General features: G+C 38.9%; 2 protein-coding genes across 2 annotated transcripts; both read right to left on the bottom strand.

The window, feature by feature from the left end:
* Positions 1-12700: 12700 nt before the first annotated feature.
* LOC117821541 (probable phospholipid-transporting ATPase IIA) lies at positions 12701-67174 on the bottom strand. The gene is made up of 28 exons (XM_034695909.1): positions 66837-67174; positions 62910-63054; positions 56797-56910; positions 56572-56680; positions 55331-55389; positions 53483-53534; positions 52320-52414; positions 50701-50781; positions 47554-47629; positions 47008-47084; positions 46687-46847; positions 45787-45929; positions 43832-43944; positions 42976-43185; positions 39803-39964; positions 36268-36360; positions 34960-35043; positions 33914-34084; positions 31404-31502; positions 28416-28505; positions 27993-28137; positions 25634-25698; positions 22189-22344; positions 19498-19562; positions 19181-19289; positions 19010-19067; positions 16835-17038; positions 12701-14478 (listed from the first exon to the last, which is right to left on the bottom strand). Exons 1-28 carry the CDS (start codon positions 66902-66904, stop codon positions 14342-14344), a joined length of 3141 nt encoding a protein of 1046 aa, XP_034551800.1. The 5' UTR covers positions 66905-67174; the 3' UTR covers positions 12701-14341.
* A 2233-nt stretch (positions 67175-69407) lies between these two features.
* Positions 69408-76911, bottom strand: sall4 (spalt-like transcription factor 4). The gene is made up of 4 exons (XM_034695618.1): positions 76718-76911; positions 71853-74294; positions 71467-71768; positions 69408-71373 (listed from the first exon to the last, which is right to left on the bottom strand). Exons 1-4 carry the CDS (start codon positions 76782-76784, stop codon positions 70939-70941), a joined length of 3246 nt encoding a protein of 1081 aa, XP_034551509.1. The 5' UTR covers positions 76785-76911; the 3' UTR covers positions 69408-70938.
* Between the last annotated feature and the right edge of the window lie 42024 nt (positions 76912-118935).

Here is a 118935-nt window from a genome sequence, read left to right as displayed (position 1 = left end):
TCTTTATATAACCAAGCTGGAACCACGTAGGCTAAATAATGGTGCCAATGCAGTTCCTCAGGTGGCCACTAGAGGCCTGCTCTTAAAGCGAGTCATTCCTCATTCAGTCTAATACAAAAGAAGCCAAATCAAGGGGTGTGGCCACTTTTGATTGACAGATTAGCGCAACTTCAGCCACTTCAGCTACTTCAGCTACTTCAGCTACTTCAGCTCTTGATTCTCACCTCAGTTTTTTGTGTTCTCGGTGCTTTAGAGAATTTTGTATTGTAGCTTCTGCACAAATACCATATTTTACTATACCAGCAGACCTTCAAATAAGTCTGTGCTTCAGCCTTCCGAATGAAGTAATTTTTCAAGTAAACATGAGTTAGCAGGGAGTCTTAGTTTAGCCTTACGGTTAGCCTTATAGTTAAAGCTGCTGTTGGTAGTCGTGATATAAACATCAGTTCAGAGAGAGATTTCCAATGTCAACACTACCCCCCTCGCCACATTCTGCCTACTTCTCGTGCGCGTTCTATGAGGAAGTAGTTCCAGCTTCCCAGCCAATCAGGACGACATAGTGGGGCTGCCACTCGACCAATCAGGACAGAGGGTAGGAGAGTAGCTCTGATTGGTCCGTGATCATTTTGAGTAATAATTGATTTTTCAAAACCCAGCAGAAAAAAGTGTCGTTTTTTTACCACATTCCTACAAACAGCACCTTTGAGGCGTGAGCCCAATATTCAGAGGCTATAGTGCTCATTGCAACAGTTTCCCCCACTAGCTAGTAGGTACAAGCATCTAAGAACAATGCACTTGCTGGTTAGCCCTTTCTTAAATTCATTCAGTTTCTAGTAGACCGTGCATAGGAGTGATAATGATGATGGCTCTTTTCAAAGTGATGAGAAGACTAGCTTTACCTACATAGTTTGTTTCGTCACTTATTGCGCCTTCTTCTATCGGAGGTGACGACAAGCTAGCGATAAGTCCCCTATGCTCCACAAGCACTCTTAATTTGTCTGTCTCATAAATAAACAACTCCAGACTCATTATTTTGGAAACATTCAATAACTTTCTGATATACTTGCTAACTAGCTAATTTGCCTTGGGAACAGACTGTAGTTTGGATGAATCGATGTGTCCCAAAGCTGTCGCCCGGCAGTGCCAACTCTCATCCAACTAGTGTCAATTCCTTCTTCAACATAACAAAATCATAACCCCCATAATGCTGGACTCAAAACTTTGTCTGGGCCTACTACCTATACAGTCCATTAAAATAATAATAAAGCTAGCTAAACTGAAAAAGTACAATCCCAAAGATGTGACTAAAGCGTCCTGAAGTGATAAACTGTTATGTTTGTACTGCTCTCCTAAGAACGTGTGTTAAAGCTTCTGTGAGGACCTTTTTGTCTCTGTGGGATTTGGTGCCCCCGGTGGACAAAACCGGTACGTCTTACCTCAATGCTACTATCTCCTCCTGTTCTCATCTTGCTGTCAAATGTGTCACCTATTGAAGATTTCTGCAGTGGTGAATATAAAAAGGCTGCTTTGTCAAGCTGCTGGTTGTTATTTCATCACAAACTAAACCAGCAGCAGAGTTTAAGACATTAATAACAGCTACTTAGGAACTGTCAGACTTTCTGCTGGTGGTCTTGTTTGTTTTCAGAGGTCATAAAGAGGCCTCAGTGTGAATTTGATATAGTTTTATAAGAAGCTAAAACTGCTCACAGGAGCTTTAAATCACATTTTACAGTGTTTTTTTTAAATGTATTTGTTTACAGAGTGAATCTAAAGTCTGTGTTGGTAAATAGAGGTACATAAAACTCTTCAGTTTGATCTTTTAAAATCTAATCCATGTCTGATTATGTCTAACTCTAAGATATGTTCACATAGTTGGAACGTTTGTTGGTGGAGGAGGATTTCTTACTAGCAGAGGAGTGGTTTGAAACATATTTCAGAAGGGTGTAGCTCACGATTCAGGGTTTATTACCAAAAAATCCGCCTAATAAAGTACGATTTTTCAATAATCATCTTTATAATCATCCCTAGCTGTGAGACATGCAGCACTGAGACTGTTCAGACCACTACTGACAGGATTTCAGTCTGGGTGCAGTGCTGGCATGTCATTGTGCAATAAGGAATCTTATTTCCTTCCTGCCACAACTTGAGATCCCTGGAAAACATTTCCCCTCTTTTTCCGAGTTGTATGAATGAACTAATATGTTCCATCAACATGGAAACTATATACATCCACAGCGGGTGAAAAACCGCCTCATTATGTAACAGGATTCTGATCGATACTTGAATGTTTGTAGAGCGAATTCGAGCATCTTAAGTCCAGTGGAAAAGTGGCGAAGTAGTAGCTCATGGATTTTTCCCTTTTGTGCGCAGCATTATGAAATCCCATGAAACAATATCAACCCCCCTGCTCGACTACACTATTTCTGTCCTGTCCAGGTTTCCAATTCCATGCTATGGTATTTCATAACCCTGTATTTAAATCAGCACCCTACAGGTAAAATAAGTCAACATGTGGTCGTCAAAACAAAGTGGAACAAAGTTATTTCAGCTGAGAGAGAAACTCACTCCTCCCTCTGCAAATCAACAATCCCAATTAATCACTTGTTTTCTCAGCTAAACAATGCATGTAATCCAGTGTGCATTAAAGAGGAGTGGGCGGTTTGGTTGGGTTGTTTTGGGAGGCATTAAATAGTGTGATTAGGGAGAGGCAGGGAAACACATCTGCAGCTCTTCTTTAACAGCCATGGGTGCTGCAAAGACAAATCAAAGCATTCCAGACCCACAGAGCTATAAATAGTGCCAGAGGAGGGTGTGTGTGTGTGTGTGTGTGTGTGTGTGTGTGTGTACATGCCCTGCAATGTCTCTTGGAGGGGCCTGTCATTGCCTAAATCCAGTGTGTACACAGAGCAGAGACAGTGTGTAGTAAACAGTTCATTGCCTCTTCATTAACTGGTGTCGTTCCAAAGCGTCCAACAATGGTTTCTGTGATTTCCAAACTGCTCAGTGCAGAGAAGGAGGCAAGTTTAATGTGGAAGTCTTAATCCTACAGGAGAAAATAAACATCACTTGAGTTTGTTTAAGTTTGTTTGTCTTTTATCCCACCAAAGTTTAACATTTGTTGTGTTTCTTCTTACATTTTCAAAAAGCTTCTTTCTGAGCTGCATTTCTCTGGAAGCATCACTTACTTTTGTTTTGATGTGTTGCATGCTGTGTTCCTTACATGGACTGTATGTAACAATGGACGGAACAACAGTTATCGTTAGTGAAGCCATAACGTCTAGAGCTCCCCCTGCTGGCTGACTGCAGAAGAAGTTTTAAAGCCTGCCTCTTCCTTAATTTCAGACATGAGCTCAAATTAAAATACATGTCAATTAAACTTCCCTCAAACATGCTTTCTGTGTGTCCAACATGAGTCTGGTCCTGCTGGAGGTTTCTGCCTGTTAAAGGAAGTTTGTCCTTGCCACTGTAACTTACTAAATGCTGCAAAGTGCTCTGCTCATGGTGGATTAAGATGACTCCTGTTTGTCAGATGGGACTGGATCTGATCCTGTCTTGATGTTGGGTCTTTGAATAGAACATAGAGTACGGTCTAGACCTGCTCTGTTTGGAAAGAGTCTTCAGATAACATTTGTTGTGATTTGGCGCTATACAAATAAAGATTGATTGATTGATACAGCTGTTATCAGTGGCGACACATTTTCTTGTCTTAACTCTTAATTCTTCAAAAGCTCAAAGACAAGATGTTTAACCAAAGTTACAATTGAAGGCACTTATAGAAGAAAACGTGCTACATTTTAATTATAAAAGAGCTAATGTTAACATAAATCATAGCTCTGACAAGGCTGACAGTCAATAATAGCTTAGGATTTTGGGGTGGCCAACCTGGTTCATGGGGGGGCAGTGCTTAGCCACCCCTCTGGACACACTCCTGCTCCTACAATGTTCTTTACCAGATTAGCAGAGTCGAGGAGGAACGACTAGAGCAAACTTAACAAACACTAAAACAAGAGTCATGAGTGTCTGCTTCAGCTCAAGACAAGAATCTGTTCTGCTGACTGGGCCCACCTGGAGGATCTTGTCAGTGCCTATTGGGGTCGGTATTTTGGTTTGACAATGGCAGTAGATGGAGGCGTCTACCGTCTAATCAATGGTTCCTTACATCAAGACTGAATTCTGCCTAAACAGATCAGGGTTCCCACTCTTTTCCAGAGATCATTTTCCAGGACATTTTCAGTGATGACCAAGCTGGTATGACCGTCTAAATTTAGTTCCTAATTTAGTTCCTAAATAGTCTAATATGTTCCTCTCAGTGGAAGTCTACATTGAAAGACGTGCAGTCTATGGCTATCCATGAAATCATCTCTTACATGCTTAAAAATGATGGCAAATTAATCATAGAACAATGCAACCACAGATGTACAGCAACCAAGTAACAATAAGATAAGAGATTCCTTTTATGGCCAACTCTCATCTCAGCTTTCTCTTTTCTCAAAAAATATAAAATTAGCTAAGTAAAAAACATAAGAGCTAGCAAAGGAATCTGGAAGCTGCCTCACTGAAATAAATAAATAATAATAATAATCAGAGGATCAGTGCTTTAATGACCTAAATAGAACTGAATGACAAAAATGGCCACAAATGTTGAATGCGGATGTGTTTTTTTTGTATCCTTGTCAGGTCCTTGTCAATTTTCCAGGACAATCTGTGATTTTCCAGGACATTTTACTTTTTCTCCCATTTTCCAGGTGTTTCCCAGTACTGGAAAACTGGTCAACTGTTTTCCAGGTTTTCAAGGTTTTCCAGGACGCGTGGGAACCCTGCAGATGGAGCAGGAACACAAAGAGGTTAATTTGTGGTGTTAAAGGTGACATATCACGCTTTTTTCATCAATATATATTGGTCTAAGAGGTCCCCAAAACATGTATTTAAAGTTTATGCTCAAAAAAACACTTTGAAATCAGATTTTGGCATGCCTGAAAAACCCTCTTCTTCAGTCCTCCTCAGAACACTCTGTTTTCCCTCTGACCACGCCCCCTCAGGAAGTGGATGTGCCTCGGCTGTCCAGCACGTTGATCTAATGTTTACATGTTGGCTGAATATACACGGCTGCCCAGAGATCACGTTACTTCAACCCTCTGAATCTGATCCAGAATCTGATCCTGACGGAGAGGCGCCTGTAGCAGGACCTTTCTGAAGGATTGGTCACAGATTCTGTGTTTCTTGTTGTTTTATTTGTCAGTATGTCGACGTGTGTCTTGGTACACAGCTACAGCTATGAACATGTAGCTATGTGGCTATGCTAATTAGCGCTAGCACTTATCCATGATAAATAAAAATCATCCACTAGATCTTCAAATCTGCAGACGTGGGGAGTAAAACCGACCTTTGTGTTTATTAAGACAGCCTACAACTAGCATGCCTCCCTCCTAAGCTCCTTGTTAGCACACATTTGTGCAGGTAATGAAAAACGGAGGGGGGATTCAGTATTATTTTATACAGTCTATGGGCTGAACAAGCTCCGAGCTCTGACTCCGTGACAGACCGGATATTGTTGTGACGTAACAAAAACACGGATGTCTGAAACGGCTCGTTTCACACACATTTACAGAAAGGTGGAGAAATCAGAACAGGGGCAGAATGGATTTTTTTCATTCTTGGGTTTTTTTTAGACATGCCAGGGAAACATATTTCAGGTAGAGAACCATTAAAAAGTCCATTTTGCATGATATGTCACCTTTAAAGCTACAGTAAGGAACTTCTGGTTGGTGCCAGTCTTGGTGACCCTATTTGCCCAAGTGGTACCTTCTCTTTTAGCTTTAAAAAAACTGTTGCTGCTGTCTTTTAACAGTTAAACAGATCATTCACTGTCTTTGCCATAAGAAGACATACATAAGTATCTGGCTGGTAATTTCCTTGTCTGACACCAACAGACCAAACATGACAATAATTTAGTAAAACAGACATAGAACTAAGAGAAACAAGAGAGAAGTCCAAGTATTGATAAAGGGGTGGAGTAAAACTTTTCAAGTTCAGTGAAAGAGAACAACCAAACATTTCCAACGACTTTAAGGCCAATTCTGAAGAGCAAGAAGTTCCCCATGTGACTAATCTGCTCGATGGATGTATACAGAGACAGATCCGGTCTATACAGTCTGCTCTGAAATAGTTAAGTGTCATGTGACGACTTGAGATAAAGGTTAATACTCCTCAGATACACTGATTTGAAAGTCCGATGATTTAACTCGATGGAGGATCCGGCGTTTGAACGGAAACAGCCTCCTTCAGTGTTCTACTTTTACTCTAAGCTTTGACGTTCTTGTTCCTGTATTTTCCCCATGTTTACGTCAAGAACTTTGTATTTATTTTAACAAAAGTACCTGCATCTCCTCTTGAGTAAACGTATACTTTCACCACCTCCGTTCATTAGGCATCAAACCAATCCTACGTGACCCAGAAGCTGCGGTTCGGTTCAGCGCTCTCGGCAGGAAGCTGGCGAAGGCTCAGCGACCTTGCTGATGTGGTCGCTCTTGGCCTGAAGGTTGAATCTGGATCCCACATGGTTCCATGCTATCATTTGTATTAACCACTCCAGTCGAGACCTTGTGACAGCTTGTGGTGCACACTTCTAGTAGTCTCTCTCTCTGTCTCCTCTCTCTCTCGTTTTTTACCCTGTTCCACTGGGAGCAGCGTGTAAGATGTTTCCAAGCTGGAAACAAATTCCAGTCTTGAAGTGCCAAAGATAAAAATGCACCGACCTTGTGGTAATTAGCCTGGATTTGTTGCGCAAGAGCCGTAAGTGACCTCCTTTTTTTAAAAGCCCCGAAAATCAACTTGTAAAAATGCAAAAGTAAATTTCAAAATAAACTTTGACTTTGATTGGATTGTGGAATTGGCAGGGGACCAGCGGGGGCCTCCGTAGCTGGCTTCAATGAAGGGATTAAAAGAGGAAAGACCACAAATGTTCAGGCTCGCAGGAAGCTCTGTTGATTCTGGGGTGGAATTTCACTTTTCATGGGACTGATTAACCTAAATGGTTTCTTTTAATGGTTTAACTTGCGCATTCAGGCAATGGAACAAGAAAAAAAAGAGTTGGACATCCACCGTTTTTTTAATTTGAACATGCAGGGCTGAGATGCTCGACTGCGTGGTAAAAGAAAAAGGGAGCGTAAAGGTTTTATGACTGAGAATGTAGTCCAACTAAAACCATCTCTGGGCAGAAATGTAGGCTGAGCACTTTAATAACTCATGACCTACAGGGATAATTAACTAATTCCTTATAAAAACCTCGCCTCAAACCGAGCGTGGACTTTGACTTTAACATAAATAATGACATGTTTTCTCAGGAGTTATGACTGTTGTGTTTGGTTCTGTAAGATGTTTAAGTTTGGGTTTGTGGATTACCTGAAAGTTGTAGGAGTGAACACAGCAGAGCGTCCCCAGGCATCAGGGACTCCCTCCTCTGGTGAAACAGTGCCAAACACCCGGCCCCTCCTCCTCCACCTCCTCCTCCTCCTCTGCTTCTTCCTGCGCAGTATGTCCTGTGTAACTCACACCTCATCACAAATGGGACTGACGTGAAACACAACCAGAATAACCATAATTGTTTTTGCATGCAAATTGTTGAGGAAAGATGCAGTCCAGATAGAGTTTCCATGTTCGAGGGGATGCCCTGGGAAAAGGAAAAAGTTACACTTTTGTTTAATTCACAAAAAGCTGTTCCTCTTTTTTTTTTTCTTTCTTACTATTCTGATCTTAGGCAACAGATCGGGATACCCTCGGTTTTAATTCCTTTCTGCCCACATTAAGCTCGACTGGTTTCACTTTTATAGTTCACCAACGGGTCATTAAACCACATTAAGCTCCATTATTACTTTTTGTGGCTTTGTGTCACAATTTCATCCATAAAAACCTCAAGTGTCGTCAAAGCCTTTCAGATCATTGCAAAATCCTTGTAATCACATATTATATAGTAGAGCTGCTTCCCCTTTGTTGTTGTATTGTCTGCTCAACCCTGATCCTATAAAAATATTCTATATATGAAGACCAATGTGGTTCTTTAAGCCCCCAAGAATAAACTGCATTACAAAACAGCTACAGCAGAATGTTATCTTACTACTCTATAAATCATTTTAAATACATCGGGCTCTACTTTTAATTTGTAAACATTACAAACTCATCAAAGAATTTAATCTTTTGAAACTTTAGAGGCTTAATTTGTTGCTTTTAACCAAGCAGCAACATCCCAAAAGTCCCCAAAAACTGCAGTTCCTCCAGTGTCCACTTGAGGCCGACTCCAAAAGCAAAGGAATCCCCATTAACACTCATGTTAAAACGGCAATACATACAGCAAAATCAAACATTTGAACAGCCTGGTACAAAAATCTGTTTTGGTCTTAATCTCACGCACTGTTTAAAATAAGTATGACATCTGTTTTTAAAGACACAAGACTAAAAGTGATGTATAAATTTGCATATTTGGCGTAGCTGAGTTGAATGACAGGTAAGCAAGATGTAGTTGTTTTTGCCTCAGCTCCATCTTTTCGTCGCTTTGTAGACTGACGGCCGAATTCCACCAGATCTGTGTCCAGTCAGTCTCTGATCTGTCAAAGCACCAGATCTGATAGGTTTCTATTCTAGCCAGTGTGTTAACTTCCACTGGATCCTCTCCATTGTGTTCCTTGATTCAGTAATTACTGAGGGAAAACCTCGGTCACATGACTGCAGCTGTCCGGTGGTCCTGTTCAGTGCTGGGTTCTGAAAACGCATCTGGACACAGATCTGGTGGAAGTCTTGTGTGACCAAAGGTCTGGCTGAGTCAGATTTTCAAATATGGCGACAACCCTCGTTTGGCTTTAGGGACCCTCTTAAAAGACAAACTGTTGACGACTGAGACCACATCTACGTTTTAACTGGGATCTCTCAAAGCTCAATACGTTTTTATACTACTGACAAAAACTAAGCTTTTCAATATGAGGTCATAAAAAATGACAGAAAGAAGAAAGCAGAAGAAAGCAGCACCACATGACAAACAGTATAACTCTCTGAGCTGTCATTAGGTTAAGGATCAAAGAACAATCAGGACATTCATTATTGTTCCCATAAAAACACAAAGAACTGGAATTTATTTGATCTTTTGACAAATACTGTCTGAGTAAATGAAGCCTTGTTTTTATTTCAAACAGACTATTTAAACTCATCAATCTGCAGTTTCTATTAAGGGTGGGTATTTCAAGCCAAAATACTATTCGATAATCATTGGCATCCATTCGATGGTTATTCGAACAAACCCCCCCTGCAGTTCCTCCAGTGTCCACCTGAGGCGAATATTCAAAACTCATTGCCCATGCCTGGTTTCTATGTCTGTATTATGATCTATGTACGATAAGGTGGACGAGCTAACCCAGCACCAGAGGGAATGCTGGCAGAGTAGCATCATGCTAACAGAGCTAACACCGGACACGAACACCACATTGGAAGGATTTCACCTGCTGTGGGCGGACAGGATACAGGAGAGCAAGACTGAACACACTGGTGAAGAAGGCCAGCTCAGACCTGGACCCTGTGGAGGTGGTGGCTGACAGGAGAATTATGGCCAAGCTGTCGCCTTCGATGAACTTTATTTTATTTTTTTTACATACACTATATTACCAAAAGTATTCGCTCACCTGCCTTGACTCACATATGAATTTAAGTGCCATCCCATTCCTAACCCATAGGGTTCAATATGATGTCGGTCCACCTTTTGCAGCTATTACAGCTTCAACTCTTCTGGGAAGGCTGTCCACAAGGTTGAGGAGCGTGTTTATAGGAATTTTTGACCATTCTTCCAAAAGCGCATTGGTGAGGTCACACACTGATGTTGGTCGAGAAGACCTGGCTCTCAGTCTCCGCTCTAATTCATCCCAAAGGTGTTCTATCGGGTTCAGGTCAGGACTCTGTGCAGGCCAGTCAAGTTCATCCACACCAGACTCTGTCATCCATGTCTTTATGGACCTTGCTGTGTGCACTGGTGCACAGTCATGTTGGAAGAGGAAGGGGCCCGCTCCAAACTGTTCCCACAAGGTTGGGAGCATGGAATTGTCCAAAATGGTTCGGTATCCTGAGGCATTCAAAGTTCCTTTCACTGGAACTAAGGGGCCAAGCCCAGCTCCTGAAAAACAACCCCACACCATAATTCCTCCTCCACCAAATTTCACAATGCAGTCCGAAATGTACCGTTCCCCTGGCCCAGACTCGTCCATCAGATTGCCAGATGGAAAAGCGTGATTCATCACTCCACTGCTCTATGGTCCAGTGGCGGCGTGCTTTACACCACTGCATCCGATGCTTTGCATTGCACTTGGTGATGTATGGCTTGGATGCAGCTGCTCGGCCATGGAAACCCATTCCATGAAGCTCTCTGCGTACTGTACTTGGGCTAATCTGAAGGCCACATGAAGTTTGGAGCTCTGTAGCAATTGACTGTGCAGAAAGTCGGCGACCTCTTTGCACTATGCGCCTCAGCATCCGCTGACCCCTCTCCGTCAGTTTACATGGCCTACCACTCCGTGGCTGAGTTGCTGTTGTTCCCAAACTCTTCCATTTTCTTAGAATAAAGCTGACAGTTGACTGTGGAATATTTAGGAGCGAGGAAATTTCACGACTGGATTTGTTGCACAGGTGGCATCCTATGACAGTTCCACGCTGGAATTCACTGAGCTCCTGAGAGCGACCCATTCTTTCACAAATGTTTGTAAAAACAGTCTGCATGCCTAGGTGCTTGATTTTATACACCTGTGGCCCGGCCAAGTGATTAGGACACCTGATTCTGATCATTTGGATGGGTGAGCGAATACTTTTGGTAATATAGTGTATATATATATATATATATATTCTTGTTGAAATTCTTGTACTGTGCACCTTCTTGTTTGCTGCTGTAACTCCATGAATTTCCCCGTTGTGGGACGAATAAAGGAGGATCTTATCTTATCTTATTACTATAGTTTACTTAGAGTGAATCCCAGATACTCCAATCTGCTGCCATGAATATAAATTGAAGTATAAATTTAGTAGCATTAGTAAAAACTACAGTTGAAGAAAACTACATGGCCTTTTTAAAAAAATTAGATTTCACATATTTCTAATTTTCTCTTTAAGATTTTCTTATTGAACACATTGGGGAACAATGCTACATATAATACTCAGAAAGCATTCAGGGCGGTACGACACATTTTCCTTAACCCTTATATTATGTTAAGGGTCAATTTGACCCTTTTCAGTTTTTGTGTTGACCAAAGTACTGGTTATCCTTTCTTTTTCTTCATGAAACTTTGTGACTTTTCCTCATCTAGGGTCATGAACTGGTGTGTAAAATCTGGACACTTTGATGTGTAGTGGAATGTCTGTGCAGAGTTTGTATACAAAGATGATGTTAAGGGTCATTTTGACCCAGACGCTTTACTGTGGGTAATTAGCTGTTCAGATCAAATAAACATGTCTCTTTGATGTACTTTTTTTTTTGAGTGCCTTTGAGTAGCCATTCAGACCCAGAGACCCAGGTGTGTGTAGAGGAGGAACTTTCTCTCCCTTGTCCTTTTCACTGTTCTCATGTCATCTCTAGATTTTGTCTAGATTTGTCTAGATCTTTACTTGTGTTGTTCTTGTTCTCGTATGTACGTCGCTTTGGATAAAAGCGTCTGCTAAATGACATTGTAACATTGTAACATCTCTTTGACAAACAAACTGGGATAGTGATACAGAGGAAGAGATTTCAGAGACAGAGGATCTTTCAGAGACTGAGGACAATGTTATTGATGATCCAGATTGTCAATTTTCCTACGATGAGGAGGATTCAGAGGACGAGTCTGCCGTTGTCTCTCCATCAGATGAAAACCAAGGAATGCAGCGATCATCATCATCAAAATTTTGTTTTCACTGAGAAAGCAACAGTTGTTTCATACTGCCCCAAAGAGAAACAAGAATGTTCTTGTAATGAGCACAATGCACAAAGATGCATCTCTGAGCACAAGAGAAGACATGAAGCCACTAAAAAAACATTAACTAAATAGTTCTTTAATATAGTGTTGGATTTAAAAATGTATTGTATGTCTCTTTTCTAAATGTTTATATAATATGAATTAGAGTTGTTTTGTACTTTTTTGAGTGGATTTTCACAGTACGGGTCAAAATGAACCGCAACATAATGAATGTAATCTTTTTTCAACATAATACAAGGGTTAATTATCTCTGAAAATGTTAGAGAAAATGAAGTATAGTTCTAGAGGTTGTTCAGATCGTTTTAAAAAGACCTGGGGTCCTGTGCTGTCATTTGTAAATTCTATTCCCTCTCTTGAGGACTAATGTAATATATGTTTCATAGGGAAAGTTGGAAAAGTTCATTTCAAGATTTTGTTTGTTAGAAATATATATATTTATTTGTTTCATTTTTTAATTTTTTTTTCATGTATCATATCTTCTTTCTAATTCATGAGTCCTTCCTGTTTTCTTATTTAAATACACATTAGATTGGACTCGTGTTGTCATTGTACGATGTGTTCTTGTTTGTAACATTCACTTTTTGATTGATGTATACAGCAGAAAAACTATAAAAATATATATAAAAAAAGAAAATGGAAAAATGTAATAAAACATTTTATTTTGAAGCACTAAAGCACAGTGTTTTTTTTTAAAATGTAACATGAAAGAAATGAATTGGCACAGGTAAAGAAAACATGAGATTTATTAATCATCATCATCACAACATTGACATCAACGCACTTCTCCCTTTTTGTTTCCGCTCATTTGACTGTGATCAACACCATAAATAAAACATGTTAATAAATTAAAAATACTGGTTATTTACAAGCAAACCGAACCGTTGTGGCATCACTTTCCTTCTCTTACAACATAAAAATATAAATAATCAGTCGTACAAAACAAAACTCTGTGCAAACACTTCGCTGAATTCAGTTTGGATTTTTTTATTTCAGTTTTAAAAAATGACGACGTATGTATGGCACCCTGGTCGCTCTGTTTGACACATCGAGAGTCGAGTCACGTGACAAGATGACTTTCTTTACATTAAGATTGAAATCTTTGAATTTGCCTGATAAGTGACTGATCGTGTTAGATGCTGATTATTTACAGTATCTTCACCTTCACACTCAAAGTGAAATGAAGTATGAGAAGTGCCTTCTTTTTCTGTCAGTGTGCAGTGTTAGTAATACTTATTGACAATATTCACATTGTTTTAGATTAAGCAGAAGTGATTGATCCCTTTTTCTTTTTGCAGCTGACCTGTGGAGGTTAGTAGAAGGGAGGGGGTGAGGGAGCCCTGGGTTTAACGACGTGAAAGAGGGGCAGCAGGACTCTGGTCAGTGGGATATTTTCAGTTATGGCTTTAGGTCACTGTTACAGTGAGTCATCATGCAATGCTTAGAGTAGCCGGCGTTGGCCTTGCTGAGCAGGCCACATGAGAGGCTTCAAATTCTCCTGCAGACCACACAGCCAGGACGGAGCCCCCGGCTGAAGGTTTCTCAGCTACAAATAACCAGCGCTCCTTTGTGGCTGTTTTGACCGCGCTCCACAAACACTAACAACTCAGGGTCCGTACAAAGAGACTAAGACAGATTTAACATCAGACATCACGGGTCATGCTAAAATAAACAACCGCACCACCTCCGCCGTGCAGGACCGTCACGTCGCGGTGACGCATCAACAAATACACAAACTTTCAGACGTGTGTTTTATGCAAAGTCTAGCCAGTAAACTTTTGTTTTTTGAACCGTGTGTTTCTCAAACTGCTTTTAGAAAGTCACTGTTTAAGGAGAGACTGAATCAACTCCTGGGTGAGAACGCTACGTCAAATTCAGCGTCTGACGGTAAAAACAGCTTTAAGACGCGACTAAATGAGAGTTTCCAGCCCAGATGACACATTCACTGAACTGACCAGCGTTTCCCACTCACTTTCAAAACTGTCAAAACAAACTGGACCTGCATTATTTAGGATTTGGCGCCTACAGGTTGCATTTTATCACACTGCACATCGGGAGTTTTTAACGTCTTTAATTCTGAGAGGATAATAATGTAATCTTCAATTCACTGCAGCTGTTCTTCATGAGTTAGTCTTTGCATCAAACATCAACATCAAGTTAAAGTGCGCTTTCATCACCAACTCTCAGTAACCAACCCGTCCCAGACACAACAGTTCGTCCTTCAAAGTCAGGTAAATTAAAGGGGAGTAATCCGTGTTTGATTCTCTGGTAGAAGCGAAGGCGCGGCTGGATGAAGTCAGACGTCTCTCTCTCTGTTTCCTCCACAAGAAAAGAGAGCAGCGGCGGCGGCGGCGGCCCCTCCACAGTCTTTAGGAGGTCAGCTTGGAGTAGCTAGGCGGGGAGAAGCGTCTGCGGAGGTACTTGAGGATGTAAAGTGGCAGACAGCTCACCAGCGTGATGACGGTCACCTTCCACAGGAACGATACCGTGGTGATGAAGTACACGTCTGGAGTAGACCGAGAGGCACAGGTCAGATAGAGGTTTGGGGGGAGGTAGAGATGTATACATTTTTAAGCATCATGCACAGTTCTATGTTTAAAAGGAGACTTTTAGACACTCAGCTTCAACCTAACGTATTTCTTGTTGAATCATCAGGATCAAATTTGGTCATGGGTTTTCTGCAACATTTCAGGGATGAGTATGCTGAGCTTGGGAACTACAGTACACTTATTTTGGGACTTAAAGGGCTGCAAACAGGAGGAGTACTTCACATTTTGAGATTTTTTACTGTATTGATTGGACAGCTGAAGAGAGACAGGAGGCATGGGGAGCAGAGAGCAAGGGAAGACATGTAGCACATGGTTGCAGCCGAGAGTCGAGCTGTATACAGGGTGTGCTTGGACCACTAGGCCACCAGTGCCCCAGGTTTTAAAGCATTTAAAGTATGCTGATTACTGTCAAGCACATCCTGTGTGTTGTGTACCAATGGATGCACAAACAGACTTCACTATATTACATATGTGAAGCTCCTCAGTTCTCTCGGGGTATAAGAAGGGCCTTTTCTGTGTGCTTCCAGAGCAGATTAATGGACTTTTATAGAACATTGCCCTTGCAGCAGGTGATTCTCATGTCAATCTATATGCTGATGATACCATTATTTACACATCTAGTTCCTCCCTGACTCCAGCACTCCCCGGGGCTCCCTGTTGAGGAAGATGATATGTCCCTGTATGAATAATAAAGGACTGAAGGTGATAAACAGAGGGGATCCCATGGATATATTAGGGGTCAGAATTCTGGAGGTATGCTTTGCATACAAGGGTTGAAGATAATAATCAAGGTAATCAATGATGTTGTTTCTGTGTTATGATTTTGCTGGGTTGAAGTGATTTATTTGAATTATTAAATAAATAATCAAGGGTTTTACAATTATTTGGTAATGGTTTAAATTTGAGCTAAAAAGTAGCTTCATTATGCTCATCACACCCAAAGCCCGGACCTCCTTTGTTCGCACCTCCTTTCAGTTTTCTGCTACAAATGACTGGAATCCCCTGAACAATCCCTAAAGCTGACCTCCTTCATTCCACTCGCCACTTTCAGAAACTTATTACATCCCATAACTCAACATCACTGCACTTGCTTTTAAGTTGTTCACTCCTGTCCGATTTATGTATTCTATTTTGTCTCTAGGTTTCCCTTTATGTCCTCTCTGTTTTTTTTTGTTTTTATTTATTATCATGCCACCTGTGTCGCCTCTCCGCCCAGGTCGTTATTGTAAATCAGAATTTGTTCTCAATTGACTTACCTGATTAAATAAAGGTAAAATATATAAATATGAGTATCCCTTCACTCAGCTCAGGTTTAGCATCCTTATGACTCTCAAAAGAGGGCTGAGCTGTGTTTGAGAGCAGCTGCTGCAGCTCTCACTTCTCATTGTAAAGAGATGCAGGAACCAACTTTCTGTTCCTGCATCTCTTCACATTTTAAAAATACCTCAGCATATAAAAACATCTGTCTTAGAGGCCAATCAATCAGCTCTCTCATCCTTGAGAGTTCATGAAAAGTCTTTCTGTGTTGGAGTCATCTCAGTCCCTGAAGGCAGGATACAGAATATGAGGCAGTAAGAGTTTGAAACACTCTTGAAGAATGACCCATTAACTGTGCAAAGTGCACATGCATCAGAGGAGAAGCCTTTGAGTCTGTTGCAGCCTGCCTTCAAGAGGGAGGAAAAGTGTACAAAAAGGGTACACTTGACCACATGCCAGTCATGATCCTCAGTGGTTCGAGATTTAAGGCTGAAAATGGAACTCCACGCCCCAAATAAAGCCCAAAATAAAGGCTGGGAATTCTCTCGGTTAGAGTATCACCTCAGTCACGAGTCTTAATATGGCACGACTAAAACTGGATACTTTTCATAAACTTTGAGTGAAAAGAAGTCAGAAAGTTTGGAAACATGCAGGCTGTAGTAGAGTTACGTAAACACCAACGACATGACCTCCTTTTAATGTCCGTGATTCTGTTTCTATGTTACTCACCATCACTGTGATAAAAACATGAACCTTGGCGGTCCACAGGAAACTAACAGGAAGGTTGGCATTTCCCCTTCGTTACTACACGAGGACAATTTGTCACCGCGCTCACCTTTAGCCTTCCTAGTATCCAGCTTATTGCACACCAGAGGCGTAATATGAATAAGAATATCCCACGTACTGCTGAATGCTGACGTACTATTTCAAGGTCGGTGAAAGCACAATAACATCACTGAGGCAGCAGTAAAAGTGCATCTGTTGTTGTTTTGTCTAAATTGGTACAAGTCCTCCTCCAAGTGTCTGAAAGTGTACTACCTGCGTTTGTGTACTCACCTATGAACTCATGCAGGAACACAAGCGAGGCCACGTAACACGCCAAGCTGAGCAGCTCGCCGACGATCATGAGCCAGTGCCACGTCTGGATGGTCAGGGCCACCATCAGCAGCTCCGTCAGGATCAGAGAGGTGAAGGAGATGGCGACGATGTGGACGAACTCGGACTCGAAGAGCAGCAGCGCCCCGTACATGATGATGCTCCCTGTGGAGTCAGAGGAGAGAGTTCTGTTATCCCCTATCACGTATAAAGAGTAGATACAGTGGAGGAAAGTGTGAGTAAAGTGAAACCAACATGCAGAGTTGGTTTAAGAAGGCCTCAATACTTTGCCAAAACATGATTGCTCTGTTTTTTGTTTTCTACAGAGTGATAAATGGTTTCAGGGCGTAGCTTCAGAAGCTGCAGTCGATACCTTTTCACTGCAAATGGTCCGTGTCAGAAAAGTTACCTCAAGCTTTTGACAAATAAAGACTTAAAACCAACAAATAAAGGAATAAAGGAGAAAGTGTGTGGGCTGTTCAAGACAAAAGAAGGTCTAAATATCACTCATTACTCTTTTCTGTCTGTGTTTTCATTCGTCTGTGTTTGCCTAAAGTAGTGAATACTAGCTCTGGGGGTGCGGTCTGCTGCTGACCCTGTGCTCCTGACATCACGGATGTCATATGTAGAGGGAAATGAACAAGAGTGGTCACTACAACCAGATAAATCATTGCGAAAGCACAGATACCACTTAACACTTAACAGAAAGCCCTTGACATCACAGGTGACCCGTCCCCTCCACTGTACTCCCCTCAGGTCGGTGCTTCAGACGGCCAAGAGCTACTAGAATTGTTTATAATTATTATTCGTCCCAAGAGCAATTACATTCTTAAATTGTTTCTCTATACTTCAACCTCTCTATGGAGTAATTCTGTTTTTTAATTTGAACTTTCTTTAAGTACAATCACAACTTGTAAATACTGTTCTCTTTAATTATTAATCATGTTTCCTGTGATGATGTGAGCCGCTCGCTGAATCTCTAATGTTTAATGTTGTGTTGTTTTGTGATACAGGTCATTGAGGGATTTGTCAATACTATTCCATTCCAAAATATCACATTCTATCATGTTCCATTCCATTCTAACATATTCCATTTGATTTAATTCCATTCCATTCCATCCTATTCTATTCCATTCCATCCTATTCTATTCCATTCCTTTTTATTCCATTCCATTTCATGCCATTCCATTTCATTCCATTCCATTCCATACCATTCCATTCCATCCTATTCTATTGCATTCCATTTCATTCCATTCCATCCTATTCTATTCTATTCTATTCCATCCTATTCTATTCCATTCAATTTCATTCCATTCCATTCCATCCTATTCCATTCCATTTCATTCCATTCCATTTCATTCCATTTCATTCCATTCCATTCCATCCTATTCTATTCCATTCCATTTCATTCCATTCCATCCTATTCTATTCTATTCTATTCTATTCCATTCCATTTCATTCCATTCCATCCTAATCTATTCTATTCCATTCCACCCCCTTCCTCTAGACCCTTGATGTTTGTTATGTTCTGATCTTGTGCCTTGCCCATTTGTGAAACTCAAATAACAAAAATTAGGGCTACAATGTTTTCATGATCCAAATTGTCAAAATTGATATCCCTACCTCATTTGATAATATTTTGTTACAGAGACCCCCTGTATAAAGACATTTCACCCTGTTTCCCCCTGTTATTAAAGGATGGGACTTCATTAAAAGTAGACTGCTGGGAACACCCTCACATAATAAGAATAGATAAAATGATACAAGACTAAAACAAGATAGAGGAATGTTATATAAAATACTTAATATTAATAAAATCAATCAATTAAATAAAATCAGATAAATACCAAAAAATAAAATAAAATAATAATAAAAAAATAAAGAATAAGATCAAATAACATTTATTAAAATGATGCTAAAACAATGGCCATAATGATAAAAATCTAGTCGAGGGCTTAAAGGAAATTACTCCAAGTTAAAAGCCAGATTAAAAAGGTAAGTCTTTAGTTAACGTTTAAAAACACCCTTAATGACTCTTTGGGGTCTGTTGAGGCCACTACAAGACAAATGTTTACTTTCAAGGAACCTGTTTGTGTGTGTTTTCTTTATATTTGGGTTATTATGAACTGTCCTTACCTTGATAGATACTTATTAAGACCCATATTAGAAACGTCTTGAAGGAAAGTGGTCGACCCTGCAGAGAGGAAACAGAGGAACAAAACATCAAGTTCATTATACCCCATGTGTCTGAATCACTGTATGAAGCTGCACTGTGACAGTAAGTGTGCATGAGCTTCCATTAAATACCTTCAAGAGATCTTTGTATAACTCAGGGTACAACATGGCAACCTCAGATTTGACATCTTTGTCCAACACCAGGGAGAAGACGGGGAACATGGTGTACACGGTGGAGTAGCTGAAACAGGAGTGTGGGAAAACATGCTCAAGATTAACATGCAGATTTTATTGTTCAGTTCAGCAGTAAAAAGCATCAATACAGCAGATAATAGTTTCATATTTTCCCCAGCTCACATTTCAACTTTAACACAGAGGAAATGCCAAGGGAACAAGGCAGCCAAAATGCTCTCTTGATAAGTCATCGCCACACAGAGTTTGAATCTCACCCGATAATCAGGAATCCTTGGTAGAGAGGGACTGAAGCAAAGTAGAAAACAGAGCAGAAGACCGCCTACAGAGAGAGAAAGGGAGAACAAACTGACTCAATTATTCATTAATTACATGGCAGATGAGAAACGAGGGAGTGAGGATCATCCTTACCTAAATGCCACTGAGTTGTAAATCACAGACACACAAAATAAAGACGCAACAGTCTGCCCTTGAACACACACATTAAAGGGTAACCACACTCTGACTATCAATTAGCTGCATCCCACACATAAACTTCAACCCTGCAGTCATCCTCACTCCACCACAGCATCCTGCTGGAGAAAGTCAAACTCCTGACTAACTAACATGTGTCTATAACGTACGGGTGATGCCAGTATTGAGCTGTCGGCCTGTCATCCCGGCGGCCCCACGGCAGACGGGTCACAGCTGTGGTCGGTGTTAATGTGAGACATGCAGAGGAGGGCCTCCCTGAAACCCCAAAGTCCACGATGCAGTGAGTCATGGGCTGTCCCTCCAGGCGGGGGCTGAGGTTGGCCTGGGACATGGGAATTAGATTTGGGACGGTGTTGGGTATTTGTGTGTGTGTGTTTGTTGAGAGGGGAGGCTCAGAAGGGCACCAACGGGCTAACTCCTCTGAGTCATTGTGCACCCCACCCTTCCATGACCACCCCTGAAACTTCTCCCTGCCTCACCCCAATCAAAGAGGGTCACATTTGATGTTGTCAGAATACCTCAGGGCCAGAGGCTCCTACTGAGACTTAGGAATCATAAAAGTTATATATGAAATATGTATTTAATAACAACTATTTAAAAAAAAATCTCAATAAAACAGTAACTAGGTAGTCCTCAGTTCTCCACAAGCCACATAAACATCAGCAAACAGTATCTTCTTCTGGAGGAAAAGGTTTTTCATTGAGGAAAAATATTGTATCATTATTTTCTTATGGCAGGTTCACGATCTGGATTTCATCACACTTCTTTTTCATGTTGTTTTTAACATTTTCTGACCAGCAGACAACATTTTATAACAAATTAATTATTTTCCTGCATTCTGAACTATTTTGTTGCATCAAATTTTGCCTTTTCTTTACGATTTCATAATTTTGATCTTGTCTTGTGTCCTCTTTTGTGTCTTCTGAAATTTTAGTGTTCATCAAGAACATTTTCACATCATGATAAAAACATTAGTTTGAAAACCTTTTCTGGATTGACTTTAGTTTTGACTTTGCGCTTGAAAGAAACTCCAAATGTACAGATGATTCAGAATGTGATTCATTTCTGTGCTATAAATAACAATTTAAGATGGAAGCTTGGGGCCATAAATAAATGGACCTTGGGCCGCGATTGGCCCCCGGGGACGTACTTTGGACATGTCGGCCTTAAAGTAAACTGTGTGCACAAATCACTCTGTCAGTTTAACATTTCAGCATCAGAGCTGATGTGATTTAATCTGTGTGCATTGACAGAGTTTACAGTATCTTAGATCGGGGGTTACCAAAATATGGGTCGGGACCAAGGGAGAGGTTCCGGTGTCTGGTGGTGAGGCTTTCAGCAGTGTGTCTGCCCCCTGGTGGCTGGCTGCAGTATAGGTCAAAAAATCTGTCTCCTCCATTCATTTGAATGGGGGAGCAGTCAAACTTTAAAAAATAAATACACGTCGTACGAATGTTTCTCACATCCGTACGCTGTGGTGATATGTAGTTAGTATTTGAGTGTTTTGTGTCCAAGGCCTCTTTTTCCTGAAAAGTTTATTTTTCGTTAGTTATTAGAGTTTAAAAAACGGGGTTTTACTTCCTGTTTCCTTTGATTCACAGCCGCCGTGGAGTGAAACTTCAGAGGACACACAGCGTCTTGTGACGTCACGCTGTAGGGTAGAGCTTATTACAGTGGCTTCACAGGCTCTGGCTGCACAATGGCGGCGCCCAGGAGCGGCATTTTTTGGCTTCAGAACCGTACAACGGGAAGAGGCGGAGCAACGCTGTCCATTTTTATTTACAGTCTATGGTCGGGACCCCCTGGGGGGTCATGAGATGTCTTCCAGAATGTTTTTATTTTAAAGTTATCTAAAAATAGTACATTTCACCAATTATATAAAAAAATATCGACAATAATAGTAGCTAAACTTGAAATTAAACCTTGAAAATAGAAAATGTAATGAGTTTTGAGCATGAGCACCCTGCACACAACCCAGCTCATCCAACAGGGATGATTTCATGCTGTAAGGGACGTGTGTGAACAAGCATCTCTGGAAGATTTTAGGGCAAAGCTCCTGAAATGTTTCTTTTTAGGGTGTTGTTCCTTTATTGAGATGATAGGACAGTAGACGGGTAGGACACAGAGAGAGAGAGTTGGGAATGACATGCTGCAAAGGGCTATGTGATGGAAATGAACCCAGACCTGCTTTAAGGGCTACAGCCTCTGTAAATGGGGTGCGTGACTGAACCACTCGGCCAAAACGGCCCCCCAGAAGACCATTATATTTCTAAGTGCAACAGTGAGCACACTGATACTTAACAAGGGGAGTACTGGGATGTTGGGGGGAGCTAAGAACATCATGCATCACACAGCTTGATAAATATGTTCATATGTTAGGACTTGTAAAATGAGTGTGGTGTTTTTTGGACACTCTTTTGCGAACTGAGTCTAGGTCTAGAGTCTATAGTCCTCCCTTTATAGTCGTACTCTACCTGCATGGTGCTGATACACAGGCTCCTGTGGATGACGAACTGGCACAGGGCTGCAGACCTTTTGTAGCTGTTCCGACCGTGGACCATGAGGAGACGGCCTAGATGTTTGAACTGAGTCACCGAGAAGTCGGCGGCCAACGAGGCCTGCTTTCCTTCCTGCCAAACACACAGCACAGAGGGATGTGAGGACAAGCTGTGAGGAGTGTGTGCTGACCTGAAAAGAAGTTTTTTTGGTGCTTGTTCAGAGTAGATCATACAGGGACAAATGTAAGACTCTGTGGACTGGACTGAACTGAACAGACTGAAGGTGGAAAAACTCACTGGAAGCATGACATTAATTACAATCAAGAATCAACTATATGTACGAACCTTTAATTACAAGCATTCTTACTTTCAAATCTGTCTTTTGGTTTAACAGCCATCTGCCAGACAGACCTGGGACTAAACTGACCCTTTACAGGCCTGGATAAAAAACAGTCAGACATAAACACTGGCACTTTTTAAGTAAAGATAAGTTTTAAGTTTTTGTAATTTGTGCTCAAATGTCTGAATGGACTTGCCCCTTAACTTTTCTGTAAGTCCATTAGAGGATTCAGAGCTGCAGCAGATCACAGCAGCTTTAAGTGGTGATTGTAAAGTCTAATTCTGCACAACATCCTTTTCTGTGTAGGAGCAAAATCCTGGAACTCTCTACCTGATAGTTTAAAATTTAATGCAAACTCCACCATGTTTAAGAGAGACAGCAAATCCTTGTTAACTGAGCAACAAACCGGCACTCATGTCTGATTTTCTGCTATTTTTATCATTGCTAAATGTGTGTTTTACTATATCTTACTATACCTAACATACCTTATTTCTTTAGACTTACCTTTTCAATCTTTTACTCTCAGAAAACCCTCTCTAGGGACATGTGTTGCAAAATAGCACACAATAAATACTATGCTACTTGCATTGCAAGGCTGTTTTCACTTCCTCTGTGTATACTGTATCTGTCCCTAATAAATAAAACCATGAATAAATAAAGTCAAGAAATATTTTCCTTTCATTATTTATGCTACTTCTGATTTTCTTTCTCAAGAGGTCACAAAATAAAGATGAATTCCAAGGTGATAGTTGTTGCACTGAATTTCTAAAATTAAGACACTTTACAATCTGACAGTTTTGATAAATACGCTCTTAAATATAGATATTATAAATATGACACCTGATGGTGTCACGAGGCTATGAGCCAACGTTACTTCACTTTGGAAATGTTGAGTGGGAAAATCAGACATTTTTTTATTACTCTGAACTATGTGTAAGAGCAGAGTCCAACTGTAAATCATTTAAAGTTCATTTTTAACTGAACGTAAATCAAAGACAACATTTAAAGCTGGGGTTGGCAGTCTCGGAAAACTAGCATGAATTTGAATGTAGCATTTCCTCAGGACTCCGTCTAACCCCTCCCCTTCTCCCTCAGAGCTCCTCCAAAACGACGCCCCCCCGCTCACATGCACGAGCGCCACTGATTCTCGACCATATGATCGTGACTGATTCAAAACCGGTCCTCACCAAAACATTATCATAGTGAAAGTTAAAAACACAAACAAACATGGCTGCTGTTAGTACTCACAACTGTCATTCTAGCATTATCCAGTTGTACCGGTGACACGATATCAGGAGAAAAGTTATAACACATATATAACACTGTAACAACTCTACTGTTTGTTAAACGTGTTCAATGTAAATGTTCTTAATTCCTACAGTGTTGACGGTCAGTGAAGGCATCAGGAGAGGTGTAGAGTGTGTGAGCGGGAGAGAGGAGAGACTAGAGGAGAAGTTCTTCATTCATTCAAACATTGATTGTTGTTTTGTTGGTTGTCGTGATCACGGCCGACAGTGACCGGTTATTAAAGATCAACGTGTTCACGAATCGGCTCGTCATCCCTACAGCGTCCGGACGGACGCTACAATAAATACATATTTTCTGTAGGACTTACTGAACGTCATTAATTATTCTGCTTGTTGGTGAGAGCTTTTTAGACTCTGATCCGGACTACAGTCCTGAGCAAAGCACCTCATCGGGTCAGAGGGGACAGGCCCGAGGTCGAGTGAGAAGGGCAGTCAGTAGAGTCAGAGGAAGCAGAAGCAGGAGACGGGGAGTCGGAGTACACGCCGGGGAAATGTACGCGCAGGAGGCGGGCAGAACGGCAAGACGGTATTTGAATGGTTTAAAATTTTGGCACCCAAAAAAGGCTGATTGGTTGGTGTTTTCCCAGGTTTACTCCGGCTGTAGATAGCAGCTTTTCTTCCTTCTTTTTAAAGAACACATTATGTATTGATTGCCACCAGGACATAAAGATCCTTTTAACCAGTATAACAAAAAGTGTATCTAAATCTGATCACCAACCCCAGCTTTAATAAATTAAGTTAAGCAAACTTAGAAAATCAGAAAATATTTGAGAACACATTTAAGGGAATTTTGCTTACAGAAATTACCTCATTATTGACATTAAGCCATCCAATTTGTTTATGAATTGAATGTTGATCAACTTAGACAAGGCTCTAGAAACATCTCTCCAGGTGGATGCAGACAAACCAACCAACAAAGGACGACTGCACTGCAATTGTCAACGAAATATATTCCATGGAAAACTCACCTCCTTCTTAAGACTACAAGCCGATGACTGTATAAAATCCTGGAAAAAGTTTAACTCATACACCAGAGTTTGTAACCCTTCATCTGTGTCTATTGAATGGCCCAGAACAACCTCCCTCTAATTTATTTATTCTTTCTTTTGTAAACCTGAAGTTTTTGAAGTTTTAAAAAAAGGAACATTTCTCAACTTTTAATAATTTTGGCAATTGTTAATCTTTTCATATTACAGGAGCTGCCATGTATCTTGGTTGAGAGCACAGAGTTTCTGGTGACTCATTGGAATAACATATCCATGCACAATTGCCAATAAATCTACAAAATTGATGTTTCATGCTTCAGTATTTTGTTTTGGATTTATCATGTTTTATGAGCTTTATCAAGCTAGTTGTCAGAAATTGATTGAAGCCATGCTGACCAAATGAGTCCCATCTCTCTGCTAAGCTAACTGGCTGCTGTGACAAACTGATATAAGAGTCGTATCAATCTTTCTCAGCGAGAAAAAGGAGCACTCCAATTCTCCATTAAAGTAAAAAAAATCCTCAAAGTGCTATCACTTCTGACATGTATGCAGCTCATGTCTGACAGAACTGTGAAAAGCACAAAGAGACTGGGTTTTTCTTGAGCTCAAAGCATCCTGTCATTTTGGTTTCCTCTGCTCACACAATAGATCCTCAAAAAGAGGAATCATCTGTGTGCACGTCTCTCGACATGCCTCTGAACATGAGAGAGATCTTGACAGGAAACACAAAGCAAAAATCTGTGAGAGCGGCACATCAGTGTGAAGGGATGAGATGGAGAGAGTCTTACTTTTCCCTCCACTCCCACGCCACAGTCGGCTTCCTGGATCATGCTGACATCGTTTCCTCCATCCCCTAAGAGAAAACAAAAGCCACCGAGGTGTCAGGATTCACATCAGTGACTCACCAATTCAAACTCAAACTCTGCGTATGTTTCACAAGACACTCCCTGAGTTTGGCTTGATGGTGAGATCAGGAGTAGAGCCAAAGTGAGTTTAATGACAGATGTGTTTGGAATTCACCAGATAAAGGCTGAGATAAAGGGGCTGGGTCCTCTCTACAGACGAGACTAAAACAAGGAGCTTTATTATTACTTACATAAGTCACAAGATAAGAGGGGATGTAAAAGCATACAGTAGTTATTTGGTCTGCAAATTATATGGAAATTGAAGGTCAAATTTTCAGTTTTAACTTTCCTTTTGCGTGATAGAGGTAGCAACAAACGTCTGCTAAAAACAGCTGAGAATATATCAAACAAGGAGTTTCTATGTTAAAGATATCTGCAAATAGATGCAGAGTTTGTAGACCAAGGATAAGAATGTGGTCTTGTAAATGTTTTGGTTTCCAATTGCAGCCTGAGAAATATTTACCAGTCCTGTATCAGTAATCTTTGGTTGCTTGCACAACAAAGTTCATGTAGTGCTGATAAGAGGTGGACTGCATCTGCTGCATCCCTGCTAGCAAACCCAGAACCCGTGAGTCTTGACTAACTCTCATTTAGTATTTTATTTATCTCTTAAATAAACAACTGCATGGGTTTTAGTGAAGTTGCCCCTTACTCTACTCTACATTTCATTTTCTAGTTTAAAGACAGAAAAAAACTTGGCCCTGATATTATTTTGTAAAACCACCAGCCACACCAGAGGCGCTGAGAAATTGGCTATCGACTCCTGCGGCTGCATGGTTATAATAAAATACCACAGCGTTTAGTAACAGAATAACTTTCTATGATCATTTAATAATAATAATTCAAAGGAAATTAAAGGGAATAATAAGATGATTTATAATCACTCAGCCCTCGAGGTCATCAACTAGAGTTTGGACTCTTTGTAAAATGTTAATAAAAACAGAATTTGATTGTTTACAAATCATTTAAATCTCATATTTCATTGAATATTGTCTAAAGACAACATTTCAGATGTTGAAACTGAAAGATGTTATTGCTTTATTATAATGTTTATCCATCCATCCATTATCTTGACCGCTTATCCCATTAGGGGTCACGAGGGGCTGGAGCCTATCCCAGCTGGCTTCGGACGGAAGGCAGGGTACACCCTGGACAGGTCGCCAACCTATCACAGGGCTAACACAGAGAGACAGACAACCACACACTCACACCTACGGGCAATTTAGAGTGATCAATCAACCTGAGCATGTTTTTGGATTGTGGGAGGAAGCCGGAGAACCCGGAGAGAACCCACGCATGCACGGGGAGAACATGCAAACTCCACACAGAAAGGCACCTGCCCGGCCGGGGATTCAAACCAGGAACCTTCTAGCTGTGAGGCAACTGCGCTACTACCATGGAGCCTATAATGTTTATGTTAATTTATTATTATTATTATTATTATTATTATTGCTGTTATATTAAATTATAAAGAATCATATTGTATTTATTTATTCATGTATTCATCTATTTATTTATGTTACTGTTAAATGTTTTTTTAATGCTTGTTTTTTATTATCATTCTTATTATTCTCATTATTATAATTAATGATGATGATTATTATTATTATTGATGTTATATTCTATTATATTTTATCAATGTGTATATGTTAATGTTAGTTTTTAATGTTTGTTTATTTTTTTTATTATTATTAATTATTTCATTATTTATTTATTTATGTTAATGTTTCATGTTTTTTTATGTGTTTACTTATTCTTATTACTGTTAATTATTATTATTATTGCTGTACTATTCTATTCTATTTTTTTCAATTTATTTATATGTTAAAGTTAAAGTTTTTAATGTTTATTTATTATTTTCTCTATTTCTATTTTTATATTTCTATTATTATATTGGTTTATTTATCGATTTATTCATTTAGTTTTGTTAATGTTTAATGTTATTGATGCCAGGAACATGTTTCAAAAAAGTTGAAACAGACACTTAAAAAACCATACCAACTCTTTTAGAATTGGGGTTGTAAATATTACTGCATACAAGCACTTATGCATGTTTAGATCTGCTCTAATTAACTGTGGTATTTCATTAATGCTCAAACAGAAAGATGAGCAGTAAATGAAGTCAGAGCTTCGTGATGGAAATGTTTTTAGGGGGTTAAAAAGGAAAGAAGTGTTTCCATGTCCACAGTAAATATTACCCTCACATGAAAAAGCTGTTGGACTGAAGCTACTGTCTACTCACCTACAGCACAGGTGAGCTTGCCTGTGCGCTCCTGCAGCAGTTTGACTATCTGGGCCTTCTGTGTGGGGGTACACCGGCAGCAAACCACAGCGGGACACTGACACGCGAGCTCCATGAACTCATACTCGTAGTATTTCAGACAGACCTGCAGGAAAGCCGCCAGAACGGACAGGTGAGCGTCTCAGACCAAAACATGTAACCGATCTCAACTGTACACCTCGACCAGAGTTACAGTTTAACTCCTGCAGCGGTTCACAGAGAGAGTCTAACCACAGATACCACTTCCAGAGATGCTTCAGTGGCAGCGATACTATCACGCATCAAACAGAAAACATGTCAGAGTTTCATAAGGAGAGACGGGTAGGTGGGAGGTGGGTTACACACACACACACACACACACACACACACAAACGGATGCTTTACCTCAAGCGAGTCTCCTGATATCACCAGCGCACAGTCGTGTTTTCTCCTGAAAGCGTTGAGCTCCAGGTGGGCTTCCCCTCGGGTTGTCACCTAGGGCAATGGCAACCACAGTCATAAATGCACATTAAAAAAACCACTCAAACCCACTCAGATCACTCAGTGGAAAATATTATCAAAGAAGACAATCTGTCAGACTCTGCATCCTGATTCTGGCTTTGCAGAGTGGCACCTTTTTCCCTCCAGGTGCAGCGACAGAAAACGTTAGAGCGAATAAATACCTGCAGAAATATTACCACGTTATAAATGTGGTTTAAAATGAGTTAATAAGCATCTAACCATCACAGCTTCTTCCTTCCTTAAATTATCTGCCGGCTATATTAGCTGTATTGTGCAAATAAATTAGGCTGTGACTTTAACTACTTAACAACATTTATCTCCTGCCCTCCATAAAGGGTTACAGCTTTGTTTTAATAGATAGGCACTGTGACATTTTAGTCTTAATGACAGGGAAAAGAAACAGCTCTTCAAAATCACTCTGGTGACTTCCTCTTATCAGAATATGAAAAATGAAGTCTAATCACAAGCATAAAAAAATGACGTTCAAGCAGTGTTCATTTTGGCAGCTATTTTAGATTTAGTCTTAGTCTTGGGACGAAAATACCTGATAGTTTAAGTCACATTTAAGTCTTTGATTTTTGCCAAAACATCTTCACTCTTTAAATAATTCATGTAGTCGATCAGATATCGGTATCAGGGTTGTACCAAGTGTTAAAATCGTCAACATTTCACTCCTTTAACACTTTTGCTTCTGTAATACTCTACTGTTTGTTAAATGTGTTCAGTGTAGATGCTCTTAATTCCTACAGTGTTGACAGTTAGTGAAGGCATCAGGAAGGAGAGTGTGGGAGCGGGAGAGAGGAGAGACAAGAGGAGAAGTTCTTCATTCATTCAAATAATGATTGTTGCTTTGTTGGTTGGCGTGATCACGGCCGACAGTGACCGGTTATTAAAGCTTGACGTGTTCACGAATCGGCTCGTCATCTCTACAATACATCTACATTTTCTGTAGGACTTACTAGATGTCATTCACTCTTTTGCTTCTCAGAGCCCCCGTGGTGAGAGCTTTTTAGACTCTGATCCGGACTACAGTCCTGAGCAAAGCACCTCATCGGGTCAGATGGGACAAGCCCGAGGTCAAGTGAGAGGGGCAGTCAGCAGAGGCAGGAGACGGGGAGAGCAGGTCGAGGAAATGTACGCGCAGGAGGCGGGCAGAACGCCAGGACGGGATTTGATTGGTTTCATAAATTGGACCCTAATGACGGTGATTGGTTGGTGTTTTCCCAGGTTTACTCCGGCTGTAGATAGCAGTTTTTTTCGCTCTTTTTTAAGAACACATCATGTATTGATCGCCATCGGGACATAAAGATCATTTTAACCAGTATAACAAAAAGTATATCTAAATCTGATTACCAACCCCAGCTTTAAGTTAAACAATTTATCCTGTCCCTACAAAAAAATCTAAAGAAAACATTCTTGATGTGACCACTGTGACTGTATTTAAATTCTCTTGATTCACAGAAAAATACAGGCACAGCTAATCAGACTGATGTTGACAGGGCATTAGACCTGTGGATGAAACTAAATCCATGAAGTTAGCTGCAGGGCTTGCTAAATGATCATTGTGGAAGACTCAGGTCTTGAAGGGGAAGTCCTCAGGTTGGGATTGTTTGCTTCACATTGTTAATATGGACTGAGAAAATGTTTTAGAATCCAAAATAGGGGAGCTTTAATCATGCTGTTAAAGATGTAATTAATCTGGTTGCAGATACAGGGCATGAAGGTGTAGAAGGGCTCGATCCCTGCTGCTATAGCGGCCCTAAACAGAAGGCCTCGCTGAACAGTGTAGAGATGTTGATGTTGGTGTTTGAATGTTGATGTTGGTGTTCGCTTGCAGGGGATTTGGTGTTGTTTTTGTGATGTATAGGTCTGTTGAAGGGGCCGTGGAGAAGAACTTCGCCGAGGGGACAATAAAGTCTAAAGTCTAAAGTCTGTTTTAACTATTTAAATTCAGCAATTAATCATGATTTCAAAAAATGAATCATTTGACATCACAAGTAATCTCTTTTTATGACGCTTTATAGCGAGGGAACATTTAAGCTGGCACCAGAACCTGAGTTAGGATGGGAAACTGGGCGGTGTGCACATTAACAGTATTATAAAATCACCTGAGGTATGTAGCAGTTGTGCCAGGTTCAAATATAGACTTTCAAAATTCTCCAAAAATGCAGCTCTGACAAGGCATGGTGTTAATCTGTCAACAACAGCTCTGCTCTGGAATGAATATCCTTCGACCGCTGACTATTCATACGTCAATCCACATCAGGCCCTGGTGGTCACCAGGAAACTAATCCAGATGTATGTGTTGCAGGCCCAGTCAGCACTCCGCTGTCCACTGGGACGGAGGTTTTCAAGCCGTGCCAGCCATTGTTTTTCTCTTCCAGTAAGCGCAGTTGTACGCAAGTTGTAACCTTCCTATATGGCAGGCGCTCCTTTTGCTCTGGCACGGCTCCAGAGGGGAAGGCAGGAGGGGGACTATCAAAGCAGGCGGTGAGAGTCCAAAAGCTGCAAAACAAATTAGGAAGTGAGCCCTGTGAGTGTTCCCTCTGGGAGTGGTTCAGCTGGTTTCTCCTCTCTGTGTGTGAGCGAGCGCCTGTTTGTTCTCTTTGACAGTGGCTTGGATGCTTTCACTGGTGGGAGGTGATTTATTCAGCTGTGGATGCTGGCCTGGGATGCATGCGTAGTTGTGTGGGGCTGTGTGACCACCAGCTAACGGGCCTCGGTCGCTCAGAGGATGGATGCCCGCAGGTCGGTGGGGTCAGGAAACTGTCAGAGCTAAATTGAACTGCGATGAACCTCTTGAGAATAAAATCAACTGTTTCTCACTTCATAAGCCTGCTGGAGGAAGACGGGTCTGTGTCCTGCACTTACGGATCTGAAGATGTGGATGTCCTGGTTGCGGGTGATGAGATGGGCGTTCTTTGCGGTGCATGTGGCCGTTTCCAGCTTGTCTCCTGTCAGCATCCAAACCTACATAGGAAGCAGAGAGTGACGTCTCTTTTAGTCAAGTCAACAAGTGCTTTACAAGATAAAAAGTACAAGAGGACAACAATAAACAACCCAATATATTAATGTAAATTGTAAAATCCAGGAAAGTCAAGTAAAATCTGTCCGGATAATGATTTAAAATATTCAACAGTGGGTGCTGATCGTATTTGAAGTGGTAAGCTATTCCAGAGATGGGGGCAGCTATTGCAAAGTCTCAATCGCCCCTGGCATTCAGGCGATTCTTAGGCACATCCAGGAGCAGCTGATTGGTTGACCTCAGTGCTCGAGCTTGACAACAACATTTTAAAACCAATCCTGTGACGGACTGGAAGCCAATGGAGAGAGCGCAGCACAGGTGTGATGTGTTCCCTCTTTTGAATGAGTGACTGCTCTAAGCCCACATACAAAGAATTAGAAAAGTCAAGCCGAGAAGATATAAAGGCATGTATCACTTTCTCTAAGCAATGATGTTTGAAGAAAAATACATTTTACTGCATCAAGCAAAATGTTTCTCCAATATCTTTGTGGAAAAAAGCAGACTAAATCAAACACTGTTCTGTTTGAACCAATCAGCCTAAAACAGCTACTGAAGAATATAAATAATGCAAAAAATAAATTGTGGACAGTGCAATAATTTGAATGTCTGAATGTTGAATACTGTGTGTTTCTGTGTTTCTATTTATTATTTGTGTTCAGTTTTTATGCTTTTTATTCTTTTACAATTGCATTTTGTATGCATCTTTTGCACTGACAAATGACAGGGTTCCCACTCTTTTCCAGAGATCATTTTCCAGGACATTTTCAGTGATGACCAAGCTGGTATGACCGTCTAAATTTAGTTCCTAATTTAGTTCCTAAATAGTCTAATATGTTCCTCTCAGTGGAAGTCTACATTGAAAGACGTGCAGTCTATGGCTATCCATGAAATCATCTCTTACATGCTTAAGAATGATGGCAAATTAATCATAGAACAATGCAACCACAGATGTACAGCACTTTATTAGTGCAACCAAGTAACAATGATGGGCAACTCTCATCTCAGCTTTCTCTTTTCTCAAAAAATATTAAATTAGCTAAGTAAAAAACAAAAGAGCCAGCAAAGGACTCTGGAAGCTGCCTTACTGAAATAAATAATGATAATAATAATCAGAGGATCAGTGCATTAATGACCAAAATAGAACTGAATGACAAAAATGGCCACAAATGTTGAATGGGGATGTGTTTTTTTTGTATCCTTGTCAGGTCCTTGTCAATTTTCCAGGACAATCTGTGATTTTCCAGGACATTTGACTTTTTCTCCCATTTTCCAGGTGTTTTCCAGTACTGGAAAACTGGTCAACTGTTTTCCAGGTTTTCAAGGTTTTCCAGGACGCGTGGGAACCCTGCAGATGAGTTTCACTTCAATTTCATGTACAATAAAAATAAATATATATTCTGTTCTTTTCTATTCTATTCTATTCTGTTCTATCCTAATCTATATTATTAAATTATATTATATTATGCTCTATTCTATTATGTTATATATTATTATATTATATTATGATCTTTTCCTATCTATTTATTTCTGTTCTATTTTTTTCCATTCTATTCTATATTATACTATATATTGTATTGTATTGTATTGTATTGTATTGTATTGTATTCTATATGACTTATCTTATAATCAAGGTTTGCTTTATTGTAGTAATAATGGCTGCTGAATGTTTCTTATAAAAGGTTAGAGGACATGCTGTAAAGTGCATGTTCATATGAATTATGAAGAAAATACTCAACTGCTTTGGGTTTATTTTGTTGGGAGGGGAATGGAAGCTGTCAAAAAGTATATTTGACTCATTAATTGTTGAAAACTGTTGTTAAACTACTTTCTACAGAAAAAAAAAAGTCCCTAAGGAAATTGGTGGCAGCATGAACCCAAGGAATTAAAAACAAGTTTTGCCACAAAATTACAGATATATGTTTTCTTTTCTTTTTTTATTCTACAGTCCAACAGCTGAAAAGATCTCCTTTGCCCTCTACTGTAATTGGAAGGTGGAAGAAATCTCAGAAGCAGAATCCAAACCTGAATCAAAACTAAGTTATCTGCACAACTGGATAGAAGTCGAAAGAGTAGAGAGGATTATCAGTTTAAACCTCATCTCTGTGGTTGATTTGCACACTCTCATTTAAATAAAAATGTGGTAAGAGGTTTAATATTAACCATCTGAAGTGTGACAACTACAAACCACTTCATATTACACAAATAATTCATCCTTATTCCCTTAAGTCTTCTGTTACTCTGTGATGAGGCATGTTCATGAGAATACACATGAAAACACATGTTTTTGTCTTGTTGTGTGTTTTGTTTGTCTTCATTTGTTGCTACTGCCACCATGACGCCATCTCCCCCCTCTGACCTTGATGCCTGCGTTGCGAAGGATCTCCAACGTGGGCCTGACATCAGTCTGGAGCTGGTCCTCCACCCCAGTCAGACACAGGAGCTCCATCTCCATCTCCAGGCTCTCGATCACGGTGGCCACCTTCAGAGAGCGGTCGTGGACGCTGAGCTTGGCCTGCACGTAGCGCGCCTGGAGGAGAGCAGGAGAGGGAATTCATTTGTAAGATGAAGAAATTAGAAGTGAAAACGCAAATAAAATCATGGCAAGATCAAACATGAGAGGAGGCAGGGATTGACAGAGGTGAGCTGAGATCAATAGAGAAGCTTAAACTTAAAGTCAAACACCTGAATGTACAGAGAACTCATACAGGGATACCTCACACAGTGAACAAACATGAGCACATTTCAAGATTAAACTGTGCAACTTAAAACATGACATTCAGAATCCACTGAGGCTTTACTGCCACATGTCAAACATCAGAGTTTAAACACCAAACCACCAGGTGTTTGTTTGCAGCTCTGCAAACTTCTGTGTTTTCAGACTCTAGAAATCCAGACGTGATCAATCGGTTAACGCCCCTCTCCAGCGCTCCAACTCCAGGGCAATTTAGGAATGAGATAAAGCAAAAACAATTTGAGCGTGACTCATACAGGAACACAAACTCTGTGTGTGACTCAGACAGTGACTCACTGCTGCCCACCAGCTCTGCTCACACAATCATACACTTCAGTGAGGGGCCTGAGGCTGAGGACTGCAGGGGGAGGCAGCCCTGCCCTGCTCAAACAATGAGTGGGGCCTGGGTGTTTGTGTGTGTGTGTGTGTGTGGGAGGGTGGGGTGCATGGAGCAGACCCTCTAATTACCCAACGACGCACTTTGACATTTAGGAATACTGAACATGTCTGCAGGAAATATCATTCTGCCTTTTTCAGCAAATATGTGAGCATGAAGTTCTTTAAACTGTGGATACATCTGCAGTTTAGAGATGATCAGCTCTAAAGAACACAAACCAGGAGAACTAAATGTGAAGCTTCTTTAAGCTTCAATCTCATGAGCCGGCACTTACTTCAAAGTCCTGATACTGCTCCTCTGTCAGGGACTTCTTAGAGACCACCAGGACCCTCAGGCCTTCCCTCGCCATGTTCCCGCACTAGAAAACATGAAGCAACATCTGGATTCAGAAATCAGAATCAGAAGTACTGTATTTATCCCAGGGAGGGAAACTGGGGGATTACAGAGCTCTTATAAACAGTATGAAGAAAGTCAAAATATTATGAGAAAAGGAATAAAAGGAGATAGAAATAAAAATAAAATAAAATGAAGGTCAAATTAAAATATAATAAAGATAAAATAAAATATAATAAAGATCAAATAAAATAAAGTTAAAATTAACATAGAATAAAGATAAAATAAAGATCAAACAAAATAAATTTCAAATTAAAATAAATTTCAAATTAAAATAAATTTCAAATTTAAAAAAAATAAAGATCAAATTAAATAGAAAGAAGATAAAATAAAATAAAGTTCAAATGAAAATAGAATAAAGTTCAAATAAAATAAAGATAAAATAAAGATAAAATAAAATAAAGATAAAATATAATAAAGATAAAATAAAATAGTATAAAAATAAAATAAAGATCAAATAAAACAGAAAAAAGATCATATAAAATAGAATAGAGATCAAATAAAATAAAGTTAAAATTACAATAAAGATCAAATTAAATAAAGATCAAACAAAATGAATTTTAAATTCAAATAAATTTCAATTTAAAATACATTTCAAATTTAAAAAAATTTCAAATTAAAATAAAATAAAGATCAAATTAAATAGAATAAAGATAAAATAAAATAAAGATAAAATAAAGATAAAATAAAATAAAGATAAATTAAAAATAAAATAAAATAGGATAAAAATAAAATGAAATTAAGATCAAATAAAATAAAGATCAAATAAAATAAAGTTCAAATAAAATAAAGTTCAAATAAAACAAAGATAAAATAAAATAAAGTTCAAATTAAAATAGAATAAAGAGCAAATAAAATAAAGAGCAAATAAAATAGAGTAAAATAAAATAATAATAAAGTATGTACAGAAGCGCTGGGAATGAATGGGATATATACAAGGATGTTAAAGTGGCAGGGATATTGCACAGTGTATTGTACAGTGTATTGTACGGTCATTGCACAGAGTACAGGTTATCATTCAGTGATCAGAGGGAGGAACTGTACAGACTTGACTTCCTGTGGCGTTCTGTGGTGCATCTGGATTCTTCAAGTCACAAAGTCTACTGCTGTTTGACTTTATTTATAACAGGAATAAAATCCCTGTTTTTGCATCTCCATCATGTCTGAGAGATAAAACAGGGATGTTTACCTCCTCTTCCAGCCAGTCGTTATACTGCACGATGCCTGCCATCACCACATCAGCACCCTTCATGTAGAAAGTGATCTCTCCTGAAGATTCATCCTAGGAGACAAACATACAAGTGTATTCACAGTGAGAGGGCATTAATACCCGAGTTCCTCTCTGAAGGGATTTCCAGTCTGTGCCCACGTGAGCAAAGGTGCACGTGTATAATCCTGTGACTTTGTGTTGCCTAGAAATGTGCAACTTATTTTGGTACTCACAAGGGGCTTCCAAAAACTTTTGCAAATATTATCACAGGGAAGTCGAGTTTTAAAATCCCAGGCTTCCTGAGCGTCAGCCGGGCCAAAAGAAATAATATTAGTCATCAGACTTAGTCAGAGGTCATTAAAGGTGAGGTTTTTCTCAGATAATATGCGTTAATACCAATCCTATTATCTGTTGTTTGTCTTGTTGAAGTTGGTGTAAAGTCATGATTGCCCTCCTAGCAACAAGCACTGTCCCACTCTGTTTTTGGAGCCGGTATTTCAGATAAATTAAAGGGGAATTCCTGTGTTTGGAACCATGGCTCTGTTGTACACATGTTGTGGTTTCAGTGACTAATAGATAAAGAAAGGATCTCTTTAGAAATAGGCCTTTCTGTTTAATTAGGATGCTTTTTTTGCCAGTAAAAGCAGGTATTTTACTCTCCTCGAAGCAGCCAGACTCCACTGACAAAACAGACGTTTCAGCTCTCAGAGAACCGGGGTTGCTAGTCTCCTGCTGCCTCCACGGATGAGTTTGTTTTGTTGTGTAACTTTGGTGTTTTAGGGGTAACTGGAACCCTCAGCAACACAATCTCATAAACAAACTAACAGATCGAGGCAGCGATAGAGAAACAACTCTGCATGTTCTGCGGGGTGAAATTACTGTTTTTATGAATGGAGTCTGGCTTTGAAGAGAGGGAGTAATTGCTGTTTGGGGTTCAAAGAGAGGGTCTTAACTTTCTGTAGCAGCATTTACTGGAACGATGTGAGACAGTTGTGATTAAATGTGGGAACATAAAAACCAGCACTTTTAATGTATATGTATTTTGCTCATGCATATTTACCCCTAAAGATTTGTCAAAGCCTTTCTCATGGGCAGAGGTGGACAGTAACAAAGTACAGTTTTTGAGTATCTGTTCTTTACTTGAGTATTATTTTTGGGGGAATTTATTACTTTTACTACATTTCAAAGACAAATATTATACTTTTGACTCCACTACATTTCTATCAGTGCTCTAGTTACTCACTACTTTTGATTGATCCAAGATGGGGCCGCAGATGGCGACCTCGGTGTGGAGCTCCTTGGTACTTGTGTTGTTTTTGTGTGTTTTCTCTGCCCTAAGCCACACGACTCGACTCACCTTCACCAGAGGTTAACTTTTAAACATCAGGCAACACACACCTGATATTCTCCAGCCGGTTTTTGAACACACAGACTGTTTACTGGACATTTTGGTTTGATGAGACTCAGACAACGGGGGTTTAAGACTGCTCTGCCGAGCAATACTTTGATTTGCGGTGCAATACCTCAACAACCATGTGCAATATTGTAATTTAATCCAGAACCTCATTTGTTATTTTATTCATCTACTAAAATGTGCACTCTGGCTTAACTTAACTTATTTATGTCTTTAAAAGTATTTCTATACCTTTCTTTTGTACAGATATTATTTTTATTTTATTTTATCTTATTTTATTTTTTATTTTGAATTTTTTAATCAGATTTTAGGTTTATATATTTATTGTTCTGACAGTCTTGTTGTGTCTTGTTGTCAAGTACCAGTGTTCCAATCACCACGTCAAATTCCTTGTTTGTGTGAGCTCACTTGGTAATAAAGTTTTTTTTTGATTCTTGAATCTTTGAAGTCAGATCATGAACTTTGTTTTCTGAAATCAGATCCCAAAGACCGTAAACTGATCGGTGTTCTTGTGTTTGGTTTGTCTCAGTGGTGTAGCCGTACCTCAGTTGAGCGTAGATCAGATCAAAGTAGGGATGTACATTTTAAGTATTTTCCGTGATCGATTTTTGGAAATGTTAACGATCAATTATCAATTAATTGATAAAAAAAACATTATTATTCTTACGTCAAAAAAAGGGCCAAATAGGTTGTTTTCCCCCTAAATAATATTTTCTACAGCAACAAAATGCAAATAACTGACAGGATTGAATACGGGTACATGTTTGACATGCAGAATATCAACGATCAGGCTCATTAAAATATTCTACGCAGACATAATCTTATAAAGTGAAGGCTGAGACTACTAACAGAAAGTTACTTCAGACTCACAGTGTCCAGTTTTCTGTCTACTTGTTCTTATTGAGAGAAATAAACATGTGTATTCAATCAGGTGTCAGCCGGGAGCGCAACCGGGTCATAATCAGTCCAGCTGCAGAAAAGCTCAGACGGCTCTGATGTTCCTGCTTTGCAAACACAGTGTACCTGAATGTCCCACCTGTCTGTTGCCTTCGTATCCAAAGGTGGGAAATGTCATGTGTATAGTTGTGAACCTTCGTGTCCGTGTCGTTGTTGGCGGCAGTTTTGTATTGATCCTCTTTTAAAAAGCGCACGTGGAGACCTGACGCGCAGCCGCAGCCGCCAGCTGAGCATCTCCGCTGTGCGCAACACCTTTAAACAGCTGATTCACATCGAAACATGCTTTAAACTTAAAACACCTCCCTGATAGATGAGCCTAATATGAGACCACATGATGTTTGTTCCACGTGACGGAAAATTGATAACAAAAATGCGTGTTTCGAGTAATTTCTTATCAATCAATTAATCGATAATCGATTAATTGTGGTCATCCCTAGATCAAATGTTATTCAGATCAGTGCGTTGATTTAGTCGTGGTGATGATGGCTATGACCGAGAAGGATGATGATTCTCTACCTGAGCACCACGGCCATATTTTAAACCCACGTTTGAGGTTTTTGAAATAAAGAATGATTGGTACTGTTGTAAATCTCTGATCTGTTTACCACACAAACAAAACATCACCGTCTAACCTGAGAGAGCATGTGGAGGTCTGGAGCTCACACTGCTTTGATTCCACATGAACATTGTAAACTTGTCTGTGCTTGTAGTAACTCAGTTTATATTTCATGGTAGACTTTTTAGATGTGAAATCATGTTTTCTAGATAAACAGAACAGAGCAGAATGTACACCCATGCATTTTTGACTGACCTCATGCTTTGTGAAAATACGTTTAGAGGTATTTTAAAAAGTACTTTGAATACTTCAGTATTTTTAAATAGGATTTTAAATCAAGTCATAATCTGACTGAGCAACTTTCACTTGTATTGGAGTAATGTTTGACTAGGAGGATCTATACTTTGACTTAAGTAATGAAGACGTGTACTTTGTGCTCCACTGGTGATTTGAAAACTTGCTCCTTGCTCTCTACATTTCATGAAGAAAACAGGACCAGGTTTAAAAATACTTCTTCTTTCTAAGCACACAATTGAAGAGACAAAAATAAACATTAATGACAAAAGAAGCACTCTCTCAGCACTCACTCGCACGATGATGCCCATCCTCTTGCTCTCATATGTGAAGGGGAATATCTGCAGGATGGTGAAGTTCAGTATTTGTCCAGTAGGGGTCCGCAGCTGTATGGAGGACTGGTCTCTTCCTACCAGAGTCAGACCGACACTCTCAGTCCACTGCACCAGCGACACCTACCAACAGCACACGGAAAAAGCTTCAGTGGGTGATTCACATATGAAGATGATGAAGATGGATTCATCTTTAAGTTGTATTTAATGTTTTTAGTGCATCTTTATTATTAAGAGGAAAACTGCTGCTGATAGTTTTTATTATTCTCATGGTGAAAGCTTTATATCAATATGATGTTCCATTACTTGAAGAAGAAAACAGTGAAGGCCACTTTGGACTGAGCAGGATGTCAGAGAGCACAGTAACCATTCAGGTCTTAATCAATAGCTCAAGCATTTCCAGCACTCAGGACTATTGATTGATAAATGAGGGAAATGTCCGTTTCTTCGCTGAAAATACTGAAAAAATGTGCTCGTTCCTCTCCGAAGGACACAACAGATGACATCCATTAATAACACAATGCGAACTTGTGTGTGTGTGTTTGTGGGGAGATGAAATTGCTCAATAACTTCCAGACCAAAAAGCGATATCACACACCTAATCCATCACCCGTCTCCTGACAGCTTTAAAAAGCGAAGCGGCCAAATGGGCACCGACGACAGAAAACAACAACTTACCGTTTTCATTTTTGATTTGAAAAAACCACAAATTTGGGGGTTTTGAAAATTACTTATTTTGGAAACACACATGACCACGTAGTCTGGCAATGCCTGACCAGGAGCTGCTTCAACGTCAGAAAAGCTCTGACTACCATAAAGTTTGTCATCCAGGTTGGGAAATATGAAGTTTTTGCTTAGTCACCGTCTACAAATAGTCACCGTGGAAGCATTTTTGGATCTGGCGTTTAACCACAGCGGCAGCACCACCTTGTAACAGCGACATCTGTGCTGGCTGGAAGTTTTTAACTGGACTGAAAACTGCTGGATTTAGTCGGTTTGACTCAAAACTACCACACGGCTGAAGTGTTCTTTTATGAGCTGTAAAGTCAAGTGATTCAGTAATGAACTCCTCCACATGAATCACACTTAATGTAGGTCAACTTTGTGACTGAAGGTGATTCTGACTTCCAAATATAGGCAAAGAAATGCGTCTTCATTTTAAGCATTTAGATCGAATATGAAAGTGTGCCCTCACAACGCGAGTGAACCATGCATTTAACAGTTAGTGACATTGCGTCCATAGAGCTCAAAGCCAAAACCAGATCTATATTAAGACTTCCTGAAAGCTGTAGGAAAACAAACTGAATCTCGCCCTAGATTGAACTGATACAATGCACCTTTCAGAGCTCAGCAACTCAAAGAAAAACTGTTAAAACTTTCATTCAGAGTGACCTAAAAGAAAGCTTCCTCTTGACACATATGTAATCGTAACAGATCTGCCGGGCTCAAGGAAGAAATGCTATCAAGAGGGAAATTCAAAAAAGGTCAAAAGTGCAATGGACCGGGGAGCACATTAAGGAAATCCGTATTTATGCCGCAGGATATGGATCGAGTCGAATCCTGCAGCCTTCTTCCTGACGTTCAAAGAATACATAAACTGATCAAGGACATAAATGTGGAACGGCATTTGGCCCGCGGATGTTTCCCCTCAACACTGGAGATAATGGACTCAGTCTGAAGATCAAGTCTGCTCTCCTGTCAGGCCTTCTATGTCTCTTATTGAGGAAATCATGCTGAAGAAGAGGGACTGAATGTTTCTCAACAGGTCAGAATGAGGCATACACACATAAAGGGGGGATTAATTACTTGATATATATATAGTATACTCTATAAAGCATGGGGTCTCAGTGACGTCACCCATTAGTTCCTGAAGCAGAGTTTTGAAGCCTATTGATAGCAGTTGCTATATTGGAAATGCTAAATCAAGAGAACATTGCTTGAAAAATATGATCAGGTAGTTTAAGAATCCATATTAAGAAAATACAAGGATTCGGGACAGATGTGTTGGAGACAATGTGGCTCAATGGTTTTTATTTATTCTGGGATTGGCCTAAACTGAGTTGATATTGGAATCCACAAAACATCAGGCAAGGTGGTTGAGAGTCAAGTACCCATGACCTTTGAGGCTCTAAACTTGGGTCATGTTCTGTGTCTGAAAAAGAGGAGTGATACAAAGCTACTGCATGTGCATTAAGCAGCCAGTAAAAAAAAATCAATCACCAGAAGGTGGCATAAACCAGCAGCACCCACTGTGGATGACTGGTTTGGAATACTTTTGGAAATATTTAAAATGGAGAAGTTGACTTACTCCAAAAGGACAAATTCTATCAAATTTTGAATAAGTTGATTAAATGTATAACCCCAGTGCGAGCAGAGTTTGTATGACTCCACCAACAAGGTATTAACCCTCCCCTTCTTTAGAGAATAAAACATAAATGTAAGCTTACTCAGTTCTTATGTAAATAGTTATATATCTGATGGTTTGTGTAAGGAAGGTGTGTAGGAAAATGAGTGTTCATTACTGACTGAAGAGGTGAAGATTACTACACACTACCAGTCACAAGTTTGGACACACCTTCTCAATCAATGTTTTTTATTTATTTTAATTATCAACATTGTAGATTAATACTGAAGACATCAAAACTATGAAATACTCTGGTTTTACCATAATCTGGATTACAACAGTAGTCAAATAGGGCTATCCATTGTGTGCTAACCCTACCTCTGATCAACACAACTGATGGTCTCAAACACATTAAGAAGGCAAGTCATTCTACAAATGAACTCTTGACAAGGCTCGTGTTATTTAGAAACCATTCCAGGAGACCACTTCATGAAGCAGACTGAGAGAATACCAAGAGTGTGCAAAGCTGTCATGAAGGAAAAAGGGGGCTACTTTACAGAATCTAAAATATAAAACATGTTCTGCTTTGTTTAACACTTTTTTGTGAATTAAATAATTCCTTGAATGAGAAGGTGTGTCCAAACTTTTGACTGGTAGTGTATGTTAAAAACAGAATATTTAAAGGCTCCACAGAAGCATTTTACTTTATTGTTGATAAAACTAATTTGAATGTCAAATAACGGACCAGTAAGTATTGTGCTCTGAGTGGCTGAGTGTCTGAGTGTCGTACCTCATCTGGGCTGGAGGCCTGGTAGACTCTGCATGTGTCTTCGTAGTGCTGCTCCGCCTCGGCCTGGTCCGTCACACCGTTGGCCTCGTACACCGGCGTCACGTTGTGCACCAGGGCGATGGCCTTCACTGCCTCGTGAACTCTGCTGCTGATGGTCTTGCGGACCTTTGTGGCTGCTGGACCTCTGGAGGCTGGTAGGTCATGGGTGGGCTGAAGAGAACAGAAGAAGAAGAAGTGCTGTTATTAAAGACGTGGCATTGGAAGCTGAAGGGAGCTGTAACAGCCTTTCATTCCTTGAGTCTTTCATTGTGGTCAAGGTTGTTCGAAAGGTGTGCAGCAGAGCTCGTAATGTGCAGCATCTAATAAAAAAGGAGCTGCTGAAGTGACTTAAAATCAGTGTAAACTGAAAAGTAAACATATGTATGAACACAAAGACTAGAGAAGTGAAGGTCTGAGAGAGTAGCTGCTTTTCTAACCCCCATCTCAATCATGGCAGCGATAGTGGTGTGTAAACATAACCAGATGTGTAAAGTAAATATGGTCACTCTGCCTCGGCATTGTGGCCTTGCTATTTTTAGAAGTCTGTGCGTTCCTGGGGTTAATGGTAGCGTCATTAAAGAAGTCCGGTCAGTGCTTCGCTTGTGGGCTAATCCTGTTTCCTGCCTCACTAACCTCTGGTGTCAGGGGGGGACAAAAGGTGTCATCTGAGGTCAGGAAGCATTCAACCAAACAATAATCACACACTGATATGTTTCTGACAACAAGGCGTGTGTCTTTTTGTTTTACCCTCTGCAAACATTTAGTATTTTCAACCATTTTTTAAACTAATTTTTCTTCTCATGTATGTTTTGTTTACCTGCGTGTATGCGCTGAACACGTGGCTCTGCACTTCATCCATTGAGTCCATCCCATACGCCACAGTTCCAAGATGGAGCCGCCTGAACACCATTTCATTTTGAGTGAGAGTCCCTGGAGAAGATTACATTAAAATGAAGACAATCAAAACCTCATTGTGAGATTAATTAAAGTGATTTGTGACACTTCAAGCTTTTGATACTTCCTTAAATTTAGCTTCAGGCATCAGTTCAAATGCCATTCAATGCAGCAATCCTACACCATAAATAACTTCTTTTTTTTTCTTTTCTCCAAATTGTAGCCTTCACAGAAATGATATAGGTATACATTTTGAATCCCATGTGCAATGTCTGTTTTAAAGTGGAAAAAAGAGCTAGCTTTAGCTTCATGTGACTATAGCATACCACAACAATGCACTCCAGGCAGACCCCAGGAAGACTAGCGACCACGTTGTGTAAGCTAATGGGGATCCGAATAAAGAATAAAGAATAAAGGCAGAGTGTGTAAAATTTATCTAGCATGTACTTGCAAAATGTCAGCAATTTGTGTTTTTACATCACACTAGGGCTGCAAAAGTACGACCAAAATGATAATCCTGATGATTATCAAGAAGAATATTGAGATAAGGATTACTTATCAGGATTATTTATTAATTTTTGGAGCAATAATTTCCTATTTTTCTTTTATATTTGCATAAACACAGCAATGCTTTTGGGAGAGCTTGATCTGATGTGCAGCAGAGTGTCTGCACAGGCAGAGCAAAGACACTTTAAATATAGAAATGTATGCATTTCATTTTTACAACTTTATATAAGTTTTATGCAAAATAAGAATTGCTGTAAAGTAGTTTTCTTAATCATGAGAAGGAAAACAATCATGATTGTAATACAATTTTGATTGATTGGGCAGCCCTGCGTCATACCTTTAAAAAATGTAATAATTGTCCATTCAAAGTGAATCTAATTAAAACTTTGACATGTACAAAAGAAGGTGGTAAGTAATAAAACAAGATCTAAAACAAAGCAGGGTGTTTCTAACATACTTTGGCTTCAATATGTTGCCAACACTAGCTTAGCTTTTTTTCTAAATGCTCACCTAAATTTTTGGGAGGGATTCTGTCAGTGTACAGAGACGAGCCGCAGCAATTTAAGCATTGAAATCATATCCATACAGATAAGTAGTTCACAGCTGTTTGAAGATAATGCTTCTTTTTATTGCACCGGTGCTGAAGTTGTAAGTATCAGGCCAACCCTGACATCAAGGAATCACATCAGTGTCAGGAAGGGAAAAATTGGAATTAGGATTTTTGCTTTGATATCTGTAGAAGTTTTTCTCCTTCTCTCACACGCTGAGGTTTCCAAACATTCATCCATATCTTGAAACAGACTCTGAGTGTCACATATGGTGATTAATGGAAAATGTTCAGAGATCCAGAAGCCTTCCCTCCAACACCAAACCTCTGTATCCTCACACTCACTTTAAAAGCGTTTTCCTCCAGTATATCAAAAAGACTTCAGGGGCCTTGCGCGTACATTAGCCTGACCTGCAGACCCCACCGGCCCTATCCCGCTCCGGACGGGGGAAATGGGCGATCATTTTATTGGGCATGAGGGCTGTAAATCTGACGTGTAACACCTCGCGCCTGAGGAAGTGCACTGGTGGAGGTGTTGTGCTCTGGAGGTGCGTACAGATGAGAGACTTTGGGCTTTTTTATGATTTAAGGGCCCAATAAGTAGCAGGTCTCTGGGAGCAAGAAAACCCAACCACAGAGAAACCCCCACTAAGGAAGGAAATGACTTTACTCTGTCCTTCTGGATACTTCTTTAGCAAATCCCCTGCACTACAACCTCTCATTTAAACCCTCTTTATTCTTCTGTGAGTTTTTAGGCCACACAAACAGACGCATGTTTGCATAAAGGATGCTGCGTCCGTTCATTGCGTTTCCTGCGGTCTAACCTGTTTTGTCGGTGAGCAGGTAGGAGATGCGTCCGAGTTGCTCAGGTATGGTGCTCGCCCTCACCATCGTCCCCGGGATCTTGGAGTCCTTTTTGATCATCCAGCTGAAAACCATCTTTCCCATATCTAGATTGACACGCAAACTGCACCAAAGAATAAACACTCCATTAGCTTCCCACATCCACAAATGTAAAGGAAACTAAAACATAATAATTTATAGTTAGAGCTGGCTCAGGCTTGGAGCAGCTCTTAGTTATGCTGCTATCGGCTTAGACTGCCTGGTGAACTGGCATACTGACACACTGGGATCCTATCTCACCCAAATCACATACTTTAACTCTGCCTGTCCCATTAAAAGTTACTAACCATGACCTTTCTAGAGTCCCTGAGCTCCCTTGTCTCATAGGTTTCTCTGAGCTGTCGGAGAGATCCTCCTGCTGTGGACTTTCCAGACTCAAGCTGATACGGACATTCTGGACTTCAGAGTTCAACAGCTACTACTTCTACTTGTCTCACCACTATCATCTCTCTCTCTCACTCTTATTTCTCTCTATCCCTCTTTCCAACCCCATCTCGGTCTCAGCAGATGTGTGTCTAACATGAGTCTGGTCCTGCTGGAGGTTTCTGCCTGTTAAAGGAAGTTTGTCCTTGCCACTGTAACTTGCTAAATGCTGCAAAGTGCTCTGCTCATGGTGGATTAAGGTGAGATCAGACTGAGTCCTGTCTGGAAGATGGGCCTGGATCTTATCCTGTCTTGATGTTGGGTCTCTGTTAATAATATAACACAGAGTACAGTCTAGACCTGCTCTGTTTGGAAAGAGTCTTCAGATAACATTTGTTGTGATTTGGCGCTATACAAATAAAGATTGATAATTTGAAATAGTACATCTTGAGACATACCTAATGGGAACAATGTGCGAGAAGAGGAGTATGAAGCGAAAGATCTGGAGGTACCAACGGCCAGAGAAGTGCTGCAGGGCCACCATGACCAGTGACACCACCACCAGGGCCCCAAACAGGATCTTAGTCAAACAGTTCACCTCCAAGTCAAACAAACCCACCTAGCAGGAGCAAGAGATGCAAACATTATGAGCCATATCAACCGAAACTGTCCAAAGTCAAAGTAAATACATAAATCAAGAAGTTAGGACATGAATCTATAAGGGGTACATTCAAATATATCCTCCTATTGTTTTCAAGCTCCGGTTCGCACTACTGTACCTTGTGCCGTGGGTTGGAGGTGTTCATGACACTGCGCAGCTCCCTGCCTGTGTAAATCACGACCCCCACCACTGTGCCTAAAGTGGGGGAGAGAGAAAGACGTAAAAAAAAATAAAAAGCAGCCTCAGGTCAATTTAATAAAAGGCACCACATAAAACACGGAACGTCAGGATGATGTTTCCCAGACTTATAATAATGACATGAGGAGACTTTTTCAAATGAATGAATGTCATTAGGAATATAGGATGCAGGTTCTTAAGTGCTTAATGGATTACATATGACAGCACGGTTCAAGTCTCCTGTGGAAGAAGCACACTTTTTAACCATTATAATTACCTGCCCCACAGCTATTTATAATGTCTGACTGCCTCATTATTTCCTCTGTGTGTGTGTGTGTGTGTGTGTGTGTGTGTGTGTGTGTGTGTGTGTGTGTGTGTGTGTGTGTGTGTGTGTGTGTGTGAGAAGTCTTCAGATCAACAGTTGAGAATGAAGCAACACTTCTGAGAAAAACACTAAAGAGCAAAGACTGGTCCTGGTGTTATTTACCAGAGGCGACAACGGTGCTGGCCCACAGGGTGTTCTCGATGCTCAGGCTCTCGTTGACTGGGGGGTCTCCATCCTCCTGTAACGGATGAGACAACAACGATGAAGACTGATGAGTGGGCGGGGGGAGACGTACATTATTATGATTGTTATCTTTGTTAAATAGAAGTTTTGTGAGCACAGCGCATGCTTCAGCTTCGGGATTGTCACAGAGACACAGATGTCTTTTTGTTACTGTTTCAAAAGCTTCATTCAGACGGGGCAGAGATCCACCATGCTCTCACCACACCAAGTGATATTTACAATGTTGTTGTAGGTGTTACGTAATTATTAATGGCTCTGTGTAGGGCTGGGCGATAATTCGACAACGGTAATTATCCTGATATAATTTTTCTCGATATAAATATATTAAATGTTCGATAAAATTCAATATAAATAAACCTGTAATTACACCCCCTAACCACTAGAAAGGGAGGAGGTGCTAGTGAGCCTTAAACACTAGTTGCAACCCAGCCAATCATGTTGCGGGATGAGAGGTAGGCGGGGCTTAAATACGTTTGGAGCGGAATGTAAACACAGCTGAAACAAGTGACATTGAAGACAAACTCAAAACCTACCAGCTCAAAGCAGAGTCGTTAGTCTGATACTGAGTCGACTCTGCGCTAACTATTAACTTAATACACTTCAATGAATATACTTTCAGGATGTGGGTACACTACAAAAACCCAAAACTAAGAAAGTGTTTCTGTCTTATTTTTAGTAAACAAATCTCATCAGACTTAATCTAAGCCAAATTTATTTGCTGATACAGACTCAAAATTCTAATTTTAAGTCTGGAGTCCAGATCTTCTTACGCTGACACAAACTGGAGTTATTTTTTGGAGACACTTTTAAAGTAGTCTGCTTTCACCCCATGTGTTCTTTCATGTTACATCTGTTTTGTAATTCTGTAAGTCATGATCTGTATCTCACTGGCTTCAAAACAAATTTACCTATGGGTACAAATAAAGTAACCTGAAACTGTTACCTGGAAATTACTTATTTTAAGGTCTTACATGCCAAAAATGAAGTCTGAATTCCTTGAAATTAGTAAAAAAATATGTTCCAATGGGGTAAGAAATCTTTACTATTTTTAAGCAATTCCGGTCTGATTTTTGATGTCTAATATCTTAAAATAAGAAATGTTTCTGGATTTGTTAGATTAATGTGGCTTATATGAAGTCCGATAAGGTGTTTTTGTAACAGAACACTTGCTTAGTTTTGAGTTTTTGCAGTGTAAAGGAAGAGCACGAGGCATTTCTAACACGTTTAATGTCCACCGCAACTGTAGGACAACTGAACACTGAATAACCGTGATGCATTCACTTCACTGTGGGAAACAATACTACTCTGCCTGTAACCCTTAGTAATCTTAAAGGGGAGATTACAACTCAAAACAATACTCTACAAAACTGATACACAGAATACAATATGATGATATGATGATATATCTTTGTTGTAAATTTAAATATAAATTACGCAAATTACCTCAACCTGAAAAAATAAGAATCTACAAGCTAAAACTTCACTTAAATCTCATTTTACATTAAAGGTGACATATCACGCTTTTTTCATCAATATATATTGGTCTAAGAGGTCCCCAAAACATGTCTTTAAAGTTTATGCTAAAAAAAACACTTTGAAATCAGATTTTGGTCTGCCTGAAAAGTCCTCTTCTTCAGTCCTCCTCAGAACACTCTGTTTTCCCTCTGACCACGCCCCCTCCGGAAGTGGATGTGCCTCGGCTCTCCAGCACGTTGATCTAATGTTTACATGTTGGCTGAATATACACGGCTGCTCAGAGATCACGTTACTTCAACCCTCTGAATCTGATCCAGAATCTGATCCTGACGGAGAGGCGCCTGTAGCAGGACCTTTCTGAAGGATTGGTCACAGATTTAGTGTTTCTTGTTGTTTTATTTATCAGTATGTCGACGTGTGTCTTGGTACACAGCTACGAACATGTAGCTATGTGGCTATGCTAACTAGCGCTAGCACTTATCCATGATAAATAAAAATCATCCACTAGATCTTCAAATCTGCAGACGTGGGGAGTAAAACCGACCTCTACCAGAAAGGCAGCAGGACCTTTCTGAAGGATTGGTCACAGATTTAGTGTTTCTTGTTGTATTATTTCTACAGCTACAGCTATGAACATGTAGCTATGTGGCTATGCTAATTAGCGCTAGCACTTATCCATGACAAATAAAAATCATCCACTAGATCTTCAAATCTGCAGACGTTGGGAGTAAAACCGACCTCTGCCAGAAAGGCAGCAGGAACTTTTCTGAAGGATTGGTCACAGATTCTGTGTTTCTTGTTGTTTTATTTGTCAGTATGTAGACGTGTGTCTTGCTACGCAGCTACAGCTATGAACATGTAGCTATGTGGCTATGCTAACTAGCGCTAGCACTTATCCATGATAAATTAAAATCATCCACTAGATCTTCAAATCTGCAGACGTGGGGAGTAAAACCGACCTTTGTGTTTATTAAGACAGCCTACAACTAGCATGCCTCCCTCCTAAGCTCCTTGTTAGCACACATTTGTGCAGGTAATGAAAAATGGAGGAGGGATTCAGTATTATTTTATACAGTCTATGGGCTGAACAAGCTCCGAGCTCTGACTCCGTAACAGACCGGATATTGTTGTTACGTAACAAAAACACGGAAGTCTGAAACGGCTCGTTTCACACACATTTACAGAAAGGTGGAGAAATCAGAACAGGGGCAGAATGGATTTTTTTCATTCTCGGGGGGTTTGTAGACATGCCAGGGACACATATTTCAGGTAAAGAACCATTAAAAAGTCAATTTTGCATGATATGTCACCTTTAAAGACCCGCTTCCTGTTTGCACCGTCAGAAATGATGGATTCAAGAAGCTCATCAGAAAACTAAACCCAGACACAAGCTAACAAAACATCTTCAACTTCCACTCAGGACCAAGAATCTGCGTTGAAATTTACATGAAACCGTGATTTGACATATTTTATCGTGATAACATAATTTTCAATATCGCCCAGCTCTAGCTCTGTGATCACATTTATAACATTTAGTGAAAAGTATCGTATCAAACTGGAGTCAGACAGTCTGAAAGCAGCTTCACTCACCCTGGTGAATGTTCCTATAAAGTTATGGATATCGATGTTCGGCTCTTCAACGTACACGTACGATCTGATTTGTAGAAGGTCCTGAAAGACATAAAAAAACACATTAAACTTACTCATACACATTATTCAACCACCCCTGATAATATGTCCCTCATCAGATAAATATGTCATCATTTACTCTCCATACAGACGCAGTGTTTGCTCTGTTGTTTGCATTTCATAGCTGAAGCTTCACTCCAGGCTATAATTAGTAGACTAACTGCTATGACACATTCAGAAAAATAAATATCTTCAGTGTTGTTTGACATATTTGGCGGTTCTTGTATTTTTTACTAACTCGTGGATCCTGAGGCACGCATTGTTTTCTCTAAAATAACATCCTGTCTCCAGGGGCTCCAGAGAGCGGGAGATGACAGAGGCAGCACGGTTGGAGAAAGCAGCAGTTCAGGGTTGAGCTGAACTCTAACTGACAATTATAATACAGATAAGGAATCTGCTGATGATTAACCTAGATTAATCAATCAATCTTTAGAGTCAAAAATCCTACTTTTTCAGAAGCTCAAATTAACTCCTTCACATTCGCTATGTTCAGACCTTACAATAACCCCAACACCAAAATTCAGCAAAGAGGCAACATTGTTTCTTAATAATCATCAAATTTCCTGTTTAATAATTGGTTGATTGATGAATTGACCTCTTCTGCTTCAAACCAATAAGCCAGTTTGCACAGCTGAAGCTTTACACCATAGTTCCCAGACTTTTCCATTGTCCTGAGGTGGTTAAATATTACTCACAGCCACATGTATGCATGCAAGAACTTGTAGGCTAACCTAAAAAACCTGCATATCTTTTCTGTATTTAAAAAAGGCTAGAAGCAGCACGATTTCCTCAGGGGTCATGCAGCAACAAAGCACAGACAAAAAATCAATTCTGTTTTTAATTTGCATGATTTTATCTCAAATTTAGCAACAATTTTTGTACATTTTTTTTAAGTAATGGATAAAATATGCAACCTTAAATTATGCTTTATATATATATTTTTTTGAAAGGCATCACATGGCCTCCCTACCAGTGTCTCAAGACCCTTCAGGAGGTTCCAACCCCCACTTTAGGAAACACTGCTTTACACCACATAGAAATCTTCTTATTAAAGGTGAGCAGGTATGCAGTATAATATATAGCAGAAGTCTGTAAAAGTATGTCAGAATCAATAAAATATTACCTTTAAAATGATATCTTTTTTACATTTAATTGTATCTGACCTTTTTTTAATCTTTTGTCTGTGTGATCATTTCAAATCCGAAACTATCTGCATAAATATCTTCCTCCTAAACACACAAATGTTAGTGAACACTGAGTAATTCCTCTTGAAGAAAGAGCTGAGGTGAACCTTTGACCTGTCACTCATTCCCTGAAGATCAGGCCACCCTGTACTTAGTTTAATGACTACTCTGTTCTGATCAAAGGCTTGTTTATCTGACACCAGGGGCAGATATTCACACATTTACCTGTTTTTATCTCATAAATCAGGATGTTAGGTAATGCCATAAAAATAGGTTAAAGCGCAGTCATTTCTTTCTACATCTTGACTTCCTCTCTGTTGTGTTTTTTGGACTCACAGCAGCAGTTGGCAGCCTCTGCGTGCAGGCCACTGGGAGGCGTAGTTTCCAGTCTGTCTCTCCATCCAGCTGGTCAGTCCGCAGGAAACAGGAGCCTGTGGAGGAGAGGACAAGAGCTGCTACTAACGCCTGACACAAACACATCCACCCCTAGGGGGCAACAATAGATAGGCTTTGACTTTGCAGGAGGCGCATTCAAATCCCTGTTCATGATTGTACAGGTTATTATTTTAATGTTTCAATAGAAGGAACAGTCTAATGCTGCTGGTGTTGTTTACTCTGCTACACATCTGTTCTCAGTTTGAGTGAATAAACAAGACAAGGAGAAGTGAAGATATTTAAGAGTCATAAATGAGCAGCTACTTCTGTGAATGGGACAAAGCTGCATGTTACTGTTGAGGTGGAAGTGAAGGCATCCACCCAAAACCCATCCCCCCACCAGGCCTGCATGCGTCATCCTGCCCAAAACGCCCAACCCTGGCCTAGGCTCTTCATAATTGACCTAATGGCCTCCACATGGGAGAGAGATAACCCGGCTCTATTTCCAGTAAAACAAAGCTGTTGTTTTTTCTTCCCCTGACAGGAAGACGCAACAACAACACGATGCATCCAGCTTCTTGGTTGAAGTTGAAGTTACGACTACAAGTCCTTCGTGTGATGCGTTGTTTATGAGCAGAGCCTCAGGGGGCTGTTATTTTAAAAAGGACTTAAGTGTATTTTGTTTATGTGCAAATTAAGGCTGCAATGCACATCAACAAGTTTGTTTTATCGCTCAGAGATCTTCTCTAAATCCATATTTGATTATTCAGATGAGGCGTCCTCCTCTCATGTCTCCTGTGTTCTCTCTGTATTTGATTTTTATGTCCCTGGATTTTACTTTTGTTATCTTCTCATTTGAAAAACAAAATTAGTCTTCTGACGAAGATGAAAAGAGAACAATGTCTCGTCCGCAGTAGCCGCCTCACCTCCCTGTAACATGGGGAACTTTGAGTGATAGTTTAGTACTGGACCCAATTACAATTTAGACATTGTAGGACTTCCTGCCCCGGGTAAGGGCTAATCCCTGCATCTCAGCGCCCTTTTAAACAAGTCATTTCCCCAGACAGGCAGCCCGGCAGCCGGCCTGTTGTGGAGATCTGGATGAATGACCAGCAGATGTTTACCATTTCTTTCAGAGGTCCTTAAAAAGATCATGTCAGCAGGAACACGCTGGTTCTAAAAGGAGAGGGGCAGAAAGAAAAACAGGACTTCAACATCACTTCCTGATGCTTCACCCTCCCTCCACCACTGTAGAGAAGTTTGAGACTTTTATGTGTTACCAAACAGCCAGTCAGTCAAAATAACAAAGCCCTCCTGCAAATCATGTTGTCGTGGCCCGAGCGGGACCCTGACCCACTGAACACTGCTCTGTGCATGGATTATTCCTAAGCAGTCGATAACGTCTAATAAAAACGTGTTATTCTTTCTCCAAACTCCAAAGCTCTCTTTGTCTCGGCTGCTCTTTTCACCTCCGCTGGTTGTAAATAGTAACTCACATAACTCTAAATCACTCAGTCATATTAGTGAAACGTGTAGGACAACATGTGTGACCTTTCCTTCAGCTGCTCTTAAATGAGTGATTCAGAGAGAAGCCCTCAGTTTGAAACTGAAGACAGGACTCACTTCTCACATTTCATGTCCTCAGACCTCAGAGAGACAGAAGAGAGTCCTCTAAAAACTCAAACTAACTTAGGGATTTTAAAACTCCAAAGAACATAAATAAATAGAGTTCCAAGCTGAGGGAAGGAAAATCAAACGATAACTACGATGTAATTGAATTTGGGTTTGAGATCTAATTAAAGGCATTTTATGTTTGGGTTTGTTGTGCATGCATTGAGTCTGACAGGCCGAGGCTCAGCATTGATCACAAGATTACAAAATCTTTACTAACTCCTTTCACCTCAGTCACCAGAGGAGCACACGAGATTAACAGCCCACTCCTTATTGACTGTCATAGAAACATTTGACAGTCCTGTGAGCCGAAAGTATATATTTAAATTTGTACTTTTATATGGACAGGCTCCAAACTATTTAAACCTCCTGTTATGTTGCGGGTCAAATTTACCCTTTTTAAAGTCTATTTTAGGGAGTATATGCCTTCCAAACTAGCTACATGCAGCATAAAAAATCTGGGCATTATGTGACAGAAGAGGTGTCGTGTTAATTTATCAACATCACTTCATGAAAAAATAAAAATAAAAATAAAATAAACAAAAATCTATGTCATGTGAAACTATTGTATTGATATTTAGGACTTTCCAATGTACATTAAAAAAAGTTTTAACTTGAATTTTCATGAAAAACGAGTGAGTGATCCTCATTGGACCATGATCTGTGAGAATTAAAGAACACCATTGCACTAAATCTTGATTTTAATGTTTAGTAATGGAGTTCAAAATTAGATTTAAAAAATGTGCATTGGGATTTTTGGGGTTCTGACACTTTTGGATAATTGAAATTACTCAAATTGACCCAGGAACATTATTGCAGTTCCAGAGAAACAAACATAACAGGAGGGTTAAGAGACTTTTTAACCTCATATGTGCCTGGACGGCCCCTCAGATCTGTGGATGCAGCTCTGCTAGTTGTGCCCAGATTTGTAATTTATTTATTATAGGATAGCCCCTTGAGATGCAGCATCTCGTTTTCAAGGGGGTCCCAGATCTCCCCTTAGAACAAGAGGTGACCAGGCCTTTTCAGTCAGAGCTCCAAGACTGTGGAACTCCCTGCCACTACCAATTAGACAGTCCACAACCTTCACTGCTTTTAAATCCTCACTAAAAACCTTTTTATATAAGAAGGCATTTCTCCTCCCCTAAATTGTGAATATTGCTCTGCATTCTGATGTCCTGTTTTGCTTTTTTTTTTCATATGCTTTGTAATTTTCTGCATTTTTTGTTGTGAAGCACTTTGAAACTTTGTTAAGAAAAGTTCTATATAAATAAAGTTTATTATTGTTACTATTAACAAACCTTTTCCACGATTATAAGATCTCCAACTTGAATCCCACTGCTTTTAACCTTCACCGTGCCTGCAAACCGGAACAAATTCAAACGTTAATGAAGTGTAGAGAAGCATTGTGAATTGTTTGATGGCTTTCATATGCAAAATGCACACACAATTCAAATATGCAACCTATCTTTACAAATCAGGAGAAATGTTTTAGTAGTAAATATCAGGTCTGCAAGAACACAAAGTTCCTGCGTGTGGTTCAAATCAAATCTGGCTTCTAAACACTCGTGTCCTCTTTGAGTGAACTGCTGTCCCACATGCCTCATCAGTCACCCCCGTGAATTTAAAAGCGAAGCAATTTTCCTCACAGATTTGAAAGAATGCCGGGGGAGTCGAGCCCTTTTCTCTCATTTCACTTGGAATGAACAGGCAAAATTGTTTGGAAGAGATCACCGACCCCTGACCTCCTCCCTGACCTCCGGGCTTTGCATGTGTAAGACATTAAAGCACATTAATATTGCTATGCATTAGGGTTCAAGAGGCTTCACAATGGTGCTCTCGTCCACAAAGCTGCACAAAGATGAAGCTCTGATCAGATTGAGTGTGTGTTTTCATGCGGCATCTGCTGCTAAACGTTTGCTTTGAGCTGCAAAAGATGGATAAAATAAATCTACATCAATTGCATTTACTCACTTCTTCTTCTTAAATATGAAGATTTGTTCATTTTCTTTGTAATATGTTGCAGCAATCTGAGTTTAAAGTTAAATGAAGCTGTTTGAATAAATCTCCTTGAGTGGCTTTGTTCCCCTTTGTTCACAAAACGGCTCATGAACTGATAAATAAATCTGCATGTTGTCTATAACTCAAAGAGGAACACTAGTTTAGTTCCTTCCAATGCTAAAAAAAAAAACAACACACCAAGATCTGAGGCTATAAAGTTTCAATAAACCGCAGTGTATGCACGGGGGGCGGCTATCATGGAGGCAACCAGTCATTGTGTTTATGGGTAAAACAAGCTGCCACATCAAAGCAGCAAAGTGATGGAAACCACAAGAGGTCTCCTGCTTTTTATTGCTGGTAGCACTTTATACCAAGGCCTCTTATGTACACTTTTACATCTCTGCTTTGAATTACCCACCATTTCCCCCAGCCCCAATAAGTTTTAACAGGACCAGCCTCCTACAGTTAATACACAGCGCTGATGTATACCAAGAAAGAAACAACACAGACAAAACTCAACCAGAGTTATTCTGATCTTTACCTCTTGTTGAAAGCTTGCTGTAAATCTGAGAGTTCACTTCTTTGTCTCGAATGTAGCATCTGATTTCTTCTACCGCCTCTCTTGTGATGGTTATGGTTAAAACTAGACCCTGGAGAGAGAAATGTCATTATTATGCTACAATACTTAAGCACATTTCTATCAAGACATACCAAAATGTTACTAAAGAATTAAAATAATGATGATGTTTTGTGAGATGTGACATACCAAGGGGACCCAGTAGGTGTAGAGTGCGTATAGGCGGAGCTCCTTAATAAACTGAGAGCAGGCCAAGAGCAGGAAGTACAAGTTGAAGAAGTACTTGAACTGATGGAACAGTACCTGTGGATGAAAAACACAAAGTTATTTCACATGTGACTGAACATGACACATACTGCTGTACAGTTAAAGGTCATGACTTATTTTAATTGACATTATTATACTGTAAGTTTCATGTGCTGTGTTTAATTACTCATCACAAGAACAGTTATCTGAACATCTTTTAACACCATTAGGGAAAATTTCAGATTAAATCAGGTAAAAAAAAATTAACAGTTCTAACACCATTATAATATTTTATTTATGTTTTACTTGTAATAAAACATAATTTTAAGGTTCATAAATATGTGGTCAGAGGTGTTACTGTTATACAGATGAATTTCTAGAAGGGAATAGTGGACCAGATGGATAAATTCAACACTCATTGTTTCTGTACCACATTATAAATATACCGATTTCTGAAAAAATATATATATATTATTATTAGTAGCAGTAGTAGTAATATTTTTTTATTATTATTATTATTATTTTAACTATTGCTGTATTTAGATATGCATATAAATATAAATACCATCTATTTACATTATTTTATTATTATTATATTTAGATATTCATATTTATATATTAATAATTGTATTTATTTTGCTTCCTGTCTGTCAGAGAATAGAATTTAAAATCCTGCTGATGGTTTATAAAGCACTGAATGGTTTAGGCCCAAAATACATTGCTGATCTGCTACTACTTTATGAACCACCTCGACCTCTGAGGTCATCAGGTACTGGTCTGCTTTCAGTTCCTAGAGTCAGAACGAAACATGGTGAAGCAGCGTTTAGTCATTATGCACCACATATCTGGAACACACTCCCTGAAAGCTGCAGGTCTGCTCCAACTCTCACCTCTTTTAAATCAAAGACTAAGACTTTTTTATTTGCCACTGCCTTCCTGTCTTAGATTATTTTAACCCACTTTAAATTAAAATTTTAATGTCATTTTTAATATATTTCTAATTTTCCTTTTCTTTTCTGTTTTATGTGTTATTGTATGCCTGTCTGAACGTCTCCAATGCTTTTAATGTTTTAATGTAAAGCACATTGAGTTGCCCTTGTGTATGAAATGCGCTATACAAATAAAGCTGCCTTGCCTTGCCTTTGTATATTATCATTAGTAGTGTTATTATATACATATTAAGACATATATATAAATATAAATAAATATATATATAAGTATGATGATCTAAATGTAAGTCCGCTAAGTGAAGCTAGGAGTATTACCTTGCTTATTGTTCAAAACAAGATTTTAGAGATCTGTAGCTCTGAGGAATGAAAAGTTACTTTTATTCTAAGTATTCTGACACAAAACAGATCACACTGTTCATTTATTACTTGAGAAGTGAACCATCAAATGCATTGTTTATATTGAATTAAAGGGCCTCATGTAACACAGTTATATTTCTGGAAAACCTACACAGCAAAAATGTAAACTAAGCCAATGTCTTTGTCTCATTTCCAATGAAAAATACCCTGTTAGACTAAATTTAAGCTACAGTCCCGATAAACATCTTTTTTTTATGATATAACTAGCAAAAAATAAGACCTGATTTACTTGTAATGAGTGAAAAAATGTGCCTACTTGTTGTGTTTCTTGAAATAAGAGAGAATAATGTCTTGATTCAAGAAACTTAACAGATATATTTTTCTTACACCATGGCAGATTTGTTTTTACTCATTATCAGTCTTATATTTTGCACATACTATCTTGAAATGAGACATTTATCTGGACTTGTTGCATGAATGTGGCTTGTATTAAGTCCAATATGACATTTTGTACCAGGAATCAGACAATAACAATTGCTTAATTTTGAGTTTTTGCAGTGTAATGAGAAACTACTGGACAAAACCCAGTAAATTAATAACTTTAAACTTTAAAAACTTTGTCAAATTGAGGAAAAAAGCATTTAATTTAGTCCTTAAAATATCCTCGAAATTGGTCATTTCTGCCCAGGGAAGGTATAACTGGATATAAAAGAATAGCTGAATTTATTTGACTGTAGAGAAAGTCTCTTGATAAATTCTGATGTTTTATCAAAGCCTGTTGAAAAGTCAAACTTATTCAGCCACATGTTGCTCAGTCACTAAACCACTACATCTAAAAGACATGGACTAATAAACTAGTACTCCTGTGTTGTTCTTCAAATTAGCACTGACAAAGCAGCTTTCCTCAGTTTCATTACCACCAGTGTGCAAGATGACTACCAGAGGAAACCATGTGTCATCCTCACATTGATACCACGACTACAAGAGGACATGAAACTATGAACAGAAACATAAGCACTGCAATATGTCCAGCTGAGAAGAGATCCTTGGCATGAGCAAAGTCAATAAAAGTCATCCCAATTTGCAATGCAAAACGTATCTCTCTTCTCTTTAGCTTTACAAACAAATTTCTTCATACTCAAAAAAACTCATAAGATCTTAAGACAACTGAATGTCAGGAAAGCAAATGCATATGGAAATCAGGCTGGGGAAATGTGAGGGTCAGACACACACAGCTTAGGACAGTAAATCCTGTCTGACAGACATCACTTCTGTGCGTACGATCTTCTTCCAAGAATGTGATCAGGTCCTGGGAGGCCGAGCTGATTGTCCAAATGTGGCTGGAACTTTTCTTTCCCCTCTCGTCACCATTAAACATCATCACTAGAACAAGACGTTCATTTTCCATGAATGACTAATGATCGTGTTACTCTGCCAACATGTAGCTGAGGACAGAGATCAATAGTTCTCTGACAAATGAAGCCTAACAGGCACATCCAACGTTCCTATTATAGTAAATATTAGAAATATAAGTAACTCCAATGTGTCCAAACTTGTGTGTCCAGGGGCAACTCAATGTGTGGTCATGTTAATAGGACTGATAATAAGAAAACAAGACTATTATGCTCAAATACAGCTGATGTTGGAGCTTGGACGATCATCTTTATTTTGGCTGTACATCATCGTATCCCTGGCACCAAATATTGATGCTGTAATTCTGAAATTAAATGGCTCCTCTAACAGGTTTCCACTCAGATTTTATGACTTGTTTTTCACAGAATCAATGGATTGTAAACTTGTTGGTATAACAGGTCATGTGTAGTTCACAGTTTCGTATCGTATCGTCTCGTATCCTAACGTATCGTATCCTTACGTATCGTATCCTAACGTATCGTATCCTAACGTATCGTATCCTAACGTATCGTATCCTAACGTATCGTATCCGAACGTATCGTATCCTAACGTATCGTATCCTAACATATCCAAACGTATCCTATCCCATCTTATCGTATCCAATCCTACCGTACCCTAACGTATCGTATCCTAACGTATCGTATCCTATCATATCCGAACGTATCCTAATGTATCCTAACATATCGTATCCTATCCCATCGTATCCCATCTTATCTTATCCAAACGTATCGTATCCTAGCGTATCCTATCGTATCCTATCGTATCGTATCTTATCTTAACAGATCTTATCGTATCCTATAGTATCCTAACATATTGTATCCTATCTCATCGTATCCTATCTTATCGTCTCCTATCGTATTGTCTCCTATCGTATCGTATCCTATCCTATATCCTATCTTATCGTATCCTATCTTATCGTATCATATCCTATCGTATCGTATCTTATCTTAACAGATCTTATCGTATCCTATAGTATCCTAACATATTGTATCCTATCCCATCGTATCCTATCTTATCGTATCCTATCTTATCGTATCCTATCCTATCGTGTCCTATCTTATCGTATCCTATCTTATTGTATCCTATCTTATCGTATCCTATCTTATCGTATCCTATCTTATCGTCTCCTATCCTATCGTATCCTATCGTATTGTCTCCTATCGTATCGTATCCTATCCTATATCCTATCTTATCGTATCCTATCTTATCGTATCATATCCTATCGTATCGTATCTTATCTTAACAGATCTTATCGTATCCTATAGTATCCTAACATATTGTATCCTATCCCATCGTATCCTATCTTATCGTATCCTATCTTATCGTATCCTATCTTATTGTATCCTATCTTATTGTATCCTATCTTATCGTATCCTATCTTATCGTATCCTATCTTATCGTATCCTATCTTATCGTATCCTATCTTATCGTCTCCTATCCTATCGTATCCTATCGTATTGTCTCCTATCGTATCGTATCCTATCCTATATCCTATCTTATCGTATCCTATCTTATCGTATCATATCCTATCGTATCGTATCTTATCTTAACAGATCTTATCGTATCCTATAGTATCCTAACATATTGTATCCTATCCCATCGTATCCTATCTTATCGTATCCTATCCTATCGTGTCCTATCTTATCGTATCCTATCTTATTGTATCCTATCTTATCGTATCCTATCTTATCGTATCCTATCTTATCGTCTCCTATCCTATCGTATCCTATCTTATCGTATCCTATCTTATCGTATCCTATCCTATCGTATCCTATCTTATCGTATCCTATCTTATCGTCTCCTATCCTATCGTATCCTATCGTATTGTCTCCTATCGTATCGTATCCTATCCTATATCCTATCTTATCGTATCCTATCTTATCGTATCATATCCTATCGTATCGTATCTTATCTTAACAGATCTTATCGTATCCTATAGTATCCTAACATATTGTATCCTATCCCATCGTATCCTATCTTATCGTATCCTATCTTATCGTATCCTATCTTATTGTATCCTATCTTATTGTATCCTATCTTATCGTATCCTATCTTATCGTATCCTATCTTATCGTATCCTATCTTATCGTATCCTATCTTATCGTCTCCTATCCTATCGTATCCTATCGTATTGTCTCCTATCGTATCGTATCCTATCCTATATCCTATCTTATCGTATCCTATCTTATCGTATCATATCCTATCGTATCGTATCTTATCTTAACAGATCTTATCGTATCCTATAGTATCCTAACATATTGTATCCTATCCCATCGTATCCTATCTTATCGTATCCTATCCTATCGTGTCCTATCTTATCGTATCCTATCTTATTGTATCCTATCTTATCGTATCCTATCTTATCGTATCCTATCTTATCGTCTCCTATCCTATCGTATCCTATCTTATCGTATCCTATCTTATCGTATCCTATCCTATCGTATCCTATCTTATCGTATCCTATCTTATCGTATCCTATCATATCGTATCCTATCCCATCGTATCCTATCTTATCGTATCCTATCTTATCGTATCCTATCCTATCGTATCCTATCTTATCGTATCCTATCTTATCGTATCCTATCATATCGTATCCTATCCCATCGTATCCTATCTTATCGTTACCTATCTTATCTTATCGGATCTTATCGGATCCTATCGTATCCTAACATATCGTACCCTAACATATCGTATCCTATCTTATCGTATCCTATTGTATCTTATTGTATCCTAATGAATTGTATCGTATTCTATCGTGTCCTAACGTATCCTATCCTATCCTATTGTATCCTATCTTATCGTTTCCTATGTTTCCTAACGTATCCTGTCGGTTCCTAATGTATCCTATCTTATCGCATCTTCCTATCGTATCCTATCCTATCCTATGTTACCCTGCAGATCCCACCACTACCCAGTATAGTATTTCTATCATTGACTCATATAATTTCAAGCTGAATATATCTGTGTTTTGAACTTTTGGAAGATAAACCAGGTGTTTTTTATACACCATCTTGGCTTCAAAGTGTATGCAAATCTTTCTCTGATACTTCATTGATTAAATCATGAGTTTAAATTCTTGAGAATAAGAGCAAGATCTGCTGCTTTTAAAAACTGTAGCCTAAATGTGATCCATGAATGACAGACCTCTATGCGTCGACAACCCACATCACACACAGCCAACAGTGAGATGTAAAACATGACGACACTGTGGCAGGAGTCCTCGGATCAAACTTGTCTTGATAGGAAACATGTCAGATGAGTGACGGTGAGTCAGGCTGAGAGGTGGGTGGTGATATTAGGGGGTTAAAGAGGGGGTGACCTTTGACTGACACTAACCGCAGGCAGGAAGGTGAAGAAGTTGTACTTCTGGTTGTTAATGACATTCCTGGGGTACCTCTGCTCCCTCTTTTCTGGGTGGCCGAGCCACACGGTGCGGGGACGGAAGTCTCCCATGCCGCAGCATCTCGACCACGGACAACACCTGAGAGGAAGAGGGAGGGGAAGGATGAAGAAGTCAAATTACTTGTATCATTTACGAGTATGTTCAAACACAGACATGGTTAAAAACACACAGACGGTTACACAGGAAATAAGTGGTCAGATTTATGAGGCTGATCGTGTGCAGCAGTCATGGTTATGATGACTCCATTTTTAATGTATTTCTTGTCACATCTCTTTGTTAATATTTTGCTAATTGAAGCTGTAAAACCCAGCAGAACAGACAGGATCCTGAGCCGAGGATCCAGGAGAATCTGGTTTATAAAATAAATATTAACTCACACAGGAAGCAGGTTGCCACTCCCTCGGCTCCATTCCATATAAATCGTCTAACAGCACAGTCACCTCTTCATCAACAATAGAAGTACTGTACTTTGTGAGTTATAAAACACTCAATCTGCACAAAAATATTTGTTAAACACGTTCAAAACCACTGAGTTGTAGACAAAGTGTCTCCATGCACTGACCAGGCATTAAAGAAACAATACTTTTATTACACATGACTCACTTCTACTCTTCAGGATGTCTTACAAATTCCCCAAGCAGTTACTTTCTTAAATGTAGTGTGTGGATGGAACACTGGAAACACAACCCCTCGCTCCATATGCTACTCTTAGAGCTTATGATGTGATGCAATTGAATGGAAACATAATCAGCACTTAGAATAATGAACAAATATGTTTGTCAGAAAAGCTTAGGATCACATGAATCCAGTCCTGAGTGACTCTTTATTGATATATGTTTTTTTTAGACTACTGAAACACAAAAACATGTTCAATAATGTTACTTTGTTCACATTATTTTGGAGTTAATCAGTCAGATTATATCTTAGTTGCAGCCCTAAGTTACAGCTTGGATTCCCATATAGTTCATCCTTAAGAAGATACCAAACATGTGTTTAAATAAGGCCCAAATATGGAGAGACCATTCTGTAATTTTGAACAAATTAACCCTCATGCTGCTCTTAAAATCCCCAGGAGCCTCCCACAGAGACGTGTAGTGCTTCTTATTGTAGATAAGTACTGAAAAGTAGAAGAAGAAAAAGCACAGGTAGAATTAATCTATGATGTTTCAAGGCCGAGGCACACTGGCTCTGAAGATTTAAAGGATTATTCTGCTAATTTCTTTTAAAATAATGGTTTATTCTACAAAAACTGTAGCATGTAGCGAATTAATTCGACCCTGTTAGACCAATTAATAGCGTCACATATGTGCTGAAGAATTGATTCATTCAATGGCCTAACAATGAGCTAATCACTTAATCAGCTTATTCAGTCTTAGGCTACTTTATATCCAAATGCTTTCAAATTGAACGCCAATATTTTGACATCTAATCAACTCGACTAATCTTTTTAAATTATTTGTTTTCATTAAAGATTATTCCTAAGCTTTGGGAAACAGCGATCATGCCATTTTCTGACATTTGATTGGCCAAACTGATCACTTAAAGGTACAGTGTGTAGAATTTAGGGGGACAGACTTGGTAGAAATTGAATATAATATTAATTTAAATTAGTTTATAATCACCTACTAGAAATAAAGTTGTTTTTGTTAACCTAGAATGAGCTTTATGTCTACATAGGAGCGGGTCCCCTTCCATGGAGGCCGCCATCTTGCACTGCAGTAGCACAGAATGGACAAACCAAGAACATTGGCATTTTTATATTTAGTGAGAGGGCCTGCGATATGCAAAACAAAGAAGAAGAAGAAGAAGAAGAAGAAGAAGAAGAAGAAGAAGAAGAAGAAGAAGAAGAAGAAGAAGAAGAAAGTGGTTGTTGTTGTGAACTAAATAATAAGGATGGGCATTTCAAGCCACAATACTATTCGATAATCATTGGCATCTATTTGGCAATTATTCAAAGCGAAATTCGACTGTTGCTAATGTTTTCTTCTTCTTTTGCTATTTAATGCAGTTAGCATTCTTCTTCTCCTGTTCCTTAATGCGGTTAGCAAACAGCTTTAAGACGCTCTATAGCCACCGTTTGGCAGGAATATTGTACTACAACCAGGCACCAGTAAAAACAATGAAAATTTTTACTTTTAAAATCAGAAAATATTTGCAGTAACTCTTGATTTTTAGTAAGTAAACGAATATTCAAAAATCCTGTGCCACCCTTCTTAAATAGTTTGCATTGATCTGAGTTTTTGATGGTAAAACTTGACGAATGGAAGATCCTCCTTATCATGCATCACAGCAGCTTCTCATCCTCAAAGGTCACCGTCCCTTCATCAACCAGAGGGATGAGCATGGGAACGTTTCAATCATAGACTGTATAAATAATGGACGGAGTATCCGTGACATCAACCATCTGTTTCTGAAGCCCTGTTTGGAAGCAAATCATCGGCGGGTGCCATATTGGAAATGCGGAACTCAACCTAACTTCTATAGAGCTAGTGTGACGTAAAGAGGCGGGCTTTGAGCCTCCTCGCCAACAGCTACAGTGTTCTTAATCTTAATCTCAATATCCTACAAAACTGCCACGTTATGAAAAAATCTAACCCCCATACAGTGTGTGCCGATAGAGAAGTTAGCTCTCCAGACTACACTTGATTTTTAGTACCAGGCTGTAAACATGTTTACTTCTGCTGTAAAGATCGGCTTTTTTGAATGGGTGTGTATGTGGTTTCCTGTACTTCTGGAGCCAGCCTCAAGTGGACACTAGAGGAACTGCAGTTTTTACCACTTCCACATTGGCTTCAATTCTCCCAGTAGGAGGTTGCCGCTTGGTTTCAATCTAGAATCTGATCACTAGTTATTGCTTAATCTTCTAAATTCTACACATATCAATCAAAAACGTGATTTATTTGTATCTGTAGCCTTAACCCAAACCCTTGTATGTTTAATAAATGACATATGGGACACTTAATTGCAATCTTTCCTTTGTTTTGTAGCACATAGCAATCAAATTGTATTAAAAAAATAAACTTAATGCTTATTTCAGAGGTTGAATTGTGTGCTGCTGTTGAAATGTAACAATAAACAAAGAGATAAAGCCCTGAATTAAGATACAACTGAATTTAATGTGGGGTTTATTGCAGGACTGTAGTGTTAGGAGTGCATTAGCTTGAGCTAGATAGTGTCCTTAATGACCTGACAGCTGGATGAACAACAAGCAGAGGTGGTCAAGTTATGAATGCATTATCAGCTTTGACTATAAATCTAATTGCATATTGAGCAACTAGCAGCAACATTAGCAGCTGCTCTTCATGTCTCTTTGCACAGGGAGGTGACATCAGCACTATAACATGGTCAGGCTGATTGGCTGCATTTCAACAACCGAGTCTCTGCCCTTCATCATCATTTTAAAAGGCCTGCCCCTTCATGAGCTGGTCAAAATAAACCTGCAAAGGCATCCCTGAGCCTCAATGTGAGTCGAGGACACGGCTCCTCCAGGGTCGGGGCCTACATTTGAACATTTCAGCGTGCTTTCTGACAGCTTCAGCTCCATTCAAGCGAGCAAATATTGACATGGGCGTCAGTTGCACTTGTTCCAACAGCTCCCCGGAACAAGGAGCTGTGATGAAGCTTCAGCGTTTAAACCTGAAATGACTTCTCAGATAATTTAATGAAGCATATATGTAGTTGTTAGCCGTGTTTGTCGCCTTTTCAAGGCTGTATTTACCGTTAAAATCAGCTCTGTTTACCTCCATATTGGAGACAATGTCGCCGCGCGCCTGTAAACAATCTAACGGCTAAACTGACATCAGAAGAAGCTCCTAAACAAAATGGCGTTTTAGTGATTCCGAGCTCTCTAAAGACCTTACCCATTCTTGTGTTTATTGTCTTGTCTTTTCGGCCGTCTCACGGGTTGTAGGGGGATATTGTCGGTCATTCCTGCAGCTCCTGGTAGCGGGGTGGAGGCTGGAGGCTCGCAGCCTGGCTGTAGCGGTTCTGGGCGGAGGCTTCGAGCTGTCACTCAACTGAGCAGTCAGCAGGAGAGCAGGGCTGCTGGGACCAGCAGTCTACACCTCTACACCAGTCTACAGCACTACGTCAAGTGGACACAGCTTAGCATTAACTACTGATATGAAATAATGTCACTTTATTTCTTCTTCCCCCTTTTTACTGATTTATTCCTGTCTTCCAATGGCCTCAGTTCATATTGTTGATATGTATCTTGTATTTCCTGGGTTCTTATTTTATTTATTTTATTTATTTTATTTATTTTATTTATTTTATTTTATCTATTTGATTTCATTTTATTTTTAATTTATGTATTTTTAAATAATAACAATAATTGTTGTTTTTATTATTATTATCATTAGTAGTAGTAGTAGTATCATTATTTGTGTTATCATTATACATATATATATATATATATATATATATATATATATATGTATAATGATTATAATTACTATTGTAGATTAAAAAAATAATAACGCTTAATTTTGTGTTGCTTGGTGGAAAAGAAAGGAATTCTGTGTCACTGTCCAAAACTGAAATAAAGTACTTTTTCAACCTTTAAATCCATCCATCCATTATCTTTCAGCTTTAATATTGTTGGGTTCTTGCATTTCCTGGGTTCTTATAAGCATTTATTATTTTATTTTATTTTATTTTATTTTATATATTTGTAAATAATAATAATTATTGTTATTATTATTATTATTATTATTATTATTATTAGTAGTAGTAGTAGTAGTAGTAGTAGTAGTAGTAGTAGAAGTAGAATTATCATTATTTGTATTATCATTATATCATTATACATATAGATGTAATGATAATCATGATTATTGTAAATACAAAAAAGATAAACACTTAATTTTGTGTTACTTGGTGGAAAAGAAAGGAATTCACTTTATTGCTTTCCCCCGTTTTTTACTGATTTATTCCTGTCTTCCAATGGTCTCAGTTCATATTGTTGAGTTCTTGTATTTCCTGGGTTCTAATGAGCTTTTATTATTTTATTTTATACATTTTTAAATAATAACAATAATTATTGTTTGTATTATTATTATTAGTAGTAGTAGTAGTAGAAGTATCATTATTTGTATTATCATTATACATATATGTAATGATAATCATTATTATTGTAAATAAAATAAAAAAACACTTAGGTGTTGGTGGAAAGGAAAGGAATTATTTTCGCTGTCCAAAACTGAAATAAAGTATTTTTTCAACCTTTAAATCCATTCATCCATTATCTTTCAGCTTTAATGTTGTTGGGTTCTTGCATTTCCTGGGTTCTTATGAGCTCTTATAATTTCTTGTGATCATGGCTTTATTATTATCTTATTATTGTTTTGTTATTATTTTCATTTTTTTAGTATATAGATATATTTTTTAATAATAACAATACTTATTATTTTCCTTATCTTTATTATTATTTTTATACATATATTTACTTATAAGAATAATAAGAACTATTGTTGTTGTTATTGTTATTATAATAATAAGTTGGGACTCTGTGTAAAATGTTAATCAAAAACTGAATTTGAGGATTGGAATCAGGGTTGTATTTGTTGGGCAAGAAACTGCCTGAGCTATGCTATGCTACCATAATGAAATGGTAAAATTAGGAAGCCTAAAAGGGCTGATACTAAGTATGTTTGCAGAAATGATGCATAGCATTTTAAGCCTACTTTTCAAACTTTAATGACTAACATGAAAGTATCCAAGATTTTTGTATTTCAATTTTAAAACGTAACACAACATAGTGGCAACATTTAAATCTGCTTAGCTTGAATCTTTGAGAACTAAACAAAATATGCTTATTCAAATTCACAATTTGAAGAACTAATGGAAATATGTGAAATAATTAATTGAACTTAATACTACCTCTGACGAGGCAAATCCCCAATCATTGAGTATTTGGGTGGCTGATCAGATTTTAAAGGGGAGCCATGTCCACCACAGTGAAGATAATTATTTAACTATCCTTCACATATATATATATATCGCTGTTCAATCACTATTCAAGTGTTCCTGTATACCTCAAGTTTGCTATAATTACATGAGAATAATATCAAGTCCAGATTCTTAGAGGAAAAGCTACTTTGTTGTTGACCTGACATAGATTGAGGACACGATATGAGAGCAACCTTCAGTTGTGGATGCAAATATAGTTTCATTGAGGATGCAAAATGCAGGGATTAATGGCTTCTGGTGGGTAATGAGAAGAGAACAATACTTCCATCAAGTCATCCGAAGGTGAATCGATGTAAATAAGGGATTTATGTCCATTCAAAGTTGGCCCATGTTTGCACAGGAATTAGCGTAGAAGGAAGGTACATATTAGTGGCGTGTTCAATACTATCCTGCAGACGGTTTGCAACACTACAAGTCTAATAAATGTGATGACAATGTCTCTGAATGAGTAAGGACAGGATAAATATTGAAAAACTCACCCTGATTTTATTCTTCAAAATCAGAAAACATTTAGGTGAAGGAAACATTTGAAAAACAAAAAAAACATTTACACTGTAAACAGGCCAAATCGGCTCAACATTACTTGAATTGTAGAGACAACTTGAAAGCAGTTTGACATGGTTTGCTAAAGAAAGGCACAACTTGGCAAATGCATATCGATAAGGAATGTACAGCAGGGGGCCTTCAAAGTACTCCGACCATTCTGAGTTGTGTAAAGTGTCCAGTGATACATTCATTACTGTTCCACTCAGCAGGTTGAGAAGGAAAAATCCTATCACGTACGCAAGAATGTATCAGAAAAATATACAGAGCGTTGCATTGAGCATAGGGGGACGTGGAGGACGACTAAAATCTAAACGAGGTAGAACTTACCCCCTAAACTCAAGCGATTTATGAATTATAAATAAATTAATGATGCTACAAGTTGATACAATATCCTAGACAAAAGACTGACAAGCAATGTGGGTGTTTCAAAAAATCTGAACAGGGAGGAAAAGTAAACAAAGTTGTTGATTTGCTCTTTCCTTGTTTAGCCATTATGATAAAAAGCAGTGAAATGTAATCATAAAATGCATATGCATTTTCAACCTGAAATAAAGTGCAGGCATGAGAGCATAAAGTATATACTAAATATACTAAACTTCACACCTCAGCCAGTTTGACTCTACAGATTTACAAATGGAATCTGGTGACTTTGTAAACAGATGAAAATATGCTTCATGGTAAAACTCGCTATTCAATCGGTTGAACAGAGCCTTCTTAACCTCTCGGTGCAGGGACAGACACCTGCAGCAGGTATGTTTGGAGTTAGGCACTTGGCAAAATATTCAAACGATTAGCTTTTGTGACTTAGCACCAGTGAAACACAGATGTTTGACCATCTATTTTATGTGAAACTGATTACTGAACTGTTCAACAGACAAGACACGGAATAATCTACTAGCCTAATCAAAAGCCCCTTTAAATGAGACATGCAAATGTCATCAACTTCTACAAAAATGTACAATGTCACATAAAATCTATGGCACACAATGGGAGGGGGAAGTAGTCATAGATACATACAGTTAACTCCACCATTATTTCTGAACGCTGAGACAAGGTGTCTGTAAAAATTCACGCCCTGAATCTTTCCTATCAGAGTCCAAATCCTTCAAAAGTATCAAGGAGAGAGAGTCAGGAATAAAGCAGTTTCAAGTAAGTTATACATTCAAACTTCTGAGTAGACAGCAAACATGAAAAAGGTCACAGAAAAAAAAAAAAAAAGATACCCGCATATATATTTATATAAAATAAAATACAACTACAGTAGTTATATCATGTTCAACTAAAAAAAAAATAACACTTGGGAATCAGACCAGAAGAAGGGAGCTGCAATGAAGAAAAAACAAACAATCTAAAGGAGAACTCTACAAGGTTTTCTCTGATTGTACCTCAGTCAAAAGGAGACATTCAAAAGCGGAGTTCAGGCGATAAATTGACTGAAGGCTAAATGGCCTAATTAACTGCAATTTTACCCTCTTCCATGAAATGTGGGAACTGGGATTTCGGCACACTGTCTGAGCTGTTTTTCTCAATTTCAGCCATGGAAGCGGGCAGGCCGGAATGAGATCCATCCATCTTCATGAGGCCGCCAGTGGAGCCAATAAGGGGCCCTCCGGCAGGGCTCCCAGGGAGCGGGATGCCACCGCCCTGGATGACAGAAATCTCATTGGTCTTCATGGCCAGGCCACCACTGAAGGCAGCAGCATACTGGTTCCACATAGAGGGGTCAAAGCTCATTTGTGGAGGAGCCAGTTCTTTGGGTGCCTGCATCATTTCTGGCAACATCTTAGCCTCGGAGCTCATTGCCATCAGCGCCATGGGGTTATCCAAACTCAGACGCTGGCCACGCCGGGAGGCGTTGTTCCACATATGAGTGCCGATATGTACCTGAAGACAAGAAACACCAATAATTAAAACCTCATCCTTAAAAGACAAACTTCTAGCAGACTTGTTCAGGCTTTTGAACACACTCAGACATACCTTTAGATTTCCCTTGGTGGTGAACGCTCTGCCGCAGATGTTGCAGGCAAAAGGCTTCTCCCCGGTGTGAGTGCGCTCATGGATCTGCAAGGCACTGGCAGAAGAGAAGTTCTTGCCGCAATTATTACACACGTGCTGTTTGGCTGATCGTCTTGGTGCTGAGGAGATGGAGGACATGGCTGTTCCCTGAGGCATGTGGGAGCTAAACAAACCATGAGGGCCCAAAGGATTCTCAGGAGGGATTTTCATCTCCAGACTGGCAAGACTTGATGGTATCCTCATGAAGGACATGTTACTTGGAACTGTTGGTACAAAGAATAGGTAATTAGATGAAAGCAATCAACAGCACAGTAATCATAATACTTTTACTGAGTGGATAAACTCACCATAGTCTCCGTTTGTGTATGGAAGCCCAGGTTCTTCTTTGATGGCTTTGGGGGTGAAGCTGCTGGAGGCCGTGAGGTCGAGGGCTCCACTTGATTCACCTTGAAGACCAAAATCAGACTCTGATTTTGACACACTACGGGCAAACTCCTCAGCAGCCGACTCAGGAGACTTGGAGCTACTCATATGAGTGTTTACAGGGGAGGAGGAGTTAAAGGACATGGCAGAGTCAGATACTGCAGGACTGCGGCCATTCTGATACTCCTGCTCCCTGGGAGCTGAGGGGGATTCTTTGGCGGTTCCCTCGCTCTCCGAAGCTGTGCTACTCTGTCGTTTCAGTGCGAGAGCAGAGGTGAGATTCTTCAAAACATCTAGGCTGGCGAAGACAGCAGGGGCGATATGCTTCTGTTGTTCCTCGGAGGCAGGTGGAAGGGAATCTAAGAGGTTGTCATTTGGTTTCTCAGAGGTCATCTCTGGCTCGTGATCTTCCATGCTAGTGTTGAATCCGTTGGTCTCTAGTGGCGTTTCCTCTGGGAGAGAAGACTCCATTGCTTCTGTTGCCTCAAACTGGTTCTCTGGCATCGGGGTGTTTGGGATCTGTCCACCCATGTGCATCCGAATGTGCTGCTGCAGAACCACAGCGTTGGTAAACTTCTTCTGGCAGATGGGACAAGAGTGCTGCATTTTAAGGGGGGTGTTCGCCCTGTGCACTCCGTAATGGGCCTTGAGGTTACCTTTGGTGGAGAATGCGCGGCCACAGATTTTGCACTTGTACGGCCTCTCTCCTGTGTGTGTGCGGTAATGCATTTTCAGTGAACTTTGGCAGCTGAGCACCCTGTGGCAGATGACACACTCGTTGGGGTCGCTGGTTCGTTTATCCAGACCGTCAACCATCTGCTGAAGTTTTGCGGTTCCAGAGCTTTGTTCTCCTGGGTGTGCACTACCATTCATGTGATGCAATGCACCAAGAAGTTCTTTAGCATCCTTCGGAATGGGATCCATCTCTTGACTAAACATATGAGAGGAAACAGAGGGGGAGCCATCGCTTGCTGAAGGGGAAGGTCTTTGGGAAAATGGGTCCCCTGAAAAGCCCTCAAAGGAAGTTTTCAACCCAGGAATGGATGATGGGTGGAACCCTGCAGCAGGATGACCAATTATAGGCTTCATTTCAGTTATGTTTGACTCATCCATGGGAACAGACATGCCAAAGGGGATGCCACTGCTGGTGGGGATGTTATCAAGGTGCTCTGGCACAGGATGCGGGTTCATGCCGATGTTAGGATACTTGTCTCTATGCCTCTGGAAATGCACTTTGAGGTTTCCTTTGGTTGTGAAGCGGTTCCCACAAATATTACACTTAAAGGGCCGTTCACCGGTGTGAGAACGCAGGTGAATCTGGAGAGCACTGTCGTTCCCAAAGGTCTTTCCGCAGTACTTGCACTTGTGCTTGTATAATGACTCACCAATCTTTGGCTCTACAGGGATGCTCAGCATTTTAGTCTTCACCTTTTTGGAGGGCTCCATCCCTGCTTGGATGCCATTGAAGGTGCCAGGGAAACCCATGACGCCTGGTGACTGAGGCAGAAGTGCAGGAAGACGGCTAACCAGATCTGGGATGCCCTTCAAAATGTCTGTTTTAGAGGAAACTGAACCCAGCCCTCCAGGCAGAGAGGTAGGGATGCCAGTAGGCAGAGGTAGCTGACCTTGCTTCATCGTTTCAAGAGAAAGACTCTGACTGCCCGTCCTTTTTCCAATCAGAGCTGCTGCACTGGACAGCTGTTGAGAAAGGTGTGCACCGAGGGCTTTCAGAGGATCCATTACTGCCCCTACTGATGCCTGCAGACTCTGTGGAGTCATCATGGCTACTTGGATTCGAATCTGTTCAGTGAGCTGGATTTGTTGAAGCTGCTGTTGTTGGAGGCACACCAGCTGTTCCAGGATCATGGGGAGGGTCTGCATGGCCTCCTGTGACGAGGCCAGAGATGCACCATTTGAGGAATGTTGGGAGACAGCCACTTTAGTGTCTGCCATTGCTTCCAGAGTGACATTTGAATTGTGCATTTTGTGTGAGGGATGGAAAGTCTCAGGGCTGCCAGACATATCTGCCTGATCCTGTTGATCCTCTGCATTCATGCTGGACTCCTCCGTTCTCTCCAGGTGGTCTGCGTTGACGTTTGATAAGGAATGGCTGCTGGACTGGCTGTCGTCGTGGTCACTCGCGAGGCCTTCAGGAGAGCCTTGCGAATATTCCTCCGACACTTCGTTGCCATCTCCATCCTTCATGATGACCACCTCCTGATTTTTAGTGCAAATCTTCTCATGCTCAAGAAATTCGTCCTCGTCGAAGAATTCTGCACAGCACTTGTTGCAGACTCGGGTCTCGTCCATCCTGAACCGCTTCACTTCATTTCCAGATTCTTCAGGTTGATCACCTTGAAGAAGCCCTACAAGAAGACATGAAACTCAGATTAATACCCTTTAAAAGTCACACCAAAACACATGTTAGTTAAGGATATCAGTGTTTTAATATTTAAAAAATGCACTTTTTGATCAACCATAAAGTTAGATGTATGGTTTTCAACTGTTGGTCATCTCCTGTATTTCATTGAACAAATTCATGCACTCACATTGGCCCCATAAAAACATCATTTTAAGAAACCTAATCCTTTGTTATTTAAATAAAAGCTTAAACATAAAGATCTCTTTCCACTTTTTCCATTGTGTTCACATGATTCTTTGGTCATTTTTGAGACTTTAGCTTGTCTTAACATGTCAGATGCTGCACTCACTGCAGCTCACTGCACTGGTCTGTTGAGGACTCTGAATTTGGCTATTGTCCACAGGGCCAGCAGAGGGCAATCATCTACCTTTGACATTACCCAGAACAATGTCCAGGGAGACAAAGAGCCATGGGCATTAAATTACTCTGCATCTGAAAAAAAATCCACCAGCACTTGCTAAAAATCAGATCCATTTCCAGTTCCACATGTGGGGTAAGACTTCTGACAAAAGACGAACTCCATTACAGTAAAAGGGAGATCTAGGTCCCTATAAAGAAGATGCACATTTTAAATCCAACTCCCAGTTTGTATGCAATGAAGCAAGATAAGAAAACACCTACATTCTCCTTTCATATAGGTACTTTAAAGAAAAATGCAAGAGGGGGAAGGGGGGGTTTTATGCTGATACCATTGAGCAGTTTCACAGCTTGTGAAAAGCCTTGAAGTGCTCCAAGTGTGCATTTTAATTTCTCTGCTAACCAAGAGGCCATTTCACAACTGGGTGTATTGTTAAATGCTAATGCCTCAAAGAGAGGGGGGAAGACCACCTGTTTGCATTTGCCCAGGGAAACTGTTGGACTTGTTAATTGCTCACCAGGAGGGATTGAGATGGTGTCACAAAAAAAAAAAAAAAAACTGCATTACATTTTGGTCTATGAGAAAACTCAGCCCCCCCACATGTTACACCATACAGTTCTGCAAACTTCATCTTAAGATAATTAATTTAGATAGGGTTCAAAACGAGGAAAGATAATGCACATCTATCTCATTTTGACTTCTGTTAAAAATCACAACCTGTTTGCTTGTGTGTTAGAATTAAAAAAGGAGGTTAACACTCTAGTTTACCACTTGACGGCGCATGACCTGTATGATCACCGTTAGAAGGGTACATGACACGAGGTCAGGCTAAACATTTTATTCATGGAGCTTGTGTGGCACAAAAGTTAAATCCTCTGTCCAACAAAAAGCTTCTGAAAGCCAGGTAGTCTCTCTCTAAAACATCTCGATGGCAAAGTTTCCTAAAGGTTTCATAAGGTGAGGTCCGCTGGAGCTTGCATATGGCAACACCAAAACGCACCCCCACCCAGTCAGCCAGTCTCCACAAAAAGGCCACTGCTCCATCCCCCACCTCTCCACATATGTACGAAAGGAAACAGTCATGCATTAAACTGGGGGATTTATTGCCTTTAGGTCAGCTTACTCCAGAGTCACATTTCATACTGTTTTTTGGGGGCACCTTTGTTTGAAACTTCGAGTTTTGGCGCACAATTACGCACGAATCACACCAAAACATCAAATATAAACATTTTTAAAATCAGATACAGCAAATATGATTTTGAAATCAAAACTTTTATCACACAAATAACTTTAAAAAAAATAAGCATTTTGATTCAGTTTTAAGCTTTTGAAGTAAGTAGCGATATCAAAAAAGGATGCGTCACGATAAGAGAGGATTAAAATAACTCTGGATGAAAATATCATCAAAGACATTCACAGCAACTCAGGCACAGGCAGTGCGTCTCTCTCTCTCTCTCTCTCTCCCTTGTCACACACACACACACACACACAACTTTTTACCAAAGGCAACAATGTTTCCAAACAATCAACAGTTAACATTACCTGACGCGTGTTAACGAATCAGAAGAGTTCAAAGTGATACTTCAGTGTGAGCATTAAAAGACAGTAAGTCACCAAATCAGGCTGAAATGTGAGCACAAGTCCAACATGAAACCAAGGAAAGGTTACGAATGAAGGATGCGACTCAGCCAATTGTTGGTTTGTGACTAGAGACTAAAACGAGCACACACGAACTTACAGTGTGGGTTTAAATCGACCCTCCGAACACCTGTATTGTGTTGAAATCATTTCTCAATGTGCCCCCAGCTCTGCGGCTCTGTTCAGTGTTTTTCCTCCTGGTCAACTCAAAACGCAAAGCAGCAAGCAACAGGTCAAAGTGCGAGAGGAACAATGTAAAAGTCAACCCAAACTTTCAGATAAAATGTCCATAGTTCTCAGCACGGCGTGGCGGGGCTGTGCGTAAAGTTTGTGGGTAAGCAGCTCTCTCAGATCTCGTGTGTAAAACTCACCATTTCCTAACGAAGCAGGCTCGTCGGAGTTGATGTGCTGCGGTTTGGCTTGCTTACGCCTCGACATGGTGCAACCATCAGGAGCAAAGAGTTGCAAACAATTTTCCTCCCCTTCTTCAACAAATTCTTCAGGGCTTGGAAAATTAGCCCCTCAAGTAGAAATGCGCATGTCACCGTAATTATTATTATCAATAATGCATTGCGATTTATCACGGACCTCTGACAGCTGATTGGCTCCAGTCCAAGCGCTCACACATTATTCAAATGGGCTCCCCATTGATGAGCGGAGCGGAGGCGCAGGAGGGGGCGGGAGGAGCCCTGCGAATGGATGGACTGCAGGATGGAGGCAGGGTTAATAACACCCAACTCATCGCTCTTTTCCTTGTTCATGAGAAGAAGAAAAAAAGTATATATTGTCACCGACAGAGGCGAGAGAGCACAGAGGAGTCAAATAAATGTGTCTTTTACTGGAAGCCTGATTCCAGCCTGGAGCACATCTAACTCTAAATACCCTGTAGACCCTGAATTTATAATAACTACAGTCAGGATCTGTGCGTAAATAACCCCTTCATGGAGCCTCTTTCCCAAATTGCCCAACACTTTGTCCTCCTACAGCTTCATGCAATGTAAATAATACTCCTGTAGACAAATATGATGCATCCATGTTAAAGAAAAGTCTGTCCCTGCTTTTTAAACACACTTATGAACACATACAGGATACATTTTTAACTTGGTGTTTCATTTGTTTGTTGTTTTTATTTATTTTATTGTGTTATTTTATTTTTAATCTCTCTGTAAAGTGTCCTTGAGTGTTGAGAACTGTGCTTTTAAATAAAATGTGTTATTATTATTATTATTAATTTCTCCTTATATTGAGACAACTTTTGATTCCAACATGTGTAGGTTTTAATGAGAGCACAGAGGAGTCAAAGTAATGTGTCTTTTACTGTTAGCCTGATTCCAGCCTGGAGCACATCTAACTCTAAATACCCTGTAGACCCTGAATTTATAATAACTACAGTCAGGATCTGTGCGTAAATAACCCCTTCATGGAGCCTCTTTCCCAAATTGCCCAACACTTTGTCCTCTTACAGCTTCATGCAATGTAAATAACACTCCTGTAGACAAATATGATACATCCATGTTAAAGAAAAGTCTGTCCCTGCTTTTTAAATACACTTATGAACACATGCAGGATTCATTTTTAACTTGGTGTTTCATTTGTTTGTTATTTTTATTTATTTTATTGTGTTATTTTTTTTAATCTCTCTGTAAAGTGTCCTTGAGTGCTGAGAAAGATGCTTTAAATCAAATGTATTATTATTATTATTATTATTAATTTCTCCTTATATTGAGACACGTTTTGATTTCAACATATGTAGGTTTTAATGAGAGCACAGAGGAGTCAAAGTGATGTGTCTTTTACTGGAAGCCTGCTTCCACCCTGGAGCACATCTAACTCTAAATACATGTAGACCCTGAATTTATAATAACTACAGTCAGGATCTGTGCATAAATAACCCCTTCATGGAGCCTCTTTCCCAAATCATGCACATTCTTCTCTTTCAGTTTTAATGCTACCCAACACTTTGTCCTCCTACAGCTCCATGCAATGTAAATAACACTCATGTAGACAAATATGATGCATTCATGTTAAAGAAAAGTCTGTCCCTGCTTTTTAAACACACTTATGAACACATGCAGGATTCATTTTTAACTTGGTGTTTCATTTGTGTGTTGTTTTTATTTATTTTATTGTGTTATTTTATTTTTAATCCCTCTGTAAAGTGTCCTTGAGTGCTGAGAAAGGCACTTTTAAATAAAATGTATTATTATTATTATTAATTTCTCCTTATATTGTGACAACTTTTGATTTCAACATATGTAGGTTTTAATGAGAGCACAGAGGAGTCAAATAAATGTATTTTACTGGTAGCTTGCTTCCAGCCTGGAGCACTTCTAACTCTAAATACATGTAGACCCTGAATTTCTAATAACTACAGTCAGGATCTGTGTGTAAATAACCCCTTCATGGAGCCTCTTTCCCAAATTAATAATAATAATAATAATAATAATGCATTATAGGCACCTTTCTTGGCACTCAAGGTCACCTTACAACATTAAAAACAAACAGAGTTTAAATAACAAACAGAAAATAAAACACAATTTAAAAAGTTTTAAGTGAATGGACAGTAGAGTTGCGGTCAGATGGAGTAAGCCTGTTTAAACAGATGGGTTTTGAGTTTGTTTTTAAAATGTGGGAGTGAGTCAGTTGCCCAACTCTTTGTCCTCCTACAGCTCCATGCAATGTAAATAATACTCCTGTAGACAAATATGATGCATCCATGTTAAAGAAAAGTCTGTCCCTGCTTTTTAAATACACTTATGAACACATACAGGATTAATTTTTAACTTGGCGTTCCATTTGTGTGGTTTTTATTTATTTTATTGTGTTATTTTATTTCTAATCTCTCTGTAAAGTGTCCTTGAGTGCTGAGAAAGGTGCTTTTTAATAAAATGTATTATTATTATTATTAATTTCTCCTTATATTGAGACACTTTTTGATTTCATACATCAGAAAAGCTTTGTTCCTGCTGCTATTACTGAGCTGAACAAGCAATAGCTTTTATTTCTCACACAGTCAGCCCCCAATTTTATGACTTGAGCCCAGATTGTCTTATTTATTCATATGATTCTAACTTTTTTATTGGTTGACTGTTCTCTGATATGCATTTTAAATGGAACCTTTAGCACTTTTATCATTTTATCATGTCTATTCATTTTACCATTTTTTTAGTGTTAAATTAGTTTTAGGATATTTTTGTATGGTTTGCACATTAAGTGGTTTGTTCTGTCTGAAGTCTATCTTGCGATTTTGTATCGACCTAACGTCTCACTGGCTGCAAAACAAGTTTACCTACGGGTACAAATAAACCTGAACCTGATCAAAATCTGCAAGTTTTAATGTTATTTCAGACTCCAAAAACAGTCAAAAGTTCAGGTAGTTTTGTCTCAGGATTGTAAAGTATGAGATATAACCATACAGTTCAATTCTACATCCAGAAGGACTTGAAATCATCAGATCTTATCTCACTTGACGCCTTTGGCTCCATCTTGAAAGACAGACCCCAGAACAGTGCCTGTGTTTTTAAATGCTGTTTTCATGATCATAAATTGCACTTTATTTGCAAATTAGTTGCACTTTTAAATGATTGATTATTTCTAAATACTCTCTGTATATATGCTCCATGTTGTTGAGTTGTGCTATTTATTTTGACGTGCGCTGCTGACCTCTTGGCCAGGTCGCCCTTGTAAATGACATCTTGATCTCAATGGGTCTCATCTGATTAAATAAATTAAAAAAAAACATGCAGTTATAGGTCAACAAAAGTCACATCAGGCATCACAAAATACAACCAAACAAAGAATTTGTACACATTTAGTACATGTGAGGGATAATAAAAACATCTTACATGCTTCAATACACAACTCTGACTCACTTGACATACCTGTTCAAAAACACATACAACACATAACCTCTACTGTCTGTTTTCTTTTATTTCTTTTATATTTTGCACTTTATGTAAAGCGTCTCTGAGTATCCAGAAAAGCACTGTTTAAGTCCCATCAATTATTATTATTATTTAATGCAATTCATGGTTATTCTTCTGTCAAGAAACAGCAGTTTTCTTTAATCCACAATCTTACGTTGCTTCAAAGTGTGTCCTTAATCAGAGCTCACATAACCACCTAGAGTAGAGGTAAATATAAAAACAATGGTGGTGTGATTTAAGCAGACATATGCTTTATTAAAATGTTAAAGAACCAGTGTTATCTTTGCGGCATCAACTCTTGAAAGACTTTATGTAAGGAATTTGTAGTATTTCTTCCTGTCACCTTCAATTACGAGCTAAATGAACTGTAAAGTCAGCCAAAAAAAAAAAAAAAAAGTAAGCTCAGTAAGGAAACACTTTGATTTTGATTTGGTGATAAAGATTTGAAGGAAGTGCTTGTAGAAAATCAGACATCGACATTCACCTCGTGGGCCGAATTAGTGGAGCAAACACAGTCCAGGAAAGTCACCGCACACAACAGAAGACCGAATATAGAAAAGGAAAAGAAGCCTTTATTAGAGAGGACATAAACCTGCAGTAACCTCTTACTGTAGACAGCACTATACAGGAGAGCGTTTTTGGCTGTTGTAGATGTTTATTGCCATGTAGGTTTTAAAGGAGGTGCATGGCTCAGTTGTACACATTGATGAGACTACAGAAAACTAGACAGAAGAAATCAACTGCTGAAAAAAACAAGAGAGTGTTTTGCTAAACTTTAAATATTCCAAGTATGCAGACAAAAAGATGGTTTAACTTTTCAATACATCTTCAGAACATGAGGTTATAAACTTGTACAGGACATGTAACCTGTCCTACTTGTACCTTACTCAATACTATATTTGCATTTTGCAGACAGGAATTTTATTTTTGGAATGCAACAAAGAGAGGACAAACTCAGCTGTGTAAAAATGCTGCTGTACGGGCCCTGGGGGTTCAGCTGAGATCACTGAGGAGACACATTTATTCTGTATTAGATGAGGGGTGAATAATTCTCTAGTGACACTGAAGAAAGTTGATGTATATATATATAAAATGGTCTGTCAGAGTATGGAAAGTGAAGTAAAAATATGTGAACAAAGTTGAAAGAGGATTAAAAGTATAATAAGGGCTGGATGCAGAGTATAAACAAAGCAGCAACCTCCAGGGTTAAAAAGGAAGCTTTTTGGAAGTGCAAAAACTGCAGTGTCCACTTTAGGCTTGCTTGCAAAAGCACAGGGAATCCCATTAACACCCCTGATCACATGCCCATTTTTGCAGAAGAATAAAGGTACAAAGTTTTACTGCCAGATTAAAAAATTGGTTCAAGTCTGTTTTCTTTATGTACAAACAAATCTCCAACTTTTCTGTCTTGTAGACTGGATTTAAAGTTATGCACATATTTGCATAATAGGGGGCGTGGCTTAGTTGACTGACAGGCAGGCATGATGCAGCTGTTTGCCCAAAGGTTTAAGTCCCGCCTCAGCTCCACCTTAATGCCTGTTTCTATAGGTTGAGCCAAAGTTAGGTCAAGTCAGCTTGACCAACATGGCAACTGCCATCGTTTGGCTTCATGATGCCTCCTCAGACATTAATGGGTGACGTCACTGAGGCTGTTATATACAGTGTGTTAAAATTCAACAGACTACTATACAGAAACTGAGGTGGAGAACACAAACATAAAATATTCATGGAGTTTTTTTGAGGTTTTTGAAGTTTTTACTTTATTATTGGGTCATGCATGTAATCATATGCCCAAGACACCATGAATGCAGCCCAGGGTTAGAGCGCACAGCACCATCATTCATTGTAAAGAAAACCAGGGAGGACATTTTAAAAGAGTTAAATAAGAATAAATGAAAAATGAAAATGCGCACTACTTAAAAAGACTATCTTGTCTTCTTTTCCAGGCTTTTGAGACAAAATAAGTTAGTGTAAACACATCATCAGAATTAAACAACCATTTGAGTTTTTGCACATCTGTTCACCAAAACATTTCAGGCTTTTTACAGGACATTTCATGACACAATATCTCGCTGAGGTCATCACAGTTTGTACAGGGCAAAAGAAAGAAAATGGGACTCTGTATCCACTTCATTCAAATCAACAGATTGTAGTTGACTGTTGCTCCTGCTGATCACTTCAGACTTTACTTACATGCATACTTATATATACAAACATACTTTTCTTACACCTCACGCACATTGCTTCTTACTTGTTCACTTTTGTTCTATGTCATGTTTCTATGTCTATTTGTGACTGTAGTTTACATGTGTATGTGTTCCTGTTGGCGCCTCTTAGCCAGGTCATGTTTGTAAATGAGAACTGGTTTCTCAAACCTGGGAAAATAAAGGTCAAATAAATAAATAAAATCCCACAATTCACAGGGTCTGTTTTGGGGATATTTTTGAATCAATTGATCTCAGAGGCCAGAGGAAGAAGACCAGATCTTAACTGTACAACCAAAGATCTTTGACTTCTAGATCAACGAGACGTTTGGAAAGGCGAGGAACACAAAGACACCAGTCCAAGTTCTTAACAGTGATTTAAACTTGATTTTGAAACACTCTTTTAAAGATTGTATGAAAAAAAGTGGCATTTTTTTTGCACATTTGGGTGCTCTTCTGATTTAAATATCATATTAAAGTTAATAAAATAAATGAAAAAAGCTCAGAAATAAAAGATGATGTAAGCTGTTGGACAGACAGTATGAAATAAAGTCAACATGATGAATATTTTTTTTATTATTTTGTCAATTTGCAGAATTTTGAATCCTTCAGATTTTTATTGCAAAGCACCTTTCATACACTAATATTGTCACAATAATAATAGTAATAAAATAAATTAGAAATACAATAAAAAAGACTCCCTATGCCAAAATCCATGTGCAAGGTGAAGAACATGATATATAAATAAATAAATGAATAAATAAATAAATAAATAAAAATTACAAAAGTTGTTGATGAGCTGAGCAAAAGCTGATATCATGATATCTTTTGGAGGCAAATCATTTACACATTTTATTACAGTGATGCATATCAGCCAAGATCAAAACCTGTCTAGAGTTATTTGAGTTGAATTCAATATTAGCACATGTGAAATAAACCACAGTATGCATGTTTATAGTGATAACGGCCCTTTTCCCATCCTTTGTCATCCTGAAATACCCCAGCATGTGTTATATAATGGCACAGCTGATAAGTGCGAGACAAAGACGAGCCAATATATTCAGATAAACAAATGCTCTTAAAGGGACAGGCTGAAGGTGGAAGAAAAAGGGGGAGTGCTGTCTAGACGCTTTATTGCCCCAATAAGAATCCATGCCTGAATGTGCTGTTTCTTCTCTGTTCAATCTAAACAAGTCAAACTGTGTGTGCTCGTAAAACGTGCACGTGTGGGAACCAGGGGAGCAAATATCAGCTACGTGATCTGTTATTTTAAAATACAGTAACAGATGAAGAGGTGTACAGTAAATCCACATAACACTGAAAAATAGAAACAAAATGTGAATTAACACGACAGAAAACTGTTTACAGCTGACACACAATAAATGGCAGAACCACTTGGAGAAAGAAATCCATCTTCCTGCTTCACACTTCTGTAAAAAAAAAGTAATGAAACATTCATTCTCCTCTGTCTTTTGTTGGAGCTGCGGCTGTTTGTCGACTGCGGAGGTCCGTGTTGATCATTTTGTGCTGGTCAATGTCAGTTACATCATTCATTTGAACAGAAGAAAAATAGAGACGACTATTGTTGCAGGGGGTTTGTTGCATTGAGCAGAGAAAATCATAACACACTCTGCGGCCTTGACCAGGTCGTGTGTGTCGACAGTGAATCTACATTAGCCCCCACAAACAACAGCTTTTCAGTGTTTATTTTCTATAACCTGACCTTTACTTTTCTGATTTCCTCTGGGGGATGTGGAGAGAGAGGGGGAAGTTTCTTCAGATGTCATTTGTCGAGCTTTACGACAACCTTGAAGTACGCAAACAATAACAGCTGACACTTGCAGAGGAATTGTGGATTGGACATGTGTTTTTTTAGGACTCAGTAAAAGATAAAAGGAACAGAGCAAACTGGGAAGGATGAGCTATTTCACATCAGTGTGACATTCAGGACTGCTGCTGAATAAAGACTTTGTTTCCCATTTAAAAATGCTGCTTTACTGATGAAGTTTATTCCTGAAGACAATCAGATAACTTAAATGTATTTAAGCTCCTGTGAGATTTTGCTTTTTTCAGCTGGTTATAAAACACACTGAAATTGGAAACACCTTCTCATTCAAGGGTTTTTATTTATTATAATTATTTGAAACACTGTAGATTAATCCCATAGGAAAAGAAATTTAGAGAGGAGATCTCAAAAGTGTTTCATTTATGTCGCCTAGACAACAATGAGATCTGTTTGAAAGCAAAATGAGACTATAGCTTATGTCTCCTGTTTCTCATTCTTGCCTCCAGAAAAAAAAAGTTGTAAAAAGTCTCAGCTTAGTCTCCCTTTCAGTTCAGCAGGAGATCTGGTCACAATCTGAAATGATTCTCAGGTATTTCTCAAGTGTTGTGACTCCTTTTGAGCTCAGGTGGAGAAATCAGGGAGCTCTCTCAATTGTCTCGATCTAACCTCATCCATTTGTTTTTGTCAGACTCAGTTTTTGGGTCTCAAGTTGAGCTCAGATGGAGCAAAGAAAGAGCCTGAGTTCATCTTTTCATGAACATTTATAGTGCCCTGCAAAATTAACATTTCAATGTAATTGTCCACAAACTTACAATTCTCATTAAAACATTTGAACCACTTCAAGATCAGATATTTAGATGTGAAATGATCTCTTCTTTGACTTCACAGTATGGTCCTTCCTTTACAAGTCTGTTTGGAACAAAACAACTTCACAAAGATTTACTGGATCTGAGAGAAATTGCAAAAGATAGAGATTTCATACCAGGTATGACAGACCATTTATTTAAAATATGGGCCGTAAAAGGGCTGACCAGATTTATCCAGATTATTACAATTAAAAGGGTGGATTCTTTTGGGCACTGGTGGCCTAGCGGTTTAAGCGCCCCACATACAGAGGCTACAGTCCTCGTCGCAGGGGTCATCGGTTCGATTCCCGGCCGGTCGACCATTTCCTGCATGTCTTCCCCCGCTCACTACTCCCCACGTTATCTGTCTCTCTTCAGCTGTCCTACCAAAAATGTATTTTAAAAAAGAGAAGAAAATTAGCCATTAATGAGATCTCTCATTTAAGTCTCAAATAAGACTCATGTCATGGTCTCAACTATTTCTCCTAGTAAATTTTAGGAGAAACTAATGAGAACTATTTGAAACTTGAATGAGGCTGAAGTGAGAATCTCAATTTTGTCTCCAGAGACTTAGAAGAGAAAGCCTTGAGCAGTAAAATTTTCCTCTGGGATACCAAAGACTTCGAACTGTGAAATAACATATATGGAATTATTTAAGTCTTAAACCAACCAGAATATGTTTTATATTTTAGATTCTGTAAAGTCGCCCCCTTTTTCCTAAAGTAAAATGCTTCTGTAGAGCCTTTAAATATTCTGTTTTTAACATACACTACCAGTCAAAAGTTTGGACACACCTTCTCATTCAAGAGTTTGTATTTATTTTAATTATTTGAAACACTGTGGATTAATACTGAATACATCAAAACTATGAAATAACATTATGGAATTATTTAATTTTTAAAAAAGTGTTAAACAAAGCAGAATATGTTTTAAATTTTAGATTCTGTAAAGTAGCCCCCTTTTTCCTTCATGACAGCTTTGCACACTCTTGGTATTCTCTCAGTCTGCTTCATGAAGTGGTCTCCTGGAATGGTTTCTAATTAACATGAGCCTTGTCAAGAGCTCATTTATAGAAGGACTTGCCTTCTTAATGTGTTTGAGACCATCAGTTGTGTTCAGAGGTAGGGTTAGCACACAATGGATAGCCCTATTTGACTACTGTTGTAATCCAGATTATGGCAAAACCAGATTATTTCATAGTTTTGATGTCTTCAGTATTAATCTACAATGTCCAAAATAATTAAAACAGATTGCATGAGAAGGTGTGTCCAAACTTTTGACTGGAAGTGTAATTACTGACGCCTCTTCGTGACAAGACAATCAGCGACACGTCTGATAGTTTTGAATAAGTGTCGTTAGGTTGGTGTTGGACAAAGTGAGTTACAACACGCTGCTGAAACAACCTTTGTTGACATTTTCCACAACAACAATCCACAGTGAGTCATGCTTTTCACTGTGAAATTTAAGTATTAAGAGATTCAGTTGCTGAGAAACACTAAATATGCATATACAGCAAAAAATCAAACGTACTACTTTGTCCACAGGGGGCGCCAGAATCAACACAAACAGGAAGCTTCAAAGTTCTGTTTCCTCATTTACAGTTTTGACATGTACAGTGGAAAATTCTGTATTCCCATTTCATCCCACAATGTTGGTTTCACATGGGACCAATTTTCGCAAAAATTTATGACGCAGCAATGACTTCTCAAAACTGCGATGACTCATCACTGTACGGGAAAAATACAAATGCAAGGAGGAATTTTGAGATGACTGTAGAAGTGTTAACCAGCGAATCACATCGTGATATGTTACAGTTTGGTTTTGTCTTAGGAAAAAAAGTCTTAGTTTGACAGAAGGTAGAGATTTAGGGTAGGTGAAGTACATGGATCAGTGAAGTTACACATGCACAGGTATGTTCAGGCACCAAAACTACTCAGACAATTTAATAAGATGTTGGTTTATGTTAAAAAAGAGAATTAAGGATGGTAGGTTCTTGCAGAAGCTCATAATATTGAGTGAATATCTGTTGTTTTATTGATATTTTGACTTGGCATCACATCAATCAATCAAGGTTTATTTATATAGCACCTTTCATACAAATCAAATGCATTAAAAGTGTTTTAAATCGATTGAAAACAAGAAAGAAGCAGAAGTAATTCCATTAATTCCATTGGGGGCGGCAGTAGCTCAGTCCATAGGGACTTGGCTTGGGAACCGAAGGGTTGCCGGTTCGAAGTTTGGCAAGTGGACTGGTGGCTGGAGAGGTGCTGGTTCACCTGCCTGGGCACTGCTGAGGTGCCCTTGAGCAAGGCACCGAACCCCCAACTGCTCGGGGTGCGCTGGTTGACGGCAGTATCTTCACTCTGACATCTCTCCCTAAGCATGTTCACTGCATGTGTGTGCATTTGTATGTATATACCAAAAAAACTGTATGTGTAGCATGTCCAAAATAGCATGAGTGAAAAAATTGAATTTCCCCCCTGGGGATCAATAAAGTACCTTTCTTCTTTCTTCTTCTTAATAAGACATTCAGAAACAAAAGTGGATTTTAAATGGGGAGTAATGCACACACAACAATACAACATGTGTAATAAAATAAGTTAAGGCATCAAATTAAAATTAAGAATATACATTTTTAAAATTGATAAATAAAAAAGGGTAGGGTTAAGAGTTGAGTATAAAATAAAGGCTAAAAAATATCAATACAATTGAGCAAATAAATAATAATAAAAAATAGTTCAATAAATAAAATAATAAAACAACATTGAAATCCATATAAAACATAAAGTAATAAAATAGTTAAACCCTTCTCAATGTAACAGAGAGATAGAAATAACAGGATGGGTAAAATAATAAAAAGACATAATCATAAAAAAACAAAAATAAATAAAATACAGTAAAATTAATCAAATAAATAAGGGTAAAAAGCTAAATTAATAATGAGTTAAAGTTAAAAAGATCAGATAAATTAAACAAATAAATAAATGTTGTTAAAGCAATGATTATTATAATTATGATAATGTAGTCCAGATTAAAAAGGTAAGTCTTTAGTTTACTTTTTAAAACACTTGAGCTTGCTGTACCGTACCAATACCAATACCATATCAAAACCAATACCATTACTAATACCACAGAGCGACCACAGGGACCATCCTATAATTATATTTCCAAGGTCTCTACATGTTGTCACAGGGAAAATGAAGAAAATGAAATGCACAGATAAATATCTCAATAAGGCTTCTGTGTATATACATACCATGTGAGACCTTTAATGATAACCATGATGAACAGTGCACCAGTAAAGGCTGCATCTGGCTCTGCCCCCCCCTTTGGTTTGATCCATGACTTTGCATTGTATCTATTGTATATTTAAGCATTGTGTTGATGCTGCAAACATGTAACTCTATTACATGACAAGTCACATAATGCGATGTTTGGAGGCCATGGTCTTTTCTGAGAAAACACATTTTTCATCTGTGGAGGAAAGATTACATTACAAGGAAAAGGTTTAGAAATGATTGCATTGATAGAGAGAGGTTTTAATGATATCACAACCACAATGAAAGCCAATTATGATCCAGTGTGCAGCCCACACGTGTTATACAGAGACCTGAACCTGGATACCTCACATATTCTGAGACTCACTTTTCCCCACTTTAGGAACCCCTAAACTTTAGGGGTTATTAAAGTGGGGCTCCAGGAACCCTCAGAGGTCCTTGTGTGGGTCCACAGCTGTTCTAATCATAGACTGTATAAACAATAAGTAACTATCAATTTCTGAAGTGTTGTTTTGAAGCTAATCGTCAGCGGGAGCCATATTGGAAATGGTGAACTTTGTCGAGCTGGTGTGAGGTAAAGAGGCGGGGTTTGAGCCTCCTCGCCAACAGCTCCAGTGATTCCCCCCGTACAGTGTGTGCTGATCGAGACTCGAGCTATCCAGACTACACTCGTTTTTTGTACCAGGCTGTAAACATGTTTATTTCTGCTGTAAATATCTGCTTTTTTGAATGGGTGTGTATGTGGTTTCTGGTACTTCCTGAGCCAGCCTCAAGTGGACACTAAAGGAACTGCAGTTTTCAACACTTCCGCAGTGGCTTCAATTCTCGCCGCCATTGGTTGCTGCTTGGTTCTTTATGCACTGTAAGGGCCTGTGTCCACTAAGGGCATCTTTTTTATATAATGGCAGTGCCCATGACCTCAATTTCAGAGCGCTTCTCACCAGCTCTCCATTTTTGTAGTTTTCAAAAAGTTGTCCTAGGTAGTTTTTGCTTTCCTTTGTACTCTCTGTTGAATCTGGTTTAAAATTTGCTGTACATGTTTCATAATCAAGATTTTTCAAAGAAATTATAAAAGCAACAAGTTGAACTATTTTCAACTGAGAGCTCTCTGTCTCGGCAGTTTTGCATTTAAAGCTGCTGTTGGTAGTCGTGATGTGAACATCAGTTTGGAGAGAGATTTCGAATGTCAACATTACACCACTCCATCAGATTCTGTGCTTGTCCTATGAGGAAGTAGTGCCAGCTTCCAAGCCAATCAGAGCGACGTAGTGGGGCCGCCACTCGACCAATCAGGGCAGAGGGTCGAAGAGTAGCTCTGATTGGTCCGTGATAACAGGAACGAAGGGGAATAATAACATTGCTTGATACAAAGGCATTGAAAAACAGAGATTTGGCCATAATCTCAAATTACTTCAATTACTGATGAGTACTGATGGGTATTATGACTTTTTTTCCAAACCCAGCAGAAAAAAAAAAGAATAGTTTTTTACCCCATTCCTACCAACTGCACCTTTAAGACGCTAACTCTGAAATCACTGAAATGCATTGGATTTGTTTGGAGAATAGGAGCTACCACTGAAACTAATGCTGTTAGTGGACACAGGCCCTTATACCTCCAATTAGGCACAATAAATAGAGACAAAATGACTGAATCTATGTCTATTTATGTCATGGGGTTCAAGCACTTCCTGCAAGAAAGACAAATGAAAGCAAAATCAATGCTACCAGATGGGAGATTCTTAAAAAAAAATCTTCAGATCACAGTTAAATTTGTGTCATCTAAGGGGGGCATTAGAAAATCTTTGATCCAGGCTCTAGGATTGTAATTAGAAAGTAGGAGTGTATTTGGTTTTGTGCATTTTACACTTGTTTTGAATACCAGGGATGATTGTGCCTTCTCTGTGGTGGCCCCTAAACTGTGGAACAACCTGCCCCCCATGAAAGATTGTCTTTTAAATCCCGTTTTAAAACGTTTTAAACTCCTTGGCTTTTAACCCAGCATGGAATTTGTGTGGTCTCTGTCTGTTTTTGTGTTTTTTCTGTGTTTTTTTTTTCTTTTAAGTGTCTTATGTGTTTTTTTATGATTCTTTTATTTGATTATATTTTATTTCTTACAGTGTTTTAACTTATTTAGCTCACTGTGCAGCATTTTGGTGAGCCTTAATGCTTTTTAAAAATGTGCTATATAAATAAAGTGGATTGGATTGAATCCAGTTTAGCAGTCACATCATATCCTAAAAATTAGAGTATCTTCATACCTCTTAGAACACTTCCTGGTGTGAGAAAACACAAACACTTAGATCAAACTACTTCTACAATCAGCTTCGTATCAGGAAACGCCGCATAACTTGTCATAACCTTTCAGCATTCACGGTGACATTTCAGTTTAATCCTCAGCTCATTGCATTGAATCACACGCATGACAAGTGTTAGACTGCAAATAATTAACTGCCAACCGGAGAAACACAATGACAAAGGAGCATTTTCCTGAAGACACAGCCGGGTGGTTCATTTCTCACCCTCTCTCAGATCCTCAGCAGTCGGAAACCACAAACACTCTTTTTATGGCTGAGCAGTTTTGAGCTCATTGACATGCAGGATTTCTCCTGGAGTGAATTTCCTATATCCTGTTTTATTATTTTATCCTCTGTTGGTTTTCTTCAGGTGCCTCTTAAAAACATTTCCTCCAGTGTAGTCATAAATAACGTCATTAAACTCACACAAAGGACAAAGGGAGAAGTTTTTCATGCAAGACTTGATCCCTGTGGAAAGGGTAAGTAATGCTGAGCAGAAATAAAAACAGTCCAGCTGACCTTTTGTTATTTCCACCTTTGTCCCGTGTGTTTTTTTTTCTCTATTCATATTCATCATATCACAACAAGCGATGCCTCTTCATTTTTCTATGACAGTATACAGACATTTTCCCTGCCTCCCTTTGTTCTCTGTGATTGTACCAACATTTAAACATGGTATTATCCAGCAATGACAAGTATGGACGCTCGCTGCAATTACTATAGTGTCACACTGTTTTCATTATTGATCAGCAAACAGCCTTTCAAATGGTCTCCTTTTCATGAACACATGTATTTAGGTCTTTTGTTTGGTAACAGCAGCCTAGAATAGAGACTGAGGGCACCGAGGTGAAAGGTATTGGATGTTTGGATGTTTGTCTCTTGTGCCAATATTGTTGTTTTCCACGCTCACTGTTAGTCTTTTGTGAAGCGTTATGAGTTATGTAGTGTACCACATAACAAGCCATGTGCACAGCATACATTCATAGTAAATTGTATGTAATGAATTATTAATGTAGAGGCCACCCTTGACTTGAAATGGGTTTTGCATTGTGTAACTCGCTTGCATGTTTGAGCATCTCTGTGCAAAGTGATTTAAGTGCTGATTTTGACACCAGAAGGCTGCTGATTGGAGGAGAGCTACCGCTTCTCCACAACAATTTGGGCCTAAGATATATTAAAAATAACAGCCTGATTTTGTGAAATGGAAACATCAACTAAAAATACATTTATATACCAGATGTACATGTTTTTAAATTCTGATTTTTTTTTTTCAATGACCAGTCATGGCACATCTTAAAGCTCCTGTTAGTAACCTTCTGTTTGTGGCAGTTCTAGCGCCCCCTGTGGACAAAGTAGCACCTCTTATCTTGTTGCTGATTTTGTCCTGCATATGTTTAAGTGAAGCAAAGCCATGATCGTCAATCATCCTGCTACTTTTTTAAAGTTCATACGTTTTGCTCTTTGAGAATCTTTGCTATGGAAAACATAAAAAGGTGGTTTCACCTGACACCTACCCTGTGGCAGAGTTTTCAAACATCAAAAATAACTATGTAGCAACAGTCAGTTTTGTTGTAAGTGGTCTGGTTTGCTTTGATAAGTCATGAAGAGGCTTCAATTTAAATATCATGCTGTTTAATGGCTAGATAAAAATTCCTCACAGGAGCTTTAATGGACGAATATCAGAGCAATAAAAAAAATATATGTATATGCTTTTTTCCAGGTTTTATACATTTTAAGAATAAAGCTAAAACATGGCATACGGTTTGTGCTAGGTTTAAAAAATATATAATCTGAGGAAGGAATTTTTCCTTTTAGGCATTTTGAATAATAATAAAAAAAAAAAACATTAAAAATTTCTGGAAAAATTTAGAATAATGAGAATAAAGTCAAATGTCAAGTGATATCGTTGACCATTTAAAGGCACTGTGAGGAGTTTTCATCTTGTGTTGTTCTGATGACCTCTTTCGATGAAATCTGTTGTATTTTCAACTATTTTACTTGTGACACAAAATCCTCCTCTTCTTATATCACAAAAAAGGTGGTTTCACCTGACACCTACCCTGTGGCACTAAATTCAGGCATAAAACAATTACTATAAAGCAACAGTCAGTTTTGTCGTAAGTGGTCTGGTTTGCTTTGATAAGTCATGAAGAGGCTTCAATTTAAATATCATGCTGTTTCATGCCCAGGTAAAAAATCCCCACAGGAGCTTTAAAGGACAAATATTGGAGCAATGAAAAAGAAAATATACATAGTTTTTTCTCAAGGTGTTATACATTTTAAGAATAAAGCTGAAACATGGCTTAGAGTTCATGCTAGGTTTAAAAAAATATATAATCTGAAGAAGGACTTTTCCCTTTTGACATTTCAAATAAAAAAAAACTCAACATTTCTGGAAAAATTTCAAAAATAATGAGAATAAAGTCAAAATGTTAAATGCAACATCAGATTTTAGTGGTGTTATTGTTGACCATTTAAAGGCACTGTGAGGAGTTTTAATCTTGTGTTGTTCTGATGACCTCTTTCGATGAAATCTGTTGTATTTTCATCTAATTTACATGTGGACACAAAATCCTCTTCTTCTAATATCACAATAAAGGTGGTTTCACTTGAAACCTACCCTGTGGCAGAGTTTTCAATCATCAAAAATAACTATGTAGCAACAGTCAGTTTTGTTGTAAGTTGTCTGGTTTGCTTTGATATTTCATGAAAAGGCTTTGTTATTCATTTAATTATGTTCCATGCCCAGATACAAATTTGTCACAGGCGCTTTAAAGGACGAATATTGGAGCAATGAAAAAAAAAAAAAAAAAAGCTTTTTTCCAGGTGTTATGCATTTTAAGAATAAAGCTAAAACATGGCATAGAGTTCGTGCTAGGTTTAAAAAATATATAATCTGAGGAAGGAATTTTTCCTTTTAGGCATTTTGCAAAAAAAGCCTAAAATGGATGGAAAAATGTACAAATAATGAGAATAAAGTCAAAATTTCAATTGTTATTGTTGAATATTTAAAGGCACTGTGAGGAGTTTTAATCTTGTGTTGTTCTAATGACCTCTTTCAATGAAATCTGTTGTATATTCATCTAATTTACTTGTGGACACAAAATCCTCCTCTTTTAATATCACAAAAAAAGGTGGTTTCACTTGAAACCTACCCTGTGGCAGAGTTTTCAAACATCAAAAATAACTATGTAGCAACAGCCAGTTTTGTTGTAAGTTGTCTGGTTTGCTTTGATAAGTCACAAAGAGGCTTCAATTTAAATATCATGCTGTTCCATGCCCAGATTAAAAATCTTCACAGGGGCTTTAAAGGCCGAATATTAGATAAATGTAAAAAAAAAAGAAAAATGTTTTAAGCTGTAATACATTTTTTGAAAAAAGCTGAAACATGGCAAAGGGTTCATGCTAGGTTTAAAAAAATACAATTTGAGGAATATTTTTTTCCTTTTAGGCATCTTTCAAAAAAAAACTTTAAAATTTCTGGAAAAATGTGCAAATAATGAGAATAAAGTCAAAATGTCAAGTATTGATGTAGAGCATTTAAAGGCACTGTGAGGAGTTTTAATCTTGTGTTGTTCTAATGACCTCTTTGGATGAAATCTGTTGTATTTTCATCTATTTCACTTGTGGACACAAAATCCTCCTCTTCTAATATCACAAAAAAGTGGTTTCACCTGACACCTACCCTGTGGCAGAGTTTTTCAACATCAAAAATAACTATGTAGCAGCAGCCAGTTTTTTTGTAAGTAGTCTGGTTTGCTTTGATAAGTCATGAAGAGGCTTTGTTATTAATTTAAGTCTGTTCCATGCCGAGATTAAAAATCCTCACAGGAGCTTTAAAAGACTAGAATATTAGACTAATGTAGAGTAAGAAGCCGAAACATGGAATATAGTTTGTGCTAGGTTTAAAAAAATATAGTTTGAGAAAGGAATTTTTCCTTTTAGGCATTTTGAATATAAAAAAACCCCTCAAAATTTCTGAAAAAATGTAGAAATAATCTGAATAAAGTCAAAATTCTAAATGTAAAGTCAGACTTTTAGGTGTGTTATTGTTTACTATTTAAAGGCACTGTGAGAAGTTTTCATGTTGTGTTGTTCTGATGACCCTTTGCATGAAATCTGTATTATTTTCAACTTGTGAAGCAAAATCCACCTCTTGTAATATCATCAACCTTCTCTCAAACTCAACATTGTTTATGTATTTGAAAAATGTGACCAGCACAAAACAACAAAACCACATTCCCCACACCCGCCTGCATGTTGAGAGTTCACCCAGAAATGGTTGTAACACCTGGGTGAGACAGGAAGTACAAATGACTCTGTCTTTTAACTGGATCTGTGTCCTTAAAGATAACAAGATGGCTGCTCATTTGTTTCACACCGTTGACTGGGAGGTTTGGGAGTTTGGGGCTGGAGGAAATGATGTGCCACAGTATTGCACAAACCAACAACTGAACTCCTGTAGGGTTGTTAATCCTCTCTTTGTGATTATAGCAGGTTTGTTTTTGTGTATTTGCAGCATTTTCCTAAAAGTCTTCCAGCTCATGGTATGACAAAGACTTTGTTTTAAAGGTTTTTATGGATAGTAGAGGTCTCACCCTGCACAACTCTGTGAGTGTGTGTGTGTCTGTGGTTAGGTGGGGGGTTTTGCGGGTGAGGGGAGAGATCAGTGGCCCACACATGGCTGTAATTTAATGGAGAATTGCCCAGTGGTTCCTGTGCAGAGGTAAACACAACCAATAGTCAGGCTTTTGTTGTTGCATGACTATGACAGCCGCCTCCATCAATAAACAATAGAGTGTCGGGAAGGCTAACAAGGACTCACTGTATGAAAAGAAACCCTGCTGTGTCCACTTCTCACTCTCTGTTTTAATCAATGAAGGAAAGTATGACGAGTCTGCACAATAACGAGATAAAGCCACACATTCAAATGAAGGAAAGTTAAATATCTCAACACTGAGGGGTTGTTTCAAAATCAGAAAGCTCCACCTCTCTCTCTCTCTGCTTTTACTTCACACATTTCTTTGTTCTTATCAAGAGTTATTGCAGATTTGTGGACGGAGAGGTCAAACTTGAAGAATTTGAGACACAGTAAACAAAGAGATAGGGAGAGTTGGGCAGTCACCATCAAGCTGTGAGTCAACAGGGGGCCAATCCTTCAAATCTGAGATGCAATCTGGGAAGGGGTCATAAACATTTACAGGGTGGGAAGTGCTGAGCAGAGGGCCTGCAGGATATCAGGACCCTCAAACTTCTAATTAGCTTATGAGAATGCACTTTGGTTAAATAATAACAAGCAGCCGACTCCTAGTTTGGTCATTTTGAAGTGTTATTATGTCTGAAAGGATCATTTAAAGCAATCTGATAACAGTAAAGGTGCTCAGACCAAAGCAAAGACATTATATATTTATTATAAGAGAGAAAGAAACAAGACAATTTGGATTCAGGGACATCTGGCCATTAGAGAAAAAAAAGAATTTGATTATTTTGTGTGAATAAAATCCAGTAAAAATCTCTGAAAGTTCAACCAGTGTGGTTGGAAAAGTTGATAATGTTCTTGTTTTGGTTGGTTTGTGGTTCAGGGGAACACATGTTGTGCTCATTCACACTGATGGATTAAGTTTTGTGGAAAGTGCAGCCAGATGGTAAAGTGACCAGAGGAAAGTTTGGTGCTGATGAAACTCTAATGATTTTAACACAACGGTCTTAACATGTCCGCACGTGCTTTTTAAATGCAGTGTCACCAGATTACTGATAATACTGAGATCATAGAAGAAGAAGAAGTTTTCTGGTGATAACTAAATAATTTTCCAGTGAATCTAGAAAATAGAACGACAGGTTGGTCACTTTGAAAGGTCAGACCATTGCATGTTAGCAGTTAAGCCTATTTCTATGTTTGTTGTGAGCTCTTCCAACTTTGGGCACACATATTATGATCACCTGACGTTCATCAAAAGAAGGATATGACGACCCTTTCTGGGTTATATGGAAAACCTGCCATCTAGATTGACTGTAAGGCCCATTTTAAAATATAGCTGTATGTTCTTATTTTTACCTTTCATATTTATTTATTATATATGAACCTATTATTGTCATTTTCTTTTTTCTCTTCTCTAGTTATTTATTTTCTAGTTCAATTTCTTATAATTATTATTATTCTTTTTATTATTGCTTTTTTTTCGATGACAGATTTCTTCACCTTTCTACTCATTTTTGTTTTCTTTTACAAGAAAAACACCTTTTGCCCATAGACTGTATAAAATATGGACGTAGTATCCGTGACGTCACCCATCTGTTCCTGAGAGCTGTTTTGAAGCAAATCGACGGCAGCCATATTGGTAATGCGGAACTCAACTAGGCAGAGTGTGACGTAGTGTGAGTCTCTTAGCCAACGGCTGTGTGTTCCCGACCGGGAGTCACGTCAGTCATGTCCTTATTTGGGCAAAACTCGTAATCTTAATATCTTCTTAACCATCACGTTAGAAAAAAATTCACCCCCCGTACAGTGTGTGCCATTAGAGAGATTAGCTTTGTAGGGCCAAGCTGTTTTTTGAACCAGGCTGTAAACATGTTTATTAATGCTGCAAAGATCGTCTTTTTCCCATTCATATCTATGTGGTTTCCGGTGTTTCTGCAGCCAGCCTCAAGCGGATTTTCGATGTATTGCAGTTTATAGCACTTCCGCATTGGCTTCATCGTTTGAGACCGGAGGTTGCTGCTTGCTCTTGCCTTAATGGTTAAAATATAACTGTATTACTCTTATTTTTACCTTTCAGATTTATTAATTTATTTTTTAAATATTAACCTATTACTGTCATTTTCTTTTCTCGCTTCTCTAGTTATTTATTTTCTGTTTTAAATTAGGATAATTATTATTTTATTATTATTGATTTGTTCACTTGTCTACTTATTTTTGTTTACTTTTACAAGAAAAACACCACCTCCCTTAATTGTTCAAATTAATCCTCTCTTATGTAATTTTTAAAATATATATATCTGTATTGAGAATGTGTTGACCCAATCACCCTTAAGGTGACAAACTTATCAACTAGTTTTCTAACTGTATCTTGTTTGTTTTTTTATACGTCATCCATCTTTGTTAACTTGGATCCCTCTGCTGTCTGTTTAAAAATATATATTATTAACCTTTATTACTACTATAAAAAGATCTCAAGAGAACAACTTATCTCAGGACAATGAAGTAAATAAAATGTAAGGATGTATCTTTACTTACTGCTTCCTTAGATTCAGAATCAGAATCAGAAATGCTTTATTTATCCATTATACAGTATGCTCTTATACACAGTATGTAAGAAAGTCAAAATATGAATAGAAAGAAGGAATAGTATAAGATATAAATACGAATAAAAATGAAATAGAATAATAATAAAAAAGTATGTACAGAAGTGCAGAATAGTTAGAATTAGCTAGGTACAAAAGCGCTGGGAATGAAGGTGATATTAAAACCCATCAAGACATTATAATAATTATCTTATCCAGTCCATCAAGCTAAGGCTAAGGTAAGACCTCTGAATCAGCTCTTTAATTTAAAAGTTTTACCACATATAGTGTGATACTTTTAGTAAGTTTCAGTTCGAAGAGTGCACGAAAAACAGCCTGCTTATAATTTATTTAAATTGAACAAGGAGAAGGTGGTGAAATCCTGAGTTTGCTGCTTTGACTTAAAAATACATTGGTGGTTAGATGTCATGATATCATTTCTTGAAATTGGTTGGTTCAAAAGAAAAACATGTTAGTCTTTTGATCGTCTATCTTTCTAAAAAGTGAGAGTTTTTGTACTTTATTGCTCAACAGAAGCACAATAATGCTGCTAATGAGATCTTAAAAAGGTCAAAGGGTATTTTTCTTAAATTTCATCCTAACTTTGAAATCTCACTGTCACACCTGGAGACAAATCTTACTGCAGAGGTTAGAACTGATCATTTATTTCCATTTAAAAAACAGAGTGATTTAGCTGAAGACTGATTGAGCTTAAGCAAATAGCTCTCAAAGGGGCAGTTTGGAGGCTGAAGGGTAAAAATGTCCCTGAACACAAAAGCTACACGTTACATAAAGCCCTTGACAGTGAATGTGGTCGTCCTTCTGGAGCTCAAAGGCTATTAGACACCTGGTGGGTTTTCAGGCTCCTCAATGTAGTTTTACAGCCGTGGTTGACAAAGACGGCAGTCGACCTCGGAGGTATCGACTGCCTTCTGTGACCGCTGAAAGAAACTCCTAATCCCTACATCCTCTTCAGAGGATAACCAACTATATCAAGTCTAAAATCGGCTCACATTTACTGTATGACATGTGGAAATATCACCTGTTGTTGCCACTTTGTGCTCTGTGTACCTGCTTCTTCATTTCATAAAGTTTGGTGGGGCTATTTTGTACATTTAAGGGACAAATCTCAAAGTCAAAAGAGCGGTTTGAGTCTGTTATTGCTTTTTTCTGCGTCAATAAAGTTGAAAGAATCAGAGCTCTTTCTTCCACGAGAGTGAGGACATGGATAAGAGTGTATTATGGTTGTTATAGAAACCTCAGAAATGGCTTCTATGCTGAACAATAGTCAGATGGGCCCTGGGGAGGCCCAGTGTCGACTCCCTCCTCCCCACCCACATCTGCTGCCCCCACATTCAGACTTATGGGATGTTCTGCCGATTATTTTCTGTGCTGCTTCCCCCTTTCAGAAGTGACAGGCGGCAAGAGAATGAGAATGAAATCAGGAATCCTGCCTACATCTGTCCAGGAACTGCTGCAGTGTAAGCTCTGCAAGCTGGCTCTGTTTTGGTAGGAAGTATGGAAGAAAAAAATACATATGAGGGGCCCTATAGGAGTCATTCAACTCAGGGTGTGTGACAAAAGTTCTTATGTGCTGGGCAGGGTTTGTAAAGACAAACCATTCAAGGGGAAGAGCCAGAAACATCCAGCTGCAGAGGCTGTAAATAATAACAGAGCATAGCAACCGGGAAGGTATGTCGAGGCGGCGTATGAACACTTCTCGGACTTTGTTTTTGCTTTTATTGGTGAAACATGACAGGACTGAAACACAGCAGGGAGCACAGGCACACACAGCGCAGCAACCAAGAGAAATAAAGAGTGACAGATATGTCTCCAGGAGTAAAGAGCAGCTTTCAGGATGTTACTAACCTGAAGATGACAGCTGTGTCACTCTCCTCTCTGACGTGGAGTAATAGAGGAGGTTTGTGTGTTTAAGGGCAGGTGGTGCACTTTATGAAGGGCTCATCTGTAAATCACAAACGGGACAGAAAGGAGAAACTCATGACACGCTTTGTACGTTGATTCCTCAGGGACAGCAGATACAGTAGAAGCCACACTGCAAATTAAAGATGGGAAAGGGCACCACTGCTTTCCTGATTAAGAAGGGAGACAAGCATTAATATGAATATTCACACAGTAGGCTTAAAATCCCTCCTAAGATATGTTAAGATAAGATAATGCTTTATTGATCCCTGGGGGGAAATTCAGTTGTTGCAGCAACACAGACATAGTAGAAAGAGTAGTACAGATAAATAAATAAATAAATATATAAATAAATAAAAATAAATAAAAATAAAAAATAAAAATAAAATAGACAAAAAAAAATGAAAAAAATAAATAAATAAATAAAATAAAATAAAATAAAATAAATAAAAAAAATGAAAAAAATAAAAAAAATAAAAAAAATAAAAAAAATAACTAAATAAAAATTATAAATACATAAATAATAACAAATAAAGAAATCTTAAACAATTTAAAGGAATACACAACTACAAACACTGCCAGATAATATCTCATAAAAGTGTTGACAAAAGCACAGAGGGGGTCAAGAAGTTATTGAAGTCATTGTCATTTAGAAATGAGGGAGAAGTTTAAGGCAACATGAGAAAAAACCATTTGATTTTAAACTTAAAAAACTCAACTCAAGAAATCTGACAAAATTTGGAATCTACTGGCAAAAAGAAAAAGTAAGACTTAAGACTTTTTGGGACTTTTGTAATTCCTGAACTTTAAAAAAGTAGGGCAATCAGCGTTAATGTTTTTATCTAAATTACATGCTGTTTTGTCCCTTTTGGCACACCGTAATTTAGCTGCTGCAGTGTCTTCCTGCTTCCTGCAGCAAGAGTGATGGAAAACAACAACACTACTGCACTTTTGAACGGCACTCTTCACTTCAAAAAGAAACTCCCAGACATCTCTGCTGACAAGTTAAGTCGGTCAGTGTGCACTTTGTGTCAAACAGACTTAAAATACCTGCAAAGTACTTAGAGGTCAAGCTACCGCTAACTAGCTGGGGCATCCAGAGATTTTGGGCTGCATGAAAATATATTCAAATTGGGGCCCATCACTTCACTACCGCAAAAAAATGTATAAGGCCCGTTTCAATCGAAAGGCCCTTGGATTTACTGTTCTGGCTCACACGAGGCCCCTGCATGTAGGTGCAGCTAATCAGACTCATGTCAGGCGGCAACCGCATCACAAAAGCTGACAGATCTCTGTTATGGAGCATTTCTTTACCTCGTTCATATGGACTTTAAACTCTTTTGAAATGAGGAACAATATATTTATATATATTGGATTGAAAATGCGGTTAATCGCGATTAACTCTTGAAATTTTGTGATTAATAGCGTTTCAAAAGATGAATCCTTTTACAGCTTTAATAAAGTAATAAACCCTGACTTTAAGGTTAGATTTTGACCATGCAAAACTCAAATCCAAGTATGTTTTCAGATCCATGTGAGTCCTCTTCCAAAGTTTTGAGAATATTTAGACATGATAAAACAGAATTAATGGAGATTGGGTCTTATTTGTGACTATAGCTCAAAATACAAAGTATAAGACTCTTATCTTATGGTTTCCCAACAGAACATCAATGTTGAGACTCCAAAATCAGACTTTAAACATTACATCAATGCAAACTGGATGAAAGTTATTTTTGTTTACATGCACAGTGTTTCTCTACTTTATACTGTAGGATATCTGCACTCAACTATCACATTGCTCTTCTTTATTTCTGTTATCTTCATTGTTTCTTTGCACCAAAAACACAAAGACATATTCCTTGTTTGTGAAAACCTGCTCAGAAAAAAACAGATTCTGATAAAAAGTCCTCATAGAGATCTACAGTTCTCACATTATCTGATAACTTGAGACCCCTGATCTAGATTCATGACAGGAAACACTTCTCCAAAAACCTCTTAAAGGCAGAAACACCCTCAGGAGACACCACAGAGGAGGGAGGAGGGGGCTCACTGTTTTGCACTCTCACAATCACCTGAGTGTCCCTGATACATGAAGCCCACTGCTGCGCTTACAGGAGGGAAAGAAAAGAGGAGAAAGCAGGACTGCTGTCCGAGGAGCAAGAGGAGGAGGGTATCCACACCCCCACATCCATATTGATTAAACAAATTTGCCACAAATCATTTTACAAATGCCCAGCGGGGGGCTATAGAGGTTGGTGGAAACACCCTATTCAGGATCTGTCCTCCCCCGCAGGGCTGAAGCCTCGACTCTTGGCTCGTTTAAGCGTGCTGACAGCCTCTGATCCTCCGGCCATCTGCAGGGTGGGCCGGCCAGCGCTCAGGGGTCTTTGTGCTCCAAACTTCAGGAGATTTAACAGGAAAAAAAAAACCCTGAAGGTGAAAGACCCCCTCCCCTAACTCATGAGTGTTTAGAAGACACACAAATCAAACTGTTACCAGAGAGCATGGAGCAACTCAAACTCACTGACGAGCAGCTTTATGTTCAGTTAAAGGATTCTCATACAGCAAAACTTGAACTCATCCACAGCTCATAACAGAAGCCTGCTCTGCTTTTTTTCCCCCTCTCTCTTGTGACTCACACTATTTTCTCTTTGGCTCCGCCCCTGTGCTCCACGCTCCTCTTTGTGAATGAAAGTGGGTGGAGCCAACCCCAGGGAGAGTATGTACATGTGTGTGGGTGAGTATTTCTGAAAGCAGGCGCGTGTGTGCGTGTGCATATTTGTGTGTGAACATGTGCTGAGCCGTTGCCCTGCAGGGAAAGTAAACAGGGACTCTGTGCAGACTTTATTAAAATGTAAACACAAAAACATGAATGATAGAAATTTGCATTTTTCATAATGTTTGTTTAAAAGTCAGTTGATGTTCAGTTGCTGCACTGATGACATCTTTTCCTCTGCTGCCTTTTTAATGCCTCTAAAAACACACAGATGAAAGCTCCATTTGTTGCATGCAGCCTTTATATGATGGAGGTTAATCATAATAGGTCATAATAACTCTAAAGTATCATATCCAACAGGTCTCCCTCAGCATTGACATCTAAGCAGCCATAGCTGAAAAACTCCTCATAACCTATGTTTTATAATCATATATCTCCATGTTTTGTCACACTACAGCAGCCTGACTGAGGCTGTTTTGTCTCTCTGTGTATCAGGGGCGGTCCCTCCCCTTCGTATAACCTCAAACACATGGTCAGCTCCTATTATTTTAACTGCTTCCAGTGACTTCAGATCTCCCTCGACCTCCGAGTGCAATCAGGAGACGGAGCGGCCGCATTAAAAGGAGCAGGCCGGAGACAGCTTAGGTTACCTGGTTATGAAGGGCTGGATTCCTCTTTGAAAACTACAAATGTGCACAGATGATTGATCAGAGTCTCTGCAGAGGGGTTTAAAATATCTTTAAAAACACATGACTTTCTGAATTTTGATTGTGAGGTGACTTAATCTTTGCACAGATGCACTGTGAGGAGTTTTAAAGCAGTTATGAGACAGACTTCATTTAATACTAATGCCTTTCTATGACCTCCAGAAGCCAAACAGACCAACAGCTATGAGACTGACTGTTTCTGTATACTTTATTTGATACCTCCTTCTGTTCTTAAATTCAACATCCAACATATTTTACTTCTTTTCCTCATCTACTAATCCTTAAATTGCTAAAACTCTCTTTTTGTTTCCACCTGTGGAGTCTTTTGAACATTAAAGTGCCTGTGTTGAACTTTCTGTCTGTGTTGATTTTGGCGCCCCCTGTGGACACTGATACTTCTAACCTTTATGCTGATCTACTGTAAGTAATGTTTTCTGACAAAAAATCTCATCCTGCTTTCTTTTAACAGCCAAACATCTCACTCACTGTGGATATTTGCTTTAAAAACGTCTGTTTCTTCAGTGTGATGTGAATCATCTGGTCAACTGGAGTCAACCCCAAGTCCATTCATTCCTATGGGACTCTCTGTGATATCTAATGTGTCTGAAAAACTCCTCCCTTCTGTCCAGGACTCTGGTTCCAGTATTCTTAAAAATTGAACTTTGGCGGTGGATCTTGGAGAGACCGTATGAGAGTGTGCTAGCTTAGCTAACACTGCAAATTAGCTTACAGGCTATTTCCTTCAATGCAGTTACCTTCGTTTATCATGGAGTGAGTTTGTAGAATTAAAAATAACTTGTTTCTCTAGATTTAACAAATTGTTAATATGAGAAATGCTTTCCTGCTCAAACATGGTCATAAATTATTTTACCATCCTCACTAGACTAATATGAGATACATTCAGATTTATCAGTTATCACACAAAATCAGCCTCTATCCCATGGCTACAGGTAGTTTCAATCAGGTCTCAATCCATAAGTAATGAAATGCTCTTCCTTGTGTTGGACATTAAAGGCATCATCCATGTATTTACAGATCTAGGGACACCACATATGTTAGGGTAAATACAGTGTGACCTACCCCCTCACAGCTGTTTCAGGCATCAAAGATTACAATAGAGAAATGTTAAATCTTGTTGCTTATGGTTATATTCACTTTTGAAGCTCATACAGAGGAATTTGTGTGAATATCAGTCTGTATCATAACCAGCTAAAAAATCCTAACAGGAGCTTTAAAATTAGATAATTTTTGGAGATTTTTTATTTTTTATTTTGTTGTTTTGGTTCAGTTTTCAGACAAATAATGTCCAGGTTTTTCCAATTGTATTTATGTTATTGGTTTTATTTTAAATAAACTTTATTTTAAGATAAGATAAGATAAGATAAGATATTACTTTATTGATCCCCCGGGGGGGGGGGATTCAGTTGTTACAGGAACCCAGACATAAGTACAGTCAAGAAAGAAGTTTCAATAAGTACAAAATAAGTACAAAATAACATAAAATAAAATAAAAAATGAAATAAAAATAAGTAAAATAAAATAGATAAATAAAGCTAGAGTACAATTTAGATATATACAATGTTACAAATGGAATTTAAATTAAATAGAAGTAATTACAGGCAGTATTAAAAAATGTTTCAGTAGTGACAGGTTGACATGGTGTGATTACCCATAGGAAAAGAAATTTAGAAAGGAGATCTCAAAGGTGTTTCATTCATGTCTCCTAGACAACAATGAGATCTGTTTGAAAGCAAAATGAGACTATAGCTTATGTCTCCTGTTTCTCATTCTTGCCTCCAGAAAAAAAAAGTTGTAAAAAGTCTCAGCTTAGTCTCCCTTTCAGTTCAAAAGGAGATCTGGTCAGAATCTGAAATGATTCTCAGGTATTTCTCAAGTGTTGTGACTCCTTTTGAGCTCAGGTGGAGAAATCAGGGAGCTCTCTCAATTGTCTCAATCTAACCTCATCCATTTGTTTTTGTCAGACTCAGTTTTTGGGTCTCAAGTTGAGCTCAGATGGAGCAAAGAAAGAGCCTGAGCTCATCTTTTCATGAACATTTATAGTGCCCTGCAAAATTAAGGTTTCAATGTAATTGTACACAAACTTACAATTCTCATTAAAACATTTGAACCACTTGCAAGATCAGATATTTAGATGTGAAATGATCTCTTCTTTGATTTCACAATCTGGTCCTTCCTTTACAAGTCTGTGTGGAACAAAACAACTTCACAAAGATTTAGTGGATTTGAGAGAAATTGCAAAAGATAGAGATTTCATATCTCCAGGTAGGACAGACCATTTATTTAAAATATGGGCCACAAAAGGGCCGACCAGATTTAGCCAGATTATTACAATTAAAGGAGTGGATTATTTTGGGCGCTGGTGGCCTAGTGGTCTAAGCGCCCCACATACAGAGGCTACAGTCCTCGTCACAGGGGTCGCCAGTTCGATTCCTGGCTGGTTGACCATCTCCTGCATGTCTTCCCCCGCTCACTACTCCCCACATTTCCTGTCTCTCTTCAGCTGTCCTGCCAAATAAAGGTAAAAAGGCCAAAAATATAGTTTAAAAAAAGAGAAGAAAATTAGCCATTAATAAGATCAGAATCAGAATCAGAATCAGAATCAGCTTTATTCGCCAAGTATGCTTGAACACACAAGGAATTTGACTTTGGTAAACTGTGCTCTCTTTGTACAAGGCATAAGAATAGGAATAAGAATAAGAACTACAATAAAAAATAAAATGAAAATATAATAACAATAACCTTAGCTATAAATACAAAGAAACAACAAATAGCTTGACTAATATGTACAGGCTAAAATAATATGATAAAGTGCAGTGGTGAGTTGCAGAGGTAGTTTTAGATCTCTCATTTAAGTCTCAAATAAGACTCATGTCATGGTCTCAACTATTTCTCCGAGTGAATTTTAGGAGAAACTAATGAGAAATGAATGAGAACAATTTGAAACTTGAATGAGGCTGAAGTGAGAATCTCAATTTTGTCTCTGGAGACTTAGAAGAGAAAGCCTTGAGCAGTAACATTTTCCTCTGGGTATGGTTGGTAATGACAAATTAAGCAATAAATAGAAAGAATATTTGTGTGTAATATGACCATGGGTTGTAGTTAGAATAGTAATGTAATATAACAAAATATAATATAGCAAGATAATTATATAATACAGTATATATTTTACCAGGTTTATTAACTTACTGACATACAAAGTCTCTTTCTAAGAGGGGACTAGACAGCATCATAAAAAGTTTCAAACAAAGAACGAACAAGAGAGAAAAATAAGAAAGTATAACATCAGAAATAAGAATCAAAACATGTTCATACACTGATCAGATTATCTTTAATTTTCCTTTAATGCAAAAATGCATGTTTTAATATTTAACTCCTGTGCTTTGTATGACAGATTTTTATGTCTGAAAGATGCTTTAACATTTCCCCCACACATTTATGAGTTAAAAAAAAGGCAGGACATGACAGAATTATTTCCAGGGAAAACAACACACACATGCAAGGAAGTTCTGCAGAATTGAGACAAATGTAAAGTTGTTTGATGAGAGGAGGATCTGTCTGTGTTTCTGAAACCTTTACAAGCCTGCACAGGGTGACTCCTGTTTGACAGCGACTTACAAACTCCCGTGTGTAACCTTTCCCTCTCATGTGGAATACAAGTCTGGAAATTATCTTGCTGCCGTTCATTCAGAGGTCAGAAGCTGTATGATGAGTGGGCTCAGAGGGAGCAGCTGATTTGGTTCCTGCAGAGGACAACAAACAGGTAATGCTTACAGCAGCTGTGTGCACGTTAGAGGGCACTCACTTCCTGCTTCACTACACAGATACTGTAGAGTTTTCTATCAATCACAGAGTCAGAAACATATCCAAACATGTGTCCCGAATCATCAAAAGTCATATCAAACATGTCCTACCCTGGATTTTCAATGTGCTCATGTATTGCTTCGGTTATAGACCGGCCCCTAAATGCTTCCCCAGAAACCTAATCCAACAAAACAGCCCATCGCTCATAAAGACGCCACATGAGTGATGTGTTGGGAGCGAGTTATTGTGACCCTGGGACACACAACTCTTACCCTTTCTGAAACACACAGAATTCCTCTGATTTGTGCTCATCTGTGATCTTCAAGCAGCTGTCACATCAGTTTCAAAACAGCGCTCATGAAATCTTTACAAACACAGGTTTACATGAGGAGAGAAGAGGTTTGTTTGGGTAAAGAGAGGTGCAGCAAAGACATTTGTTTCATTCTGTTGTGTGATTGCTGTTATTGACAGGCGGGCTGCTTTTGAACTGCAAAGACATGAAATCATTCACTTTGTTTTCTTGTTTGTTGCTGCAGAAATGGAGGACTGAGTGAGCTGATCGAGAGGGGAGCTCACCCATATCATATCAAACTGTATCAAATAGATTTGTTGCTCTTAATGAAAGGTGTTTGCAGTCAAAGGTTAAAGAGAAGGCTCCCAGTTTTGAGGAGTTAGAGGAATAAGGATGAAATTGATCCTTTCTTTTGGCTGAATTAAAATATTGAAGCATTAATATTTGCATTGCTGAGCACATACACACTCTATATATCATTTTTACACCCTCTGCGTCAGAAGTTACAGACTTCTTCCTCCACACAATGAGATAAATATACTACGCCGCTCTTGCCTGCAGATTTTTCTCATAAAAAAACCCTTTGATAGTTTAGCCATCTGGCCGGAGCCAAAAAAGTCCTCATAAAAGAGGCCCAAATAAGGTCAGGGGTCACTCCCTCCCTAGGTCAGGGGCCCTGGAAGGTTGTTATAGTGGACTTTACTAAAGTTGTCAGCTCAGATCCCCTTGACAAATTAAAGCACATTCTTCTCTTTTTAACAAGTATTCCCTTACAGTCGCAGTTTTTCTGAAGGAAATGTTCATACTTGGTTTCTCTGAGAGGAGGAGGAAGGAGGAGGAAGGAGGAGGAGGGGTCGGCTGCACAAATATGGAATATAACTCCCCTCTTTGATGATGCTGGTAGAAAAGAATCATTAGAAATCATGTGGATCATAATCTAACAATAAAGCAGAAGAATACACAAACAGCCTGAGTTCTTTAATCAATAACCAATCATGTGAAGCCTTTCATGTATAAACATCAACGTCTCTCTTTTCAATCTAAAACCATTATCTATATGTGGAGGTGTAAACGGCCTTTACTCAACACATAGTACATTAAAGGTGCAGTGACAGCCTGTCATTAACCCTGACCTGTCTGTGTCTCCGTCCGAGCGTCCGCAGGATGAAAGGCTTTTGTTGGACTTATCACGCAGACGCATTTAGCCGACTGCTGTCTGTGTGTCAGCGGAGGATCTGCCTGCCTGCTAACACGACGCAGACATGAAGATGTTTGGTATGAGATAGAGGATACAGACGGTAAATTAATCTGTGTCTTCTTCAAAAGCTGGAACAGATATTTAGTCTTCATTTTGGAGGTGTGGGAAAGTTTGGCTGCTTCAACAGTTTCTCACTGAGACTGAGATAAGAAGATCTTCCTTTAAGTCATTTAATGGTCCTATTGAAGCTGAATAGATTTACCAATACACCACTTCCTGGTCCAAGAGAAACGAAAGAGCATTGTTTAGGTATTCTTAATGATATTATAGTGTTTTTTAGGTTCCTTTGGAGTCTTATTTTACTGCTATACTGATTTTAAATCCAGTGATTTCTTTCTTTCAAATGATTTTATCCCTCCTCTTGATGCACATTGCCTTTCAGGTCGCTAGCACTTCTGATTCCTCCCTTTGTTGTGTTAAATATGTTTAAAAGTCAGCCTCATAAGTTTCTAAAGTCACCAATCAACATGCATGAAGACCTTTTCTAGCTTTGTGTGTAAGACTGTATTCGCACATCCCCCCAAAAAATCCTGAAATGTTCCAAGTGAGCAGCATGTGTGAACGCAAACATCTCATTTTTCACCTCACTTCAACTTTGTCCTGTCAGCCCCCCCAGAGGAACATTTTACTGCTCAAGGCTTTCTCTTCTAAGTCTCTGAAGACAAAATTGAGATTCTCACTTCAGCCTCATTCCAGTTTCAAATAGTTCTCATTAGTTTCTCCTAAAATTCACTAGGAGAAATAGTTGAGACCATAACATAAGTCTTATTTGAGACTTAAATGAGAGATCTCATTAATGGCTTATTTTCTACTCTTTTTTTTAAATATATATTTTGGGGCTTTTTGCCTTTATTTGACAGGACAGCTGAAGAGAGAGAGGAAATGTGGGGAGTAGTGAGCGGGGGAAGACATGCAGGAGATGGTCAACCGGCCGGGAATCGAACCAGCGACCCCTGTGATGAGGACTGTAGCCTCTATATGTGGGGCGCTTAGACCACTAGGCCACCAGTGCCCAAAAGAATCCACCCCTTTAATTGTAATAATCTGGCTAAATCTGGTCAGCCCTTTTGCGGCCCATATTTTAAATAAATAGTCTGTCATACCTGGTATGAAATCTCTATCTTTTGCAATTTCTCTCAAATCCACTAAATCTTTGTGAAGTGGTTTTGTTCCAAACAGACTTGTAAAGGAAGGACCATATTGTGAAGTCAAAGAAGAGATCATTTGACATCTAAATAGCTGATCTTTCAAGTGGTTCAAATGTTTTAATGAGAATTGTAAGTTTGTGGACAATTACATTGAAATCTTAATTTTGCAGGGCACTATAAATGTTCATGAAAAGATGAGCTCAGGCTCTTTCTTTGCTCCATCTGAGCTCAACTTGAGACACAAAAACTGAGTCTGACAAAAACAAATGGATGAGGTTAGATTGAGACAATTGAGAGAGCTCCCTGATTTCTCCACCTGAGCTCAAAAGGAGTCACAACACTTGAGAAATACCTGAGAATCATTTCAGATTGTGACCAGATCTCCTTTTGAACTGAAAGGGAGACTAAGCTGAGACTTTTTACAACTTTTTTTTGTCTGGAGGCAAGAATGAGAAACAGGAGACATAAGCTATAGTCTCATTTTGCTTTCAAACAGATCTCATTGTTGTCTAGGAGACATAGATGAAACACTTTTGAGATCAACTCTCTATATTTATTTTCCTAAAATATTTCTGTGACATTGGAGAGCACCAATGTGAGAACACAGCAGTAAACACTCAGTTTGTTTACATGCCCGGGTAAGTCGTGCTCTATTAGGTGCTTTAATTCGGCTGCTGTCCTTGTTACAGTTTACAGGCACTGAGTGAAGATCAATTAATTGAAAAAAGCATGCTGTGGTAAGTGGTGATGTACCTCCTATTAATATTATTTGATATTCTTACTTACTGTTTATAGGAGCAACTGTAATGACTGAATTCTGATTCTGAAACAAGGACGACTTTGTAGCTCAGCACCTTTCATATGATAACAGAGATTGTTTTTGTTTCCTTTGCTTCTTCTTCATCTGTTGAGGTTTTTACCCACAACCTGGCCTCCTTTCATGTTGCACAACTTCCAGGCCAAAGCCCAGAGTGTGAACTGTAGAGCATGCACCGAAGGCCGAGGCAAGTTTGAAGCTGACTGGGTAGACACTGGGTATGGTATTCCAACTTAAAGAGGTATGACTTCATTCGTACTAACATGTAATTCAAAATACATGTAAACATACTGCAAACACAGAAGAGCGACACATTTCAGGATGAATAGAAACATCTGAGGTTGAAGAAGGAGAATAACGTTTGAGTGAACAGTGACAGTGAAGATGTCTGCACGTCTGTCCGTTTATGCGTAGCACTGATATAAATACCAAACTGTCATCACAGCGTCGGCCTCTGTTGCATCGTCCATCATCATGTTGTAAACATTACACGGCGGCTTTCACAGGGAAGACTTCATACTGTGAGGGACGTGTGTGAACAAGCAACTATGAAACATTTTGGGGGGCAGAATTCCTGAAAATGTCTCTGCTGCTGAAGTGTTCCAAAGATGCTAATGTGAAAGAAGTTGTAGAGTAAACATAAATATGAAGAACTAAAAACTAACACTTTTTAAAATTAAATAATTCAATACATGTTCTTTCATGTCTTTGGTATTAATCTACAGTTTTAATCTGCTAAAATAAATACAAACCCTTGACTGAGAAGGTGTGTCCAAACTTTTGAGTGGTAGTGTATACAGCGCCAAATCACAACACATGTTATCTCAAGACTCTTTCCAAACAGAGCAGGTCTAGACCGTACTGGATAAGATGGGACAGGATAAGATCCAGTCCCATCTTACAGACAGGACTCAGTCTGATCTCATCTTAATCCACCATGAGCAGAGCACTTTGCAGCATTTAGCAAGCGGCAAGGACAAACAGGCAGAAACCTCCAGCAGGACCAGACTCATGTTAGACACACATCTGCTGAGACCGTGTTGGAGAGAGGGATAGAGGAGATTAAGAGAGAGAGAAGATAGTGATGAGACGGATAGTGGTAGTTGTTGCCGCTGGAGTCTGGCACGTCCACTGCAGCAGGCCAGAGCAAACCTACGAGACAAGGGAGCTTGTCAGGCAGACAGAGGCGAGAGAAGGAAAGACAGGATCCCAGTGTGCCAGTGCCCCCAGCAGTCTAAGCCTATAGCAGCAAAACTAAGAGCTGGTCCAAGCCTGAATAGCATGAGTGCTCTGTATCTACACTTCCTCTGCCCTGGCATGGTTGGAAGAGGTGAGCCTCAGCATGGTACGGTTGCTAATGCACGAGCACAAGCATGGGTAGACAACGTGGACAAGACATGTAGTGGTTCAACAGTTCCTTTAGACGAACTTCCTTTAACAGGCAGAAACCTCCAGCAGGACCAGACTCATGTTAGACTCACATCTGCTGAAACCGATGTATATATATTTTTTTCTTAATACATGACATAACTACTTTGGCTGTGTCCTGTTTACAGCCTGTATGCTAAGCTAGGCTAACCAGCTGCTTGCAAAGGCTACAAATGAAGGTATTGATTTTTTTTTTTTTGGGGGGGGGGGGGGGGGGGTCAAGAAAGCAAACACACCTGTTCATGTGTAAAGGTTTGTGGTGTATATGTTGTTTGCCTATTACAGCCTAAATTTGGGATTACATAGGGGTCTGATCTACAGTTTATGGGACCATCTTGGGGCATGTTATTGAGGGTTATTTAGTCAACTTTAAAAAGTGCTATACTCCTGTTTCAGGTTTCAATGCTAAGGTAAGCAGACCAGGTGTTTTGGAGGCTTCATATTAAGCATACTGAGAAAAATGGGAATCATTTCCTCCACCAACATTTGGGAGAACCGCAGTGTAACATTTCCTAAAAGGTATTGCTGCAGAAAAACATCTGAAAAGTGGTTTCAAATCCACATCCAGCGGATTCTTCCGGAGTCCACATTGAAGTACCATCCCAGGCGAGGTGTGAGAACAGGAGTAGAGGGATGCTCCATCTGTCTTTACATCCTCTGACTCACACACATGAGATTGTGTTTGGTTCCACCCCACATGCATTCAAAAAGCCGTCCGATACAGCCAAACAAACTCCGGGCATATGACAGCCCCTATGCCACCGTGAGTGGACAAAGAGAAGAGTTTTTTCATCACACAGCTGCTCGCCTGGAAATTTGTCTTGCGCTCATTGTGCTCCTCTTTGAAAGTGTTGGAGCTCACGCTGCATGCTCCAGTCGCTTCCTAAGAAAAGGTTCTGTTGGATGATACATGGGCACGAGTGTCCAGTTTCAGGGGAAATGGTGAGAGAATTGGTAGGGGACGATGAGCTCCATTAAACACCACAGAAGAAGAGGAGCAATCAATACTGCACAGGATACAGGTGGGGGTCAACACAGCGCTGAAAATCCCAACACTTTGATTTGAAACGTTCGGTTTAAACATCTGATTTTGAGAGATGAAAGATCAGCAGGATTGAATGTGAAGATCAGAATTTGATGATTGATTTAAACTGAAAAACACAGCAGAGTTCATGTCTTCAGTTTCATAACCAGCCGGCCCTCTTTTGTCCCTTTTTCAATGAACTGATGATGAAAGGTGACGGGGGGAGAAAACACTTGAAATTCCACGCAGACAAGAATGCAACGTCTCCAGTTTCTTATAATCAGCATGACTATGGAGGGTGAAGATAAACAAACACTTTACTTCTTTTCTCTCACTCAACTTTTTTTTTAGTTTTCTGCCTGAGGGAGTGAGCGCGAGGAGGGCCTTCATCACAGACCACCGTTATTAATCTTTGTTAATTGTAGGTTTCCTCATTCGAAACCTCCCACAGCTGTATTTTTCATCATTAGGCCTGTGTTTACAGCAGCAGGAAGCTGACCTACAGCTGAAACCAGGAGGGGGTCACATCTCAAGAACACAGAGAAGTAAAACTAATTATCAAACATAAACTTCAGTGAGTTTCCTTATTGTTTAAATCACTTTCTGGTCATGCTGTGGAACTGATTGAATGAAATAACTTAACTGTCAATGCACATTATACTAAACTTAACTCGCTGTGTCGCTGCATGTCCACTCAAACTCACCTCTGCACACATTCATGCATACACAATAATCATAAGATGTACATAATTATGAATAACACTAATAAAATGAAATACATATATACATAAAAAAAGTAGTAAAATACTTAATCTAAGTTGTTTTATACTAAGGGTTCAATCAGATTATCAGGACACCAATTTTGAAGATTTTTTGCACTTCAAGTTATGTAATATTTTTTGCAAGTTTTGAGTCATAATCTTATGATCTATTTAGGATTATATATTTTTATTTCTTGTATTTTATTTTACCTTTTTGTAACCTTTGAATCCAATTGAAATAATAAATCTGTTTTCACAGAGAGAGATCTGGCCTGAGGTAGCATCCTTATAGAATCACAAACACATTAAACATAAACAACACAACATTTCTAAAAATATATTCATATGCACTGCAAAACAACCATAATAATAATAATAATGCATTTTATTTATAGGTGCCTTTCTTGGCACTCAAAGTCACCTTACAACATTAAAAGCAAACAGAGTTTAAATAGCAAACAGTCAATAAAACACAATTTAAAAAGTTTTAAGTGGAGTTGTGGTCAGATGGAGTAAGCCAGTTTAAACAGATGAGTTTTGAGTTTGGATTTAAAATGTGGGAGTGAGTCAGTGTTGCGGAGGTCAGGTGGGAGAGAGTTCCAGAGCTGGGGAGCAGAGCGGCTGAAGGCTCTGCTCCCCATGGTAACGAGGCGAGCAGGGGGGGACAGTGAGGTGGATGGAGGAGGAGGAGGATCTGAGGGTGCGGACGGGTGTGGCAGTATGGAGGAGGTCAGAGAGATTTGGAGGGGCGAGGTTGTGTATGGATTTGAAGGTGAGGAGAAGTATTTTGTAGTTGATCCGGTGTGTGATGGACAGTCAGAGAGCAAACCATGTGCCTGTGTCACCACGCTCTTTATGACACTGTTAAATATGTTAAATGATATTAAAGTGTCCAATTTTGGCTCCTTTTGAAGATTATTTAATGACCAAAGTGTGTTATAGGAAAAGACAGTTTTCCCCAAATCTCTCCAAACTCAGGCTGAAACATTATCTATAGAAAACAGTAAACTACTGTTGTGCTTTGGCTGTTCATTCAAACGGGTAACAGTGTTTAGGTTGATTGATGTCAGAGCAAGCAGATATAAAAGTAATCGCTTCAAGCTCTCCTTCCTCCCTACTTCCATCTCTCTACTCAACAAACAATCTGCACCAACATAACGCTCTTGTATGAGTATGAGGGTTCACTTTACTCTGCACTAAGGTTCATATGACATTGCTTTTTGACTGCCACATTGGTATCTTATTATTTATTGTATCATGGTTTCTTATCTTGACAGTGGGCATGATACTGTATGTTGGTATGTTGAATGAATGTATTGTTTGTGGGCAGCACTGCACTTATGTCCACGACAAATTCCCCCCCCCGGGACAATAAAGTTTATCTTATCTTATGACTAAAAATGACACTTTTTTGAAAACCCAAACCCCTTCTGTCGCCGTGAAGTTGAGAAACACTCGAATCCTCTGAAACGGTGACATTACAGTGGTATATTCGCACATACATGTAACGTTTCCAATCGAACCCAGAGGAACATTTTACTGCTCAAGGCTTTCTCTTCTAAGTCTCTGGAGACAAAATTGAGATTCTCCCTTCAGCCTCATTCAAGTTTCAAATTGTTTTCATTCATTTCTCATTAGTTTCTCCTAAAATTCACTAGGAGAAATAGTTGAGACCATGACATGAGTCTTATTTGAGACTTAAATGAGAGATCTCATTAATGTCTGATTTATTTTTGGTCTTTTTGCCTTTATTTGACAGGACAGCTGAAGAGAGACAGGAAATGTAGGAAGTAGTGAGCGGGGGAAGACATGCAGGAGATGGTCGACCGGCTGGGAATCAAACCGATGACCCCTGCGACGAGGACTGTAGCCTCTGTATGTGGGGCGCTTAGACCACTAGGCCACCAGCGCTCAAAAGAGTCCACCCCTTTAATTATAATAATCTGGCTAAATCTGGTCAGCCCTTTTGCTGCCCATATTTTAAATAAATTGTCTGTCATACCTGGTATGAAATCTCTATCTTTTGCAGTTTCTCTCAAACACACTAAATCTTTGTGAAGTGGTTTTGTTCCAAACAGACTTGTAAAGGAAGGACCATAATGTGAAGTCAAAGAAGAGATCATTTGACATCCAAATACCTGATCTTTCAAGTGGTTCAAATGTTTTAATGCGAATTGTAAGTTTGTGGACAATTACATTGAAATCTTAATTTTGCAGGGCACTATAAATGTTGATGAAAAGATGAGCTCAGGCTCTTTCTTTGCTCCATCTGAGCTCAACTTGAGACCCAAAAACTGAGTCTGACAAAAACAAATGGATGAGGTTAGATCGAGAGAGCTCCCTGATTTCTCCACCTGAGCTCAAAAGGAGTCACAACACTTGAGAAATAACCTGAGAATCATTTCAGATTCTGACCAGATCTCCTTTTGAACTGAAAGGGAGACTAAGCTGAGACTTTTTACAAGTTTTTTTTGTCTGGAGGCAAGAATGAGAAACAGGAGACATAAGCTATAGTCTCATTTTGCTTTCAAACAGATCTCATTGTTGTCTAGGAGACATAAATGAAACACTTTTGAGATCTCCTCTCTAAATTTATTTTCCTATGGGAATAGCCAAGTGGATGTTGGAGGATGATAACAACATCCAATTGCAACAACAATAGCGGACTACCAAGCTGTGTTTGTGCTGCCGAATCCACTGAACATTTCTCCTGAAGAGTTTACAGTTTTGGTTTACTTGTCATGATTAACGGTTACCGTTATATTTTACTGTAAGTTTATGGTAATCCAGTCTGCAGTCACCACAGTCTTCTTGTTTGGTTGTATTCACCTGTCTTTTGAAGAGCAGCTGTCTTTAGTGGTGTTTCATTACAAAGTTATACCCCCAACTTTTGGCCTGGCATGCACACTCTGGTGTTTTCTGTCATTTTTGCAGAGTCATGGGATTTTGTTAAAAAAGCAAAGGAAAGACCAAAGTGTAGTCTGTCATGTCTGTGGGTCAAGTCACGGCTCAAATGTACGGCTCAGTGGTCACCTAATCTGATAACAATAATGGACAAAAAGATTACCCTTAGTGTTGTCAAATGTAGTATGGGAGGCAGTGACATGCCTATAGTGAATGCCTATAACCAGTGTACATAGGTGTTGTGAAGTGAAGGCGTCTTATTTTAAAGATGAATGCATCCTGTTGGAATAATTGTCCTCACTCCTCACTGACCACTTAGCTCAAAGACATTCAGATGGTTTGGGATCTTTCTCCCTCTCGGCACCACCCCTCCTCCCACGGGGCAGAGAGAGGGGGAGGAGAGCTTCATGGGGGAGGGGTGTGTTTAAGTTGGGAGGGGTGAATTTGGACGGGGGTCAGAGCATTTACATAAACCAAACTTTTCCAGCCTCCAGCTCTTTTTTTTTGTTGTTTTTTTTGTCATGATGCTGTTTCTGTGTGATAACTCTTGCTCTAAGCTCACAGCAGCTCCTCCCCAATTCAAAAACCATGGTGCTAATGCTCCTGCTGGCATTCCTCAGAGATTCCTTGAATTAAGTTTGCTACAGAAAGTGACCCACGCAGCAGACATGGGTGTGAGATTATAGTGGCTTTTTGGAGGTCCCATGATCCTCTTGGATCATGACTTGGCTTCTTATCACCTCTTGTCGGCTGGTGGGAGGTGGTCCACGCTGTAAGTTTGGTGGTGGTGGGGCAAGCTTTGGCTTATTGAACCTTTCCACACAAACAACTATGCAGACATGTGTGTTTGGTGAATCATGGACCAGCAAGCATAACAGGTTTCTGAGTTTTGCTGTAATTGGCAGTAAGGGATATGAGTTTTGGGGTCATTGTGTGTTTGTGTGTTTGGTCACATGTCAGTCAAAAAATAATTACCACTGCCCACTCACATTCCTCGTTACATATTTACCTCTGCGTCAGTTCTACAGTGGTGGTAACTCAGTCAAAATGTTCTTATAAATCATCATAGTACAAATAGATTAGGTTATAACAGATATGACCTCTTCTTTTATCTAACTAAGGTCTTCACAGTACACTCAAAATAACTGCACATAAATACAAGTTTTACTTCTTCTAATGTCCTCTAACTTTTTATTTTCTGTATAAAGGGATATGCACCGTCATATACATTTTATATGATGTCTAAAGATGCTTGCTACAATGTGGAAACAAAGCTTTTGTGACAAAATTCAAAATTTGCTATCAGATTTTAACCAGTAAACAATTTATTCAATATCCTAAATGTATGATACAGTGACACCAAGCTGGATAACACTGCATTTCATTGAGTCTACTGTGCAAGATCATTTCTGATGACTGCACTGCTCAAAACGGTGCTGTTTGTGCACATTTTATTTATTAAATAATCTGTACTTTTTGCTCAAATTGTCCTATTTTCAATAATTATTTATGCAGGCATTTTTTATTCTTATATTAATTTATAATCCTATATTTCTCACTGCCATAGGAGCAGCTTTAACATCTGAATTCACCTCAGGAGAGTTAAATTATTTCTGATTCTGACTTTGAATATTTTATTTTGCTTTTCCAAATTTGAACAAGTAGACAGAAAATAGACTTTCTACAAAGGACATAAAAGAAGAGAAGGAGGCCTACTGTATGAGAGGAGCTAATATTACAGACAGAATACAGACAATAGGTAGTTCCTGAATAACGATTAAAATCAATAGAAAAAAAGGGTAATAATAAAATTAATTAAAAAAATAAAATAATGCTCCTGACGAGAGACAGAAATGAATCTTCAAGACATTCTCAATACAATTTTGTTATACAGTGGCACAGTCAATAATGTGAGATGGCAGGTTTTCCATGTAGTCCAGATAGGGTTACCATATCTTTATAAAATGTTTTACTCCTTTTTCTCAGGCTGTAAGTTATCTTCTCTAGTGTAACACATTTATTAATTTCAGAGAGCCAGAGTCCGACAGGAATGTCCACATTTGATTTCCATTTTAAGGCAGTGCATTCTTTGGCAATGATCAGCAAGATGTGTATGAGCTTGATAGCATAGCTATCTTTGAAATTAAAATTAGCAAGATTGCCCAAATTATTTCT

This window comes from Notolabrus celidotus, chromosome 11 (genome assembly GCF_009762535.1).
Source record: "Notolabrus celidotus isolate fNotCel1 chromosome 11, fNotCel1.pri, whole genome shotgun sequence".
In the NCBI taxonomy this organism is placed as follows: domain Eukaryota; kingdom Metazoa; phylum Chordata; class Actinopteri; order Labriformes; family Labridae; genus Notolabrus; species Notolabrus celidotus.
Note: the sequence above shows the minus strand (reverse complement) of the source record. Positions and strands in the feature narration are given on the sequence as shown.

Bases quoted from the DNA above. Each gene is read 5' to 3' on its own strand.
- LOC117821541 (XM_034695909.1), bottom strand. From the start codon at position 66,904: ATGACCGACAATATCCCCCTACAACCCGTGAGACGGCCGAAAAGACAA. The intron at 56,681-56,796 runs GTATGTCACATC...TTCTCTCTCCAG, and splicing joins ACACCTACTGGGTCCCCTTG to GGTCTAGTTTTAACCATAAC. The intron at 52,415-53,482 runs GTAAACATCTGC...TCTCCTCCACAG, and splicing joins AAGGACCTCTGAAAGAAATG to GCTCCTGTTTCCTGCGGACT.
- sall4 (XM_034695618.1), bottom strand. From the start codon at position 76,784: ATGTCGAGGCGTAAGCAAGCCAAACCGCAGCACATCAACTCCGACGAG. The intron at 74,295-76,717 runs GTGAGTTTTACA...GTCTTCTTGTAG, and splicing joins GCCTGCTTCGTTAGGAAATG to GGCTTCTTCAAGGTGATCAA. The intron at 71,374-71,466 runs GTATGTCTGAGT...TCTTGTCTTCAG, and splicing joins CCACCAAGGGAAATCTAAAG to GTACATATCGGCACTCATAT.